At 43.7% G+C, this 144,179-nt stretch overlaps 6 protein-coding genes across 6 annotated transcripts; 2 read left to right on the top strand and 4 right to left on the bottom strand.

The window, feature by feature from the left end:
• Positions 1-18,900: 18,900 nt before the first annotated feature.
• Positions 18,901-20,118, bottom strand: LOC128845911 (olfactory receptor 10A7-like). Its single transcript, XM_054044980.1, has 2 exons — positions 19,756-20,118; positions 18,901-19,512 (listed from the first exon to the last, which is right to left on the bottom strand). The coding sequence occupies exons 1-2, from the start codon at positions 20,113-20,115 to the stop codon at positions 18,901-18,903; spliced, it is 972 nt and encodes a 323-aa protein (XP_053900955.1). The 5' UTR covers positions 20,116-20,118.
• Positions 20,119-27,381: 7,263 nt separating this feature from the next.
• On the bottom strand, positions 27,382-28,320 carry LOC128846916 (olfactory receptor 11A1-like). Its single transcript, XM_054046187.1, has one exon. The coding sequence runs from the start codon at positions 28,318-28,320 to the stop codon at positions 27,382-27,384; it is 939 nt and encodes a 312-aa protein (XP_053902162.1).
• A 9,962-nt stretch (positions 28,321-38,282) lies between these two features.
• LOC128846590 (olfactory receptor 6N1-like) lies at positions 38,283-39,179 on the bottom strand. Its single transcript, XM_054045798.1, has one exon. The coding sequence runs from the start codon at positions 39,177-39,179 to the stop codon at positions 38,283-38,285; it is 897 nt and encodes a 298-aa protein (XP_053901773.1).
• A 209-nt stretch (positions 39,180-39,388) lies between these two features.
• On the bottom strand, positions 39,389-40,410 carry LOC128846778 (olfactory receptor 5V1-like). Its single transcript, XM_054046018.1, has 2 exons — positions 39,510-40,410; positions 39,389-39,477 (listed from the first exon to the last, which is right to left on the bottom strand). Exons 1-2 carry the CDS (start codon positions 40,408-40,410, stop codon positions 39,389-39,391), a joined length of 990 nt encoding a protein of 329 aa, XP_053901993.1.
• Positions 40,411-66,002: 25,592 nt separating this feature from the next.
• On the top strand, positions 66,003-124,856 carry LOC128846777 (cytosolic phospholipase A2 gamma-like). The gene is made up of 16 exons (XM_054046017.1): positions 66,003-66,087; positions 76,785-76,941; positions 77,263-77,379; positions 85,183-85,334; positions 87,353-87,551; positions 91,102-91,219; positions 94,583-94,723; positions 102,748-102,801; positions 105,111-105,176; positions 109,155-109,193; positions 110,267-110,386; positions 110,759-110,884; positions 112,751-112,843; positions 115,622-115,776; positions 117,156-117,324; positions 121,678-124,856. The coding sequence occupies exons 2-16, from the start codon at positions 76,918-76,920 to the stop codon at positions 121,842-121,844; spliced, it is 1,740 nt and encodes a 579-aa protein (XP_053901992.1). The 5' UTR covers positions 66,003-66,087; positions 76,785-76,917; the 3' UTR covers positions 121,845-124,856.
• A 17,989-nt stretch (positions 124,857-142,845) lies between these two features.
• Positions 142,846-143,799, top strand: LOC128846864 (olfactory receptor 11A1-like). Its single transcript, XM_054046118.1, has one exon. The coding sequence runs from the start codon at positions 142,846-142,848 to the stop codon at positions 143,797-143,799; it is 954 nt and encodes a 317-aa protein (XP_053902093.1).
• The last annotated feature ends 380 nt before the right edge of the window (positions 143,800-144,179 follow it).

Below are 144,179 nucleotides of genomic sequence, written 5' to 3'. Positions count from 1 at the left end.
GCTTTGCACTCTTTTGCACACTTGTGAATGGTGACACAAGGTGCAAAGCAACAGTGAATAGGGTCTCCTGTATCCTCTTCCCTTTGGAATGGCATTAGGTTGTCTCTAAGATAGTTTTTAAAATTTAAATTAATGGAGATGTCCTATCTCCTAGAACTGGAAGGGACCTTGAAAGATCATTGAGTCCAGCCCCCTGCCTTCACTAGCAGGACCAAGTACTGATTTTGCCCCAGATCCCCAAGTGGCCCCCTCATGGATTGAACTCACAACCCTGGGTTTAGCAGGCCAATGCTCAAATCACTGAGCTATCCCTCCCCCCTAGCTCTTTGTCCTAGCATCACAACAAGCAGAGCACTATGAGGGCACTGCTGCAGTGTACACTCTCTGACACTTCCCTCACCCCTTGCTCAAATGCTGAAGCTTACTCCAGACTCAGGCAAAGTCAGCGAGAGCTTGGAAGGAATAAAGACTGTATAAAAACTGAGTATGCAGCTCAAGACTTAGTGTCTTCCTGAGACAAAAATATGTCAGGATGCCAGTGTCATAACTATAAAAGGAAGGGTAACAGCTCTCCTGTGTACAGTACTATAAAATCCCTCCTGGCCAAAGACTCCAAAATCCTTTTACCTGTAAAGGGTTAAGAAGCTCAGGTAACCTGGCTGACACCTGACCCAAAGGACCAATAAGGGGACAAGATACTTTCAAATCTTGGGAGAGGGGAAGGCTTTTGTTTGTGCTCTTTATTTTTGGTTGTTGTTCGCTCTTGGGATTGAGAGGGACCAGACATCAATCCAGGTTCTCCCCATCTTTCTAAACAAGTCTCTCATATTTCAAACTTGTAAGTAAAAAGCCAGGCAAGGCATCTTAGTTTTACTTTGTTTTCTCAACTTGTAAATGTACCTTTTACTAGAGTGTTTATCTCTGTTTGCTGTACTTTGAACCTGAGGCTAGAGCGGGGTCCTCTGAGCTCTTTAAGTTTGATTACCCTGTAAAGTTATTTTCCATACTGATTTTACAGAGATGATTTTTACCTTTTTCTTTAATTAAAAGCCTTCTTTTTAAGAACCTGATTGATTTTTCCTTGTTTTAGATCCAAGGGGTTTGGATCTGTATTCACCAGGAGTTGGTAGGAGAAAGGAGGGGGATGGTTAATTTCTCCTTGTCTTAAGATCCAAGGGGTTTGGATCTGTATTCACCAGGGAATTGGTGAAAGGTTTCTCAAGGCTTCCCAGGAGAGGGAATTAGCTTTGGGAATGGTGGCAGTGGACCAGATCTAAACTGGTAGTTAAGCTTAGAAGTCTTCATGCAGGCCCCCACATTTGTACCCTAAAGTTCAAAGTGGGGAAGCAGCCTTGACAGCCAGCAACTCATTTATATGTTTTTATTGAACTTTATGCTGGTGAGAGTGAATTTCTGCCATCAGCCAGAGAGCAGAAAGCACACAGAAAGCAGCCGTGAATGATGCCCTGCTTTGCTGCACTGGTCCAATACCCATAGGGTATTTGCTCCATAAGGGATAAAACAAATCTTATTGATATTTAAACCACCATGGGACCTACAGGGCCCATATAAAATAACAGCCCCATTGGGCCAGGTGCTGCACAGACATAGTGAGAGGCAGTTCCTGCCGCAGTGGGCTTGTTAATCTGAACACAGAAGCCAGACAATGAACTACTATTTACAACATATTTCAGATAGGGAAACTGAGGCACAAAGTGACTAAGGGTGAAATTTTCTGAAGGTGCCTAAGGGCCAGATTTTCCAAGGTATTTAGGCCCCTGCTCGGAATTTCAAAAGCACCTAAGCAGGCTAGGAACCTACCACCAGTGAAATCAATGAGAGTTATGCAGCTAACGTATTCAGACACTTCTGAAAATTCCACTAGGGGTCTGTCTGCATCTTCAGGCACCTAAATAATGTTGCCAATATGTTCTGTAGACATGGAAGAGCCTAGATCTTGTTGAAAGTCAAGGAGATTTAGGCTCCTAAATTATTTTGGTGCTTTTAAAAAAAATGTCACTCTGCATGGCTTGCCCGGGATCCCAAAGACAGACTGTGGGAAAGCGAGGGATTGAAGCCACCTTTACTGCTTTCCCCATGAGATTACCTTTGTTTAGCAAGCGGTGAGATTAAAGGCTTCATCCTTGAGGTTCTTTGTTTCCAACATCTTCCATTGCTCTTATCTGGGCTGCTGAGTGATGAACCAACATAGCCCTCCCCCCTTAACTCTCCCTCCGCCGAGCCAAGGAGCCTTTTGTTGCTTAATTTCTGATTTGTAATCTTTATCATGGACAAACTTTTCAAATCGCAACAGCCTCTGAAACAATGACGGAGCTTCCTTGGCACTAGCAGGCTGATGTTTTCAGAGCAAAGTCAATAGGAATTGGACACCTAACTCGCTAGGCAAATTCCTTACTCTGAGACGAAGAATTTGTCTCCTCGTGCTTGTGTTGCTGATGCCGAGTACCTGGGAATGGATTGAAGAGGAGCTTTTAAACTCTCCCTAAGAGCCACAGGGAATGTGATGGTCAAAATAGAGCAGGTGGCTCTTCCCTTAAGGATGTCACCCAACAAACATGCTAATAATACTCTTCTTGTTTGTTTGCTCCAAATTAGTGTTAGGGGAGAAATGCTGTACAGTGCTGTCAATATCCATTGGGGGCAAGAGGGAAATGGACTCTGGGGAATTCGGACTCTATGAGCAATTCAAGCTTTGCCCACTCTGTTTAGCGTTCTAGCAGAGACAGTCAATTAATGCTAACGGGTTGGGATTTACCAACAGTTTCCATTCAGCTCAGCAAGGAGCTGTCAAATGTAGAGTTGGTCAGGTTGTTGTTTTTTTTCTTTCGCAAAGGACGTTTTGATCAAAACAAAACAGTTTGAGTTCTTGTCCAAATTTCCCATGGTACATTTAGACTTTTCATTGAAAAACTGGAAACCAAAAATATTTTACTTTTCAGCAACTGAAATTTAAAAAAATTGGGCCAAAAACTGCCCACACTCAAAATTTGGGACTGAAAATTGGAGGGCGGGGGGAAAATCAGCTGAAAGTTTACAGTTTCAGGGATTTGGATTTTGATGGGAAATTTTCAACCAAGTCTAATCACATGTCAAGTCTCCTCCTTGTTTATTGCTACAATTCTGTGGCTTCCTTTAATTTCATGGCTGTTACTGAGCATCACAGCAGTAGAGAGAGAATTCAGGAGGAGAGAGAGTGCAAGAGAGACACTGGGGGTATCTCTATACTAGAAAGTAACGTCGCCCTATATTAGGCCGACTTACAGCCACTGCAGTAATTACTGCAGTGGTGCAGTTCACACGACCCTTCTTGGGTCGGTGGTTCGTGTCCTCACCAGGAGCGCTTCCACCGACCTAAAAGGGGCAGTGTGGGGAGCTGAGAGCCCAGTCCACAGGCAGCTTCCTGCTGGAAGCTTGGCTGTCCCACAGGCTCCCGGGCTCCCGGCAGGCTGTCCCCACCCTTAGTTCCCCATTCCCCACGGGGACCATGGGAACCCGCCCGGGGTTTCTCAGCTCCCCATTCCCTGCCGGGAGCTGGGCAGCCTTGTCAATTTCAGGCTCCTGGAGAGAACTGGTGCAGAGAAACCCCAGGTCCCAGCGGGGAGTAGGGTCCAGCCACCCAGTTCTCCAGAGGAGCGGGGGGCAGCTGGGCTCTTGCTGCCTGGCTTTCTTGTCAATTTCACAGCAGGAGCCAACCAATGAAAGTAATCTAACTACACCGCCATAAGCCCTACACCTTTGGTGGAGGTGGAGTTATGAAGTTGGGGGAGTAGGGCACTTACCTCGTCAGGAGCAAGGCTGTAGTGTGGACACTGACATAACTAGGTCGACATAAGCTGCCTTACGTCGACCTAACTGTGTAGTGTAGACCAGGCCTGACACTAGAGCCTGGTGGGTCGTGCATTCAGCGGGGTGATGGAAGACCCAAGATGGAGTCCTCCAGTGTCTATTTAAGTATTTCTCCAAAGTGGAACAGCTTCAGCAGGAGCGATTGAAGGATCCTTAACATTAGAATAGGCCCTAGCTCAGTGGTTCTGGTCCACATTTAAGAGGGAGGAGAAAATCACTGGCCTGTAGTTTGCAGGAGGTAAAATAAGACACTCATCATGGCCCCTTCTGGTTTTGAGAGCTCTGGAAGTATGAATCTAGGAGCTCCCAATGAAGGGAGTATTCTGTGCGTGTCTGGTTCTGATTTCACTACATAGTGATCAGAGACAGAAGCAGAAGGACCCAATTCTAACAAATATCATCTATGGAGTTTGACCTTTAGCTCAGTTGTTGTCTCCTGAGGGCAAGATTTTGAACGGTATTTAAGTGCAAAAAATGCAGGCACCTAGTGACATTTTCAGAAGGAAACAGGCCCTGAATGCCCGTTGATTCAATAGCAATGAGGCACTTGAACATCTCACTTGATGCCTAGCTGCATCTTGAGGCAAATAAATACCTTTAACACTCTGGCCCTGAGAGTTTGGAAACAAAGAGCCAGTGTGCTAAGCCCAGATCCCTGGTGGTGAGGATGGAGGGTGTCCGTACACATGCAAAGTATCTGGTATAACTGGCACGTTATTATTCTGAGCTACTGGAGAACTTTGAACTTGCCCAATGGCCCAGATTCTCAGCTCAGTCACAGTGGTGTAAATCTGGAGTCATTCCACTGGCTCCAGTGCTGTCTCTGTCTCTGTTATCAGAATCCGAGCCACTCTCTCGGTGATGTTAATGCACTGGGCCAGATAAATCCTTGGTGTAACCATGGTGAAATTGGTGCAATTACACCAGGGAGTGATTTGGCCCAGTCTTGCCATTGAAAACTCCTTGTACTGAGCTCGGGCTAGATCATGCCGCAATAATGTTGTTTTTAATTAATACCCAAAGGGCCTAATTGCAAACCCTCCATCAACGCACACAGCTTAGAATCCATTTAGGAGTCATTATGTTGTGTTTATACATCAGTTATTTAAATCCCATGTTCCCCAGTTGTTAGGAACAGGTTAGCTCCAGGCAAATTCATCTGGACTTTTCACTCCTCAGTGTTGGAAGGAATCCAGGTGCTGTCTCAATGCTGGTAAAAAGGGATGACAGTTTGGTAGCCTGAGCCCATTTCATATCAAAACCATGGCTGCCCCTCCTGTCCTAGAACCAGGCCATGCGAAGCCACCTGGCAGGGCTTTGCTAGCGTCTGGTGGAGTTTGACCTGACCCTCATTGTTAGGTTGTTTTTCACTCTTTACCCTTACACTGGGTAGCAGCGAATCCATGCAGAATACGTATGGATGCTTGAGTGTATCGAGTGTCTGACCAACCACTTACCACCACCAGAAAGAAAGGTGCTAGTTAAACGCTCAAGCATGCTCTAATAACCAGGTCATTTTCTTTGCAGAGCCCCTCAGAAATTCATGATGCTTTAGGAATGGGACCAAGGGGAGTTAGGTGCCTTTGGAAGTCACTGTGAGTTGGGCTTCTAACTCCCACAGGCCCCCTTTAAAATCCCAGGCTCTGTGGGTAAACATCATGTTTAGTTTATGCGCAGTGTCCATAGAAAAAGCAACAACAATGGTCTGAAAGGCCTTAACCAGTCATTTTGGGCAGCGTGCCATTATTATTTTATAGCACACACAGGTGTGTTGGAAGCATCAAAGAAAAATACCATTCCTTGGTGACCGAGCTTGCACGCCAAACGAATGACAGGTTCAAATACAGCAACACTTCAGCAATCACATGAGACACATAAGCGACCAAGAGCCTGGCAGGGCCTGCCCTTACAGCAAGTTACCATGCAGCAAGCCAGGACGTGCATCTTTTGTTCCTCATCAGAACTCCGTACAAGAGGTTTGCCTGGGCCCTGAGCTCTTGCCCATACGTGAGCAGTGCTGGGGTACGCTTTGTGCTGCTGTTCTATAAGCCAGGGACTCTCAACCTTTCCAGATTACTGTACCCCTTTCAGGAGTCTGATTTGTCTGGTGTACCCCCAAGTCACACCTCACTTAAAATCCACTTGCTTACAAAATCAGACCTAAACTACAAAAGTGTTACTGAAAAATTGCTTCTTTCTCATTTTTAACCACATCATTACAAAATAAATGGATTGTTATTAGGGCTGTCGATTAATCGCAGCTAACGCATGCGATTAACTCAAAAAAATAATTGTGATTAATCGTAGCTTTAATCGCACTGTTAAACAACAGAATACCAATTGAAATTTATTAAATATTTTGGATGTTTTCCTACATTTTCAAATATATTTATTTCAATTACAACCTAGAATACAAAGCGTACAGTGCTCGCTTTATATTATTATTTTTTATTACAAATATTTGCACTGTAAAAATGATAAAAGAAATAGCATTTTCAATTCACCTCATACAAGTACTGTAGTGCTCTCTCTTTATCGTGAAAGTGCAATTTACAAATATAGATGTCAAGGCTGCTTCTCCACTCTGAACTTTAGGGTACAAATGTGGGGGCCTGCATGAAAACTTCTAAGCTTAACTACCAGCTTAGATCTGGTCCGCTGCCACCACTCTCGATGCTAATTCCCTTCCCTGGGTAGCCTTGAGAGACTCTTCACCAATTCCCTGGTGAATACAGATCCAAACCCCTTGGATCTTAAAACAAGGAGAAATTAACCATCCCCTCTCCTTCCTCCCACCAACTCCTGGTGGATCAAGATCCAACCCCCTTGGATCTAAAAACAAGGAAAAATCAATCAGGTTCTTAAAAAGAAGGCTTTCAATTAAAGAAAAAGGTAAAAATCATCTCTGTAAAATCAGGATGGAAAATAACTTTACAGGGTAATCAAACTTAAAGAGCCCAGAGGACCCCGCTCTAGCCATAGGTTTAAAGTTACAGCAAACAGAGGTAAACACCCTAGTAAAAGGTACATTTACAAGTTGAGAAAACAAAGGTAAACTAACACGCCTTGCCTGGCTGTTTACTTACAAGTTTGAAATATGAGAGACTTGTTCAGAAAGATTTGGAGAGCCTGGATTGATGTTTGGTCCCTCTTAGTCCTAAGAGCGAACAACCCCCCAAAACAAAGAGCACAAACAAAAGCCTTTCCCCCCCAAGATTTGAAAGTATCTTGTCCCCTTATTGGTCCTTTGGGTCAGGTGTCAGCCAGGTTACCTGAGCTTCTTAACCCTTTACAGGTAAAAGGATTTTGGAGTCTCTGGCCAGGAGGGATTTTATAGTACTGTACACAGGAGAGCTGTTACCCTTCCCTTTATAGTTATGACAATAGATTTTTTGTTACATAACTGCACTCAAAAACAAAGCAATGTAAAACTTTAGAGCCTACAAGTCCACTCAGTCCTACTTCTTGTTCAGCCAATCGCTAAGACAAACAAGTTTGTTTACATTTACAGAAGATAATGCTGTCCGTTTCTTATTTACAATGTCACCTGAAAGTGAGAACAGGCGTTCGCATGGCAATTTTGTAGCCGGTATTGCAAGATATTTATGTGCCAGATATGTTAAACATTCATATGCCCGTTCATGCTTCGGCCACTATTGCAGAGGACATGCTTCCATGCTCATGATGCTGATTAAAAAAATAATGCATTAATTAAATTTGTGACTGAACTCCTTGGGGGAGAATTGTATGTCTCCTGCTCTGTTTTACCTGAATTCTGCCATAAATTTCATGTTATAGCAATCTCGGATGACGACCCAGCACATGTTGTTCATTTTAAGAACACTTTCACCGCAGATTTGACAAAACGTAAAGAAAGTACCAATGTGAGATTTCTAAAGATAGCTACAGCACTCGACCCAAGGTTTAAGAATCTGAAGTGCTGTCCAAAATCTGACTGGGATGGGGTGTGGAGCATGCTTTCAGAAGTCTTAAAAGAGCAACACTTCAATACGGAAAGTACAGAACACAAACCATCAAAAAAGAAAATCAACCTTCTGCTGGTGGCATCTGACTCAGATAATGAAAATGAACATGTGTCAGTCTGCACTGCTTTGGATGGTTATTGAGCAGAACCCATCATCAGCATGGAGGCATGCCCCCTGGAATGGTGGTTGAAGCATGAAGGGACATATGAACCTTTAGCACATCTGGCACATAAATATCTTGTGGCGCCAGCTACAACAGTCAGGTGACATTGTAAACAAGAAGTGGGCAGCATTATCTGTTTGTCTGAGCGATTGGCTGAACAAGAAGTAGGACTGAGTGGACTTACAGGCTCTAACGTTTTCCATTGTTTTATTTTTGAATGAAGTTATTTTTGTACATAATTCTACATTTGTAAATTCAACTTTCATGATAAAGAGATTGCATTACAGTACTTGTATTAAGTGAATTGAAAAATACTATTTCTTTTGTTTTTTACAATGCAAATATTTGTAATAAAAAGTAAATATAAAGTGAGCACTGTACACTTTGTATTCTGTGTTTAATTAAAATCAATATATTTGAAAATGTAGAAAACATCCAAAAATATTTAAATAAATGGTATTTTATTATTAACAGCTCAATTAATCATGCAGTTAATCACGTGATTAATCACGATTAATTTTTTGAATTGTGTGATACATTTTTAATTGCTTGAATGCCCTAATTGTAATATAAATATTGTACTTCCATTTCAGTGTATAGTCTATAGAGCAGTATGAACAAGTCATTGGCTGTATGAAATTGTAGTTTGTAATGACTCGGCTAGTGCTTTTTCTGTAGAGTTGATGTACCCCCTGGAAGACTTCTGTGCATAGACACCAACTCCATGGGTGATCCAGGGCTGGAGCACCCACAGAAAAAAATTAGCGGGTGCTTGGTAACCACTGGCAGCCAAGCTCCCTCCCTCTTCCCAGTGCCTCCCACCCACTGGCAGACCCACTGATCAACTCCTCCCCCTCCCTCCCAGCATCTGCTGCACGCCACAGAACAGCTGTTCAGTGGTATGCAGGAGGCACTGGGAGGAAAGGGGAGGAGCAGGGATGGGGTGCGCTCAGGGGAGGGGGCGGGAAGAGGCAGGAAGGAGACAGAGTGGGGACAGGAAGAGGCAGGGCAGGGGTGGGGCCTTGGAGGAAGGGGTGGAGCAGGGGCGGGAAGAGATGGGGTAGGGGTGGGAGCTTGGAGGAAGAGATGGAGTGGGGGTGGGCATAGGGCAGAGGGGGGGTCGAGCACCCCCCAGGTAGAGAGGAAATTGGCACCTGTGCCTTTGCGTACCCCCAGGGGTATATGTACCCCTGGTTGAAGACCACCGCTATAAGGAATGGGACATGCTGGCCCCAGTCCCTCTGGTGCTCTTCTAGAAAGGCGGCCTGTTCAGCTCCCGGCGTCCTATTGATCCTTTCCACCATCCCATCAGATGAGGGTGTGCTGGGGTGGGGCAGGTTTTGAGGAGCCCTAGAATCTCCCAAATCTGCAGAAATGCTTTGTATTCAAAGTGTGTCCCTTGATCTGTGTGTTACTCATCCAGGATCCCAAATGTGGTGAAGAATTCATTCACTAGGACCCCGGTTGCTGTCACAGCTCTGGAGCTCTTACTGGATAAGCCTCAACAAGTCCTTTTGTGAAGCAGTCCAGAACAACCAGCAAATATTGACCTCCAGCCTCTGTCTCAGGAAAGGTCCCAAGAACACCAATGGCAGTGCACTGCTTTAGCCCCTTGGAAATTTTAAAATTGTCATTGATGGAGAATCCACTCAACCCTTGCTAAGTTCTTCCGGTGATTAATCATCCTCACTGTTAAAAATGTACACTTCATTTCCAGTATGAATTAGTCTAGCTTCAACTTCCATCGTGTTACACCTGTGTCTACTAGCCAGTAGAGCCCATTACTAAATATTTGTTCTCCATGTAGGTACTTATGGACTCTGATCACGTCACTTCTTAACCATCTCTTTGCTAAGCTAAATAGAATGATCCCCTTGAGTGAACAACTATAAAGCATGTTCTCCAATCCTTTAATCTTTCATTTCCTAGGAGCTCATAAGGTTTTGTCAAACTGCAGTCAGAAAAAAGTCAAGTATCAGAGGGGTAGCCATGTTAGTCTGAATCTGTAAAAAGCAACAGAGGGTCCTGTGGCACCTTTGAGACTAACAGAAGTACTGGGAGCATAAGCTTTCGTGGGTAAGAACCTCACTTCTTCAGATGCAAGAAAAAAGTCAGACACTCGATTCAAATTGTTTAAAAAGTGGAAATTTCTGACATTGTCAACCCAATCCGCACAAACACAACATGAAAAAACAATTATAGGTTATTTGCAATAGCCATTTTTGTCACTTTTACATTTCTTAAAACTAAATATTTACCACTTCTGTTAAAATGAAATCTCTGCAGCAAATTTACCTGCAGATTTCTACCACCCTGCGATGGTAACAATAATAAATCAGACAGGATGCTAATAAAAGTTTATTGAAAATTTTCCATCAAATTTGTTTATTTTAATTTGTTTATTAAAATTTGTTTATTTTAATACAACACTCCCGCTGGATATTCGCTTTACAGTCAGAAGTCAGACTTCCTAGGCAGTCATTTGCCATTTTGTATGTGTGCAAATGATTGTTCCTTCCTAAATGGAGTACTTTGCACTTGTCCATCTTGAATACTGTGTTCAGCTTTGGTTGCCCCATCTCAAAAAAGACATATTAGAAATGGAAAAGGTACAGAGAAGGGCAGCAAAGATGATTAGGAGGATGGAACAGCTTCCATATGAGGAGAGAATAAAAAGACGGGGACTGCTCAGCTTGGAAAAGAGATAGTTTGGGGGGGATATGATTGAGGTCTATAAAATCATGACCGGTGTAGAGAAAGTAAATAAAGAAGTGTTATTTACTCCTTCTCATAACTCAAGAGCTAGGGCCACCAAATGAAATTAATAGGCAGCAGGTTTAAAACAAACATACGTAAGTATTTCTTCACACAACGCACAGTCAGTCTGTGGAACTCATTGCCAGGGGATGTTGTGAAGGCCTAAATATAACTGGGTTCAAAACAGAATGAGATATATTCCTGGAGGGTAGGTCCATCAATGGCTATTAACCAAGAAGGTCAGGGACAAAACCTCATGCTCTGGGTGTCCCTAAACCTCTGTCTCCCAGAAGCTGGGACTGGACAACAAAGGGTGGATCACTCCATAAATTGCCCTGTTCTGTTCATTCCCTCTGGGGCACCTGGCACCGGCCACTGTCGGAAGACAGGATACTGGGCTAGAAGGACCATTCATCTGACCCAGTCTGGCTATTCTTAGGTTTGTATGAAATTTTTGAGGCAATGGTTTGTGAGAAACCCAGGACTGACTCACAGGCGTGCTCAGGGGAGTGGCAGGAAGAGGCAGGTGTCCAAGGAACTGAAGAGAAATCAAGAGCCCCTTTGACTTTGCTGAAAGGAAACTGGGAGAACATACCATTCGAACAGAGTCAAGACAGCAAGCATGAACCACACGGGTTTTAGAGGAAAAAGAACAGGAACGAGACAGGTTATATACAGAGGCTGTTTTAATCCATTTCCACAACCTCTGAGCTGAAATACTCTCCTATCTGGATATATCACAGGACTGGTCAAAAGTTTTCCACCAATCATTTTGACAGAAAATTTTGGGTTTTTGGCAGAAAGTGTGTTTTCCTCAAAATATTTTAATTTTGGAAAATGCCAAAAAAATTGGGTTTTCAAGTTTTTAGTATTTCAGTTTTTCAATGTAAAGTTTTATAAAAAATTGTGTGGTTTTTTTCATTTTTTGTTGAAATTTTTTATACAAAACCAAAATATTTTCTGACCAGCTCTGTTTATAAACTCCATATAGTCTAGGACAATTAGAGCTGGCTTAAGCCCAGCCAGGTAACAAACAGAGAACGAACTATGTAACCCAGCTTTTCCAATTAGCGAGTGAAGTTTAGGGAGGAGAAGAAACACAGGTGACCTAAAAGAATGATTCCAGCTAAAGAACAGACCCTTTCAGTGAGGACTTTATGGAAAGTCCTGGCTCTCATTGACCTCGCAGTGACAATGTTAACGCCACTCTTAAAGTCCAGTCTTCAAAAGACAGTTTATCTGAACAACATTGCCCTAGATAAAATCAACTGGTTTTCCTATCAGTTTCATGACTACCTATATAGCAATCTATGCAAGCACTTATACTGGGAATTATCACCACAGAATCTGAATAACTCCCAAGAATGCACTCTTGGGATTAAATGAAAGTGCTCAGTGAAGCCGTTTTTGAGAGGGGACCACAGACTATGCAGCGGGGAGCTTGGCAGAAGCCATGACTTTGAGGGAAGTAAGACTGAGGGACTGAAAACCAAGATAGAAATGCCAGAGAAGAGGAGAGGGAGGGAGGGAGTTGAAAGGTGAAGGGGTGGTGATCAAAGAATGGGAATAAGATTAGATAGATAGATAGATAGATAGATGGATAGAATGAATATGGGAAATACCAGTGGAAAAATCAGCCCTTTGGTAAGTGGTGTATTTTCCTCACTGAGTTTGGTCCCTGATCTCTGCATGGTGACCAAAGTGGATAGGTGAGCCAGCGGGTTAGAGACATTCCAGGATTTAACTATAGGCAAATGCCAAAGAGATTCTGCGCGGGCTGAAGCACCGTACCTTGTAGCTGAATGTGTCTTGTACATAATTAACCTTCCCAGCTGTTCAGGAGCCAGCAGGAACATTTCCCCCCTTGAAATTCCTCCACCCTTTTGTTTTGTTTTAAACAAACGATTGTACAAAGCAAACAGACCTGCTTGTTCTACCTCATCCTTTCTGCTAAGCGAAGAATCATGTTGGCAGCAGCGCTGCTGATCTTCCCTGCGTGCTCTCATCCCTACTACAACCTGCTCATATTTAATGGGCATCCTCTCAATACACTGGGGATTAACAGCAGAGAGTCACTGTTTATTGGAGAAAACAGCAGGCACTAGTTAACTCTGACTGGTCTCCCCAGTGTGAATGTTTTGCTTTTGTTCGGAGAACCCCTCTGTTGGCTTCCATGCAACATTTCATTGTGCAATAGCTTCATTGTCTGTCTATCCATCCATCTATCTGTTTGTACTGGTGCCTGCCCATCCTGATATTATCTGAGGCCTCCCAGGGACACAGACTGGCATAACAGAGTCCCTACTGGATTTCACTGAAGCGTCTGCCCTTTCCCAGGTTATGCTCAGGTGCTGAGAACAGCTACTAGGACGATCCGGGGAATGGAAGGCCTATCTTCTGAGAGGAAACTGGAAGAGGCTGTCTTGTTTAGTCTAGTGAAAAGAAGGCAGAGTATTCTGGATAAATAAGTTGGGTGGAGGTTAAATACCAGGGAGGGTGAAGAGCTATTGAAGCTAAAGGACAAGGTTGGCTCCAGAACAAATGGAGATGAACTGGCCATGAGCAAATTCAGGCTGGAAATTTGAAGTTGGTTTCTAATCACCAGAGGAGTGAGGTTCTGGAGAAGCCTCCCAATGAGAGTTTGGTAGGGGGGGCAAACAACTGAATCCGTTTAAAGAGAGAGCTCTCCCATCGGTGTAGGAGTGTCTTCATTTAAGTGCTACAGCGGTGCAATTGTGTCAATGTGGTATTTAACATGTAGACCTGTCCTCTAGCACCTAAGTCCCACAGGCCTCTTTGAAAAGCCCAACTTGGGTTGACAGAAGCACAGACTGTTGCAAGAAAAAGACAAAATTTAAACCTTTTCCAGACTGTCCAGGTGTGACGGGATCCCCAGGGTACAACCTGGAACTGGGGTATCACTGTGCCCCCTTAACTCTCCAGCCTGGGCTGTCCCTCACAATGCTTTGCTAGTGACAAGCTGCAAACCCCTCTAGATGTTGTTCTCACTCAACTCAACAGCATGTGGCGCACCACACCCAGCTAGCTTGCATGAATGATCCCAGAGCCACTCAGGAATCACACCGAGAAAGGCACCAGCCAATTCCCCCACATCTCCCCAGCCTTGTACCCCAGAGCTGTACCATCTTGCCCTGGTCAGAAGCCTGAACATTGTAAGTTTATTACCCAGTCTGCCCCTCCCTCAATGTGGGGAGAACATACACCAGCCTTTGTAACCTGAGTTGAGATTTCCCAAGAACTTCATCTGAAATACAGTTTTAGGTAAAATGTAAAACTACAGAAAGATAGATTTTAAGTTGTTATAAGTAGAAGGCTTAAAAGGTCAGAGATAGTTACCAAAGAAAATAAAAGATAAGTGCATAATCTAAATCTTAACCCTATCACACCAGACAGTATTTAGAACAAGCAATTTTCTCACCCCACTGGATGTTGCAGTTCACAATACACAGGACTCTTGCTCAAGCCTGGGACCAGTCTCCTCTGTTGAAGTCTTCTGTCTCCCCAGCATTCTTGTTGCTTCCAGCATGGGTGAGGGAGGAGAAAGGCCCAAGCATGATGCCCTAGTCCCCTGTTTTATATCCTTAGTTAATGTGCCTAGAAGACACTTGCCCCGACATGTCCTGGTGGGCGTTGCTGAGTCACAGTGATCACATAAACCACCCATTGTGGTGGACTTGTACAACTGAGTCATAGACTTGATTAGTGGTTTGTTAACACACACCTGGCAGTAGAGTCTCTCAAACTTACAACATATTTCAGTAACAACAATACAGCAAAATCTCATAATTTCATACACACTAATGACATACATGTTTGGATAGAACAACAGGTTTCAGCAAATCATGACCTTTCTTATGATATCTTACATAGCATGCTCTGTATGGAATATCACAACCAACAATGAACATGGGGGTTACAGGGCGCTATTTGGAGGTACAGTGTGTCACACCAGGTTCTCATGTTTTCGGGGTTTCTGGTAAAAGGACTCTGAGAACGCTCCATAGTTGCCTTGCTGGTCAATTGCAGACAAATATAAACCACAAAGGACTTTAAGGCGGATGGCTGGCTTTTTGTTGACTTGCTCATTTTTATCTAGCCCTTTTCATTTATTTTTCTTATTTAGTGCTCCTCTAGGTCCCTTGGAAAATCCCAGTTTAGAAGCTGTTCTTTGGGCTCCCATAATTGAAAGTCTTGTCCACAGAATTACCTCTCAAAGAAATCGAAGTACAATCTCTGTATTAATTCATCTCCGGAATCTTTCTCCCTCCACACCAGTACTCCCTCTCTCTCTCCCTCGTTCTTTCAATACCAATGCCGCAGAAAGAAAAGAGCAAGTTGTGAGCAAGGTGTGCTTTTGGCGAGAGATAAATGATTAACAGATTGCAAGGCCAGAAGGGACCGCTGTGGTCATCCAGTCTGACCTGTTGTATAATACAGGCCATAGAACTTCCCCAAAAATAATTCCCCAAGCAGATCTTGATTTAGAACAAATCCCATGTTGATTTAAAAATGGTCACTGATGTTCCAATGACTAAATGCCCTCACTGTTAAATAGTGATGACATATTTCTACTTTTATTTAAAAAAATGAAGGCTCAAAAATGAGGCTCAAAAATGAAGGCCCTGATCACCCTGGGGAAGCATGACACTTGCAGGGACAAGTATCTGGTGAGCAAGCTGCAAACAAGAGGTTGTGAAACTGCAACCACCTACCCCTCCAGCGCCCCTGGTTAGCTGAGTAGAGGAAAATCACAGTCTAAACTACTGTGATCTCCTTGGGGTCCAGACCATTCCTTCTATCTTCTCTGGAAAGAGACAAGCACAAAGCATTATGGTCCCATACTAAAGTGCTGCAATGCTGAGGTGAGAGGAACAGGCCTCCCACTGGTGGACGGGATTCACAGGATGGTGCTGATGACACAAACATAGGATGTCAACGTTAATGGAAATGGGGAAACTGCATCTAGGAAGGTAAATATATAAAGAACCAGGGTGATCAGGCTGGTGTTGCTGCAGGACAGTTTTAGCACTCGGGTGAGATCACCAGAAAAATGAGCCGTTTCATTGGGGTCTGTGATAAATGAAGGGCTGGCTGGCTGGGTGTCCATAAAAGGGAGTTACCCTCTCCCCACACACACACACTTCATTTATCACAGGGTCACAGAGAATTAATTGGGACAGAAAATACATGGATGGTTTCCAAACTAAAAATCAATTTACCCAACATACAGCCATGGGATTTGTCCACAGCTCCCACCCATCCCTCCCACACCCCCTTCAATCCCCCAGAGATCCCCAAATAACCCCCTCCTATAGCCCCCACCTCCTTCCCCTCAGCCTCCCACCCAACCCCACTGTGCTCCTGTTTAATCCCATCCAACCCCCTCCTGCCCCATCCCCAAATAAACACTTCCAACCCTCCCCAGAAAAACCCAAACCCCACAAAACCTCCTCCTGCAACACCCCCCCACACACCCATCCCACCTCCCCACTCCACCAACCCCCCTCTCCCCACATAAACCCACCCCTTGGCACAACCCCCCAAATAAATGCCCCCTGGAAACATCACCCTGCCAGTCGCCTCCCCCTCCAACCCCCTGCACCCAGACCTTCCCCTGACACCGGTCACCGCCTCCCCAGCGCCATTCCCCAATAAACCCACCTCTGAAAACTGCCCCCACACCCCCATCCCCCACTGACACCAAACCACTTCCCTCCGTGCAGCCTCCCTCTATCTTCACCCCAGCCCCCTACCACCACCCCTTACTCCCCCCAGATCCCTTCTGCAGCCCCCAAAACCCAGGTCCATCTACCCTACACATCAGCCCAAATACCCCCAACTCTTGGCTGCACGAAACCACTCTCCCTTCTTCCATCACTCCCATCCCCTGGAGCTCACCTGGAACCCCCCACATACACACACAGGGCCCCTCACACTTTTTTCTTGGCACCAGCATCCCACCTTCACTGTATGTGGTGCTAGGGACCTTTTCCCTCCTTAACCCTCCACATCCTTGTCCCCTTGGGGTGGTCAGACAGCTCAGCCCCCCACTTACTGAGAGGAGCCCCCACAGCAAATCTGTGAGTGAGGAGAGCCAACGTACCGGAGCGGAAGCCAAGCCCAGTCCCACAGGAAAGGTGGGGTAAGGGCAAGGGTAACTGCTGTGGGGTAAGTGCGGGGTGAACTCGCTCCCCAATTCCCCATTCTTCCCTTGCTGGGGCCTCACAGCCACACCAGGCTGGGGTAGAGACAGCGAGAGTTGGGCCTGGCAGTTTTACCGAGCTCCCCCAAATCTTCACCAGCCCCCAGTGCACTGGGGCTGAGTGACCAATCCCTGGCTGGCCTGATCTGGTCTCTACTGGGCAGCAGCTGTGACTACAATGATCAGAATGGACTTTTTTCACCTTAAAAGCTATGAATCTCCGAGTTTCCGCACCCACCCCACCTGTGGCCCTCCGCGTCCCCTCCCTCCCCCTGCCCCGGAAGAGTGGGTTAATGGGGAAGTGTGACTCCTGCAGGGCGGAAAGAAGGTGTGTGCATGGGGGGGGGCAGGGTTGGGAGTCCAGGGCCCCCTCTTTCTCCTGTCCCTGCACAACTGAGTAGAAAGGGGTACCGTGTAAGGGGCACGCTCATCTCCTTGGGGCACAGACCATTCCTTTTCCCAAGCTGGGAGGGGATGCAAGTGCTTTGGAGGATAGGAATAAAATTCAAAATGATCTGGACAAATGAGAAATGATCTGACGTAAATAGGATGAAATTCAACAATGACAAATGCAAAGTACTCCACTTAGGAAGGAACAATCAATTGCACACATACAAAAAGGGAAATGACTGCCTAGGAAGAAGTACTGCGGAAAGGGATCTGAGGGTCATAGTGGATCACAAGCTAAATGTGAGTCAACAGTGTAACACGTTAGCAAAAAAAGTGAACATCATTCTGGAATGTATTACCAGGAGTCTTGTAAGCAAGATACGAGAAGTAATTCTTCCACTCTACTCTGTGCTGATAAGGCCTGAACTGGAATATTGTGCCAGTCCTGGGCGCCACTTTTCAGGAAAGATGGGGACAAACTGGAGAAAGCCCAGAGAAGAGCAACAAAAATGATGAAAGGTCTAGAAAACATGACCTATGAGGGAAGGTTAAAGAAATTGGGTTTGTTTAGTCTGGAGAAGAGAAAACTGAGAGGGGACATGATAACCGTCTGCAAGTACATAAAAGGTTGTTACAAGGAGGAGGGAGAAAAATTGTTCTCCTTAAACTCTGAGGATAGAACAAGAAGCAATGGGCTTAAATTGCAGCAAGGGTGATTTAGGTTGAACATTAGGAAAAACTTCCTATTTGGGTGGTTAAGCACTGGACCAAATTGCCTAGGGAGGTTGTGGAATCTCCATGCTTAGGGGTTTTAAGAACAGGTTAGACAAACACCTTTCTAGTCCTACACTTCTAGGATTCTAGGATTCTCTGCTCGCTGGAAAGAAGCAAGCACAGAGCAATGTGACTATGAACAAGAAATAAATCATAACCCTTGCAGATTGGAAGGGAGTATCCAATGGAACTGAGATGGGGATTATTAAGAACTCCACATACAAAACTAAACAAAGGAAGTCAATTTGCAGTGTGCAACAATAATTTTTATTGGTCCTAAAAAGAAAAATACATATTCTTGAGCACCAGCTACCAGCTCCTCATCCATTCACATACTGTTTACTAGAGCTGGTGAAAACTTTTTAGTAAAAGCTTATTTCAACAAAAACTTTTGCATGAAAAATCGCTGCTTCCCTCAGAGATACTGACTTCTTTTTTTTTTTTGACAGAAAACAGAAAACAAACAGAACCATTTTTTTCAACTTCCAGCTGAAAGTTTTTGGATTTCACATGCCAAAAAACAAAACTTTTTTCATTTTCATGGCTTTCAGTTCTTTGATTGAAAAGTCAAAAGTTTCTCCCCCCAAAAAACCTCCAAAAACATTTTCCAACCATCTCTATAATTTACAAATATATTTATTCACATGCACATCTTTCATACAGCACTTCGGTGTCAGGGGCCACTTGACCCTGCCACTTTGACAAGAGAAACCTGATTGACCGATCCTCATTTTAGAAAACTAATCTAAATTCTTTGTAAGGGTCACAGATCTCCTGACAGCATTTCTCAAGGCCTCCTTGACCTCTCTGTTTCTCAGCCTGTAGATGAGCGGATTGGCCAGGGGCGTCAGGACTGTGTAGCAGACAGAGAACACTTTGTTCAGGGCTCTTAGGGTGCTGGATTTCGGTACCATGTAGACAATCATTATGGTCCCATAGAAGATTGTTACCACGATGAGGTGAGAGGAGCAGATGGAAAAGGCCTTTTGCCTCCCGGTGGTGGAAGGGATTCTCAGAATGGTGCTGATAACACAAACATAGGATGTCAAGGTGGATAGAAATGGGAGAAGTAAATTAAGGAAGGAAAATGTATAAATAACCGGAGTGATCTGGCTGGTATTACTGCAGGAGAGTTTTACCATTGGGATGAGATCACAGAAGAAGTGGTCCATTTCATTGGGGCCACAGAAAATTAACTCTGACATGAGACACACTAATATTGTACAAGCTAGAAATCCACTTATCCAAGATCCAGCTGCTAGCTGGAGGCACAGCCGGCCGTTCATAAGGGCTCCATAGTGCAGCGGTTTGCATATAGCTAAATACCGATCGTAAGACATCACCACCAAGGGCTGGTCTACACTTAGTTCGGACTTCGGACTAAGGTACGCAAATTCAGCTACGTTAATAACGTAGCTGAATTCGAAGTACCTTACTCCGGACTTACCGCGGTCCAGACGCGGCCGGAAGTCTCCCCCCGTCGACGCCGCGTACTCCTCTCGGCGAGCTGGAGTACCGGCGTCGATTGTGAGCACTTCCGGGATCGATCCCAGAACATCGATGGCGTGCCTCCGGACCAGCCGGTAAGTGAAGACTAGGCCCAAGAGATAACACTCTGTAGTTACTAGAAAACCAAATACAGCCAATTGTGTGATGCAGCCCTCCACAGAAATGGTTCTGTCCCCAGTCAGGAGACTGGCCAGCACCCTAGGTAGGATGGTGGAGGTGTAGCAGGTCTCTAAGCAGGATAAGTTCCCCAGGAAGAAGTACATGGGGGTGTGAAGGTGCAGATCAGCCACAACTAGTGCAACGACGAGGAGGTTCCCGGCCAGGGTCACAACGTAGATCACCAGAAACAGCAGGAAGAGAAGAATCTGCAGCCCAGGTTGATTCCCGAATCCCAGGAGGATGAATTCTGTGACGGGCATTTGATTTCCCCCTTCTCCTTTCTCCATGAGCTGTAATAGTAGGAAGAAAAGCACCAAACAGTGGAATAATTTCCTCTGCTATTAAACAATAGAAAGCTTACTCCATTCAATTACATGAACGTTCAAAGAGGAAAATGACAAAGTCACATATTGTCTTCTAGTGCCACGTACCTTGGACCTGTGAGACTCGGTCAGAAACACAGGTATCGACACACCCAAGACGAGCAGTGATTCCTCTAATCTGGAGTCCTGTCTTAAAGAGCGGCCAGTACCAGATGCTTTAGAAAGTATTCAGGTCCCTTAAAGACCTTTGCACAATCTCACATATATGGGGAATGTTTTCCCCAGACAATGGAGTTGTAGCCATGTTGATAGCAAGATATTACAGAGACAAGCTAGGTGAGGTAACATCTTTTATTGTTCCAATAAAATTGGTCACACACCTTGTTTCCCCAGAGTTAATTCTTGGCCTATGTTATAAAACCTTCTATGTTTTATACTTTGTTGGTGTAACTAGACATTGTTAGGTGATTATCAGGCCCCAATTACTGTAGTATCTGAGCACCTCACAGTCCTTAATGTATTTATCCCCACAACACCACAGCGAGATTGGAAAACCTTTTTATGCCCATTGTACAGATGGAGAACCGAGGCCCTAAGTGATTCCCGCAAAGACCCCTGGGAGCCCGCAGTAGACCTCAGAATTGGTCCCAGGGGTGCAACACCCACGGTTAGCCCCCTACCCAAATCTATCCGTCGCTATAGCTCGCCACATTATCCAGTTTCCTGAATTACCAAATAACCTCCTATGAAAATGAGTTCCAGTCAATAAATACACAATGCGTAAAAAGAAAATTGTTTCATGTCTGAGCATTAAAGGTGCTGTCTCTTAAGTTCATTGGGTCACTCTTGATTTCTAGGTGCCCCTTATGGAGCTTCTCTGTCCCATTTATAAGTCCTCTCGCACATCCCCTTTTGTTCATCTCCTCCTTAAATTAAACTCTCCCTGAGTCTTTACTGAAGTTGGGATATTCAAAGGGACCTAAATAAATTAAACACTATTGAAAATCAGGGGGATTTGGTCACCGGAATCCCTTGAAATTCCCAGCCCCATTAAACTCTGCCCATCCAGGCACCTGCTTCTCTGCTCCATTCCCAGCCCCATTCAGCAGGTGGGAAAAGAAGAGACTCTCTCATCCCCCCGCATTGAGACACCCGGCGCAGCACAGGAGCTTGCGTGTCAGCGCCAGCAGAACAGGGCGTGAGCATGCTCGCCTCCTGCTAGTGCCTGAGACACTGAACAGCAGTGCAGCAGGGAAACGGCCTCAGCCCAGCGCCCTGCCCCGAGCACAAAGGGAAACCCTAGCAGCCATGCACAGACCCCCCTTCCTGCTTCCATCCTTGCCCACCAGAGACACGCTCTACCCAGCTGCACTCTGCAGCCCAGCTGACGAGTGAGTGTGTCTGGGCCTAGATTCAGTGCAGCGTCATGCTCCCTGCCACGTTCTGCAGTGCCACAGGGGCAGGGAGCAGGAAGTGAGACAGAGCAGGAAATGCACAGCTCCGGTGAGCTCCAGCTGGTCTCCTTCCCACTACGGCACCGTTTTGTCCTCTGTGAGATCTCCAGGGTCTGACTAAGGGCTTGTCTAAATGAAAAGCTGGGGTGTGATTCTCCAGAGCACTAGCCTGCCACGTACCAACGCTGCATGGACCCTGCTGCAGGCACTCAACTTTCCCTAGTGCACTTTGACCTCCCCCCCGTTTCAAACAGCACTAGAGCAAGGTCCACTAGGAGACTTTTAGTGCACAACAGCAGGATCCGTGCGGCCCCTTACTGCACAGCAACCTAGAGCACTGCAGATTTTCACCCCAGCCAGCCACACACTAACTCCACGTGTGGACAAACCTCAGGAAGGATCAGATTTAAATTGAATCCGCTGCAGGAAATGGCAATGCTGAGTGGCTGTGGGGATTGGGACCTGCTTTCCACTTCCAGGCTGCTCCCCCCAGTGTCTCCTGCTCTCAGAGCTTGTCTGCAGGGTGGAGGAGTGCACTCAAGAGCAATGGGATTTCTAAAGGGCACCTGCAAGTTGCATGCGAACTGGTTCATATAGACTCTTGCTGGAGCCCACTGAAATTTCCTTTGTGCACGACGTTTGGTGCACTGTAGAATTGACACCCTGCATTTGTGCACCACCCCCACACATGGACAAGCCTGCATTCACTCGGCAAAGACACCTACCTTCTATTGCTGCACTGGGCTGGCGTTTGCTTTCTTGCTTGATGCTCACACCTGTGTGTATTATGAGGGACCTTCTTGCCTCCTGCTCTGGAGCTTCCAGGGTTTATAGAGGAAAGCTGCCTCGCCTGGCTCAGGCGGCTGTTGGGATCTCCACTGAGGCTGTTGATAATGATCCCAGTGAAAGTGCCCTCGGGAGGGAATTCAGTGCTATGTTGTTGTTAAAACGGTGTAAACATCAAGACCACTGACGCCTGGTCTACAGTACAGAGTTAGGTTGACGCAAGGCAGCTTATGTCAACCTAACTGTGGAAGTCTCTACACTTGAATTTCGCTCCTGCTGACGTAACTACCCCACTGCACTGTGTCCCTCCCAGGACCCCATGAGAGGCACAGCAACATAGTTACACTGACCCAAACCCCTGTGTAGACAGTGCTATGTGGACGATAGAGGGTCTCCCATAGACATAGCTACTGTTTCTCAGGGAGGTGTGATTTTTTTCAATTTTCTCACCCCACTGGATGTTACAGTTCACAATACACAGGCCTCTCGCTCAAGCCTGGGACCAGTCTCCTCTGTTGAAGTCTTCTGTCTCCCTAGCATTCTTGTTGCTTCTAGCATAGGTGAGGCAGGAGAAAGGCCCAAGCATGGTGCCCTAGTCCCCTGTTTATATCCTTAGTTCATGTCTCTAGAAGACACTTGCCCTGGCATGTTCTGGCGGGCGTTACTGAGTCGCATTGATCATGTAAACCCCCATTGTGGTGGACTTGTACAAATGAGTCATAGAGCTGATTAGTGGTTTGTTAACATCCACCTGGCAGTAGAGGCTCTCAAACTTACAACATATTTCAGTGACAACAATACAGCAACATCTCATAATTTCATACACACTAACGACATACATATTTGGATAGAACAATAGGTTTCAGCAGATCATGATCTTTCTTATGATATCTTACATGGCATGCTCTGTATGAAATATCACAATCTTCTATGAATGATGAACATGGGAGTTACAGGGTGCTATTTTGAAGTACAGTGTGTCACACCAGGCTCTCATGTTTTCAGGGTTTCTGGTGAAAGGACTCTGAGAATGCTCCATAGTTGCCTTGCTGGTCAATTGCAGACAAATATAAACCACAAAGGACTTTAAGGAGGATGGCTGGCTTTTTGCTGACTTGCTCAACTACCAAACTGGTTAGCCACAGACCTGTAGCAGTCTGGGTAGAGCCGCCCACTTCTGCACTAGTAGGGCCACTCTTGTGGATGTGTTGTGTTGCTGGAGGGTCAGGACAAGCTGCTTACAGAGTACCAGGAATGTAGCTTTTTTCATAAGCAAGTTCTGGACCCATTGCTGGTCATTCCAGGTCTGCATGATGAGGTGGTTCCACCCACCTGTGCTTGTGGCCCTGCTCCAGAAGCGCCAGTCTACATAGGGGGCATCAGTGACTCTCCTGAGAGCCGTGAGCAGCATCAGCCGGTTTCAGTCTTCCATGTCTGTATCAGCCTCCTCCTCCTCCAACAGGGGTCATCAGCAGGTCATAAAATGCTGCCGACATGTCCACCGTTCCTGAAACTGGAGCAAAATCACAAGCAAGACAAGTGCTTTGTACGCCGACTCCTCCATGGCTCCATCTTCCAGGAGCGGGGAGACCCAAAAGACAGATCGGCTGCTAGATGGACAGTCAAGTTTTCCCACAGGGCACCACAAACTAAAGGCTGGAGTGGCTTCAGCTGGGGAGCTGCTAGGCAACCTGGCACAGGCCGGTTTCACTTCGGTCTGTGTAACGCAGTGTCGATGCCTGAGAACTGGTGTAAGGCCTGAGGCCAGAAATTATAAACCGAGGACCAATATTCAGCATGGATGCTCACACACCCTGAAACTACGGCTTCGAGTCCCACGACCCTAGGCGTACACTGCAGTTTAGGCACACCCTTACACACCTTCCGCCCATTGCAAAATGATACAGTGACGGGTTCCCCTGGGGTGCCACCTGAAACTGGGGTGTAACTGAGTCCCCTGACCTACCAGCCTGGGCTCCCTCTCACACTGTACTCCTGAGACAAGCTGCGAAGCCCTCCAAGCTTGCATTTTCACCAGCATTCACACAGGTAAGGAGGCTCCCAGCTGCATCACATGCAGGTTCTATGACCAACCCCTGCATGGGAAAGCATAGCTAGAGCATCTCCCAGTTCCTAAGGCACACAGCCCCTCTAGAGTATAAACCCAAAATTACACCGCCTTGTGCTGCACAGAGAACTATACAGTGTAACCTCATAAAATTCACCCCCTCCCTCAATGTGGAGAGGAATATGCAACAGCTTTCTGCCCCAGAGTTATTATTCTCACACACTGATTTAGAATAAAGCAAAAATAAGTTTATTAACTACAACAGATAGACTTTAAGTGATTATAAGGGATAGCAAACAGATCAAAGCAGAGTACCTAGCAAATAAACAAAAAACACAATCTAAACTTAATATACTAAATAGATTGGATAGAAATAGCAGATCTTCACTCTAAGTGATGATACAAGCAGGTTGCAGATTCTTAAGGGGCAAGTTGCACTTGCTTTACAGCTTGGGATCCCCAGGTGTTCCATACACAGACTAAAAATCTCTTTAGCCTGGGTCCAGCACTTCCCCCAGTCACGGCTGCCCAGAGTGGGGGACAAGTAGGGAAATTTGTCCCAGGCTCCGGGCCCCGCAGGGGCCCCTATGAGACGGGCTGAGGCTCACCCCCACCCCGCCATCCCCCTTGCACCTCAGCATGCACATCCAGGATCCGTGTGCCTCCAGCGGGACCTGAGCTCCTCCCCACTCAGAGAAGCATGATAAGGGTGTGGGGCTGCGAACTCCAGGCCAATTGGCGGGAGCTCCGGTCCCGCTGGAGCTCACAACCCTGCCCCCTTACCACGTGGCTCTGAGTGGGGAGGAGCTCAGGCCCCGCCGGAGGCACGCGGCTGCAGCGCTGTCCACGGACGCTCCTGGATGCGCGCGCTGAGGCTCCGGGAGAGGGAGTAAGCAGCCGGGGCCAGGGGGATTGGATAAGGGGCAGGGAGTCCCGGGCACTGAAGAGTCCTTTTACCTCTGTACTATAGTTACACTGTTGAGGTTTGCACCAATGTAGCTAATGCCCAGTCATTGTTTCCATCACAATCAAGGTTTCAATGAAGGTATTAATAGAATTTCTCTGCCTTGAAATTTGGTATGAAAAGATATAGGGACTAGATAGCCATGCAGGTTGTTGGACTTGCCTTTTCATCTCTTGAGATCCAGGACCAGCTGGTGCACAGGAGTGCATTCTTGTGGGATTATTAATGTTGCAACAGAACCTAGAGACCTCAGGTAAGATCAGGGCCCCATGATGTTAGGCACTGTACAGACACCCTGCCCCACAACATTTCTTATCTGAATGGACAAGACCAACAAAGAAAGCTTTATTTCCATTTTAGAGATGGGGAACTGAGGGCTGGGCTATAAAATGACTTGCCTCAGGTGAGACAGAAAGTCTGTGACAGCCAGAATTGAGCACACATCGCGCAAACTCCAAACCAGCTCCTTAACCACAAAACTATGCTTTCTTTCTGGGGGTTCTCTGTTAATATTCCAAATCCAAAATGAAGCTGAGGTGCTTTTCCCTGACACTGCAGACATTTACTCTCTCTCTGCATGTGATAAAGCATCGCTGCCAGAGATGACTCAACCCTGGGGCTCATAAAATACTTCTCAAGATCAAATACTTTGTTTGTGGAATGGAGCAGATTGGACCAAGCATTTGGAGTTTAAACACAGCAACCCACCCAGTCCTAGGACCTAGAGCTGGTCAGAAATATTCCAGTGAAGTGTTTCTTTGAAGTTTAGCATTTGTTGAAATACAAGTGTTTTGTGGAGTTGGTTTGGTTTCAGTTAAACCTGCCTGGTTTTCTGCCAGGTCACCTGCTTGGCTCCTAACAACACACCTGCCAGACTGGCTCAGAATCCAGGGCTCCATCCTCCCTATTGAAATCCTCTGCAAAATAGAATTTCCTTCTCCACACAGGTCAAGGAACTGAGGGGGTTGGATAAGGGGCAGGGAGTCCCAGGGACAGTCAGGGGATGGGGGGGTGGGGTTGGATCGTGGGCCTTATATAGCTTTGCATATGGCGGGAATCCTTAGTTTCAAAGCTTGGTTCCCATGCCAGTCAGTGGAAAAATACTTACATCCCAAGATGGAGAGCAGCACCAGGTGATCTGGTCACATGTCCCTGTAGTGTCACAGCAGCCATTACTCGGAGGCTGTCTGTGGTGTCCTCAGGGAGGCTCCCCAGGTGGGAGATAAGCTTCTCCTAAGGCCTATTGTTCTCGCTAATGGCTCATTAATCTGAATGGGCCCTTCCTAGCCAGCCATCTAGACTGACAGCATTTTGCCTAGTGGGCATTGCCCAGGAATAGCTACGTGTGAAATAGATACATAGTCAATATTCATAAATTCAGATACAAAAACAATACATGCATACAAATAGGATAATCAGATTCAGCAAACCATAATCTTTCCAATTATCCCTCACAGACATATCGTGCATAAAATACATCATAATTTTGATATAATTATATCATACTAATATCACTATGAAGAATATGGGGTGCAGTGTCACAGACACATAGTACAAAAAATAGGAAGACAGCACAATCTTCCCAGATATAAATGTATGTAGCTGTTGGGAATCCAGGGCATCAAGGAGAGAGAAACTATTTTAACAAGCTAATCCTACCCACGGTATCTGAGGCCAGTGCCAAGTAAAACATGGCATTTTCCCAACTCAGAGAGAGCAGAGAAGTAGGTGAAACACATAACTTAAATCTCAAATTTCACTGTGTAGAGTGCATGACAGTCAGGTTTCCAATTAAGGCAGTAGCAAGTATCAGCTTTAGCCAGGAATGGGATTCCGCAATCCCAAAGTTTAGTATGTCCTCACATTCCCCAAAGAAGGCATTAACTATCTTGCTCATTAAGCCAGAAAGATTCCTTCAGTATCAGTGACTCCATTGGAATTCATTTGACCAACACACATTAGCTGATGACTTTCCGCAGGGCCTCCTGGACCTCTCTGTTTCTCAGGCTGTAGATGAGGGGGTTGACCAGGGGAGTCAGGACTGTGTAGAAAAGGGAGAAAACTTTGTTCAGGGCTCTCAGGATGCCGGATTTCGGTATCATGTAGACAATGATCAGGGTCCCATAGAAAAGAGCTACCACTATGAGGTGGGAGGAGCAGGTGGAAAAGGCTTTCTGCCTCCCGGTGGAGGATGGGATTCTCAGGATGGTGCTGATGATACACACATGGGATGTCAGGGTTAATAGAAATGGGCAAAGTGAATCAAGGGACACAAGTATAAAACTAACCTGTGTGATCAGGCTGGTGTCGCTGCAGGAGAGCTGAATTAGTGGGGTGAAATCACAAAAGAAATGGTCAATTTCATTGGGGCCACAGAAAATTAATTGTGACATAAAAGACATCACTATTACACATACTAGAAATCCACTGATCCAAACCCCAGCTGCTAGCTGGAGGCAAAGCCTACCGTCCATAAAGGCTGCATAGTGCAGGGGTTTACATATCGCTAAATACCGATCATAAGACATCCCTGCCAGGAGATAGCATTCTGTGCATGCCAGAGAACCAAAGCAATAGAATTGTGCAAAACAGCCACTGACTGAGATGGTTCTGTCCCCAGTCAGGAGACTGGCCAGCAGCCTGGGCAGGATGGTGGAGGTGTAGCAGGTCTCCAAGCAGGACAAGTTCCCCAGGAAAAAATACATGGGGGTGTGAAGATGCTGATCAGTCACAATTAGCACAACAATGAGGATGTTCCCAGCCATGGTCGCAGTGTAGATCACTAGAAACAGCAGGAAGAGAAGGGTCTGCAGCTCAGGGAGATCCCCAAATCCCAGGAGGATGAATTCTGTGATAACCGTTCGATTGTCCTCTTCTGCTTTCTCTATGAAGTGCATCTAGGTCAAAATAAAAGTATTAAAACTCAGAGGTGGGACTTTCATAGGCACAAGCAGGTAGCACCAAAATCCCACCCATTAAAGCACATGGAGAAGGACAGATATTCCAAGGCATTTAGGGACCCAAAGTTGCAGATAGGCACCTAGTGGGATTTTCAAAAGTACCTACGCAACCTAGGTGCCTTAGGCCAGATTTTTTTAGCTATTTATGTGCTTCAGCACTCAGAATCGCAATACCTAAGCCTAAATCTCATTTTCCCAGATTCTATTGATGGTCAATGGGATTTAGACTCCTCAGTGCCCAAATCCCTTTTGAAAATGGAATTTAGGCTCCTCAATCAGTTAGGCGGTGCAACACTGAGCTCAGCAGCCCCTAAATTGCTTTAGAAATCTAGGCTGAGTGCTCTGCTAAATCAGGACCTGAATTCAAGCCATGCAGAGCCGCAAAGGATTTTTTGTTCCTCAACGTATGCTAGCCACTGGGTAGTTTCAGACCACACTAAAAAAGGTCTGAAGAGCTTAGCGAGAGAAAAGGAATGGCTTTCACAGGAACGATGGTGCAGTCTTTCATCAGATGAATAAATCCACCAGGTCTAATTCTGAGAGCAGAACCAGGCCCTGTAATTCTGAATAAATGTAAATCCCACATGCTTATAGGTTTTATTTTTAAATAACTGCAACTTGCTGCACTGAATATATGTACATATTATTGTTATTGTTTTCATAGGAAGTTGCGGTCTGAAAGACTGACTGCTGAAAGACACTGACCTCATGTTTCCATACCAAGCCCCCTGGTCTGCAAGCAGGACCAGGAGAACCCTTGAGAATTTCAAGTGATAGTGTATTATTTTAACACAGTTTTCAATGTACCATAGGTGCCATAGAAAGAGAGAGAAAGGTATAGGCAAAGAGACAGACAGACAGGCACTGAGAAACACATGCAGACAGACACAGAGACATCAGACAGCTAGAGGGAGATGTGTGAAACACCTCTATGTAACATTAGATATGACTGGGATTTTTTTTCTTCCAAGAAATTTTTGACTTTTTGTGAAAAAAATTGACAATCAAAATTTTGTGGCCAAAAACTGGAAATTTTCCATGAAAATTACAGAGCAGCTGATTTGGCTTGCCACAGTCAAAAATTGGCTACACAGGAAACAATTCTCATCCAGTCACTACATCTCATTCATAGCATAAAAAGGGGCTTGGAAAAGCAAGTGCAAAATTTCACAGAGAGTAATCAAATGCAGGCAATCAAAGAAACTCTGACACACCATGTCTGGGACAGGGATAGAATGGGGAATGCTCAGAAACCGAGAGAGACAGACAGACCGACACCTAGTAGAACACTGGAAGGCCTGCATTTCTTCATCAGCCTTCACTCAGTGGAAATTCCCATCCCCCCAGAACAATGGAAGTGTATTGATTACAGACTGAGTAAAAAGTGAATAAACCCCAGAATTTTCCTCAATAATGATATTTACTGGTCTTCCCCCACGCCCACAAACTGTCAACTTTTCATCAAAAACCTGAAAACTGAAAAATGTGGGCTGAAAATTACTGAAAACCAGAAGAATTCCACCACAAACCAAAATATGTTATCGTTTTCAGAAGATTTTTTTTTAAATGGAGGAAAACAGACACTTTCCATGAAAAATTAAATTAAAAAACAAAGTTCAAGGTGGTGGAAAATGTCCACCGAGCCCTAACGCTTACCTTCAGTGGTGCGTGTGAAGGAATGACTAATGTAGTGGGGTGCGAGGAGTGACCAGTGTATCAATGGTGACTGGTTTGGGGAATCATGATGCAGGTTCCACCATCATTCACTCTCCTCTCTTCATTTTATTTATGCCCCTTCACTCTCTCTTCACTCTCTCTGTAAAGACCCATCCGTTTTCTTGATGGGATGGACTGGTCCTGCTACCGTGCTTATTCCATTGTACAAAACTTTCATTACCCTTTCTCTGATGACTATGGGCTTTATAGAAGAAAGCTGCCTCTCCTGCGTGCTGCTAGCACAGGAATCACCCTGGAGACTGCTTGTGTTGATCATATCTAAATTAATGTGATGGGGTAATTGTTCATATTTTGCATTTCCAAACAGGGCACTTAACCAGACCAATGTAAATAACATTCTAACACAACTGAGCATTGCACACAGTGATTGTTGCATCAAGACCACATCTTCAGGTTGAACTCACTTACTGAAATCACCCAACTATTCGAGATAGCTGACTTGTGTGGACAAAGTAAATAAGGAAGTGTTATTTACTCCTTCTCATAACACAAGAACTTGGGGTCACCAAATGAAATTAATAGAGAGCAGAATTAAAAAGAATAAAAGGAAGTATTTTTTCACACAACGCACAGTCAACCTTTGGAACTCCTTGCCAGAGGATGTTGTGAAGGCCAACACTATAACAGGGTTTAAAAAAGAACTAAATAGATTCATGGAGGATAGCTCCACCAATGGCTATTAGCCAGGATGGGCAGGGATAGTGTCCCTAGGCTTTGTTTGCCAGAAGTTGGGAATGAGCAACAGGGGATGGACCACTTGATGATTACCTGTTCTGTTCTTTCCCTCTGGGGCACCTGCCATTGGCCATTCTTGGAAGACAGGATACTGGGCTAGATGGACCTTTGGTCTGACCCAGTATGGATGCTCTTATGTTCTTATGAGATCTAGGCTGGGATTTTCCGTGCATTTCAGTGAAAGTCAGACCTATGTCAGCATTGTGATGGGGTTGGGTCACAGAGACCCCCTTGGGATTGCCATCTGATGTGCTGAGACTACCTCTGAGCCAGTTTTCCCTGCCAGCTTTGGACTTCAGTACCCTGTCTTGTTGAGCCAGACACTCTTGCATGCTGCAAACACAGACCCAGGTCTGAACCATGTCCCCCAAAAGCTGCAAACGTAACTGAAAACCACTTAGCAGGAACTCCTGTCTCCAGCACCCAGACACCCAGTTCCCAGTGGGATCCAAATCCCAAACAAATCCATTTTACTCTGCATAAAGCTTATATGGGATAAACTCATAAATTGTTCACCCTCTATAACCAGTCAGCCCTCCCCAACCCGAGATCCAGATGCCAGGATGAAGGGATGCCTTTAATTCAGGCCAAGTTCTAACTGAGGCAGAATGGAATTTCTTCCTAGAGATGAAGCGCGTGGAAGAGGAGGACAAGCATTTGGAGGCAGAAGTGGAGGATAGGACAGAAGTGAAGCACTGGGAAGTGGAGTTGAAGTGCTTAGAGCTGTAAAGGGCTACGCTGGATCAGATAGCCCTAACAATCCTCCTCCAGGTACCGCTCCCCATTCCAAAAAATTCCCCACATACAAGGTAGGCTATGATACAGAGGTCTTCATAGAAAATTTTAAAAGGGCCTGCCTTGGGTACAACACCCCTATAGACCAGTATATGGTGGAGCTAAGGCCAAAACGCAGTGGACCCTTAGCAGAGGTGGCAGCTGAAATGCCTAAAGAACCATGAACGAGTATGAACTTTTTAAACACAAGGCCAGAATTAGGATGGGACTAACACCTGAGCATGCCCATCGGTGGTTCAGAGCCCTAAGGTGGAAACCAGACATGGCATTTTCCTGACACGCCTATCATATTGTAAAAATTGGGATACTTGGATATCAGGAGCAAATGTTAAATCTCTGGAAGAGCTGTCTCTCCTAATACAAATGGAGCAGTTCTTAGAGTCAAGTATCAAGGGGTAGCCATGTTAGTCTGTATCTACAAAAACAACAAGGAGTCTGGTGGCACCTTAAAGACTAACAGATTTATATGGGCATAAGCTTCCGTGGGTAAAAACCTCACTTCTTCGGATGCATCCGAAGAAGTGAGGTTTTTACCCACGGAAGCTTATGCCCATATAAATCTGTTAGTCTTTAAGGTGCCACCAGACTCCTTGCAGTTCTTAGAGGGTATTCCTGAGGACATAGAAAGGTATATCCTAGATGGGAATCCCAAAACTGTAATCAAGGTGGGGGAGATCAGACCCAAAAGGGTGAGGTGGCAGAGAAGAAAAAAAAAGTGGCAGTTGGTGCGGATACCAGAAGGGGCAACCCGAGATGACACCCCACCATCGGGGTCAGCCCAAAGCCCCACCTTGCAAGGAGGAGCGCTCCACACAGCCAAGGAGAACCCAGATGCCCTCTCGTCCCACCACCCTACTCTCCAACCACCCACCTCGCCCCAGCCCACAGTCAGCTGGGCGATGCTTTAAATGTAATGAGCTGGGGCATATGAAGGCCAACTGCCCCAAGAGCACCCGCTGACTGCAATTTATCATCCCTGAGTCCCACCAAGAGCCTTCAGGCCCAGATGCCTTGCAAATACCGCCAAAGCGAAGGGAAACTGTAAGTGTGGGCAGAAGGAAGATTACTGCATCGAGAGACACTGGAACACACGTGTCAGCTATATACCAATCTGTGGCATACCCAAAATTCATTGACACAGAGGCCCAAGTGATGGTACAACCCTTTACGGCCAACTCTTTTAACTTGCCTACAGGCAGGTTGCCCGTCCAGTACAAGGGCTGGTCAGGAATATGGACTTTTGCAGTCTATGACGATTATCCCATTCCTATGCTGCTGGGAGAAGACTTAGCCAATCATGTGAGGCTAACAAAAAGGGTGGGGATGGTCACCCACAGCCAGCCTAAACAGGCCTCCACACCTAACTCCATTCCTGAGCCTCCTACTGGGACCCAGCCAGAGTTGGTGGAACCAGTCCCCAAACCAGAGTCTATGGCAATACCTATAGATCCAGTTCCTGGGACCCAGCCAGAACCAGCCCAAGGATGGGAACTGGCAGAGCAGTCAGCACCAGAGCCCGTGCTTGCAACCCCACCAGAGTCAGGGGAGCCAGCACCAAACTGTCCCACAGAGCCTGCACCTCCAGCAGCAGCTAAACCGGAGCAAGAAGCTCAACTAGAGCTGGAAATACAACCTAGTGCACCAGGGGAGAGCGGTTCACAACTCAGCGAGGATCTAATGTCTCCAGCATCAAGGGAGCAGTTCCAGGCAGAGCAAGAAGCAGATGAAAGCCTCAAGGGACCTTGGATGGTGGAACGGAATGTTCCACTGCCTCTCAGCTCTTCCAATAGATCCAGGTTTGTTGTAGAAGGAGGACTTTTACACAAGGTAACACTGTCTGGTGGGCACAAGGAGGACTGGCATCCTCAAAAACAGTTGGTTGTTCCAACTACATATAGGGAAAAGATCTTGAGCTTAGCCCACAATTACCCTAGTAGCCATGCTGGGATGAACAGGACTAAGGATCGTTTGGGGAAATCATTCCACTGGGAGGGGATGGGCAAGGACTTTTCTACCTATGTCCGGTCTTGTGAGGTGTGCCAGAGGGTGGGAAGGCCCCAAGACCAGATCAAGGCCCCTCGCCAGCAACTCCCCATCATTGAAGTTCCATTTCAGCGTGTAGCTGTGGATATTCTGGGTCCTTTCCCTAAGACGACACCCAGCGGAAATTGTACATACTGACTTCCATGGATTTTGCCACCCAATGGCCGGAAGCAGTAGCTCTAAACAAAACCAGGCCTAAAAGCATAAACCAGGCATTGGCAGACATATTTGCCAATGTAGGTTAGCCCTCCAACATCCTTACAGATTCGGGAACTAACTTCCTGGCTGGACCATTAAATGTCTTTGGGAAGCTGTCAGAGTTCCCTCCCCACTCTGAACTCTGGGGGACCACATGAAAGACCCCCTAAGCTTATTTCTACCAGCTTAGGTTAAAACTTCCCCAACAAACAAATCCTTTCCTTGTCCTTGGATGGTATTGCTGCCAGCACCCAGTGATTTAGACAAAGATTCAGGAAAAGGACCACTTGGAGTTCTTATTTTCCCAAATATCCCCCCGAAGCCCTTCACCCCTTTCCCGTGGAGGCTTGAGAATAATATACCCACCAATTGCCTTTAATAAAAGTATAGACCGGACCCTTTATTTTTAGGACACTAAAGTCAATCACAACAAGCAACTGAGGGTCCTGTGGCACCTTTGAGACTAACAGAAGTACTGGGAGCATAAGCTTTCGTGGGTAAGAATCTCACTTCTTCAGATGCAAGTAATGGAAATCTCCAGAGGCAGGTATATATCAGTGTGGAGATAACGAGGTTAGTTCAATCAGGGAGGGTGAGGTGCTCTGCTAGCAGTTGAGGTGTGAACACCAAGGGAGGAGAAACTGTTTCTGTAGTTGGATAGCCATTCACAGTCTTTGTTTAATCCTGATCTGATGGTGTCAAATTTGCAAATGAACTGGAGCTCAGCAGTTTCTCTTTGGAGTCTGGTCCTGAAGTTTTTTTGCTGTAAGATGGCTACCTTTACATCTGCTATTGTGTGGCCAGGGAGGTTGAAGTGTTCTCCTACAGATTTTTGTATATTGCCATTCCTGATATCTGACTTGTGTCCATTTATCCTCTTGCGTAGTGACTGTCCAGTTTGGCCAATGTACATAGCAGAGGGGCATTGCTGGCATATGATGGCATATATAACATTGGTGGACATGCAGATGAATGAGCCGGTGATGTTGTAGCTGATCTGGTTAGGTCCTGTGATGGTGTTGCTGGTGTAGATATGTGGGCAGAGTTGGCATCGATCTACACCCATCCTGGACAATGATCCCCCACTTTCACAGACCTTGGGAGGCAGGCCAGTCCTCGCCCACAGACAACCTGCCAACCTTAAGCATATTCTCACCAGCAACCACGCACCGCACCATAACAACTCTAACTCAGGAACCAACCCATGCAACAAACCTCAATGCCAACTCTGCCCACATATCTACACCAGCAACACCATCACAGGACCTAACCAGATCAGCTACAACAGCAAAAAACAACAGCCATCTTACAGCAAAAAAACTTCAGGACCAGACTCCAAAGAGAAACTGCTGAGCTCCAGTTCATTTGCAAATTTGACACCATCAAATCAGGATTAAACAAAGACTGTGAATGGCTATCCAACTACAGAAACAGTTTCTCCTCCCTTGGTGTTCACACCTCAACTGCTAGCAGAGCACCTCACCCTCCCTGATTGAACTAACCTCGTTATCTCCACACTGATATATACCTGCCTCTGGAGATTGTCCAATTTGTGTCCATTTATTCTTTTGCAGAGGGACTGTCCGGTTTGGCCAATGTACATGGCAGAGGGGCATTGCTGGCACATGATGGCATATATAATATTAGTAGATGTGCAGGTGAATGAGCCCTTGATGGTGTGGCTGATGTGGTTGGGTCCTCTGATGGTGTCGCCAGAGTAGATATGGGGACAGAGTAGGCAACGAGGTTTGCTACAGGGATTGGTTCCTGGGTTGGTGTTTCTGTGGTGTGGTGTGTAGTTGCTGGTGAGTATTTGCTTCAGGTTGGGGGGTTGTCTGTAAGCGAGGACTGGCCTACCTCCGAAGGCCAGTGATGGTCACATAAACGCCACCCCATACCGGAAACCTACTGACCGCTATACGTACCTACATGCCTCCAGCTTCCATCCAAGACACATCACACGATCCATTGTCTACAGCCAAGCCCTAAGATACAACCGAATTTGCTCCAACCCCTCAGACAGAGACAAACACCTACAAGATCTCTATCAAGCATTCTTAAAACTACAATACCCACCTGGGGAAGTGAGAAAACAGATTGACAGAGCAAGATGGGTACCCAGAAATCTCCTACTACAGGACAGGCCCAACAAGGACAATAACAGAATGCCACTGGCCATCACATACAGCCCCCAGCTAAAACCTCTCCAGCACATTATCCACGATCTACAACCTATCCTGGAAAATGATTCCTCACTCTCAGACATTGGGAGGCAGGCCAGTCCTCGCTTACAGTACCCACCTCTGGAAACTGCCCCTACACCCCCATTCCCCACCAACCCCAAACCACTTCCCTCTGCACAGCCTCCCTCTATCTTCACCCCAGCACCCTACCACCACTTATTACTCCCCTCAGGGCGCTTCTGCAGCCCCCAACATCCAGGTCCATCTACCCTACATATCAGCCCAAATACTCTCAACTCCTGGCTGCACCAAACCCCTCTCCCTTCCTCCATCGCTCCCGTCCCGGGCTCACCTGAAAACCCACACACACACAGGGCCCCTCACCCATTTACCCTGGCACCAGCATCCCGCCTTCACTGTATGTGGGGCTGGGGACCTTTCCCCTCCTTAAACCTCCTCCTCCTTGTCCCCTTGGGGTGGTCAGGTGGCTTGGCCCCACTCACTGAGAGGAGCCCCACAGCAAATCTGTGAGTGAGAAGAGTCAATGTTCTGGAGTGGGGAGCCGAGCCCAGCCCAACTGGAGAGAACTCACTGCTGTGGAGTGAATGCAGGGTGAACTCACTCCCCCAATCCCCCATTCTTCCCTTGCTGGGGCCTCACAGCCACACCAGGCTGGGGTAGAGACAGTGAGAGTGGGGCCTGGCAGTTTTACCGAGCTCCCCCAAATCTTTACCAGTGTCCAGTGCACTGAGGCTGAGTGACCAATTCCTGGCTGGCCTGATCTGGCCCCTGCTGGGCAGCAGCTGTGACTAAAATGATCAGAATGGACTTTTTTCACCTTAAAGGCTATAAATCTCTGAGTTTCCACCCCACACCCCCCAGAAGAGTGGGTTAATGGGGAAGTGTGACTCTTGCACGGTGGAGAGAAGGTGCCTGCATGGGGGGGGCATGGTTGGGAGTGCAGGGGCCCCTCCTTTTCCTGTCCCTGCACATGTGAGTAGAAAGGGGCATCGTGTAAACCATGTTGATCTCCTTGGGGCACAGACCAGTCCTTCTCCCAAGCTGGGAGGGGCTGCAAGTGCTTTGGAGAATAAGAATAAAATTCAAAATTATCTGGACAAACTGGAGAAATGGTCTGAAGGAAATAGGATGAACTTCAATAAGGACAAATGCAAAGTATCCACTTAGGAAGGAACAATCAGTTGCACACAAAAAATGGGAAATGGCTGCCTAGGAAGGAGTACTGCGGAAAGGGATCTGGGGGTCATAGTGGATCACACACACTTTTGACTCATATTTAGTTTAACACTGTAGCAAAAAAAAGCACCCCTCATTCTGGGATGTATTAGCAGCAGTGTTGTAAGCAAAACATGAGAAGTAATTCTTCTGCTCTACTCTATGCTGACAAGGCCTCAGCTGGAGTATTGTGTCAGTCCTGGGTGCCACATTTCAGGAAATATGGGGACGAATTGGAGAAAGCCCAAAGAAGAGCAACAAAAGTGATCAAAGGTCTAGAAAACATGACCTATGAGGGAAGATTGAAGAAATTGGGTTTGTTTAGTCTGCAGAAGAGAAGATTGAGAGGGGACACGATAACAGTTTTCACGTCCATAAAAGGTTGTTACAAGAACTGAACAAAGGAAGCCAATTTGCAGTGTGAAACAATTTTTATTGGTCCTACAAAAACAACGATACATATTCTTGAGCACCATCGACCAGCTCCTCATCCAGTCACTTACTGTTTACTAGAGCTTGTGAAAACGTTTTAGTCAAACCTTATTTCAACAAAAATAGGGATTTGACTAAATAACATTTTTCATGAAAAATGTCTGCTTCCCTCAGAGAAACTGACTTTTTTTTGACAGAAAATGGAAAACAGAACCATTTTTTTTCAACTTCCAGCTGAAAGTTTTCGGATATCACATGCCCAAAAAAAAAAAAAAAAATTGATTTTCATGGTTTTCAGTTCTTTGTGAAAAGTCAAAAGTTTCTGCCAAAATAACCCCACAACATCATTTTCCAACCATCTCTATAATTAAATATATTTATGCACACGCACGTCTTTCACACAGCACTTGGGTATCAGGGGCCACGTGGACCCTGCCACTTTGACAACAGAATCCTGATTGACTGAACCTCCTTTCAGTCACCTAATCTGATTTCTTTGTAAGGGTCACAGATTTCCTGACACCATTTCTCAGGGCCTCCTTAACCTCTGTTTCTCAGGCTGTAGATGAGCGGATTGGCCAGGGGAGTCAGGACTGTGTAGCAGACAGAGAACACTTTGTTCAGGGCTCTCAGGGTGCTGGATTTCAGCAGCATGTAGACAATCATTATTGTCCCATAGAAGATGGTCACCACGATGAGGTGGGAGGAGCAGGTGGAAAAGGCCTTTTGCCTCCCGCTGGTGGAAGGGATTCTCGGGATGGTGCTGATGACACAAACATAGGATGTCAAGGTTGATAGAAATGGGAGAACTAAATTAAGGAAGGAAAATGTATAACTAACCGGTGTGATCTGGCTGGTGTCACTGCAGGAGAGTTTTAGCATTGGGGTGAGATCACAGAAGTGATCCATTTCATTGGGGCCACAGAAAATTAACTCTGACATGAGACACACTAATATTGTACAAGCTAGAAATCCATTTATCCAAGACCCAGCTGCTAGCTGGAAGCACAGCCGGCCGTTCATAAAGGCTCCATAGTGCAGCGGTTTGCATATAGCTAAATACCGATCATAAGACATCACCGCCAAGAGATAACACTCTGTAGTTACTAGAAAAACAAATACAGACAATTGTGTGATGCAGCCCTCCACAGAAATGGTTCTGTCCCCACTCAGGAGACTGGCCAGCAGCCTGGGCAGGATGGTGGAGGTGTAGCAGGTCTCCAGGCATGACAAGTTCCCCAGGAAGAAGTACATGGGGGTGTGAAGGTGCTGATCAGTCACAACTAGCACAACGATGAGGAGGTTCCCAGCCATTGTCATAACGTAGATCACCAGAAACAGCAGGAAGAGAAGAATCTGCAGCCCAGGTTGATTCCCGAATCCCAGGAGGATGAATTCTGTGACGGGTGTTTGATTTCTCCCTTCTGCTTTCTCCATGAGCTGTAATAGTAGGGAAAAAAGCACCAAACACTGGAATAATTTCCTCTGCTATTAAACAATAGAAAGTTCCCTCCATTCAATTACATGAACGTTCAAATAGGAAAATGACAAAGTCACATATTGTCTTCCAGGGCCACGTACCTTGGACTTGTGAGACTCAGTCAGGAACACAGGTATTGACACACCCAGGAAGAGCAGTAATTCCTCTAATCTAGACTCCTGTCTTTAAGAGTGGCAAATACTAGATGCTCCAGAAAAATATTCAGCTCCCTTAAATGCCTTTGTACAATCTCATAAGTGGGAAATGAGATTTCCCCATGAAAGCTTTTCTCAGAGCCCCCTTCACATCTTTGTTCCTCAGGGTGTAGATCAGTGGGTTCAACATGGGGGTTACTATGCTGTAAAGCACTGAGATCAGTCTGTCATTGTCCAGCGAATAGCTGGAGATGGGCCTGACGTAGGTGAAGATGGAGCTCCCGTAATACATCAGGACAATGGTCAGGTGGGACCCGCAGGTGGAGAAAGCTTTGAGTCTCCCCTCTGTGGAGCGTATCTTCAGGATGGTGGAGATGATGTAAACATAAGACAGGACGATGCACAGGAATGGGATCCACCCAATGAAGACCCCGGTGGCAAGCAGGATAATCTCATTGAGGGAGGTGTCCCCGCAGGAGAGCTTGAGGAGGGGCGGGATGTCGCAGAAGAAGTAGTTGATCTGTTTGGCCCTGCAGAAGGGTAGCCGGAAGGTGAAAAATGTGTGCACCGCAGAGTTGAGGAAGCCACTGGCCCAAGCGGTACCAGCCAGCTGGAAGCAGAGGGATTTCCTCATGATGACCAAGTAGTGCAAGGGGTTGCATATCGCCACATAGCGGTCATAAGCCATCACTGCCAGGAGGATACACTCTGTGCCCACAAAGGCCAGGAAAAAATAGAGCTGGACAATGCAGCCTGCATAGCTGATCCTCTTCCTTTCCACCAGCAGGTGCACCAACATCTGGGGGACATTGGTGGTGGTGTAGCAGAGGTCAAGGAAAGAGAGGTTCCCCAGGAAAAAGTACATGGGGGTGCGGAGCTGGGCATCCGTGCAGACGATGATGATGATGAAGATGTTTCCCACCAGGGTGCACAGGTAGGTGACCAAGAAGACACCAAAGAGCGAGAACTGCAGCTGCTGGAGGATGGAGAACCCCATGATGATGAACTCAGTTGGGGCAGTTTCATTTGCCATTTTCTTCACAGCTGAGAGGGATGACTCGAAAGGGAATACATTTAAAGAATGAGGCTGAGGTTTCAAAGCAACATAGAGGATTTGGATGACCGGTCCTTATTACAGTTTATGGGGACTGGGCATCTAAATCCCTTAAGTAGCTTTTGAAAAACTCAGATTTAGGTTGTTTATGAAGTAAGACAGAACACTTTAGGAGATAATTTCAGCTTAAATTGTGCAATATAAAGGCAGGAAAGTGTGACTGTGTGTCTCTTCATGTGTGTATTTGTGTTTGATTGCATGATTGTGTTAGTGTATCTGGTTGTGTGTGTTTGTGTCTGTGAGAGTTTTATTGTGTATATATATATATATATATGATTGTGTGTGTTCCGAAAACATCCATTCAATATGCAGCAGCAGTCATCTGAAAACATCCACTCAATGTGCAGCGGCAGTCAAAGAAGTGAACAGAATGTTGGGAATCAGTAAGAAAGGGATAGATAATAAGACAAAAATATCATATTTCCTCTATATAAGTCCATGGTACGCCAATTCTTGAATACCGCGTGCAGGTGTGGTCACCCCATCTCAAAAAAAGATATATTGGAATTGGAAAAGGTTCAGAAAAGGGCAACAAAAATTATTAGGGGTATGGAATGGCTGCCATATGAGGAGAGATTAATAAGACTGGGACTTTTCAGCTTGGAAAAGAGACAACTAAGGGGCACTATGACAGAGGTGTATAAAATCATGACTGGTGTGGAGAAAGTAAATAAGGAAGTGTTATTTACTCCTTCTCATAACGCAAGAATTAGGGGGTTACCAAATGAAATTAATAGGAAGCAGGTTTAAAACAAACAAAAGGAAGTATTTTTTTCACACAAAGCACAGTCAACCTGTGGAACTCCTTGCCAGAGGATGTTGTGATGGTCAAGACTATCACAGGGTTCAGAAAAGAATTCAATAAGTTCATGGAGTATAGGTCCATCAATGGTTATTAGTCAGGATGGGCAGGGATGATGTCCCTAGCCTCTGTTTGCCAGAAGCTGGGAATGGGCAACAGGGGATGGATCACTTGATGATTACCTGTTCTGTTCATTCCCTCTGGGGCACCTGGCATTGGCCACTGTTGGAAGACAGGATACTAGGCTAGATGGACCTTTGGTCTGACCCAGTATGGTCGTTCTTATGTTCTTATATCTATGCTTGTTTGTGTGTGTGTGATTGCAGTAGTGCCTATTTTCTATTGTATATGGATATGGTTGTGCTGTGTGTAGTGTTTTTCATGTATGTGACTGTGTATGTGATTCTGTGTGATTGTAGTAGTGTCTATTGGTGTTCAATTGTGTATGCACACAGTTATGAATTTTTGCTAATTTGTATGTAGGTGTTTGATCAGTTGTGTGTGCTTTTGTTTGATTCTGGTAGCATCTGCATATGTGTGTTTCAATGTGCATGTATATGATTGTGTGTGTTATGTGTGTATTTGTAGTAGTGTCGGTGTGTGTGTTTAATTGTGTTTGCATGTGTGTAAGTGCAGTAGCATATATGTGTGGATACTGTGTCTGTATACATTTGTGCATGTCTGTGGTTTTGTGTCCTTAGCTATTTCTACTCAATACAATTTTGGGTTGCGGACTTGAATTCCTCATTGATCAAGGAGAGGCTAACCCCTATCTATAGGGCTTTGGGATGCTATTGCAATTCAGGGCTGGACAATACAGGAGGAATCCTGTCTCAGGACAGTCCTTCTGTACAGATCTGGTACTAAATTCATAAAGCTCTGCAACACTCTCCCATGGCTGGTGTGTGGAACATTTTCATACCAACCTTTCCCACTGCCAGCTCTGTGCATTTTCCATGCCACCTCCCAGCCAGCCAGTGCACACCATTTTGTCGTCTACATCCCGCCTGGGTACATACCCAGGTACATCACTGAATATGACATAGATAAACCGAATAATACTTTTCAGCGGTAGAAGAATGAATCAACTCGTTCCCCTTATCTCTTGCTAAGCACTCACTAACTTCTATCTATCTAGCTATCTGATACACACCCATCTGTCTATCATCATCATCTTTATCAGGACTGTATTAGCCTTCTTTCTTTCTTTCTTTCTTTCTATGAGTGTCTGTCTCTCTTTCGCCCACTTTCTATGTCCTTCCTGTCTGGGGCCACCCCGTACTCTCCCCTCCTTACCTAATTAATATCCATCTCCCACCTGTGCTGTAAAGCACACACGCCCCAAGATTTTCAGACCACCACTAAGAGCTTGGCTACGTGGACACTTAGTGATGGGGTGTAAACCTACTCCACACTAGCCTGCTGTGTACCCAGAGTATGTCTGGACATTGCTGCCACATGCTAACAGTTCCCCTAGTGTGCTTTGATCTAGCCTGCTTTGCAGCAGGAGTAGCTGAAAGTGCACTCGGGAGCTATTATTGCACGGCAGCAGCATCCACTTAGATATTTTGTGCACGGTAAAACACCCCAGCTTGTGGCAAACTAAGTGTTTATTTAGACAAGACCTGACTCTCATGCTTAGTTAAGTTATACTGAGTTCCCAGGAACTGTAGATTTGCCTTGGGATGCAGAGGCCTGGCAGACATAAGGGAGGGATGGGAAGTATAGAATATGGGGCTACCCAGATGAGCAGAAGCCCAGATAACATATTTAATATGGCATTCAGAGTTGGCACTGGGGAAGGGGGAGGATTTTTAAAGACATGAGCTACCTTTGAAATGGGAGCTGGATGCCTAGCTATCCCTTGTGCCTTTGAAAAATCTCCCCCTCTGAGTAAGATTTTTCAAATCTGTCTAAAAGATTAGAGTGGCCCAATTTAAGTCACTGTAAAGGGACATGATTTTTCAGTGGGTGGTGCTCAGTTCTTTCTGAAAATCAGCCCCCTTAAAGGCATCACAGATTAAACAACTGAAAATGGAGGCATCCAAAATCACTAAGGACCAAATGATTTCAATGTGTGTTAGACACTTAGAGGTTTGAAAATCCCACTAGGTGCCTAAATACCTTTAAAAATCTGTCCCATCACTTCCTTTGAAAATTGCGGCCTTAGTCATCAACATATAAGCACAACAGCCTGACACAAACAAATCCACAGATATAAATAGACACAGAATCGCAGAAATGTAAGGTTGGATGAGATCTCAGGAGGTCATCTAGTCCAGCTCCTTGTGCTGAGGCAAGACCAACTAAACTTAGATCAAGTCTAACAGGCGTTTGTCCAACCTGTTTTTTTAAAAATCTCCAGTGACGGGGATCTCACAACCTCCCTAGATGACCTGTTCCAGTGCTTAACTATCCTTATAGTTGGAAAGTTTTTCTTAATATCTAACCTGAAACTGTCTAGCAGGAAATAAAAACAATTCCTCCTTGTCGTGTCTTCAGTGGACATGGAGAACAATGGATCCTGTCCTCTTTAAAACTACATACGAACATAAGAACAGCCATACTGGGTCAGACAAAAGGTCCATCTAACCCAGTATCCTGTCTTCCAACAGTGGCCAATGCCAGGTGCCACAGAGGGAATTAACAGGACAGGTAATCATCAAGTGATCCATCCCCTGTTGCCCATTCCCAGCTTCTGGCAAACAAAGGCTAGGGACACTATCCCTGTCCATCCTGGCTAATAACCATTGATGGACCTATCCTCCTCAAATTTATCTAGTTCTTTTTTTAACCCTGTTATAGTCTTGGCCTTCACAACATCCTCTGGCAAGGAGTTCCACAGACTGACCGTGAGTTGTGTGAAAAAAATACTTCCTTTTGTTTGTTTTAAGCCTGCTGTCTATTAATATCATTTGGTGACTCCTAGTTCTTGTGTTATGAGAAGGAGTAAATAACACTTCCTTATTTACTTTCTCCACACTAGTCATGATTTTATAGACCTCTACCATATCCCCCTTAGTCATCTCTTTTCAAAGCTGAAAAGTCCCTGTTTTATTAATCTCTTCTCATATGGCAGCCATGCCATACCCCTAATCATGTTTGTTGTCCTTTTCTGAACCTTTTCCAATTCCAATACCCTTCACATATTACACAACATACAAATAAAAATAACAATAACCTCATGAAATAATGGCCTGAAGAAGAGCTCTGTGTCAGCTTGAAAGCTTGTCTCTCTCACCAACAGAAGGTGGTCCAGTAAAAGATATTACCTCACCCACCTTGTCACTATCATGAAATAAGGGAATAGGATTCCAAGGGAGGTTGTGCAATCCTCATCACTGGAAATGTATAAGAAGAGGGTGGAAAAACACCTGTCAGTGACCTTCCAGGTTTTCTTGTTCCTGCCTCAGTGCAGGGAGTTGGATTTGATGACTTCTCAAGGCCCTAACCAAAGCTATGATTCTATGACACACAAACACACATGAGCACAAAGACACAATCTGCCAACACACATCCTTAGATTTTGGGTGGGGTTTGCTTGGAAAGACAGAGATACATGTCTCTGGCATTTCCGTGGGACTTGTGCTCCTTATTCATTTAGTTTCTTTGGAAAATCCCCTTCAAAAACCAATTAAACACACATAGATGAACATACATTCACAACAGACAATCTTGCACAGAAACCCACAGTCAATCACAATGACACAGCTGAACAGACAAATGCAGTCAGACATACACTTATGAACATGCAGATGTGATTGACACAGGGATATGATCATAAAAACCCAATGACACAGAAAGTTGCAGACAGAATCATGCATACAAACATATCAACAAAATAAACTACACAAATATGATCTCACCCACACATATCTACAAACACATCCATACAAATCCCAGACAAAGACAGGTCTAGCCACACACACATGCACATGAAAACACATGTGAAAGGAAATGAACATATGTGTTAGATACACTGCACACAAACTCAAACACACCCTAATCATATTGAACCAGGTCCCCAGATGGTGTCAATCAGCCATAACTACATTGGAGTCAACGGGCCAGACCCCCAGATTGCATAAATCTGTGTAGCTCCATTGAGTTCTGCATTTGCTGTACTGCTTTATACATGCTTAGGATCTGGCCAGCTGGCTTTGATTTGATTCAGACATGATCCATTAATTAATCTACTAGAAATGCCAGTGGAAACAAGAAACAGAAAATTTGTTTCCCCCAATGTCCCCCCTACAAATCTCTGCCTAACTCACCTGGATAGAAGCAAATGGCACAATCTAAGCAGGATTCCCAAAGTGCCATACTGCAATTACTTATATATGATTTAGTGACCACAAGGGAATTATCCCCAAAGATATTCTGCTATGATGTTGCCAAGCAACCCCAACTACCCTTAGTAACAAGAGAGGAAAGAAGTAAAACATTCAGAATCCTGCAAGGAGTGTCTGGGTCCATCTCACACAGCAGTGGATTTGCAGATGTACATCTTAGATTACTGGAGATGGAGACTAAAGGAAATGGAGAGTCACTTTGGGCCAGATTTTTAAAGGTATTTAGGTATCTAGCCAGATTTTCAATGGGTTTTAGGTGCCCAGGTGCTTTTGAAAATCCCACTAGGTGCCAAATATCTTTAAAAATCTGTCCCTTTGTGTCTGAACAAAGCTGCAAAGAAAAGCTGTACCATCCTGGTCTCTGTTGTTGCTTTGCAGTGATTGTGCCATGGAATAATGCTAACTTAAGGCAATATTATGACACACAAATGCAACATCAGGATGCAGATATTGACAGGAAGGTGCACAAAGGACACTTTTGACCCTATGTGACAACATTGGATATACTGGGCCAACTATCAACCATGATTTAATACTTCTCTTTCTCTCTTCCTCTCTCTGTCTTTCTTCCTTACCAAATTCTGCATCCCTTCTGCATGCTGAAGGGGAGGGAAGATATTTGTTCTCTCTCTTCTTCTTCCTGAATGGTGAGTACTTTCTCCTTCCTCTCTGTTTTCCAGCCCTTCCTGGAACCTGAATTTCTCCCTTCACTTTGGAATTGATCCAATGACCATGGAATTAATTGGTAAAGGTTCCCACTGAGTTCCGTGGCCATTGGAATAGGTCCCATATGAGTATGTCTTGCTCAGTTCAACAGGATCTACTTGTGTCCTGGTGAGTAAATACCAGGGACGAAGGGATGGTTCATAGCTGATCGGATCTCTTCCCTTGAAACCTCAAAATATAACATGTTAAGTTTTATGGTTTGACATTGACTGCACATCCCCACTCCTGTTTCTGGATTTTCAAAAGTGGCCCACAGGAGTGAGATATGCAAGTCAATGAGATTTGGGAACCTACCACTCTTAAATCCCCTTTAAAATCCCAGCTTCAATCCAGATAATATAAGCCATTAAAACACAAAAGTTGAAGTTAGAATTCAGATCATCTCTTCCAGGTAAACCTTTTTTTTTTGGAACTAATTAAAGAATTCACAATGTGAAGTCAGTCGTTCTGTTCTTAAAGTTAAGGGTCAGTTTTTCAGTTGGTGAAAACTGACATACCTCCAGTGACTTCAGTGGATTTATAACAGCTGAGGATCTGAAACATTTTAAGGAGGGACTATAGGTCTTTCAGACTATGGTCATAGTTTTCCTGTGGACTGCCTTGTGCAGGGGGCTGTGTTCCCCAGGAAGAAGTACATGGAGGTATGAAGGTGCCGATCAGCCACAACTAGTGCAACAATGAGGATGTTCCCGGCCATGGTCACAATGTAGATCACTAGAAACACCAGGAAGAGAAGAATCTGCACTTCTGGGAGAATCCCAAATCCCAGGAGAATGAATTCTGTGATGAATTTCCTTCCTTAGAGGTTTTTAAGGTCAGGCTTGACAAAGCCCTGGCTGGGATGATTTAGTTGGGAATTGGTCCTGCTTTGAGCGGGGGGTTGGATTAGATGTCCTCCTGAGGTCCCTTCCAACCCTGATATTCTATTATTCTAATCCCATGTTGATTTGCCTGGCCCCTGCCCTGCCCTTTGCTCCTCCTCCGGCCTTTGTCTCACCTCCTGGGCCAAGAGTCACCTGGTCACATTCCCCTCCTGGGTCTCAGGTTAGGAAGGGGTGGCTATAGCATCTGTGCAGGCAGCTGGAGCAGCCTCCGCAAAAGTCACACCCCCTTATTCCCACCACCTAGACATTGGTTCACTACACAGGGAAACTGAGGCACACACAGCATTCATGCAAAACAGTAAGATTCACATAGGCTCACATACAACATAACAAGGGGACATCCCCACTTCGTCACAAGGTGGTAGCAGCTTTCTCTCGCCATAGGTTGCCTCACTCGGTGAGGAGAGGGCCCTGCATGCAGTAGAGCCGACAATGGTACTTGGGGCTGACTAGGCACCCTGCACTGTGAACTAGCCCTCTTGGGCCTTGCGTTTGTTGCAATCAATTTTGGGGACACTCATTTTAGCAGTTCCCTGCCTTTGAACTGCTCTGTGCAGCTGGTGGATGCAAAGTGTACACTGCCCTGCAGTGCCATGTGCCGAGTCCCTTCTCAGTGACCTTTTCACAGGCCAGCCCCTGAAATGGTCTCAGTTCTATCTATCCACATCTCCTATTGCCCTTGCAACACCTCAGCTGGGTCAGGACTGTCCCCATTGACCTGGGCTCTAAGTCTGATTCCTTGTCTTTGCCAAACCTCTGGGCTTCCAAGGGCCCTGTGAGATGTCTGCCGTTGCCTTACAAGAGCTGGTCTTAGCAGGGCTTGGCCCAGATAACAGCAATAAAGGTCTGCCTGGTGATGTGTCCAGAGATCACTGCTAGGGCCTGGCAGTCTGCATCTGGCTCATGGGAATGTAGTTAACAGCAGTTAGTTTACTAGGCCCACATGATGGGGATGGAAATAGCATTACTTCAGGTGTTGGAGATTTCCTGCGGTTACATGCAAACATATCTTGAACCTAGGGAGAGAGTCATTTTTTGCCCAAATATTTATTTCGATGTAAAATGGCTTTTTCTGTCACAGAAATAAACATTTTGTGCAATTTTTGTCTCCATTCCAATTGGCTCCTGGCTAAACCACCCTAAATGGGAAAAGAGTATGGCCACCTCACACCCCGATCTTTCTCCTCAATTGGACAACACAGACTTGAGTTCTGGCAGGATTCTCCATTGTGACTTTAGCTGCATATGATAAGATATCAACAAATCTTACGATAATGTCATGCCTTGTGTTTTATTTTCATTAGATTTTCTGCATTTGATTACAAGATTTTATTATCAAAACACAGAGAAACAGTATCCTGGGACCAATACATCCACAACCGCACTGCAAAATATAGAGAAACAATGTACAACAGGGGTATATGCAGGGATTTGCTATGATATTTAGTGGATTGTATGCCTTATGCAATGTGTCAGCTCTGTGCGCTATCAGACATTACACACCCGCCTCCTCCAGGGTCAATGTTTAGTCACCTGCCAAGAGAAAGGATACCATCATATTGTATGTATCAGTGCTGAAAACAAGAGTTTGACAGAACTATCCATACCCTCACTGCCATTTGTTCTGCGTTACATGGACACAGGACAGGACCATAAATGCTCTGCTTCAGTAAATCCACGCAGAGCATCTCCATTTCTCTTTTAAGATGAGTGCTGAGATTTTCCGGGGGAGTTTGCAACTTAATTTCAATGGGGATGTTTTGTCTAACTCACCCACACAGCTTTGAAAACCTCAGGCTAAGGGGCAGATTTTCAAAGGTATTTTAGTTGTCTCATGGGAGGCCAAAGCACCAAAGAAATATGGTTGTGTGAAGTAACCATTGAAAAATATAGTTTTGTCCCCAGTCAGGAGACTGGCCAGCAGCCTGAGCAGGATGGTGGAGGTGTAGCAGGTCTCCAAGCAGGACAAGTTCCCCAGGAAGAAGTACATGGAGATATGAAGGTGCTGATCAGCCACAACTATTGCAATTATGAGGGTGTTCCCAGCCACAGTTTCCCAGGAAGAGAAGAATTTTCAGATCAGGGAGTTCCCCAAATGTCAGGAGATTGAATTTTGGACAGTGAGAAGGTCTTGTTAACACATGTGACTCATTAAAAAAATCATATTCCATCTAAATTACTACAACCCTGTGCATGGTGGAAGTTTTGGGATTAAACATGTGTCAGAATCAGAGTGGACTCTGCAGTGTAGATACACACTGTGTGATGCTGGAGAAGCCATCCCACATCTCTGTGCCTAGGTTGCACCCTCTTCAAAACTGGGTTAAAATCATACTCCCTATGTCGATGTAGGCCCTGATGCACAGCCAGGGGAAAGACCCCAGTGGATTTCATTGGGTTGCCAAGGCAGGTAGTGGGGGCTAGAAGAGAGGGGCCTGGGCTGGGATCAGGCCTCTACTTGTTCCACCCACTGCTGTCCCCACAAGGAAATGCCCTTTTCCCAGGGATCCCTCAGCATAAAGGGATCACTCTGCAGGGTTGGCAGAAACACACCTTGATCTAATCATGACATGAGGTTGTGCCACCGTGTTTGCCCAGGGGTGGGTCCTAGCTCTGAGCACCTCAGAAGAGGATAAGATGAAGAGCCAAGAGGAGAAGGAAATGCTCAGAAGGGCTGCAGAGTGTACCAGGAAGACTTGTACCTGCTCAGACATTAAGGCTAGTTTGAGGGGAATGGATCACTCCAGAGGGGCCCAGACAAGCTCCTCAGCCCAGACCCTCACCCTGTCTCTGACCTATCAGACAGGGGTGCTGGAACCAGAGCTCAGGGCTTGATTTGTAAGCCAGGACTTATGGCTTTGATTCCCACTGGGCTAAGGGGTCCAGCTCCCAAGACGTTTGCCTCTCTACATTGACGGGCTGGGGACACAAAAGACTAGAGGGTGAAACCCTCTCACCTGTATCAGCCTATTCGCACTGAGCCCGACTGACATGCAGAGCGTATCAGCATGGACAGTTCCATGTGACTGACACAGTGAAAGGGGCATCCCCACACACAGCCAAGTAGTGAATGGAAACAGTTCTCAGTGTCAGACATCAGGGTGCACAACTGGCACTGTGTGTGGGGATGGAGGAGCCTGAGATAACAGGGGACTGGGGCTTAGGACTACCAGCAGACTTGTGGAGGGGACGGAAGAAAGGGCTAAGCTAGGAGAGGGCTGAGGGTTGGGAGTGAAGAGCATTGGCAGAGTTGTTTAAAGACCACCTCTTGTTCAACACACCTGTTGTTTCTCCACTCCAGAGGTCCCTTCCAACCCTGATATCATATGATTATATGAAAGTAGGGAACCACCCATGGACCTCTAGAAGGTTATTTCCTTTTACTCCCAGTTCCTAGGAAGTTCTCATGATCGCCTTTCTTTGCTGAATGTCATATCCCACAGCTCCCTGGCCACCTGCTCAGCTGGAATCCATGTAATGGACACCAGAGTAGGAAGAGTCTCAGCCACTTTCATTTCAGCAGAGATATGGATCCATGTCTCTGACAGGAGTCCCAGCACAAAGACTAAGGATGGTGATGGCTTAGCTGGGATAGGTGCTGGGGGGGGCCTCCAGTACTCAGCCTCAGGGTCATTTGATGTTCTTCTGAATTCAAGTGGCTAAAGCTGGAGGAGCTGGGAGTATTTTGTGCTGTACTGAATTTCAGCTTGTTGATTTTGGACTGTGACCCAGAGGTCCATGGGTGGTTCCCTACTTTCACATAATCATATGATATCAGGATTGGAAGGGACCTCTGGAGGTCATCTAGTCCAACCCCCTGCTCAAAGCAGGACCAATCCCCAACTAAATCAACCCAGCCAGGGCTTTGTCAAGCCTGACCTTAAAAACCTCTAAGGACGGAGATTCCATCACCTCCATCGGTAACCCATTCCAGTGCTTCACCACCCTCCTAGTGGTTTTTCCTAATATCCAACCTAAACCTCCCCCACTGCAACTTGAGACCGTTACTCCTTGTTCTGTCATCTGCTACTACTGAGAACAGTCTAGATCCATCCTCTTTGGAACCCCCTTTCAGGTAGTTGAAAGCAGCTATCAAATCCCCCCTCATTCTTTTCTTCTGCAGACTAAACAATCCCAGTTCCCTGAGCCTCTCCTCATAAGTCATGTGCTCCAGCCCCCTAATCATTTTTGTTGCCCTCCACTGGACCAGAGTCCAATTTTTCCACATCCTTCTTGTAGTGTGGGGCCCCAGACTGGACACGGTACTCCAGATGAGGCCTCACTAATGCCGAATAGAGGGGAACGATCACATCCCTCGATCTGCTGGCAATGCCCCTACTTATAGAGCCCAAAATGCCATTAGCCTTCTGGCAACAAGGGCACGCTGCTGACTCATATCCAGCTTCTCGTCCACTGTAACCCCTAGATCCTTCTCCGCAGAACTGCTGCCTAGCCATTCAGTCCCTAGTCTGTAGCAGTGCATTGGATTCTTCTGTCCTAAGTGCAGGACTCTGCACTTGTCCTTGTTGAACCTCATCAGATTTCTTTTGGCCCAATCCTCTAATTTGTCTAGGTCCCTCTGTATCCTATCCCTACCCTCCAGCGTATCTACCACTCCTCCCAGTTTAGTGTCATCTGCAAACTTGCTAAGGATGCAGTCCACGCCATCCTCCAGATCATTAATAAAGATATTGAACAAAACAGGCCCCAGGACCGACCCCTGGGGCACTCCGCTTGATACTGGCTGCCAACTAGACATATAGCCATTGATCACTATCCATTGAGACCGACGATCTAGCTAGCTTTCTATCCACCTTATAGTCCATTCAGCCAGCCCATACTTCTTTAACTTGCCGGCAAGAATACTGTGGGAGTCCGTATCAAATGCTTTGCTAAAGTCAAGGAATAACATGTCCACTGCTTTCCCCTCATCCACAGAGCTGTGGATCTATCCACCAACTCCTTTAGCACCCTCGGATGCAGCGCATCCGGCCCCATGGACTTGTGCTCGTCCAGCTTTTCTAAATAGTCCCGAACCACTTCTTTCTCAACAGTGGGCTGGTCACCTCCTCCCCATGCTGTGCTGCCCAGTACAGTAGTCTGGGAGCTGACCTTGTTCATGAAGACAGAGGCAAGAAAAGCATTGAGTACATTAATTTTTTTCCCCACATCCTCTGTCACTAGGTTGCCTCCCTCATTTAGTAAGGAACCCACACTTTCCTTGACTTTCTTCTTGTTGCTAACATACCTGAAGAAACCCTTTTTGTTACTCTTAACATCTCTTGCTAGCTGCAACTCCAAGTGTGATTTGGCCTTCCTGATGTCAATCCTGCGTGCCTGTGCAATATTTTTATACTCCTCCCTGGTCATTTGTCCAATCTTCCACTCTTGTAAGCTTCTTTTTTGTGTTTAAGATCAGCAAGAATTTCACAGTTAAGCCAAGCTGGTCGCCTGCCATATTTACTATTCTTTCTACACATCGGGATAGTTTGTTCTTGCAACCGCAATAATGATTCTTTAAAATACAGCCAGCTCTCCTGGATTCTTTTCCCCCTCATGTTATTCTCCCAGGGGATCCTGCCCATCAGTTCCCTGAGAGAGTCAAAGTCTGCTGTTCTGAAGTCCAGGGTCCGTATTCTGCTGCTCTCCTTTCTTCCTTGTATCAAGATCCTGAACTCGATCATCTCATGGTCACTGCCTCCCAGATTTCCATCTACTTTTTCTTCCCCTACTAATTCTTCCCTGTTTGTGAGCAGCAGGTCAAGAAGCGCTCTGCCCCTAGTTGGTTCCTCCAGCACTTGTACCAGGAAATTGTCCCCTACACTTTCCAAAAACTTCCTGGATTGTCTGTGCACTGCTGTATTGTTCTCCCAGCAGATATCATGGTGATTGAAGTCTCCCATGAGAACCAGGGCCTGTGATCTAGTAACTTCTGTTAGTTGCCAGAAGAAAGCCTTGTCCACCTCACCCCCCTGGTCTGGTGGTCTATAGCATACTCCAACCATGACATCACACTTGTTGCTCACACGTCTAACTTAATCCAGAGACTTCCAGGTTTTTCTGCAGTTTCATACTGGAGCTCTGAGCAGTCATACTGCTCTCTTACATACAATGCAACTCCCCTCACTTTTTCTGCACTGCCTGTCCTTCATGAACAGTTTATATCCATCCATGACAGTACTCCAGTCATGTGAGTTATCCCACCAAGTCTCTGTTATTCCAATAACATCATAGTTCCTTGACTGTGCCAGAACTTCCAGTTCTCCCTGCTTGTTTCCCAGGCTTCTTGCATTTGTGTATAGGCACTTAAGATAACTCGCTGATCATCCCGCTTTCTCAGTATGAGACAGAAGTCCTCCCCTCTTATGCTCTCCTGCTCGTGCTTCCTCCCGGTATCCCATTTCCCCACTTACCTCAGGGCTTTGGTCTTCTTCCCCCAATGAACCTAGTTTAAAGCCCTCCTCACTAAGTTAACCAGCCTGCTTGCGAAGATGCTCTTCCCTCTCTTCATTAGGTGAAGCCCGTCTCTGCCTAGCACTCCTCCTTCTCGGACCACCATCCCGTGGTCAAAGAATCTAAAGCCTTTTCCCTAAGACCACTTGTGTAGCCATTTGTTGACTTCCATCATTCGACGATCTCTACCCGGGTCTTTTCCTTCCACAGGGAGGATGGACGAGAACACCACTTGTGCCTCAAACTCCTTTATCCTTCTTCCCAGGATGGTCTGAAATGTTAGCAATTATCTTCTTCATCACCATCCTCTTCCTCCTCATCACCAGGGGCCATCATTCTAGCCCCTTCCAAGAGTTACATCTTTTCTCTCCCCTACTGTCCATAGGCTGGGATGCAACTTTAATAATATGTTATGTTGACGCCACTATATCTAATGAATATTCAGTAGGTTTTTTTCCACTTTTACTTATATGTATTTTCTCATCCTACTAATGTTGAGGTTTATATCCATCCATGACAGTACTCTGCTGCCTATTACTTTCATTTGGTGGCCCCTAGTTCTTATATTATGGGAACAAGTAAATAATTTTCCTTATTCACTTTCTCCATACCACTCATGATTTTATATACCTCTATCATATCCCCCCTTCGTCTCCTCTTTTCCAAGCTGAAAAGTCCTAGGCTCTTTAATCTCTCCTCATATGGCACCCGTTCCAAACCCTAATCATTTTAGTTGCCCTTTTCTGAACCTTTTCTAATGCCAGTATATCTTTTTTGAGATGACGAGACAACATCTGTACACAGTATTCAAGATGTGGGCGTACCATGGATTTATATACGGGCAATAAGATATTCTCCGTCTTATTCTCTATCTGTTTTTTAATGATTCCTAACATCCTGTTTGCTTTTTTGACTGCCGCTGCACACTGCGTGGATGTGTTCAGAGAACTATCCACGATGACTCCAAGATCTCTTTCCTGATTAGTTGTAGCTAAATTAGCCCCCATCATATTGTATGTATAGTTGGGGTTATTTTTTCCAATGTGTATTACTTTACATTTATCCACATTACATTTCATTTGCCATTTTGTTGCCCAATCACTTAGTTTTGTGAGATCTTTTTGAAGTTCTTCACAGTCTGTTTTGGTCTTAACTATCTTGAGCAGTTTAGTATCATCAGAAAACTTTGCCACCTCACTGTTTACCCCTTTCTTCAGATCATTTATGAATAAGTTGAATAGGATTGGTCCTAGGACTGACCCTTGGGGAACACCACTAGTTACCCCTCTCCATTCTTAAAATTTACCATTTATTCCTACCCTTTGTTCCCTGTCTTAATCAGTTCTCAATCCATGAAAGGATCTTCCCTCTTATTCCATAACAACTTAATTTACATAAGAGCCTTTGGTGAGGGACCTTGTCAAAGGCTTTTTGGAAATCTAAGTACACTATGTCCACTGGATCCCCCTTGTTCACATGTTTGTTGACCCCTTCAAAGAACTTTAATAGATTAGTAAGACATGATTTCCCTTTACAGAAGCGATGTTGACTTTTGCCCAACAATTTATGTTCTTCTATGTGTCTGACAATTTTATTCTTTACTATTGTTTCAACTAATTTGCCCGGTACTGATGTTAGATGTACTGGTATGTAATTGTCAGGATCACCTCTAGAGCCCTTTTTAGCCAATGTAACACCAATATTTATCTTCCAGTCATTGGGTACAGAAGCTGATTTAAAGGACAGGTTCCAACCATAGTTAATAGTTCCACAATTTCACATGTGAGTTCTTTCAGAAATCTTGGGTGAATTGCATCAGGTCCCGGTGACTTGTTACTGTTAACTTTATCAATTAATTCCAAAACCTCCTCTAATGACGCTTCAATCTGTGATAATTCCTCAGATTTGTCACCTACAAAGGATGGCTTAGGTTTGGGAATCTGCCTAACATCCTCAGCCATGAAAACTGAAGCAAAGAATTCATTTAGTTTCTCTGCAATGACTTTATCATCTTTAAGTGCTCTTTTTTATCTAGATCGTCCAGGGGACCCACTGGTCATTTAGCAGACTTTCTGCTTCTGATGTACTTAAAAAATATTTTGTTCTTACCTTTTGAGTTTTTGGCTAGCTGTTCTTCAAACTCCTTTTTGGCTTTTCTTATTACATTTTTACACTTAATTTGGCAGTGTTTATGCTCCTTTCTATTTACCTCACTAGGATTTGACTTCCACTTTTTAAAAGTTGCCTTTTTATCTCTCACTGCTTCTTTTAAATGGTTGTTAAGCCACAGTGGCTCTTTTTTAGTTCTTTTATTGTTTTTTGTTTGTTTGTTTGTTTTTAATTTGGGGTATACAGTACATTTAAGTTGAGCCTCTAGGATGGTGTCTTTGAAAAGTGTCCATGCAGCTTGCAGGGATTTCACTTTAGTCACTGTACCTTTTAATTTCTGTTTAACTAACCTCTTCATTTTTGCATAGTTCCCCTTTCTGAAATTAAATGCCACAGTGTTGGGCTGCTGAGGTGTTCTTCCCACCAAAGGAATGTTAAATGTTATTATATTATGGTCACTATTTCCAAGCAGTCCTGTTATAGTTACCTCTTGGACCAGATTCTGTGCTCCACTCAGGACTAAATTGAGAGTTGCCTCTCCCTCTGTCGGTTCCCATACCGGCTGCTCCAAGAAGCAGTCATTTAAAGTAATGACAAATTTTGTCTCTGCATTTCGTCCTGAGGTGACATGTACCCAGTCAATATGGGGATAATTGAAATCCCCCACTATTATTGAGTTCTTTATTTTGATAGCCTCTCTAATCTCCCTTAGCATTTCATAGTCACTATCACTGTCCTGGTCAGGTGGTCGATAATACATCCCTACTATTATATTCTTATTAGAGCATGGAAATACTATCCATAGAGATTCTATGGAACATGTGGATTCATTTAAGATTTTTACTTCATTTGATTCTACATTTTCTTTCACATATAGTGCCACTCCCCTCCCTCCCCCCGCATGATCTGTTCTGTCCTTCCAATATATTTTGTATCCCGGAATGATTGTGTCCCATTGATTGCCCTCACTCCACCAAGTTTCTGTGATGCCTATTATATCAATATCCTCCTTTAACATGAAGCACTCTAGTTCACCCATCTTATTATTTAGACTTCTAGCATTTATGTACACGCACTTTAAAAACTTGACACTTTTTATTTGTCTGCCCTTTCCGATGTGTCAGATTATTTTTTATGTGAATGTTTCTCATCTGATCTGGCCCATACTTTATCCTCTTCCATCCTCTCCTCCTGACTAAAACCTAGAGAATCTCTATCAATAGACTCTCCTCTAAGAGAAGTTTCTGTCCGATCCACGTGCTCCTCTGCAGCAATCAGATTTCCCCAATTTCTTAGTTTAAAAACTGCTCTGCCACCTTTTTAATGTTAAGCACAAGAACACCCCGGCCTAGCACATGATCAAATGGTTTGACAAAAGTGATTAGTAGTGATATTTTGTCTGAAACATCAGGAGTAAAAGTACAAAGAGAGGTTGTGAATAGGGATGTTTTGTCTGAAACATCAGGAAAAAAGTACAAGGGGAGGTAACAAACATGTCATGAAACACGTAAACCAACACGTTTAGTTGTTGTTTAACCCATAACAACATAAGTTGTTTAACCCATATTGTTTGTCTCAGTCTATAAATGTTGGGATAACTTGCCTTAACCCTTTGTCTCGCCTAGAGGAAAATGGAAAGTCCCACTATTAACTGAGCTGGTCCATTGTAATGGGCATACATGTGTTAGTGGTCCTGTAGAGTCTACGGGATACTAGGACCATGCTTCGTTAACAATAAACCTGGCCGTGCGCCTTCACTATAGAATCAGAATCTAGCGGTCTGCTTGGGCATTTCAGTTGAGGTCTGCTGTGTCGGTTATTTGCGCAGAGCCAGCACAGCACGGAGAGAGAACACACACACAACCAAATGACAAACAATATCCTTCACCCCTTGCTCAAGTGGACGTGTGGATACTACTTTCATGTTCCTTGTGGTATCCCTTACTGGAGCATTCTAACTCCTACAATTGAGCAAGTGCTCCTTAGTTCTTAACATCTAAAGGTAACCATTGACCTATGCCCAGGGTTACAGCTTACTTAACCACACCTATGCTAGTTTATGCTTCAGCTAATGTCTTACACAATATAGGACACTATAGGTTTCTTGTGGTACAGCTGAATATAATAAAAGCAGCTAAATATAATGATAATGAAGGCAAGCTAGTCCTTTGGGCTACAGACCCCCCTCCTCTTGATTGGGTGATTGTTAACGAACCCTATCACACACAATGTAATAGATAACAGATAAAGGGGAATTGGCACATGCCCAAATAGTATGTGTGTATAAGTGTCTTTGGGGTTTGACATAAAATTTGATCCTGTGACCTTGAACTCCAATTGACTATAAAATATCTTTGATATTTGGTTATTACAATACTGGAATACTGGCCATGTCCACTATATGTCACCCTTCTCATAAAAACCTCTTATTTAGTTATCCTGAGAGAATCAGACGATGATGGATTCTGTTGGAGCATTCCTTCCAGCCACCCCGTGGGGTGTCCACCTTAAACATATTATACCCACCAATATATTGACCCCCCTTTTCAGAGCAACAGGCCATCGGTGGAGTTTTCCAAGTTGGGTGATACACTACCAGAGGAGGTACATGGATGAAGTCATTGTAGACATTGTCTTCAACGTGATCTACTGAGTGGATAGCTGCCAAGTGACCAAACACATACTCATCTGGACTGAACATAGGCAAAGAGGTGCCATGATGTAATCTTTGTTAAATAAGAGTCTTAATTAGGGTGCAGTGTCACAGAACCCGTACCTGAATTGCTCCCAGTGGCACTCTCTGACCAGAATTAAGCAAGTGGCTCTGCCTGTTCCATGTTTTAAAACAGTTTAAACAATACAATTTAGCAAACTGTTAATCCTTGATTAAATGTGGGACCCTTTCCCATTCTAAAATTATAGGTTATTACCTAATACCTATTGTGAAGGTGCTTAACACATTTACTGTATGCAGAACTAATGTATGGCACACTGTACACACTACTACTCATTGTACAGGTGTAGCCATATCCAACCCTAGAGTTTTTGATTAGAGGACAGACCGTTTTCCAGGTTAGTAAGGGTGGCATGGTTACATCCACTAGCTCATAGCTGAGGGTTGCACTTTTACTTGGTATGCCCTTGTTAGATGCATCAGTTTAGGCCATAAACTCAAGGCTGTCCATGATTTAATTATTAGTCTTCGCAAAGTTTTGTATATTGCCATCTGAGGACAAGATCATATTGCTTCAAAGATGATACCAGTGCACAAAAGGGTGTATTTGCACTAGTGCACCAAAGGTATCCTGATAGTCACCTGCTGCCCCTTGCTCCAGACCATAGTTACTCCAGCATTAGAGTTCACCAACTGGAGGTTTACCCCAAAGTCTGTTTTCTTAGCTTCCTTTACATGGTACGCACATTTTAGTTTGTGAGTCTGCCTTTAATTGGCCGGGTGCCTCCCCAAACCAACTGTCAAGACATAAAGGCTGCTGCAGAGGAGGAACAATGCTGTCAGCTACATGGTGCTGTGAGCTGGCTTTGGCTTAGGTCTCCTCTGAGGATATGGTATTGTTGCTGGATACCTGTAAGAACATGTTCCTTTGCAGTAAACAACTCGATAGGACTCATCACCATGTAATTCTGATAGGTTTCCATACCCATTTTATGTTTTATGTCCTGCCCCTCGTCCCGTTTCTGGTCATGGACACATTTGGTGTCATCGGCCATTTTGAAAAAAAAACTTATCTTTTTTTATTTTTGCATTGGGGAATGTTCGGAGTCCTTGCTTGCCTGTGTTTTGACAGGTTTGGCTGGGTTTTGCAGGAAATATTAAAGAAAAGAGAAATTAAAAAGGTTTTTTTTTAAGAAAATTAAGAATAGAGTTGAGAAAAGCAAGATAACATGTGTCATTAAGCACATGGCAGTAGGAGGAGCAAACAGGGTTTTATAAAGTGCTTTAGAGAAAAATCAGAGTTATTTTGAAATAAATTAAAGAAAAGCAAAAGCTCTGTTAAATAAAAGGAAAAAAAAAGTAGGTTAATAAAAAGGAGAGGAAAATAAAAAAAGAGAAATTAAAAAGGATTATTTTGAAATTAAAGATGCAAATTAAAGAAAATAAAATTTCTTTCTTAGGTTGAGAGAAACATTAGTAAGCACATGGTAGAGAGAGAGAGAGAAGAGGAGAAAAGATAAGGAACACGGGGCAGAGGGAGGAGCAAAGAGGGTTTTACAAGTTTAGAAAAAAGGGTTATTTTGAAATAAAGTCTAGAGTTGAGAAATTAAAGAAAGGAAGGATTTTAAAGAAATTAAAGAATAGATAGAAAGCCTGGGTTAGGGAACACAGGGCAAAGAGATTTTAAAGGAGAGAGAGAGGGCAAAGCAGCGAGCGTATCTAAGCAGTTACCTCAAGTGAAATGATAACTTTTCAGGGGCAGGGACCCTAAATGGCAAACCATGCTGGACCAGTCAGAACCTGTTCTACAGCTTTGTGTTAGAATGAATTCTTCCTGAGCAATCATATCATTCCAAGATTTTAAAACAAGAGCCACCACCTCCTCCTCCCCCTGTTTGGAAATGTAAGAAACTCTTTTCTTAATTCTTTTGCTAACAGCGAAATAAAGATGTTCTATTTCTCACATAAAAAGAAGTACACCGGATTGATTTTTAAAGTTTTGCCCATAGGAAAACTTCTGTAAAGAAATTATACAAAACATCAGCTAATTAAAAGGAAAAAGCAGCTTATGTGAAAGAATTAACTTTTTTTCCCCCTTTACAAGAGATAAGGAGCCTGCTTTTCCATACCTCACAACCTTCCCCCCCCCACACACACACACCCTTATTTAATTTCCTGGAAATTAACTTTAGCTGTAAGCTTTATAAAGGGAGAATGTCATATGCCCATTTTAATTCTTTTGCTAACATGAAATAACATAACTGCATGATAGGAATAAAGCTATATTAGCAGATTTTTGTACTGGATGACACTAAAAAAACAGCTTATAGAAAAAGAGGCTACTTTTTAAAAAAAATTAAAAGGAAAAGCTTATATTTTACAAGACCCTGTTTTTCCCCACCACTCAGAATTTTTCTTTCCTAACCCTTATTTCATTTACTGGAAATTGACCCTAGCCGTAAGCTGCATAAAGGGAGAATGTCATATCCCCAGCATTTACAATAACATTTTAAAGGAGAGAAATTATGAAGCAGCAGGTTCCTCCCTCCTTTTTTCCTAGAAGAAAACTGTGCAAAGGAGGTAGATAAAAACTGACCCCTCAACCTTGTTATTCAAAGAAACCGCCCTCCCCCGCCCCAGCACCTCCCCCGCTTTAACACTTTTGCTAAACATGCAGTGTTTAATTATATCAAATAAAGTTTGCTGTTAAAGTTTTCACAAATGCACCAATCTTTAAAGTTTTGCCTAAAGGCTTTAGATTTATACAACAGACAAATTAGCTCATGTAAAAGAGTTAACACTTTTTACCACAGATAAGGAGTCTGTTTTTCCCCACCACATACACTTTTTCTTTCTGAATGTTTTTTAAATATAAACCAAGGACAAATAAATGTTTAAAATATTAATTAAAGGGAACAGGCATGTAGATTTCTTTGTTTTAGTTTTGTTAAAGATACTTGTGAAAGTTGTATTAAACTTCCTTATTTCATTTACTGGAAACCAACTTTAGCTTTGTAAGGCATGAATATCATTTACAGTAAAAGTTTAAGAGGAATGAATAACTGCATGAAGGAGTAAGAAAAATATCCCCCTCCCTTGTTATTTGAAGCTGATAACTACTGCAACAGAGATGATAATTACTTAATGATGAAAATTAAATAACCTTAGCATCTCTTTAAGCTTTCATTATTTAATTTTAAGCCTATACTATCACTGTAGCTTTTAAAAAAGTTTGTTGCTTCAAATAGGCCTCACTGCATATGAAACATTCCTAAAAGAGGCCTTGTTATGTTACAGCTCATTCCATGCTGTATTTTCATGCTAAACATATAAAGAACTTTATCTGATATGATTAAACACTGCATGTTTAGCAAAAGTGTTAAATGGAAGGGATAAAAATCAGGAAGGTGGGTGCGGATAGGCTATATCTGAACTTCATGCAGTCACAAAACCTTCGCTTTTGTTGTTTTAAAAATTTCATAAAGATTTCTTCCTAATTAACATTATTTTGTTTCAGTAGTTATCAGCTTCAAATAACAAGGGAGGGGGATATTTATTTATTCATTCATTCCTCTCACACTTTTATTGTAAATGATATTCACCCTTTACAAAGCTAAAGTCAGTTTCCAGTAAATGAAATAAGGAAGTTTGAGATCACTTTCACAAGTGTCTTTAACAAAACTAAAACAAAGAAATCTACATGCCTGTTCCCTTTAATTAATGTTTTAAAAGTTTGTTTGTCCTTGTTTTCAACTTTGAAAAACATTCTCAAAGAAGGAAGTGTGTGTGGTGGGGGGAAAAAAATCCCTGGTAAAAAGTGTTAACTCTTTTACATGAGCTAATTTGTCTGTTGTATAAATCTAAAGCGTTTAGGTGAAACATTAAAGACTGGTGCATTTGTGAAAACTTTAACAGCAAACTTTATTTGATATAATTAAACACTGCATGTTTAGCAAAAGTGTTAAATGGAGGGGGGGAAGTCAGGGGTCGTTTTTTTGAATAAGGGTGAGGGGTCAGTTTTTATGTACCTCCTTTGAACAGTTTTCTTCTAGGAAAAACAAGAGGGAGGACCATTGCTACATAATTTCTCTCCTTTAAAATTTTATTATAAAACAGTTAAAAAGAATGGATTAAATGCATTGTAAATGGTTATATTGCTATTTTTTTTACAATTGACATTCTTGTACACAGGATTTTTTTTCTAGACTAAAATCTTTGTGTCACAGAGTTGATAATTATTTAGTGATGAAAATTAAGTAAACTTAGCATCTCTTTAGGTTTTCATTATTTAATTTTAAGCCTTTGCTTTTGCTGCAAAAAGAAACACCTTTAAGAAACATGCTACTTCAAATTGGGCTCGCTGCATGCTTTTTTTTTATCAAAACACATATGTAAACACATATGTCATTTCACTAGGGGCAGCTGCTTGGGTAAGCTCACTCTCTCTATCTTTCTCTCTCTCTCCTCTTTAAAAATCTCTTTGCCCTGTGTTCAGTGACACAGGCTCTCTATCTATTCTTTAATTTCTTTGAAATCCTCTCTTTCTTGAATTTCTCAACTCTATGTTTTATTTCAAAATAAGCCTTTTTTAATAAACTTTTTAAACCCTCTTTGCTCCTCTCTTTCCATGTGTTCCCTATCTTTTCTCCTCCTCTCTTTGCCTATCACGTGCTTACTAAACTTTCTCTCAACCTAACATAGAAATCTCTATTTTCTTTAATTTGCCTTTTTTCTTTAATTTATTTCAAAATAACCCTTTTTAATTTCTCACTCTATTCTTTATATTTGAAAAACTCTTTTCTTTCATAACCTTTTGAAACAACTTCCTCTCTATACTTTAATTTCTTTAAATCCTTTTTCTTTATTTTCCTCTTTCTTTATGAAACCTTATTTTTTTCTTTTATTTAATAAACCTTTTGCTTTTCTTTTTTTCAAAATGACCCTTTTTTCCCCTTCTTTAAAGCACTTTTAAAAACCCTCTTTGCTTCTCTTACTGACATGTGCTCAGTGACACAGGTTCTCTTGCTTTTCTCAACTCTATTCTTTATTTTTAAAATCCCTTTAAAATTTCTATTTACTTTATCTTTTTCCCTCCCAAACTCAGCCTATCATGTCAAAACACAGGCACACAAGCACCCTTAACATTCCCCAATACAAAAATAAAAACATTTTTTTTCAAAATGGCCAACGGTGCCAAGAGTACACATGACCGGAATTAGAACCAGAGGGTGGAATAGAAACCATAAAAGTGGCAGGGAAACCTGATAAAATTACATGGTGATGAGTCCCACTTAGCAGTTTACTACTTCTCTTTCCCAGCACAACATTGTGGGACTTGATGTTATGGGTATTTACTAGCTTTAAAGTTGATAACTTCTGTACTTTCACTATCCCTGAAAACCTGAGGTGTTTATGACAGCCTATTTTCATTATACTCCTTCATTTGACAAATAACTTAGCTTAAAGGGTTCACTGCACCTTTATAATGAACTATTACTTTGTATAAAACCACCTAGTTATTTTACATACTTGAAGGGTAGATAATCTGAGCAGTGAACCCTCAAAACAAAATACCAGTATAACACAAATACTACAAGGGCAAAATTCAAAACAGATAGTTAACAAGACTCCATCCCATTATATTGAGCAGTTTGACACACAGACTAGAAATATGCTGCAAATATGTCCTGGAAATGTGTTTGGCACATAAGGTTGAATTCACCCCATCCTAGACAAAGCATTGTGGACCAAGGTGCTCGAATGTGTCTCCAATGTAAATGAAGCCAGGAGAAACAAAGAAAGTACATTTACATAAAAGGTAAACAACACCATTAAACTAGCAAGTGGGGGCAATAGCCACTTAGCTATCACAACAGAGATAGAATTATTAAAATGGCATCAGCTCTCTGGTGCACACTGAATACCAGAGGAGTTTCCTGACTTTGAAAACAAAGACAAAACTTTGAGGTTATAAGCAGAGAGAAAAAGCCATTTTGGCACCCTTCACCTGAAGAGACAAAGAAACCAGCATTTTGAGGTCCATGTGTGGTCTCCTGGCTAAAGGACAGGCCAGCCACCCTGGAAGAAAGACTATAATGAGTAAGATTGCCAACCCTCAAGGATTGTCCTGGACTCTCCAGGAATTGAATATCAGAGGGGTAGCCACGTTAGTCTGAATCTGTAAAAAGCAACAGAGGGTCCTGTGGCACCTTTGAGACTAACAGAACTACTGGGAGCATAAGCTTTTGTGGGTAAGAACCTCACTTCTTTTGCTGGACAGTAGATAACCCCTGCTGGGGCAAACTAGTATTTCACACTTGGTAATGCTTCCTCCTGACTGGGTTTACCGTTCAAGAGCAAACACTTTTACAATTACAGGGCAGGGGTCAGCACCACCATGTTGTGTGACGGACATTTGACAAAATTACTGGACTTAGTGACAGACATTGGCGGGGAGTTATGTCATTCAGTTATTCAACCCGTAAAATAGGACACAATTTTCCACACCAAAAACAAAAAACCAGTAACCTAGCTAGCTAGCTAATAACAATAACAATAATAATAAATTCGACTTACTTTAGTGTTTTTAATGTACCTCGCTGTCACAGCTACATCGAAGTCCTTTGTGCTCATTGTTGAAGTTGCAATACTTAGACAGGCATCAACCCAACTGTTCTCAAGGCAATTCTTATATTAAGATATTCTTATATCCTTGCAAACATATGTGAACAAAAAACAAAGACATCATGTGTTGCTTCTGCCCAACCAGATGGGTTTGTCAGTATAATGAGAAAAGATAAGAAATAGAGCTAAAGTGTTGCTGGTTTTGGTGGGAGACTAGTATACGACTGCCTTAACTCCTACCTCAAGACAAGGTCAAGCAACCAGTTGGAAGGGGTGAGGGGGATGGGGAAGGTTTAAGAAACACTAAAAGCCAAAGATAAGCCTGGCCTTAGCCAGTACACAACCTCACTCCCTACCCCTCCCATGGGGTACAAAAGAGGTGGTACCAAAGCCCCTAGACTCACAACCCTCCAAACCAGAACATGTCCATAAATTGTAAGGGGTGGGGCCAGGAGCCTGCACCACTAGTATGATAAAGCCTGCTAAGAAAGACAGGGGCGGGGTTAGGACAGGAAAAGCTCTAATGGGCTACATAGCTATGAATTATGTTTGCTTGGAAACCCCAATAAACTTCACATTGCTTGCACTTTCGACTCTGGCCTTCTTCTTTCTGTCTGCCTGACAGGAATGAAGAGAGTGTGAGGGGAAGCCTTAACAAAAAGTATGTGACCAAAAATGACCCTAGGCCACAAGATTATGGGGGAAAAAATGTACCAATGAGAGATCTTCCAAAATATTAACAGTAAGAGTCATTTGTTTTTGCTTACAAGTCACATTTTTCTAACACATGCCCTAACCTCAAGTTGCACTATGTGCATAAATGCTAATGAGGTATAATCAGAATCATATTATAAAAAGAGGGTGCCCAGATCAGGAAAATTGAGCTCCCTATGAAGAACTCCAGCTGGACTATCCCTCTACTGAGGATCAATCCGTGAAAGACCCATCAGACCCTAACATTGTCTAGGAGATGTGAGTATAACTATATTTGTAACTTGTGCATAGGTCTGTGTAGAATTTCTATAAGCTCAGGTAATCATAACTTTAATTGTAACTTTAATAAAACTTTTAAAACAGACTAGACCTTTTACTTGTAAATGTCTGTGTGGTCTCTAGCCTTGGTCTTTATGTGTTGCTAGAGACTCTAAATCTGAAGCAAGTAGCAGAGGTGACTTTCACTCTGTTAAGCTTGAAATTATAGCCACCGTAGAGCCAAAGCCACAGTGGTATAATACCACATTCCAAAATTCACTTTAAATAAAATAAAAGGCTACAAATTGGCTCATGGCTCCAGAGAATACAGAAAGTATGATGGAAAGAAAGGCCACTTTAGACCGTATGGGTGTAATTAATTGAAGATAAATTATTTCATGTAGGTAAAAAGGACTGTGTTCTGCTTACAGTGAGATTGGGCAGCAAATCCAAGATATCCCAAAGATAGAGAGTGAGAAAGATATATGTACAGAGATGCAGTTTCCTCCTGTATATGTTATTAATGTAATACCAGATAACCCCATTTCCCATATCCCAGAAGCCATGGTGGAACCTGGGAAAGAACAGCCAATATTAGGACATAGCTTTCCATTGGGTAAGTGGGGCTGAGGGTCTAAGAGCAGACAGGAATAACAGAATAAACACTCAGGCAAGTTAGAAAAAGAGGAAGTATCAGATACAGACACTGAGACAGGCACTTCGGGGGGGGAGTGAAAGGGGGAGTTGAAGAAGCTGTCTGCAGTGAAGAAAGGGAAGGTCTGTTACAAAAAAGTTTACCGAGGAAGAAAAAGTCAGGAGGTGCTTCAGTCTCATTCACAATTATGCCGCTTATTACAAGAAACCCAGGGAACTATAGAACTTGCTGTAAGTACATGAAAGGAAGCAATCTTAGATATAAATGCCTCCCATGAAAGATGAAAGTCTGTGCTATTTGTGACCCTAACAAATGAGTCTAATACCTTTAAGTCAATTGAGCCAGAAGCAATAAGGAAGAGAACAAGTGGCATACTTCATTCTGATTCCCATCTGCCCACTTTACACCAAAAGGCTTGGCCAAAAACAGAATCCCCACAGGACAAGCTGCCAATGCCAGACCTTCACAAGGTGCAGGCACCTACCCCAACCAAAACAAAGTATAAAAGGTTAGAACAAAACTTCCCACCTACATTTTACACTGTAGAAGCTGCCTAAACTTGGGGGATACCAGTTCCTTTGAAAAAAAGAGGAAAAGGAAATCCCCAATATAACTATAAAGGAGGAACAAGAATCAACTTCTAAATTGGAATCTTCAGGATTGAATAGCCATGCCTTTTCCCAATAGCAGTAGTAACAAATGCAAAAACACTACATGCCATTGAAAAGATGATAGGGCCAATGAAAAAAGGAGATAGAGTTGCAATACATGCAGCACTTTGTGGAATACATTGCCACCAGAATTTCAAGAAGGGGAAAAATCATTTACAGGCACTGTACATCTGTTAGAACAGAATATGAACCCAGGACAGGCAGGGGTCACCCTGGTAGCTAATCTGAGACAACAGGAGGGAGAATCCCCATATGTATTTCATAATAGATTATATGCAGCTTGGAAATCTAATGAAATGTCTGGAAAGGAAACGGACCCTCAATATATTGATTTGTTAATTAACAATGCTTCACCAGCAGTTTGAGGAAAGGTTATGATCAATGATTTAGATAATGGCATAAAGAGTACACTTATAAAGTTTGCGGACAATATCAAGCTGGGAGGGGTTGCAAGTGCTTTGGAGGATAGAATATAAAATTTAAAATGATCTGGACAAACTGGAGAAGTGGTCTAAAGTAAATAGGATGAAATTCAATAAAGACAAATGCAAAGCATTCCACTTAAGAAGGAACAATCAGTACCGTGAAAGGGATCTGAGAGTCATGGAGGATCACAAGTTAAATATGAGTCAACAGTGTAACGCTGTTGCAAAAAAAGCAAACAACTTTCTGGGATGTATTAGCAGGAGTATTGTAAGCAAGACACAAGAAGTAATTCTTCCATTCTACTCCATGCTGATTAGGCCTCAACTGGAGTATCGTGTCCAGTTCTGGGTGCCACATTTCAGGAAAGATGTGGACAAATTAGAGAAAGTCCAGAGAAGAGCAACAAAAATTATTAAAGATCTAGAAAATATGAGCTATGAGGGAAGATTGAAAAAACTGTGTTAGTCTTCTCCTTTCCAGATTAAACAGAGGGGGGACATGATAACAGTTTTCAAGTACATAAAAGGTTGTTACAAGGAGGAGGGAGAAAAACTGTTCTTCTTAACCTCTGAGGATAGGACAAGAAGCAGTGGGCTTAAAATGAAGCAAGGGCGGTTTAGGTTGGACATTAGGAAAAACTTAACTGTCAGAGTGGTTAAGCACTGGAATAAATTGCCTAGGGAGGTTGTGGAATCTCCATCATTGGGGATTTTTAAGATCAGGTTGGACAAACACCTGTCAGGGATGGTCTAGATAATACTTAGTCCTGCCTTGAGTGCAGAGGACTGGACTAGATGACCTCTGAGGTCCCTTCCAGTTTTATGATTCTATGATTATATGATGCATGTACACACCAAGAGTACCCTTCCAGATATTTTGGATGAATTGTCTAAGCTTATAGTTATATTCAAACCCAACTGAAAAGTTCCAAGAGAATTCATCCTCCTATAGCAACTGTTCAAGGAGCCTCAGGTAGAACAAAAATTAAAGTAGAAGGCCTACAACATGTGGCAGAAGGCCAACAAGATCACTCAAGAGGGTTGGGTAATAATATTAGAAACTGATCATATCCAAGAGGTGCCATACCATGCCGCCCCCAAACTCAAAATCCATGATATAACAATCACAGGCACCTAAATGAAGGAGCGCTTGCCACTTCACGCTCATCACTATCTTCACCAACTACAGTATGAGACAATTCATACCTGACAATAATCATTATCATCCCCTCCCAAAAATCCCAGCCTATCAACCTCCTAATCCTAAACTGGACATAATTAGAACTTCACCAGATTGGAACAACACTAGAACCTCAGAAGTGTGAAATGCAGGAAATGCACCAGCAGATGAACTCCATGATTTTGAATTGCTAGCCCAACACACCTCAACCCATTGCAGTAGCTACTGCAACATTATTCTGGATTTCAACTCCACTTATGCAGTATGAAAGCCAGGAAGGGGAGGGAGTGAATGAGGGTCCATAATGACAGATAGTATGAAGCCAACAGGCCCTGTGCAGTTTTTCCTCCCAAAGGCAAACATTGCAAAGAAAAGGGCAAATGTGCATGAATAAGTGACTTAATATAGAGATGCTTTTGCTAAACATGGGCATGTGTGTGAAAGAATGGCAGTGACTATTATAATCACAGGAGGAAATTTTCCTCCACAGAAGTTTTTTTCAGGTATTAGCTTGTCTCAAGGAGATGGAAAACGAGCTCAACAGAAGGTGAATTTAATTTGAGACTTGCCCATGCCCACTGATATAATTTCTTTATGATCTTTTCTAGGATTGGTGGGATACCATCGAAACTTCATTCCTAACTTTTCTTCCATTGCAGGTCCACTGTACAAACTTCTGAAAAAAGGGATTGCTTGGTCCTGGATAGACCAGCATGTGAATGGATTTGTAAAATTGAAGCAAGAAGTAATAAAAGCACCTGTGCTGACCACTCCAGATCCCAGCAAACCATAACACTTAGAGGTCTCTCTCAGTGCAACTGAACTTGCAATGGTAGCTTCTAAAGAGAAGCATGGAAATTTAGGCCAATAGTCTATGACTCTAGAAGAATGAGCGTAGTAGAACTTAAATATTCCACTTGTGAAAAATATGTATTGGTCACCAGCTGGGCTACCAAGCAGTTTGTGTTTTTAATTGGTTTAAACCCAATAGCTCTACATTCCACACACACCCTTCTCCAGTTCTTGTTTTATAATCGAATCAAGGATGGAGATCTGTCCAAGACTAAACTGACAAAATGGACTTTGTTGTTGCAGGGAAAAGATATAACAGTGATCCGAGTACAGACCTTATATCCATTGCCTGGTGCCCTGTTGTATTCTGGGAACTCTGATGTGTGCCCATATGTTGATCAAGGGAAAACCTTGACCCAGTTTTTCGCAGTAATATCTCCCAGAATAAAAATCATAGAAGCATATTGCTTTTTCATAAATGAGTTCATCTACTATGATCAGGAGAATCCAGTACCTTCTTGTTGTTATTGACCCATTCTCCAAATGGATGGAAGAATTTCCTCTTAAGGCAAATGTTGCTTTAGCCACAACAAAAATATTTGGAACAAGACTTCTCTCATTGGAAACTCCCCACTAGGGTAGAGTTAGATAGAGGGACACATTTTACTGGGTGAATGTTTCAAGGTGTTTACAGTTGTTGGGAGTGCAACAAAAAATGCGTATTCCATATAGACTGCAATCATCAGAGATGGTAGAGTGAACAAATTGCACCATCAAACTAACGCTGTGGAAACTGGTAGATGCCAATGGATGCAATTGGGATATGCTGACTCCAATCATTTTAATTACACTCAGGGCAACTCCAGCTGCCTCCACAGATCATACACCCATTGAGATGACTGGGTGAAGCATGTGGATGTCAGAGCATCTTTTGTAGCATTCCAATGGCACACAGCTAGAGGGAATCAAACTGGAAACCTATATGCAAGCATTTACTAAAACATCTTAATCTGATTCACTTGCAGGTGGCTGTTAAATTGGGAAAATCCAAACAGAAGGCAAAAAAGTCTATTTTGATAAAGGCCAAAAAGAGAATACTTGAAAAATTGGAGATCAGGTGATGCTCCTATCATATGCTGTATCAGAACATAATTTATGTAAATTAATTAACTGGACCATGGATGTACTTATATACTGTCACCTCTCACTCTTCCTACAGGGGTATATCAGCGATGAGCAGGGAGGTGGTATTACTGATGTGTACAAGGCTGAATTCCTACTCTGTCACTCTGAGTGCAGAAGGTGGGAGCCCACAAGGATTCTAAAAATAATACTGGCCATTCCAGGCTTGTATTAAACTCCTAAGGTTACAGCTTTTCTCTGACCTTGGCTTGGTAAATGCTGCCACCACCCAAATTAAAAAAAAAAAAAAAACTTTGACCGAGGAAGGAGCACTTGGGAATTCCTCCCTGCAAGGTACCCTCAAACCCTTTCACCCCCCTCCCCCGGGGGAAAAGCTGAGAAAGAAAACAAAAGAGATTAGCTGTTGCCACCAGCTAATCAAACAGCATATGCACAAACCTCTTAGGACACCAAAAATCCAATCCTGTTCTTAAAAAAAGGTAAATTTTATTAAAAACTAAAAGAAAGAAAATACATCTGGAACTTAGGCTTTTGCTAGATTTTAAAAGAGCAACTCCAAAAATCAAGCACACAAAATAGCTTTCTTGGGGGTTCAGCTTAAAGGTTACAAGCAAACAAAAGCATCTGGGGTTAGAACAGAGGAGTCCACAAGCCAATAAGAAATAAAAGAAATAACCCAAATCATTTCTTTTTAGCCATTCCCTAATTTTACTTACATATCTGAGACTCCAGATAAGTAGGTTCAAGGTATGAATTGATAATCTATAATCATACCTGGCTTAAAGCTGCTTACAACATTACTGCTCCCTGTCCCTGCAGCCCAGAGAACAACAGACATAGGGAAAGTTTCTTTCCCCATTTTAAAAAATTCTAGCCTTCCCATTGGCTCTTTTGGTCAGGTGCCCACTTTTTTTTTCTTTACCTGGGGGACTTTTTAACCCTTTACAGGTAAAGCAAGTAAAGAACAGCTACCAAGAGGGATTTTACATCTAACTGGCTGTCTGGGTGTCCATCAAAGGGAGCTACCCCCCCACACTTTATTTATCACAGTCTATCTTAGGGGTATGATTTTGAACAATTAGACAGCTTTTTAATCTGAAACAAAAGCACAGAAGGAGACCCAGTGACTGGAAGCTGAATCCAGACTGATTCAGACTAGAAATAAAGTGGAAATTTTTAGGTGAGGGTAATTAACCATGGGGATAACTGAACTCAAGTCCATGTGCCTTCCCCATCACTGGGGTCTCTAAAGGGACACAGTTGTCTTTCTGAAAGATCTGCTTTAGTTCAAACAGGAGCTAAGGGTTAGAGGCAGGAATTGCTGGATCAGGTCGTGTGAGCTATACATTGCAGCAGATCACACAAGATGATCATAATAGGCCCCTAAGTCTTTAAGTTAACCAAAAGAGTAATCTAAAAACCCAAAAGCTTCATCTCTAAATAGTGACTTATATCAATTTGGAGTCATTCATGTGGATCACCCACTAGTGCCCCTGGTGCTCACTTTACAGTATAGCTGCTCCTTCCTCACCCCTCCTCCTTCTGCCATCACGCCAGCTCGGGTGCAAAGGGTAGCCGCCCACCCGCTCCCAGTCCAGCGGGGCCCATGGAGGAGATGGCAGCAGGGCCATTGCCAGGAATGGGAGAGGGACCACCCCAGGGGGAGATTTCCTTTCCCACTGCTGTTCCCCCTTGCTGCCCCATCCCATGGCACCATCGCCCTTGCCCCCTGGCCCTGCCCCTGCTGCCAGGACCTCCGCCTCCACCTTGGACGGCTGGGTACTCATGCAGAGGAAGTGTGGCAAAAGGAATTCTCAGGCTCCAAACCTCCCCCTTGATGTGGAGGGGGTGGAGGCCCCCAACAAGACCATGAGGGGGGCCACCACTGCAGAGACATCCAGGTCTCGAGACAGTTCAGCAGGTGAAGCCATCTGGGAATGCCATGGCAGCAGAGAGGGGCGGGATCGCCCCCCTCTCAGAGTCTCTCCCTTAGGAGGCCTCAGATGGAGCCCCCCCAGCCCTTTTGTTACCTGTGCCCCCCATCAGTGCCGAGGTGATTGTTGCCTCAGTTGCAGGCGGGGAGGACTCTGGGGTGGTGAGGGGAGACTTCACCTCCATCATTGAGGAGATCGAGGCCCTGGGTCTGACCCCGATCACCCAGGGGGAGGACGACCCTTTGCCAGCAGGCCTCGATCTGGGTGGTGGCTTGGTTATACCACCCCCCTCCTCCTCTTTCCCCTTTATCCCAGGCTACCACCCCCACTCTTGATATTGGCGAGCCCCTGGATTCATCCACCTGCCCAGCTGCAGATGGCACCCTGCTCGTGGCCGCCAAGACCCTGATGGCGACAGCCAGTGCCGAACGACCAGGCCCTGAGCCCTTGGGTGCGCCCCTCTCTGAGGCGGGGCAGCCGCCTCCCTTCCTGATTGGGGGCCCTGCCGCTGATGCCATCATGCCTGATGCTGTGGTTGAGGCCTCCTCAAGGCTTCAAGCCATTCAGTGGAGCGTGGGTCCACTGCTCTATCTCGGCATTTACCTTTCTGCCATGCATCTTCTCCACTGGAGAACTGGCAGGATTTGGAGGCCAGGGTGGGTGAGCGGCTGCGGAGATGGACAGGATTGCTCTGTTGCATCTCCCTGCGGGGGAGGGTCCTGGTACTGAACCAACTAGTCCTGTCCATACTCTGGCACCGGCTCAACATCCTGAGTCCAGTCCTGCGGATCCTGGCCTGGCTCCTGAAAGTCGCTCTGGAGTTCTTCTGGCCAGGACTGCACTGGGTCTCTGCAGGGGTCCTGAGTCTTCCTCTGGAGGAGGGAGGACAGAACCTGGTCTGCCTCTGCAGCCAGGTCCATGTCTTCCACCTCTAGGCCCTGCAGAGATTCCTTTATGGTGCAGATAGTCCGACGTGGAGCACGTTGGTGCACGCCTTCCTCCACCACCTCCGAGGGCTCCAATACGACTGGCAGCTCTTTTTTCTCCACCCGAGGGGTCTTCCGCAAGACCTCTCTGAGCTGCCAGTCTTCTACCAGGACCTCCTCCAGACCTGGAAGCTGTTCTCGGCGACCAGGTCTCTTGTGGCCACCGAGGGGGCGGACCTCCTCGCGGAGCCCCTGCTACACAACCCCAACATACGTGTGCAGGTGGCAGAGTCCTCCCCCCCCCCAGTGCACAGGAGGCTGGTCCTGGCAGAAACCACCAGAATCGGAGACCTTCTGAACTATGATGGGGGGACTGGGTGGATCCCTGAGCACTCGGTCGGTGCATGGGGCTCTCCACCCTCCTGACCCCCCTATGTGTGCTCCAGTAGGTGGGGGAAGCCTTGTCACCCACCTCTCGTGTTTTCCTTGAGCAGGTACTGCAAGAGGATGCTCCCCACCCACCCCTCACCCCGGGCCCTCCGGACCTTTTCATCGGGCCCCTGTCCCGTGAGCCTTCCCAGGCCCATCCCTTCCACAATCCGAGCCGGCTGCATGCCCTGCAGCCAGTCCACTTCCAAACCATGCCAAGGAAACAACTATACATGCTCGTGCTCCACACCTTTCACTTCCTCACACTCGTGTCCCGCCCTGATACCAAATGGCAGGACTATCTACCACCTGTGGAGGGTGAGGAACCCCGGTGGGCCAGCCTCTATTCTACCCTGGTCCCACGGTCCACTGGGGACATTGGTTGGTGGCTCCTCCATGGAGCCGTGAGCACTAGAGTGTACCTGGAACAGTTCACCCCATTCCCAACTCCTGCCCCTTTTGCAGCATGAGGGAGAACCTGGTGCACGGTTATCTCAAATGCATCAGGTTGCAGCCCCTATTCCAGCTCCTCCACTTTTCCACACACCTGTTTCTTTTCACACACCCTGTCCACGGCCCCACCAAGTCTCGAGACCTCCTCGTCAACCTCCTCCCGGCCCTGGCCAAAGTGGCCATCTACAACACCAGGAGGAGGATGCTTGACGACGGGGTGCTCTGCAACTGTGGGGCCTATTTCTGCTCCTCCCAGGTCTCACGCATCTAGGCAGAGTTCCTCTGGGTGGCGTCCGCTGGCTCCCTAGACAGCTTTGAGGAGCAGTGGGTGCTGTCCGGGGTTCTTTGCTCGGTGTCTCCCCCTGGATCCCTAGTTTTGAACCTGTGAGCTTTACTCCTGATCCTGTTATTCATTAGTTGTCCACCATCTTCAGTTGGTTCCCAGGTCCAGTGGTCCCTCCAGCAAGGCTAGGGGAGGGGCCTTTAGACATTGGTCGGCTTGTGCGCACCCACCTCCCAGGATTTCCAATAAGGCCTCACTACCTGGTCCTAGTACCCATTATACAGCAGAGCTGCCCCTTCCCACCTCAACCCTCAGCTGCCCCCAGTGGCCTTTATACAGTATATCTGCCCCTTTCCTACCCCATACCCTCTGCTGCCTGCACTGGGCATAACACAGTATAGCCACCCTCTTCTGGGATGTTTTGCATATTAACACACTAATAGCAAGGGAAATCTATTTTCTCTGCATCTGTAAGTAACTTGAGTCTCAGTATAAATTCTGGCAGGCCAATACTATGTTTCTGGTCTGCGTGCTCTGTGAATCAATTCTACCAGGAGTGATCTCTGCCAGCCTGGGAGGAGGGAAGTCCATATTTTGTCATTCATATCCTTGGGGGTCTGTGATGTGTGTGTGTCTGAGGCAGAGCTCAGAGCAGCTGGACAGGGAGGCTTTTCTTTGCTGGAGAGTAGGGTTTGTGAGGGGAGATATTTGTATTAGATTTTGATATTGCCCTTTGACTGAAAGGAGGGAAAGTTCTTGATTTAACTGCACAAAAGAACTTCACAGCAGTTGCAAATTGAGTGTGTTCCTGGAGGCCTTCTGTATGGGGTTCATGGAGCGTTGTCGGCCAAGTTGTGTCCTCTCCAGTAATCCCACCCCTTTCTCTCTCTCTCTCTCTCTCTCTCACACACACACACACACAGTTTTAAAAGCAGAAAACCACCAGTGCAGATCCAGAGTTCACATTCTTCAGGGTCTAGACACCCACACTCACATACCTGCCCACAGACAGGTAGAACATATGTTCAGAAATGTAAGCACAGCAAACTGCGGGTGTGGGGACGGAGCTTCACAGAATGCAATTTAGGGCTGGAGTTATCAAAGGAGCGGAGGGAATTCCAATGAGATTTGTCCCCTTAACTTCCTAGAGTGCTTCCCAGAGCCTGCAAGGGCCCTAAATTGATTTCCATACAAATTGACTGCTGTCTGTCTACCAGTTACAATGCCCTCTGCCAAATTTTCACAGGGAAGTAACTTTAAAATTAAGTCAGGTTGACACCCTGGCACTTGGGCTGAATGGAACCAGAATAAACAGCGCCCCGAATGGGGAGTGGGGGCTGTGTCTATTTTCTCAGCTCTTTCTCTCACCTAAAGGTTTCTAACAGGGATTTGCTGTTTTCTGTGCTCACAGTGACACACCAAGATCAGAAATGTCTATCTGGCTATCTCCACACACCCCTCTCCCTCCCTCTCCCCCATATATACACTTTATAAGAAGGGCAGGCTTGGGAACATGAACCATCGTCAATTTCTGTTGTAGCAGGAGAGAAATGTTATTACTAGGGTCTGTGGGGGGGGGGTTGTTTTTTGTTTTAAATCTGATCCTCATCACCACCACCCATTTTTTCTCTATTATTTGTATTTGGAAAGTGGAACTTCTAAATCAACCACACTCCATGTTAGCTTATTTTCTTTTACATTTCCAGGTGGAGACAGGATTTCAACTCCTAACTCCCTTAGACTCTTTGGAAATTCCACTCGACATCCCTATAGGATGATACTAAATGTTCCTTTTCTCTGAAACAGCCACAGAAAGAAGAAAACAACAGTTAGAGGTTGACTTGGTCCTCCCATCAAGACGTTCCCTGAAGAGTACATTTGCCACTGAAGAAAGAATTCCACATCACCAGGAGCTCTACGGGGAAATCTGGGAGAAGCTATGAAAAGATTTCAATGGAGAAAGGTAAATTATTTGTCCTACAGAAACTTGTTTTGTTCGACCAAGAGTAGATTTCTTTCAATTTGACAAAACTTTCGCAATTTTTGAACCAACTTTATTTCCCAATTTCTCAGAACTTCAGTGAAGCGAAAAATCAGTCATTTGCCCACCTCCACCTGTAACCTTGGCTGAGGTTTCCAGATACAGATACATAATACAAATGTAAAGAGTAAATCCTGAGGAAACTCCAGGGACTGGGTGTTATTTGTGCACAGGCCCGATGTCTCCACTCTATGGCAGCCTTTGGAGAGATGAAGATATTTTATTGTATTTTATTTTTGGCAGGATGATAGAACTATCCGACTTTCCCATGAGCTCTCGAAGGGTGAGAAAGAAGCCACTGAGAACAGAAAGGCAAAAGTTCTGGAGTGCCTCAAGAGCCTTGGCATTGCCCGTGATGAGGTAGGAGCCCATTGTGCCTCATAGCGCTAAGGAGAACAATATAGGATGTTAGTCATGTGGATGGTGATTGAGGTCCCTGGTACAGTGGGAGGAAATGCCTCCAAAATCCTGCTCTATGGAGATGTTCCCCTTGAAATACAACATTCCCAAAGCACCAGGGAGGCAACCCATGACCACAGACATACAAACCTTATGTCCTTTGGCAGGCTCAAACTTGGGGGCCTTCAGTGCTAAAAGCACAAGCCCCTACCCCTTTAGCAGCAGTAAGGGGCTTGCTGAGGCTAACCTCTGGAGAGCTGCATACTCACGTGAATTCAGTCAGTGCTTCCTAATTCAGTCAGTGCTTCCTAAAGCCTCTTTGCAGTGTGTGTGTATATACCACTGTGATTTTGAGGCCAGACAGAGCCTGCAGCAGAGAACAGATGGGAAGGGGAGATTAGAGCCGTCACTGTAGTGCATAGACAGCATTAGAGGGACAGAGTTGGTTGAGCTACTAATACTTGTCTGACGTATTACTAATATTAGTAATGAATAGTGACTATGTAACATACTTTCTACATGTATCACAGCCCCCTCTGCTGGTTGAACCTTACAGAGGGTACAAGCCAACTACTGCTGCCCACCCCCCGTGGTTACTCTGTTAGCTGGCATGGTGGAGAAATTTGAGGAACATCCCAGGATTGTTACCCATCATTGAAAAGTGGTGGTCCTTAGGGGGATGTGAACTCCTGTGGACCTGACATATTTGGGAACATCTCCCCTCTGACGGCTTTGCAAATCTCAACCTAAGAGTCTTCCACTGCTTCTTCTTCACAGTATTCTTCCTTCATCTGAAGGGAGAGTGACCTGGGTTTTTTTTGGTGCTCAGGGTTCAGTAACCATTTGTAACGATGCTGCCTCTGGCAGGACACAACTGAGAGTTTCAATTCAGGACAAATTGCTTAGAGCAGGGCAATTACAGCTCAAGGCTGGGTTTCCTTTATTATTAAGGCACACCAAACCAGCCAAACAGAGAAGACTTCGGTCTCACCCCACTGGCTAACCATAAGTCATACAAGCAATTCCCTTAGATACTCCAGTTTCCTAGTATCACCACCAGTGCCACTCGTTATGGGGATGAATGGTTATGAAAATCAGTACCTCAGTAAAAGAAAAAAGGTTCTCTCGATCCCGAAGGACCAAGCCCCAGACCCAAGTCAATGTACAAATCAGATCTTACCCACAAATCACGCTGTTGCCAATCCTTTAGAATCTAAAATCTAAAGGTTTATTCATAAAAGGAAAAAGATATAGATGAGAGCTAGAATTGGTTAAATGGAATCAATTACATACAGTAATGGGAAAGTTCTTGGTTCAGGCTTGTAGCAGTGATGGAATAAACTGCAGGCTTAAATCAAGTCTCTGGAGTACATCCACAGCTTGGATGGGTCATTCAGTCCTTTGTTCAGAGCTTTAGTTTATAGCAAAGTTTCTCCAGAGGTCAGAAACAGGATTGAAGACAAAATGGAGATGCTGCTGCTGCCTTTTATAGTCCTTTTGCCATGTGGCTTGTGCTTTCTTTGTTCCAACCACAAGTCACCCAGCACGTGGCATGGAAAAACCTTAGAGTTCGGTCAATAGGCATGTCCCTGCATGCCTTGCTGAGTCACAAGGTGATCTGCCTTCTCTCAATGGGTCAGTTGTATAGCTGATGGTCCATAATGGGCCATCAAGCAGGCTAGGCAGTGCTGAGACCACATTGTCTGGGATGTCACCCAGAAGCATAGCACAAGTTTGAAATACAGATAATATAGAGCCAATACTTATAACTCTAAACACAAAAATGATACATGCATACAGACAGCATAGTCATAACCAGAAAATCATAACCCACTCATGGACACCTCACACGACAACCTTTGAATAATATTTGTTGCAAATATATAATAGTGGTTGCAGTTTATGTCAATAATGTCACATCCCCAATGCAAAATTGACGCAGGAAGGGATGACACAAACATCACTGACTGCATCCCAAGAGCTCCCCATCCTTGGTTCTCTCTTACTACAGCTAGTATTGGTGTATAACAGAAATGGTTTATTCAAGTCAGGTTCAATAACATGATTGAATCTCTTTACAAACTCAAGATAAAACTTGGTTAGAAAAATATTAATCATAAATGAATTAACTAGTAATTAATCATTCATTAATTAACCACCAATAAATTAATGTTAAATATTAATTAATATTAACCATTAATTAATCATTAATGGTCTGGAGGATGGTGTGGATTGCATCCTCTGCAAGTTTGCAGATGACACTAAACTGGGAGGATTGGTAGATCGCTGAAGGGTAGGGATAAGATACAGAGGGACCTAGACAAATTAGAGGATTGGGCAAAAAGAAATCTGATGAGATACAACAAGGACAAGTGCAGAGTCCTGCACTTAGGACGGAAGAAACCCATGCACTGCTACAGACTAGGGACCGAGTGGCTAGGCAGCAGTTTTGCAGAAAAGGACCTAGGGGTTACAGTGGACAAGAAGCTGGATATGAGTCAACAGTGTGCCCTTGTTGACAAGAAGGCTAAGAGCATTTTGGGCTGTATAAGTAGGAGCATTGCCAGCAGATCGAAGGATCTGATCATTCCCCTTTATTCGACATTGGTGAGGCCTCGTCTGGAGTACTGTGTCCAGTTTTGGGCCCCACACTACAAGGAGGATGTGGAAAAATTGGAAAGAGTCCAGCAGAGGGCAACAAAAATGATGAGGGGACTGGAGCACATGACTTCTGAGGAGAGGCTGAGGGACCTGGGATTATTTAGTCTGCAGAAGAGAAGAACGAGGAGGGGATTTGTTAGGTGCTTTCAACTACCTGAAAGGGGGTTCCAAAGAGGATGGATCTAGACTGTTCTCAGTGGTAGCAGATGACAGAACAAGGAGTAATGGTCTCAAGTTGCAGTGGGGGAGGTTTAAATTGGATATTAGGAAAAAACTTTTTCTCTAGGAGGGTGGTGAAGCACTGGAATGGTTTACCTAGGGAAGTGGTGGAATCTCCTTCCTTAGAGGTTTTTAAGGTTAGGCTTGACAAAGCACTGACTGGGATGTATTAGTTGGTGTTGGTCCTGCTTTGAGCAGGGGGTTTCACTAGATGACCTCCTGAGGTCCCTTCCAATCCTGAAAATCTATGAATAGTAGATTGGATCTGCTCTTGCAGCATGGTTCCTGTATGTCTCATGTGATCTTGCCAAGGGATAAAGAACATAGCTACTTTATCCAAACAAGCTCTGGCAAATGTTTGGAACCCAATTAACATCAAGTATCAGAGGGGTAGCTGTGTTAGTCTGGATCTGTAAAAAGTGACAAAGAGTTCTGTGGCGCCTTATAGACTAACAGACGTATTGGAGCATAAGCTTTCATGGGTGAATACCCTCTTCGTCAGATGCATGTAGTGGAAATTTCCAGAGGCAGGTATAAATATGCAGGCAAGAATCAGTCTAGAGATAATGAAGTTAGTTCAATCAGGGAAGATGAGGCCCTCTTCTAGCAGTTGAGATGTGAACACCAAGTTAACATCAAGTTACTGTAGATATTAATGTTGTCCATAGTATAGGAATCTTGTCATTTAGCAGTGAAAGCAGGTGATAGTGTGCCTCAGTTTCCCTTTTCCCCCATACAGGACATTAGGTTTGGAATGTCTTTTCTCCTGTGAAAAGTTCCAAGACTGTTTACAAGCACTGATTGTGAAACATTAGTATAAGTCCTTTTAACATAAAGTGTGTTCTTATGTTTTACTCTTAACATGTTCAAGGGATTTTCCAAAACATAAGGCACATTGTATATTTTTACAGTTCTTGGTAATAGCAACACATTAGTTACAAAAATCACCATTAACCATAGGCTGTGCACCCACCGGCAGCTCCCCGCCTCCCCACCCAGCTCACCTCTGCCTCCTCCCCTGAGCGCGCCACGTGCCCACTTTCCCCCCCTAGCTCCCAGCACTTCCTGCCACAAAACAGCTGTTTTGCGCGGCTGGGAGGGAGGGGGGAGGAGGGGGAATGTGGCGCGCTTGGGGAAGAGGCGGGGCTGGGGCTGGGATTTGGGGAAGGGGTCCAATAGGGGCAGGGAGGGGCGGTGTTGGGAAGGGGACTTTGGGGAAGGGGTTGGAATGGGGTTGGGGCAGGGGCAGGGGCAGGGGAAGGGGCGGGGAAAGGATGGAGTTGGGGCGGGGCAGGGGAGGAGTGAGTTCCTACCAGCGCCGGGGAAAGTTGGCGCCTATGCCATTAGCAATAACAACAAATTAATTGCAAGTGCCTATATACAACTATTTTTGTCATGCCACACCTCTGGCCCAATACCATTTTTGGCATTTTAGGCTTACCCTGTGGCTTCTCTTTGCAAAAGTAAATTATCTTTTTCCTCCTTGTCCTGAAGGATCAAACCCTCATTTCTCTTGCTTAACAGAATTCACTGGCTGATGGGGTGTGCTCTCTTTGCTAACAGCTATTAGCAAGTCTTTCTTCTCCCTGTTAGTGAGGTGATTTGCATCAACACAGACAGGAGCCTGTTCAACAGTTTTCAGATCCTTAACTGCTACCAATTCCAAGGCTGGACTCTGTCTTAAAGAGATACCACACAAATCCAAAGAGTCTGAGGATGACAGTTTCCTTGTTCTCCCCTGCATCCTTAAGCATTCAGATGTAAAAAGCACAGACTGCTCACTTAAAGAATTAGCATGGAGACATTCCTGTTCCAACACCATTGTCTTCCCAACAAGCTGGCCAGACACAGCCACTTGGTCACAGGGCTGTTTAAATTCCCTGACACTTTTCATTTCATCTGAGACCTTTTCTAAGCAATCCACACTGGATCTTTCAAAAGGAAAGTTAGTGGATCCATTCACAACAGAAAATTTCTGGCTGTTAGGAACTGAAACTTTCTTGATTAAATTACTTCCACACCCTTCAGTTGCAGCAAATTGCTTGCACAAATTACCATGAGGATTCCTTTCCCTAGGACCTTCTCTAAGGCCTTGGCTACACTTACCAGGTAGTTCGACGGCTGGAAATCGAAGTTCTGGGTTCGACTTATCGCGTCTAGTCTGGACGCGATAAGTCGAACCCGGAAGTGCTCGCCGTCGACTGCGGTACTCCAGCTCGGCGAGAGGAGTACCGCGGAGTCGACGGGGGAGCCTGCCTGCCGCGTGTGGACCAAGGTAAGTTCGAACTAAGGTACTTCGACTTCAGCTACGTTATTCACGTAGCTGAAGTTGCGTACCTTAGTTCGAATTGGGGGGGGTAGTGTAGACCAAGCCTAAGCAACAATTTACCCCTTTTTGCCCTTACCCTCTTCACTTACAGCTTGTTCTAAAGGAACATTTTCCTGATCAACAACAGGCTCTTTCTGGGTCTCACTTACCTCCAGGATCACCTTTGGCTCATCAGGCGGATTTCTACACAATTCCCTTTCAGGCAAACTGACAGATTTCATAGTCAAAAGGTCAAAGGCATTCTCCTTCCCTTTGCCACACACAAGTTTAGGATTTTTTTCCTTCTTGCTACAAGTTTTCAAACTGTCACTAGGTAACACAATCAAATCACCTTTATGCTTTTCTGCAGAACTGCAATGCTCCTACTAATAAAGCCCAATATGCCATTAGCCTTCTTGGCAACAAGAGCACACTGCTGACTCATATCCAGCTTCTCATCCACTGTAATCCCCAGGTCCCTTTCTGCAGAACTGCCGCTTAGCCAGTCGGTCTCCAGCCTGTAGCGGTGTATGGGATTCTTCCTTCCTAAGTGCAGAACTCTGCACTTGTCCTTGTTGAACGTCATCAGATTTCTTTTGGCCCAGTCCTCCAATTTGTCTAGATCACTCTGGTCCCTATCCGTACCCTCCAGCGTATCTACCTCCCCCCCTCCCAGCTTAGTGTCATCTGCAAACTTGCTGAGGGTGCAATCCATCCCATCATTCAGATCATTAATAAAGATGTTGAAGAAAACAAGCCCTAGGGACGACCCCTGGGGCACTCCCCTTGATACCGGCTGCCAACTAGACATCGAGCCGTTGATCACTACCTGTTGAGCCCGACAATCTAGCCAGCTTTCTATCCACCTTATAGTCTATTCATCCAATCCATACTTTTTTAGCTTACTGGCAAGAATACTGTGGGAGACCATATCAAAAGCTTTGCTAAAGTCAAGATATATCACATCCACCACTTTCCCCATATCCACAGAGCCAGTTATCTCATCATAGAAGGCAATCAGGTTGGTCAGGCATGACTTGCCCTTGGTGAATCCATGTCGACTGTTCCTGATCACCTTCCTCTCCTCCAAGTGCTTCAAAATGGAAAAAAAACCAGTCCTATATTACAAGTTTGTCTAAACAGACAAACAAACAAACAAACAAAAACTCACTCCCATGAATTATTGAGAGCAAGGGACATCAACATGAAGGACAGTAAAGTTAGGCACTAGATTGCTTAGTTGCTTTTGAAATGCCTTCTAGGCACTTATCTGCATCCCTTTGAAAATTCTGGTCCCAGTCTGTTGATTGGTGCATAAGACATTAAACACAAAGGAAAAGGTTCAGAAAAGAGCAACAAACATGATATAGGGGTATGGAATAGCTTTAGTATGAGGAGAGATTAATAAGATTGTGACTTCCAGCTTGGAAAAGAGACGACTAAGGGGGGACATGATAGAGGTCTAGAAAATCATGACTGGTGTGGAGAAAGTAAATAAGGAATTGCTATTTACTTCTTCTGATAACACAAGAACTAGGGGTCATAAAATGAAATTAATAGGCCGAAGGTTTAAAACAAACAAAAGGAAGTATTTCGTCACACAATGGACTGTGAAACCTGTGGAACTCTTTGCCAGAGGATGTTGTGAAGGCCAAAACTATAACAGGATTCAAAGAAGAACTAAATGAATTTATGGAGGATAAGTCCATCATTGACTATCAGCCAGGATGGGCAGCAATGGTGTCCGTAGCCTCTGTTTTCAGAAGCTAGGAATGGGCGACAGGTGTCAAAGTCAGATTCAGGACTCACAATTTGTCAGACCACTCTGTTTATTAGCAAAGTGCTCTGCTAATACACCCAGATAATGTGAGCACCATGAAAGACTCAAACTATCTTATTTATACAGATAAAAGGGCACGAACTTAACAAGATAACAAAAGGAAGCAGAACTGATAAGTTTACCTGGGGCTAGACATACATATCTTATTTCCTTACTAACTATTACCAATCTCCTGTTAATGTCCCACCATTAGCTTAAGTGGACCCATTGTTTCATACCTTAATGTTTCTCTTCCTGACAACTATATTTCAACATTCCTTATTCCTGCTTAAAGGAACATACAGCATTTCTTTAATCCATTCTATTTTTACAATATAATTCATTCTACTTTCACACAGGGTATGGATGACTTGATGATTACCTCTTCTTTTCATTCCCTCTTGGGCACCTGACACTGGCCACTGTTGGATGACAGATACTGGGCTAGATGGACTTTTGGTCTGACCCAGTATGGCCGTTTTTATATTCTTATGAGTTTCAAAGGGCCCTAAGAGATACGGGGCTACCACTGTGTGATTATGATTGAATATGCAGGATAAAATGGATTTGCTCTTGAGTCATCATGGGACAAAGGTCATTGGGCACTTGATAAGGATGCTTCCTAACATAAGGCAAACAAGTCTTGGAACTTGAGGTTCTGTGTGAATTTCTTGAAAGGATATGTACGAAGAGCTGAATAGCAGAGATGCCTCAACATTTATAGTTCATTTGTCATTGCCTCTTTTCCCTCACCCAGGATACAAAGGATGACATGCCCAATATCGCTGTCCTAGGATCAGGCAGAGGTCTACGGGCCATGATAGCCCTTCAAGGATCCTTGGTGGAGATGAAGAAGCAGGGCCTGTTGGACGCTGTCCTGTATCTGTGTGGGGTATCGGGTTCCACCTGGTAGGTGCATATCAGCAGAAGTGAGAATGAGCCAGTTTTCCTGCACAGAGTTGGAGGCCACTGGGGCAATCTTATTATTATTTATCTCTGTAAATTTTCAATGCATGATGGGTGAGATTTTCAAAAGCACCTAAGGGTATGTCTACACTGAAAACAGGGGGTGTGATGTAGCATGCATAGACATACCTGAGCTAGCTTTAACCTTGCTAGCTCAGGCACCAATAGCAGTGAAGCTCTGGGGCTACAGCATGGGTTGTACAAGGCTGCCGAGGAACCTCAGCAAGCCCTCACAGAGATCCATGCTTCTTCAGCTTCACTGCAATTGGCACTCATGCTAGCTTGATCAAAACTAGCACAGGTGTGTCTACTCATGCTGTGGTCACACCTCTGATTGCAGGGCAGACATACCCTGTGACTGACCCTTTGACTTGCATTCCTAAGTCACTTTTGGAAATCCCACTTTTAAGCAGAGAAGTCTGGAAAAGCATGCAAAGTGAAACAGAGCTGTGTGACATGTGTAAGGTCACACAGCAGAGCTGGGACTAGATCATGGAACTCTTGAGCTTTAACCCAGCGTCCTACCCACTGGACAGCTGCCTCCTAGCCAGGCATAGGCAACAACTCTGTGGGTGCTCTGGGGCTGGGAAATGTTAGCGGGTGCTCCGCACCCACCAACAGCCAAACTCCCCCATCCTCACCTCCTTCTCCTCGCCAGTGTGCTGTATCCCCAATCCTCCCCCTCCCTCCCAGTGATTCCCGCCCTCCCTCCGCCTAACAGCTGTTTGGCGGCTCTTAGGACTTTCCAGGAGGGAGGGGGAGGAGTGGTGACCTGGCTCGCTCAGGGGAGGAGGTGGAGAAGAGGCAGGGCAGGGGCGGGGACTTGGGGGAAGGGGTGGAATGGGGGAGGGGCGAGGGTGGTGCAGAAGTGGGAAGAAGCAGGGCAGGGACTTGGGGAAAGGGGGTGGAATAGGGGTGGAGTGAGGGCGGTGCAGGGGTGGGAAGAGGCGAGGTGGGGCGGGGGCAGGAGTGGGGGGGAGTTGAGCACCCACCGGGCAGAGGGGAAGTCAGTGCCTATGTAGCTGGGCATGGAGAGCTGATGTTGGGGATCCAAGGTGGTGGGTGACATGATTAGAAGACATAGAGGCATTCTTGGCAGACTGAAGAGCTGTAGAAGTGAGGATCAGTGGAGACCAGAGAAGTGATGTTTACAAAAACCAAGGTGACAGAGGATAGGGTTCCAGTAGTGAGGACAGTGAGAAAAGGGCAATGTGTGGGGATGGTTAAGGGTTTTGGGATTCACTGGGATTTACCAAGAGATTTAGAATACACAGAGGGAAGGAGGGGGAAGAGTCAGACAGGTCCCCAGTATTGAGGCTTGGAAGGAAGCAAAAAGAGTGGACTTGTCAACGAAGAAAGAGATGGGGAAAGGAAAATCTTCAGAAACCTCTCTCTCTCTCTCATGCTTGCTGAGTAGAACTTTACTCTGATAGTCACCCCATTGAAGTGAACTACAGTGGCAGAAAATGAGAAGGGTGATCAAGGGTGGCCTATTGAAATGGGGTGTGTGTGTGTGTGTGTTTGTGTGTGACCACTGCCTTCTGCTGGGAGGGATCAAAATTTCTCCTCCCTATGTCATACACCCTGAACTCCAATGTATTTTCCCCAGTAGCTCAAGAAGAGCCCTGGGCTCTGGGTCACACTCAGAATGGCCTGAGTAGTGTGCTCACCACTGCCCTCTGTTGGATAGAGTCACAATGGCTTATTCATACATCATAGGGGCCTTGGCATTCAGCAGAGGATCTTAACTCTATCCCTGTTATTGCCATACATTTCCCAGCGGCCATGATGACAGACAGCCGTGAATAAAGTCCTTGTTAAGTCACATATTTGTTACAATGCCAGGATGATCACTAGAATTCCCTGTATGAAAAATAAAAGGTATAAAGATTAAAAGGGGGAGGGGAATTCCCCATCCTACTCCCTTAGTCTCAGCCATATCCCTTCTGGTTCATTAAAAGGTGCATGTCTACCCTCTACAAAGACAAGGACTGGACAGAGAAAGTACAGGACTTGGAAGAACGCCTGTGTGATACACTTTCCAAATCTTCATGGGATCTTCATAAGGCGTACTCTCTTGTGTGCCAGGCAGCTAAAGATGAACTCTTCTCTCTCACTGATATCTGGGCCTCTTTCGTTGTCTACAAAATATTGAATCAGGTGGGTTGCTACGTAAATCCAGAGTGGTTCCACTGAAAAGTCAATGCATTTACTTAGTGTATTTCCCCCCTGCCCCCCATTCTCAACAGTACTTGGATACAGGAGCAAAATAGTAGAAGTATAATAATAACTCCTGACAATATTTTCAAAGCTATTTGAACCCACGGGTAACTTTGTAAATGTCAGCCTCTTCCCATGAGCTCTCAGAGATCACTGAGGTATCTGAGCATTTCTAAACAGAGGACTTCAAGGCTGTATAAGGGATTTGGATACCCATTTCCCATTAAAACTAGTGGGAGTTTGGCCTCTAAATCCTTTAGGTGGTTTTGAAAATCTCACCCTAGCATATGATCCCCAAATCCTTGACTTTCCAAAATATGAAGAGAGCTAGAAGGCATGAAAGTCTCAATCACAGTCTTGATTTTTTTTAATAGTAGGATCTTCAATCTAGCAGAGAAAATGTCTAATACAAATCAATGGCTGGAAGTTGAAACTAGAGAGATTCTGACTGGAGAAAATCTGTCTAGATTTTAGATAATGGGAATAATAACTATTGAAACAACTTACCAAGGATTGTGGTGGATTCTCCATCACTGACAATTTTAAATCAGCATTGGATGGTTTTCTAAAAGATTATTCAACCCCAAATTTTGTTTGTTTGTTTGTTTGTTTTTTGGTTGGTTTCTGGTCATTGTTGGAGGGTATGATAAATGAAGGGCGGAGGATAGCTTCCTATTATGGACACCCAGCCAGCCAGTTAGCTATAAAATCTCTCTTGGTAGTTGTTCTCTACTTGCTTTACCTGTAAAGGGTTAAAAAGTCTCACTGTGATGCATAGGTAAAAGGAAGTAAGTGGGCAGCTGGCCAAAAGAGCCAAGGGAAGGCTAGAACTTTTTAAAATTGAGAAAAAAAAACCCCTTTGTCTGTCTGTTGTTGTTCTCTCGGGAGCAGAGGCGGACAGGGCAGCAACTATGCTGTAAGAAGCTTGGGAACAGGTATGAAAAATCATCTAGGAAGATATGATTAGGTTTATCTCTTTTTATTTCTTTATGGCTTGTGGATTCCTCTGTGCTAACCCCATGTGCTTTTGTTTTGCTTGTAACCTTTAAACTGGACCTCAAGAAAGCTATTCTTGGTGCTTAATCCTTGTAATTGCTCTTTTAAAACCTAGAAATAGCCTAAGTTTCCAGATGTATTCTTTCTTTCTTTCTTTCTTTCTTTCTTTCTTTCTTTCTTTCTTTCTTTCTTTCTTTCTTTCATAAAATTTACATTTTTTAAGAACAGGATGGATTTCTGTGTGTTAAGAGGTTTGTGCATATGTTTTTTAGTTAGCTGGTGGCAACAGCTGATCTCTCTTTTTTTTTTCTTTTCCATTCTCAGCTTTTCCCCGGAGGTTGGTTATGAAAGCGCTTGAGGGTACCCAACAGGAAGGAATTCCCATGTGTACCTTCCTGGGCTCTCAAAAGGATTTTGCACTTGGGTGGTGGCAACATCTACCAATCCAAGGTCAGCGAAAAGCTGTAACTTTAATACAAGCCTAGGGTGGCCAGTATTAATTTTTAGAGTCCTTGCAGGCCCCCACCTTCTGCACTCAAAGTGCCAGAGTGGGGAATCAGCCTTGACAGAGGGGTTTTTTTATACACGTTTATTTTCAATTTACCTAATTTTTCAAGTGAAATACCATTTCAAAAGAAAACTTTAAACTGTTTAATTTCAAAACAGCCAAAATAAAGCATTTAAACTTTTTTACCATTTTTTCTCAGATGGAAGAATTCAACAAATTTGACCTCAATTCACAAATAATTTCAATGCTCTGAAAAACATTTTGTCTGACATTATTGTTCCCTAATTCCTATTCATTTTGATGAAACTCAGGCTATGTTTACACTGGAGCTGGAAATTTAATTCCCAATTCAAGGAAACATACCCATTTGAGCTGTGATTTAGAACTTAGGTACATTCTCAAGGTGGTTAGCCCCTCCCTCTGCTTCTGCTGCTTCAGCTACACCGATATTTTTATCATGTTAGTGCTGGTGTGTCTCCACCTGGTAATCAGACCTTCCTTCTCCAGGATAGACATATCCCAAGGCATTTACTTGAAAAGTCCACTACGTGCCTAATGGCATCTTTAGGTGTCTAAATATTTTTTTAAATCTGGGCCGAATTCCCTTAGGTCTATTTGAAAGTCATCACCATGGACTGTAAATACCCTGTTGTTTGTCCATACAATGCTGTGACGTTCCCTTCTGGTGTTATCTGGACCAGTGATCTGCTAGGTCACCCCAATCCTTGACTCTGGGAGGCAGCCTTACCCTGCTCAGCTGTGAGAACCCCCACTCCTGGGCTGTTCACGCACAGCCTCTGGCATGTAAGCTGCTCCTTGGATTCTGCCACTGAATAACACTAGCCAGTATCTCCAGTCCCAGAGACAACCCTAGGAACCTCAGTCTTGCACTGTCCAGTTATGCCCGTTGGACACTGCAAGCTTATATGAGTTTGTCAATTTATCAAAGAAATTGATATGTACCTGGCTTGTTATCCCAAGGGGAGTCTCTGACACGCTTCAGACCAAACACCGGACTCCTCATTGGTTTTGTGGGTACAGACTAATACGGCTATCCCCTGATACTAAGCTGATCTTAACACTTTCAATGCCCTTACAAACATATATGCTTCTCACCACAGGCTGGCTGATTGCCCTTCAGCCAGGCTCTCCCCTTGATCAGCACTTCAATTGCTTGGTGGTGGTGGTGTCTGTAGATGTAGGTGGAAGAGAGAGGAAGAGCATGGCAAACGTCTATCACTTTTATCATGTTCTTTCTTTCCTCTTGGCTTTGCCCCACCTTCAGAGCCAGGTGAGCATTACCTGGATGATTTAGTTGGTGTTGGTCCTGCTTTGAGCAGGGGGTTGGACTGGATGACCTCCTGAGGTCTCTTCCAAACCTAATCTTCTATGATTCTGTGATTCATCACACACCCAAATTGACCAAAGGAAGGGGGAGGGGGTAACTCACTTGAGAGTCCAACAGATCCTTTTGTTGCTGCCAAGGCCATCATCCTTTGTTCCTGTGAGGCTGGACTGGGTTTGTCCCATACCTGCCCTGATGAGGTGTGAACTGCCTCCCTGCTCTTGGAGAGTTTTTGGCTGGGCTTATTTTAAGCCATGAAGACACATTTTCAGCCTCATAACTATATACATGCAATTAAAAATTATAACATTACTATAACGTTACTGTAACAACAATTACTATAACATCACTATGACAACAATGCTCAGTGCATCATGAGCCTTCCAAAGACACCCGACATGACAAACTTTGCATTAGATACCATACAATCAAATTATAAGGATGAACATGGGGGTGTAGGTTGTTTCCACGAGGTACAGAAAAAAAGCACTAGAATGAGGGAACAATGATGAAGATGATGATGGTCTCAGCAAAAAGGGTCTTTCTAATTCCTAGCCTGAACTAATTAGACAGGAACAGAATTACAGGGAACATCACCAAAATGTGTGTATTTCTGTGCTCATCATTTTTTAACTTTCCAGTATGATCAGACCAAGTTATCTCAACAAGACGATGCCTCCACAAGTGGGACAAATCCTTACCCCATCTATGCAGCAGTGGAAGCAAAGATATTGCATAAAGCACATGAAAACAGCCCAGGTAAAACAATAACACACTGGTGATATTAATGAGAGAAACCACATCTAAATGTCAAGTACTCTATGGAAAAAATAAATATTGATGTTGCCTCTTGCCCTTTCTGCTACTGTAAACACTACTAGGTGGAGTCACTGTTTAATAGAGTTGAATGCAATCTAACAATGTATTTTTTTAGTCTAAAAATGGCCTTTTAAGAAAATGGGGTTTTTTTTGCATAAACCTCTTTACCAAAATGGTTATTGATGTTCCTCATTTAAAACAACAACAACAACAACAACAAACCTGGTTTTTCAGTAAATGAAAAATTCCCATAACACTGCTCTACAGCCAAAATGCTTCTGAAATAAATGTAGTCAAACTTTACTAATTCTGGGTCACTGAGAACGAAAATGATGCTTCAGATTGTTGATTGGCTCTAGTTTTCAAGATATGCTATTGGGTCAGTATATACGACCCTTGACTTGGGAATGGCAGAGGATAAGTGAGTTATAAAGGGAAGGGATCTCAATTTAAACCAGAAATGACTAAAATACATCTTTGACTGGATCTATGAATAAATCTATAATTGGCTTTGGACAGTACTTGCTTTTTAGGGAAAACAATGAATGATGCAATCTGAAGCTGGTATTGCGTCATACATGATATGAATTGCATCATGTTATTCCTAGAAGTCATGGATGATGCAATCATAACGAAGCTTACATCACTCTGCTGAACAAATTGCCCTATATCAGCTCTAGAAATCATACAGTGTTGTGCTCTCTTATTTGTCAGTGTTTGATTTTGCAAAGGGACACATTTCTGTTTAGCCAAAGTGAGCAGAGATGCCTCGTACTTGTGTGAACAGTGCAGATAACTTCTGCTATGTTTGTGGTGAAGTGACTTTTGCATCATAAAAGCGCAGTATAACCACTATGGTTAAGAAAGCCTATCACCCTTATTTTGGCTGCAAAACTGGAGATCAGGACAAGAGGTGGGCCCCACACATATGCTGCAACGCTTGTGCAACAAATCTTCGCCAGTGGTTGAACAGGAAAAGGAAATCTATGCCTTTTGCAGTGCCAATGCTTTGGAGAGAGCCAACAGATCATACCAGCAATTGTTCCTTCTGCATGGTGCCTCCAGTTGGGAAAGGTGTGTCAAAGAAGAAAAAGTGGACTGTGCATTATCCAAACATTCCATCAGCTATACGCCCAGTACCCCACAGAGAAGGACTGCCGGTTCCTGATGCACCAGAATCATTCTCACTTGAGTCAGATGAGGAGGATGAAACTTCTGGTCCTGAACCATCAATGTCACAGGACCCACATTTTCTCCCATCCTCCTCCTCTGAACCACACCTCATAACACAAGGTGAACTGAATGACCTTGTCAGGGATTTGGAACTACCCAAGAGTAAGGCAGAGCTGTTGGGCTCCAGACTACAGCAGTGGAATCTCCTGGCAGGTGATGTTAGGGTTTCCATGTTCCGTGACCGTCAAAAGGATCTTGTCCCATTCTTCTTCATGGAAGGTGATCTTGTAGCCTGCAACAACATCGATGATGTGATGGCAGCCCTCAACGTCATTCATGATCCAGATGAGTGGAGACTGTTCACTGATTCATCAAAGACGAGTCTTGAAGCTGTTTTACTGCATAATGGCAATGTTTTGCCATCAATTCCAGTTGGTCATGCAGTCCATATGAGGGAAACCTATGACAACATCAAACAACTTTTGAGGTGCATAAACTATGACCAACATCAGTGGCAGCTTTGTGGCGATTTGAAGGTTGTTGCTCTCTTGCTTGGTCTGCAGACTGGATACACAAAGTACTGCTGTTTTCTCTGTGAATGGGATAGTCGTGCAAGAGATTCCCACTACATCAAGAAAGATTGGCCACTCCGACAGTCATTGGAGCCTGGGAAGAAAAGTGTTCAGCATCCACCACTTGTTGAATCAAGGAAGATTTTGTTACCACCCTTACACATCAAGCTGGGTCTGATGAAGAACTTTGTCAAGGCCATTGACAAAACACAAGCAGCTTTCAAGTACCTCCGTGAAAAATTTCCAAGGTTAAGTGAAGCTAATATAAAGGAAGGTGTCTTTGTTGGTCCTCAGATTCGTGAACTTCTTCGAGATGATGCATTTGACCATGCACTGCGTGGCAAGGAAAAGACGGCATGGAAAGCCTTCCAGTTAGTGGCAATAAATTTTCTCGGAAACAACAAAGTAGACAACTACAGGTTGTTGGTGGAAAACCTCCTCAAGGCATACAAAAGCCTTGGTTGCAACATGTCACTAAAGATACATTTTTTGCACTCTCATCTAGATTTTTTTCCACCGAACTGCGGAGCAGTGAGCGACGAGCACGGCGAGCAATTTCACCAGGACATTGCAACAATGGAGAAACGCTATCAGGGCAAATGGAGCCCATCAATGCTTTCAGACTATTGCTGGACAGTGACAAGAGATGCTCCATTTAATGAATACAAGAGACAGGCCAAGAAGCTCCGAGAAGCCACTGAATAGGACTAAACTATGTACATAATAGTTTTTTGACTTTTGTTTCATAATAAATTTTATTTATATAACCCTTTTGCTGATTTTTAAAGTGTTACATAAACAGGACAGGTGAAATATTATCATGTAAAGCAACCATAAACACATGAAAAGACCTAGATTTAAAATTTATGATTAAAACTCTACTATCTACACAATATACATAGACATAAAATGTAAAAACTTAAATATCTTAGAAACAGTAGCCAATCAGTTGTTTTAATTGTCTATTTAATTTAATATTTGAATTCAGCACATCAAAATACATAATAAATAGCACATTTTATCTCTGAAGCAGACGACTTCTGAAAAATTGTAGACCAGTGTAATTGTTTCAATAGTGACTTTGTAAGTTTGTGATAAATTGTCCAATGAGGAACAGTTTCAGAAATGAAAAGAACTTGGAAAACTTCAGAAAATATGAAATGGATGTTTCTATTTTTTTATTAGCTCTACAGTTAAATATATCACTTTTAGATTTGACTCATTTTGAGTATTTTTTTCTTTATACTTTTGGGTCAAAGTTAGAGATAGGTGGTTGGAGGGAGGGTGGAGAGAGGCTATGGTGGCCCCAAAGGCTTCTGGGATATCCAAGGACAGCACATGCTGGCCTAAGGAGAAAACACCAGATGGAGAAGGTCACCATAGAAAATGACTTGAAAATGATCATGGGGTGAACAGAGTGAAAAGAGAGGTAGGATTTCCTGCTAGAGCAAACAGAATGGTCAGGGAATTGAGAAATTATTGCAATCATCCAAGAAGGGGACAACAAGAAGCTGGCACTTGAAAGGGCCTTTTTGTAAACCCTATCTATGTTTCACAGGCACTTGGTTTGAATTCACCCCTCATGAGTCTGGCTTTCCTGCCCTGGGGGCATTTGTGTGCACCAAAGACTTGGGAAGCAAATTCGAGAATGGGAAGTTGAAAGATAACAGCGAAGAGAAAAGTATCTGCTACCTGCAAGGTAAGCAATCAAGTCCCTGATTCTCAGCCAATAGATAGATAGGTATTGCAGGTTTGTTACCCAGGGTTTTCAGAACCCAAAGCAGTGGTAACTTAACTGTTTCACTCCAGGCATTGTCAAGATGAAATCAATGGGAACACATCAATTTTCATCTGATAAATGATTGATACAAATAAGTGGTGCTTTTAACTAAAATGACAATTTATTAGATTTAAGCACATCCAGACATAAGCAATAGGTTTAGAACATCCCAAAGCATTACCTAGAATCTGAGATGGTATTGAGTACTTTGCAGCAGGGTGGTAATGGCCAGTTGCTTCCCTGCTGGGGAGTCTGGTGTCACGAAAAACATCTCTCTGGATAGCTGCAGAGAATTTCCCCAAAGTAAACTCTATTATCTAGCCCTGTTTGTAACTAACTTTTACAAAACACATGGATCATAGTGACCCCTACTGTGTCATCACTTCTCCCAATATAAATAAGCTAGTTGTCAATCAACTTTCCTAACAAACTTAGTCATAATAAACTTCTATATTAAAGGCAGAAGCTTCAAACCTACAACTAGCATTTGACCTTGCCTCCAGAAGCCCTGCTTGTTCAAATTAACCCTTAACTATGTAGTGTTCTATTTTTTTTTTAATTCATGATGCCTGAATGCACATAATATGGCTGCAATTGGCTTCATCAAATTCTGGAGTACACGCACCCCTCAAATCTGGGGCACCAAGTCCACTATGTTATTCTAATGCAGTGTGAGATCTACCTCATATTATAGACCTATTAGGAATGTTTCCAGCCACCCAATCCTGTAGGTCTCATCCCAATTTCAGAGCTCTCTTGCCAGTTGCTTGTATCTAAGTTTTTACATTTTATGTCTATGTATATTGTGTAGGAGGAGCAATACAGCACCCTTTTGGGGTAAGTGACTGTCTGTAGTGTGTGTTTGTTTGTGTTTGAGGGTTACTTGCTGTGAGCTGAGCTTGTGTTTGTCAGTCTGTTTGTTTGTTTTGGTTGTTTGAAGGACCGTGTGCTGTGGCTGGCAGTTGGAAGGTTTGAAAGCTAGAAGTCTCTGGTAAGTGGCTGAGCCTTTATCAGTGGGCGGGGCATTCATACAGGCCAGGGCTTTATAAAGCAGCGCACAAGCGACCAGGGGCTGCTAACAGGGAGTTTCAAAAGGGAGTTTGGAAGGGGAGCAGGAAGGGGGCGAGGGTCCCTTGCCGGTTCCATCTGTTTTCCCTTGATTCCCCTTAATACCTATAAAGCAACTACATTCATAACTTTTCGCTTAAACAACCCTTTCAGCTGACAGGGGGCTGCAGACGGGAGTTTGACAGAGGGAGCCTTACGATGGTTAGGAAGACCCGCAACACCTGTGCCAGCACTGCTACTGTCTCCTCCACCTGTGCCTGTAGCCAGACAGAGTGCCTAAGCATGGATGCCTCTACCCAGATCCTGCTGTGGTTTTGCAAAGACTGTAACTTGCAATTTCCACTTACTGATATCCAGGCTGGGGGGACCATCCAATGTGAGAGGTGCCTGCTGGTGGAATCTCTCAGGCAGCAGGTGGGAGAGCTACAGGAGGAGGTGGCTAGGTTGAGGAGCATCCGTATCCATGAGCAATTCCTCGACAGTGTCCATGTGGAGACAGCTGAGGTAGCTGTCCCAGTACGCAGGACTGCTGATACACCACTGGTGGAGGAGGAGATGGCTCAGGGTGGACACTGGCAGCTGGTTACTTCTGGCAGCAGGCAGTGCTCCACCCTTGCTCCGAACCCTCCTGCCGTGGTTATAGGTAACCGTTATGCTGTTCTTGACACAGGAAAGAAGGAATCACTCCCTACAGTAAAGGAGGAGAAGCCTCGTACCCCTAAGGCTGGAAAGTCTGCTGCCACCACTGCGAATAGGAAACGTAGGGTAGTGGTGGTCGGAGACTCTCTGCTGAGGGGGACGGAGGCGCCCATCTGTCGCCCTGACATCTCATCTCGGGAGGTATGCTGCCTGCCGGGGGCCCGTATCCGAGACGTTACGGAGGCATTGTCGAGGATTATCCAGCCCTCTGACTACTACCCCATGCTACTCATCCATGTGGGCACAAATGATACTGCGCGGTGTGACATTGAGCGGATCAAGAGTGACTACAGGGCTCTGGGAGTACGGGTGAAGGAGTTTGGAGCGCAGGTGGTATTCTCTTCAATTCTTCCTGTCAAAGGTAGGGGCCCAGGCAGAGACAGATGCATCATGGAGGTGAATGCCTGGCTGCGAAGATGGTGTCGCCAGGAGGGCTTTGGCTTCCTAGACCACGGGATGCTATTCGAGGAAGGACTGCTAGGCAGAGATGGCGTTCACCTTTCGAGGAGAAGAAAGACCCTGTTCGGACACAGACTGGCTAACCTAGTGAGGAGGGCTTTAAACTAGGTTCGACGGGGATAGGTGAGCAAAGCCCACAGGTAAGTGGGGAACATGGAGACCGGGGAGATGGGTCGGAAACGAGAGGGAGTGTGGGCTATATTGGCAGAGAGAAAGGAGAGTCAGGACAAAACTGGGAGGAAAGATCAAACCAGTATCTTAGATGCCTATATACAAATGCGAGAAGTATGGGGAATAAGCAGGAAGAACTGGAAGTGCTAATAAATAAATACAACTATGACATTGTTGGCATCACTGAAACTTGGTGGGATAATACACATGATTGGAATGTTGGTGTGGATGGGTACAGCTTGCTCAGGAAGGATAGACAGGGGAAAAAGGGAGGAGGTGTTGCCTTATATATTAAAAATGTACACACTTGGACTCAGGTAGAGATGGACATAGGAGACGGAAGTGTTGAGAGTCTCTGGGTTAGGCTTAAAGGGGCAAAAAACAAGGGAGATGTCATGCTAGGAGTCTACTACAGGCCACCTAACCAGGTGGAAGAGGTGGATGAGGCTTTTTTCAAGCAACTAACAAAATCATCCAAAGCCCAAGATTTGGTGGTGATGGGGGACTTCAACTATCCGGATATATGTTGGGAAAATAACACAACCGGGCACAGACTATCCAACAAATTCTTGGACTGCATTGGAGACAACTTTTTATTTCAGAAGGTTGAAAAAGCTACTAGGGGGGAAGCTGTTCTAGACTTGATTTTAACAAATAGGGAGGAACTCGTTGAGAATGTGAAAGTAGAAGGCAGCCTGGGTGAAAGTGATCATGAAATCATAGAGTTTGCAATTCTAAGGAAGGGAAGAAGGGAGAACAGCAAAATAGAGACAATGGATTTCAGGAAGGCAGATTTTGGGAAGCTCAGAGAGCTGATGGGTAAGGTCCCATGGGAATCAAGACTGAGGGGAAAAACAACTGAGGAGAGTTGGCAGTTTTTCAAAGGGACGCTATTAAGGGCCCAAAAGCAAGCTATTCCGCTGGTTAGGAAAGATAGAAAATGTGGCAAAAGACCACCTTGGCTTAACCACGAGATCTTGCACGATCTAAAAAATAAAAAGGAGTCATATAAAAAATGGAAACTAGGACAGATTACAAAGGATGAATATAGGCAAACAACACAGGAATGCAGGGGCAAGATTAGAAAGGCAAAGGCACAAAATGAGCTCAAACTAGCTACGGGAATAAAAGGAAACAAGAAGACTTTTTATCAATACATTAGAAGCAAGAGGAAGACCAAAGACAGGGTAGGCCCACTGCTTAGTGAAGAGGGAGAAACAGTAACAGGAAACTTGGAAATGGCAGAGATGCTTAATGACTTCTTTGTTTCGGTCTTCACCGAGAAGTCTGAAGGAATGCCTAACATAGTGAATGCTAATGGGAAGGGGGTAGGTTTAGCGGATAAAATAAAAAAAGAACAAGTTAAAAATCACTTAGAAAAGTTAGATGCCTGCAAGTCACCCGGGCCTGATGAAATGCATCCTAGAATACTCAAGGAGCTAATAGAGGAGGTATCTGAGCCTCTAGCTATTATCTTTGGAAAGTCATGGGAGACAGGAGAGATTCCAGAAGACTGGAAAAGGGCAAATATAGTGCCCATCTATAAAAAGGGAAATAAAAACAACCCAGGTAACTACAGACCAGTTAGTTTAACTTCTGTGCCAGGGAAGATAATGGAGCAAGTAATTAAGGAAATCATCTGCAAACACTTGGAAGGTGGTAAGGTGATAGGGAACAGCCAGCATGGATTTGTGAAGAACAAATCATGTCAAACCAATCTGATAGCTTTCTTTGATAGGATAACGAGCCTTGTGGATAAGGGTGAAGCGGTGGATGTGGTATACCTAGACTTTAGTAAGGCATTTGATACGGTCTCGCATGATATTCTTATCGATAAACTAGGCAAATACAAATTAGATGGGGCTACTATAAGGTGGGTGCATAACTGGCTGGATAACCGTACTCAGAGAGTTGTTATTAATGGTTCCCAATCCTGCTGGAAAGGCGTAACGAGTGGGGTTCCGCAGGGGTCTGTTTTGGGACCGGCTCTGTTCAATATCTTCATCAACGACTTAGATATTGGCATAGAAAGTACGCTTATTAAGTTTGCGGATGATACCAAACTGGGAGGGATTGCAACTACTTTGGAGGACAGGGTCATAATTCAAAATGATCTGGACAAATTGGAGAAATGGGCTGAGGTAAACAGGATGAAGTTTAACAAAGACAAATGCAAAGTGCTCCACTTAGGAAGGAAAAATCAATTTCACACATACAGAATGGGAAAAGACTGTCTAGGAAGGAGTACGGCAGAAAGGGATCTAGGGGTTATAGTGGACCACAAGCTAAATATGAGTCAACAGTGTGATGCTGTTGCAAAAAAAGCAAACATGATTCTGGGATGCATTAACAGGTGTGTTGTGAGCAAGACACGAGAAGTCCTTCTTCCGCTCTACTCTGCTCTGGTTAGGCCTCAGCTGGAGTATTGTGTCCAGTTCTGGGCGCCGCATTTTAAAAAAGATGTGGAGAAATTGGAAAGGGTCCAAAGAAGAGCAACAAGAATGATTAAAGGTCTTGAGAACATGACCTATGAAGGAAGGCTGAAAGAACTGGGTTTGTTTAGTTTGGAAAAGAGAAGACTGAGAGGGGACATGATAGCAGTTTTCAGGTATCTAATAGGGTGTCATAAGGAGGAGGGAGAGAACTTGTTCACCTTAGCCTCTAAGGATAGAACCAGAAACAATGGGTTTAAACTGCAGCAAGGGAGGTCTAGGTTGGACATTAGGAAAAAGTTCCTAACTGTCAGGGTGGTTAAACACTGGAACAAATTGCCTAGGGAGGTTGTGGAATCTCCGTCTCTGGAGATATTTAAGAGTAGGTTAGATAAATGTCTATCAGGGATGGTCTAGACAGTATTTGGTCCTGCCATGCGGGCAGGGGACTGGACTCGATGACCTCTCGAGGTCCCTTCCAGTCCTATAATCTAATCTATGAATCTACTCAGCTTTCCTCCCCGCCCCATACTCCATTCAATCTTCCTTCTGTACCCACACCCTAATTTCCACCTCGCTCATGACATTCATTCACATGTAACCCCCTTTGCTCACCCTTCTTCCACCATCTCACCTTTTTGTCAACCCACTTAGATCCTCCTGAAATGGTTAGCATTTATATAGATAGCACATCCCATCCATGGATATCAATATGCTTTCCAAAAATTAGTATCAAGATACCCATTTTACAGAGAAGGAAACTGAGTCACTGAGAGGGGAAGTGGCTTCTCCAAGGTCATGATGGTTGGAAATGGGGGGGGGGGAATAGAAGTTAGGTGTCCAAATGCCTAAGATACTGCTCTGTCACTAGAGCTGGGAATTTCTAAGGTGTCTAGGGAAGTTTGGAAGCCCAACTTGCATTGAATGCCAGTGGAATTTGGGCACCTAACTCCCATGGTCTCCTTTGAAAATCCCTGCCAGGAACATTCATCTTCCTATTAGTTAATATCCAGTGTAAGTATGTCTTGTTCTTTTATATTTATTTATTTAGATAGGGAATTTCCAAAGGATCTAAAAGGACGAGGCAATTGTGCATGTGTATGTAGGGAGGAGATTTTTCGAAGGGATGAAGGACAGTTAGGCACTCAACTCTCATACAAATTCAATGGGCTTTGTGGTTGTGATTTCTGAAAGCACCTAAGTGATTTAGAAGCTTAATCATAGAATCACAGAAGATTGGGGTTGGAAGGGACCTCAGGAGGTCATTTAGTCTAACCCCCTACTCAAAGCAGGACCAATCCCCAACTAAATCATCTCAGCCACGGCTTTGTCAAGCCTAACCTTAAAAACCTCTAAGGAAGGAGATTCTATCACCTCCCTATGTAACCCGTTCCAGTGCTTCACCACCCTCCTAGTGAAAAAGTTTTCCTAATATCCAACTTAAACCTCCCCCACTGCAACTTGAGACCATTACTCCTTGTTCTGTCATCTGGTACCACTGAAAACAGTCTAGCTCCATCTTCTTTGGAAGCCCCTTTCAGGGAGCTGAAAGCAGCTAACAAATCCCCCCTCCCCATTCTTCTCTTCTGCAGACTAAATAATTCCAATTCCCTCAGCCTCTCCTCATAAGTCATGTGCTCCAGCCCCCTAACATTTGTGTTGCCCTCTGTTGGACTCTTTCCAATTTTTCCACATCCTTCTTGTAGTATGGGGCCCAAAACTGGACACAGTACTCCAGATGAGGCCTCACCCATGCCAAATAGAGGGCAATGATCACATCCCTTGATCTGCTGGCAATGCTCCTACTTATACACCCTAAAATGCGGTATAAGGATCATTTGACGTCAATGGAGATGTGTGCTCCTAAGCCAGTTAGTTGTTTTTGAAAATCCCACCCTGGGTATCAAACTGCCTTACTTCCTTTGAATATTCCAGCTTCATTCATTCATTCAAATTTGAACTATACCAATTAAACACAGTCCATCCTAGATCTGGGTGCCTTTGACAATTCTTCAAAATACATCTCCTAATGTATGATAACTCAAGCAATTATTTATCCTTAAGGGGGAAAATAAACTTTCCAAGTGAAAAGGTAGGTAAACTCTGGATTAGGTTTCCAAGGAAGGATGTGGAATCCCCATCACTGGAGGTTTTTAAGAACAGGTTGGACAAACATCCATCAGGGATGGTCTAGATTTATTTGGTCCTGCCTCACTGTGGGGGGATACACAAGAAGACCTCTCAAGGTCCCTTCTAGACCTATATTTCCATGATCCTGTGATAAAAGTAATCCTGTTAGGATTATAAACATAATAAATACATTTAACACACCCATCTCTCAACTGACTATAGGGCAGAGATGTTCCAAAAGTTATCAAACTCTGGCCAGGGAATGTCTTTCTTTCTTTTGTCTGTACAGCAACAAATGCAATGGGGTCATTCTTCATTCCTGTGTCACATAGGCACTGTGATATTACAAATACTAATACTATTTATTAGGGCTGTTGAAAATTTGGTATTTACATTTATAGGAAATGTGGAAATTTGTTTATATTCCAAATCAGGACTAAAACACAAAATTCTGACCTTTCCCACAAAATGATTTCCATTTTGGGTCAATTGAAATGTTCTGTTTTTATAAAATTGAAACATTGCCTTCCTATTTCTGTAATAGTTTCATTTACACTGAATTATAAAAGCCAATAAATTTGGGAATGAAAGATAATTTCAAAATGAAAAAATTGAAAGATTCTGTTCCAATAGGTCAACATGTTTCCTTTCACATTTATTTTTCAAATGAAATTTTATCAAAATCAACAAGTTCCCATGGAAAGTTTAAATTTTGACAAAAGAGTATTTTCTGATGCAAAAATATTCCATTGGAAATTTGTTGACCGCCTCAACTTACAATACATTTTTTCAGTTATGGATGAATGTGTGAATCGAATTGCAAAAGCACATAACCCATTAGAGACTGGCCTGCCAGTGCCCCCTTGACTTTTCTACCAGTGGGGCTTTTATCCAGGCAACTCTTTATGTAGTATTAAAGGGAAAGGGCTTAATGAACTCTTACTTGTGCCGTTGTAAATAAGGTATTTTCCTTCTTGTTTTCAGGTTTATGGGGAAGTGTCTTTGGATGCATAGAGGAAAACATTAAATATTTAAAAGGTACTGACATTTCTGCATATTGAAGTTATGGACAGGTCATCAGTGGAATCAGCACAGGTCCCCATTGGAGGAGCTACTGCACCATTCTGTAGCAATGATCCCAATGCCCTACTGTTTATCACAGTGATACTGTCATGTGTCCAACAATCTTAGTATTAGTAGCAGTAGCCTAAAGCAGCCCATGGGTGTCTGCCAGTTGTGGATGGGTTGGATTTTCAAGGGTGCCAAAGGGAGACAGAGCACCTAACTCTCATTTTTTGCCTTTCAAAATCTCCAGCATTCCAGATAATTTCCAGATTATTATATCTAAAGATGAGATTTTCAAAGCTGACTTGGGTGTTTGGAGCCTAATTTCCACTAATTTTAAAGAAGAGTTGGGCATAATCTAATCTCATGCTTCAGTCACCTGGAGGAATCAGGAAGGAATTTGTTCCCTGGTGCACATTTGTAAGCTGTTTCTTAATTATTATTAGCCTTCCTTTGAAGCATCCAAAATCAGCCACCTCTAGAGATGGGACAGCAGCTGGGGTAGGCTGATGCTCTAAGGTGGTACTGAGAATTCTGTTTCTAGATGCTTGGTTGGTGAGTCATGCTACAGGTCCAACAGATTTGGGATCAGGAAGGAATTTTCCCCCAGGTCACATTGGCATGAACTATGGGGATTTATTCCCCTTTCTTAGCAGCATTGTGTGCAAGTCACCTGCTGAGATTATATAGGCATGTCTCACCTAATCATTCCCTGCTATTGCAGGACCTCTGCCTCATGTGCACCTCAGTATCTCCTGTTCTCGGGCTGTGGCACACAACAGTTCAGCACTGCCTCAGTTTAAATGAGGTCACTGGGTTCCACCAGGGATATCTGTGTGAAATGTAATGGCCTTCTCATCTCAAATTCTACAAGTGCAATGAACAATGAAATTCAGTTCCTTTAGGTGGCTTTGAAATTCTCAGTTGAGATGAAATCCTGATCTTGAACTTCATTCTGATTTTGGAACTATCTACAATTGGGCAAATTCTGGCCTCACTTATACCTGCATAAATCAGGAGCAAATGATTAGCAATCAGTGGAATTCCCCTTACTTCATACCAGCATAAGTGACATCAGGCCCACAGAGGTGTCAGGGAAATCTGAAACTAGCTGATTAGTTACTGATGATTTTAAAGGGAAGCAAATGCTCAAGATTGGCCTTAATATTTGTGGTGGTGTTTTTTTTTTAAAATAATGATCAGATTATAAAACCTAGATAATGATAAAATCTAAGGTTTGATTCTGGTTTCAGGCTGATTTAACACTGGCGTAAGTCCACAGTGACAAATTGTGTCTTCATTTACAGTACCACGAATCAGGAATAATTCCAGTGAAAACAGCAGAGTTACTTTTGAATAGAGCTAGTTCAAACATTTTGACTAAACCATTTTCCACCAGAAAATCCTGCTTTGTGATAATCAAAAGTTTTGTGGGAATGTGTCGATTCTGATTTTTGATGGAAAATTTTCAAAATGCTACAAAATCAAAATGGAGTATTTTGTTTTGACTTTATCATTTTGTGTCAATTTTATTATTTCATTTGGTTTCAATTTTTATTTATTTTTTAACTAGCTAGCTAAAATATATATTAACTTATATTTTATATTATATATTTATAGGTAATATTTTTGTTACCTTATAATGCTTCACTATTGTTCAAAGGAAACATTTAGTACAGTCATTTTGATAATTCTGAATTGAAATATTTCACAATTGCAATCCTCCAAGATATTTTGAAGTTTTTACTTTTTGAATCAATTTGAGATGAAAACAAATTTCAGAATGTCCAAAGTTTCCCACAGGCTAGAAGTTCTGTTCCTTACCCACTATCCTTCTGAGTTACACTAATGCAGATCAGATCAAAACCATGTCCCTGACGTCTAGAGTTAAGAAAACCTCAAACCTTAAAGAAAAAAAAATGACTCCCTTTAAAAACCCTGGGTGACAGATCTTCAATGCCTTGTAACTGAATTTTGATTTCCTAGCTCAGTGGTTATCAATCCTTTTTTTTTTTTTTTTTTTGGAATCTGCAGAGATCTAAAAATTTTCAAATAGAAGAGCTTTGGAAATTTTAGACATAATCTGCAGTCCCCAAGGGGTCCACAGACCATAGGTTGAAAACCACTATTTTATGGTAATGACAACCTTTTGCGGACCCCTTAGACATGGTCTGCAGATCCCTAGGGGTCCACAGGTTAAAACCCACAGTCCTAGATGATATGGTTAGTGTCCTTAACTATGTGAAATGACTCAATGTGCGTGTTTTCTTTTCTGTTTTCAGAGCTTGTTCTCCAAATATTTTCCGGAGGACTGAGAGGAAAACATGAGTATGCAGTAGGTGGAGCAGGTGAGTCATTCTATTTCTGGAACCATGGGCCAATTTTTCTTATAACTCACATTGGGTTTATCCTGCCATGACTCCACTGATATGAAAGGAGCTAGTTCTGATCTGCACCACTATGAGCAGTTATGGCTGCGCTACAGCCCCCCTATCATAGATGCGGCAAACAGCAACAGTTCTTCTGCCAGTATCAGAGGTGAAAGTAAGCCAGTCTGGTCCGGTCCGGTCCGGTATGGCGTACCGGCAAAAGCCAGTACGCCGTGCCAGACCACACTGACTGCGGCGGGGATTTAAAGGGCTCGGGGCTCCGCAGTGGCCGGAGCCCCGGACCCTTTAATTTGCCCCTGAGCCCCGGGGGCTCCCAGTCACCTCTGCAACTGGGAGCCCCAGGGTGATTTAAAGGCCCTGGGGCTCCCAGCCACAGCCGGTGCGCCAGGGCCTTTAAATCTTGAGAGGCCACGCCTCTTCCAGATGAGGCCACGCCTCTTCCAGATGAGGCCATGCCCTCCTCAGGACTCCGGCAGTACCGGTAAGTCCTGTAAGTTACTTTCACTACTGGCCAGTATATTATCATTACTTCCCCCAACAACATTAGCTACGTTGACAGAAGTACTCTTCCATCTTCATAGCTGCGTCTACACTGAGTTGGGGGAGGAGGGGTTGTCATAGCAATGTGTGTTTTTTTCACTCCTGTGACTAATTCACATATGCCTTATAAGTGTAGACCAAGTCAGAGCTAAATCAAGCCATTTGCATTAATGATATATGTGAGTTTCATGGATCTCATTCTCCCTTTCTAGTGAATGTTAACACACATAGTATCTTTTTGATAAATGCTTGCCCAGAACAAAATCACCCTGAAAGCAAATATGTGACTTCTCTACATGGGAAGTTTTACCAGTTATCCAAGTATAGTTATACCAGAATAATCCTCATGTGGACGCTCTTGTTCTGGCATAAGAGTGGCTTTCTTGCATTACCTTAAACCACTTTCAATGAGATATAATCTAAACCTAAAAAGGCAGAAATTATTATCCACAAGAGAGTCACAGATTCCAAGGCCAGAAGGGACCAGTGTGACCATCTAGCCCAACCTACTGTATAACACAGGCCAGAGAACTGTCCCAAAATAATTCATAGAGCAGTTGCTTTTAGTAAAAATACCCAATTTGGATGTAAAAATTGCCTGTGATGGAGAATTTAGCATGATCTTTGGTAAGGTTTTCCAGTGGAAAATTATTCTCAAAGTTAAAAAAATTACACATTATTTCCAGTCTGAATTTGTCTAGATTCTATGTGTGGCCATTGGATCTTGTGATATCATTACAAGTACAAGCAGTGGATGTGTTATTACTTGACTTTAGCAAAGCTTTTGATACCATCTCCCACAGTATTCTTGTCAGCAAGTTAAATAAGTATGGGCTGGATGAATGGACTATAAGGTAGATAGAAAGTGGGCTAGATCGTAGGGCTCAATGAGTAGTGATCAATGGCCCCTTGTCTAGTTGGCAGCCAGTATCAAGCGGAGTGCCCCAAGGGTCGGTCCTGGGGCTAGTTTTGTTCAATATCTTCATTAATGATCTAGAAAATGGCATGGATTGCACTCTCAGCAAGTTTTCCGATGACACTAAACTGGGAGGAGTGGTAGATACGCTGGAGGGTAGGAATAGGATACAGAGGGACCTAGACAAATTAGAGGATTGGTCCAAAAGAAATCTGATGAGATTCAACAAGGACAAGTGCAGAGTTCCGCACTTAGGATGGAAGAATCATATGCACTGATACAGACTAGAGTCCGAGTGGCTAGGCAGCAGTTCTGCAGAAAAGAACCTAGGGGTTACAGTGGACGAGAAGCTAGATATGAGTCAACAGTGTGCCCTTGTTGCCAAGAAGACTAAGAGCATTTTGGGCTGTATAAGTAGGAGCGTTGCCAGCAGATCAAGGGACATGATCATTCCCCTCTATTTGGCATTGGTGAGGCCTCATCTGGAGTACTGTGTCCAGTTCTGGGCCCCACACTACAGGAAAGATGTGGAAAAATTGGGAAGAGTCCAGCAGATGGCAACAAAAATGATTAGGGGGCTGGGGAACATGACTGAGGAGAGGTTGAGGGAACTGGGTTTATTTAGTCTGCAGAAGAGAAGAATGGGGAGGGGGGATTTGATAGCTGCTTTCAAGTGCCTGTAAGGGGGTTCCAAAGAGGATGGATCTAGACTGTTCTCAGTGGTAGCAGATGACAGAACAAGGAGTAATGGTCTTAAGTTGCAGTGGGGGAGGTTTAGGTTGGATATTAGAAAAAAACTTTTTCACTAGGAGGGTGGTGAAGCACTGGAATGGTTTACCTAGGGAGATGGTGGAATCTTCTTCCTTAGAGGTTTTTAAGGTCAGGCTTGACAAAACCCTGTCTGGGATGATTTAGTTGGGGATTCGTCCTGTTTTGAGCAGGGGGTTGGAGTAGATGATCTCCTGAGGTCCCTTCCAACCCTGATATTCTATGATTCTATGATTACCAGTTCTGTTCATTCCCTCTGGGGCACCTGGCATTGGCCACTGTCGGAAGACAGAATACTGTCCTAGATGGTTTGATCCAGTATGGCTGTTCTTATGTTTTTATGCTGAACTAATTAGGTGGACGGGGAGGATGACTGATTTTTTTGACTGGCTGGAGGGTGTGTGAGTTAGGTGTCATGGAGGTTATAATTATAGAATACTAATGGGGTGTTGGTTTGCTTCTCATGGGAGGTCTACAAGAACCAGTATATTTTAGGCTTTTCAGTGGTACGTAGACTTATCCTAGTGGGTCCAAATGGCAAAGTCAGCATGAGGTGGCTCAAACCTTAAACTCATTGTCATTTGAGCCTGAGTAGGAAATGTCCCTAACCCTTATCTGATTGTACCTGTGGAAAATCTAGTGACTTCAGGTTTGGTAGTGTTGTCTGAAGAGGCATTTCTGTTGCTGTCCTTGTACCATTACAATCCCTCGCCACATGGGAATATCACCCGTTATAACCCTAAACCTCTGCTAAGAATTGGCTGGGTGGAGTTGTTCCAGGTGCAGAAGGTGTTTGAAGTTGATGCAAGAAGGACATTTAGAGAGGTATGAAAGTGTGCATTGAGGGGGTCAGGCTGACAAGTGAGGAAGATAATTTTAGTGCTTGAATTTGGAGCAGACTGGACAGAGCCAGCTGCGGATGGTTGGAAGCCGGAGAGGAGCTAACTATATAATCCTAATGAGTTTTTGCATTATTTCTTCTAAGACAGCTGTCAGACATGCCTACACATGGAAGATGTGGGTATTATATTCCTCGGATCACTGGCCTGATTCACCTCTCCCATACCAGGCTTAACCCAGTTCAACCCAGTTAAATTGGACAAACCCCCTGCAAGGAATAGAGTTTCTTGTAGTTACTTCTCTGTCTCAACTGCCTGACAGATGGAGGTGAACTTTCCTTTACCTCTGTAGGTCCAGGACCAGCTGGGTGATGCTAAGCAGTGGTAGTTGCATTTATCCTAGAATGCCCAAAAGGCATCCTCAGAGTTTAGTCAGCAAGAAGCAGCTCAAAGCTGAAACTGGTTGATATTTCAGTATGTGTGGGGAATATTCCCCTGTCCTTCTCTGTTTGCACCTCTGGAGAAACCCATGATTGTGGGTTTGGCAGCATGGCTGAAAGGAGTTTCTTGTGGGCTCCTTGTTCCATCGCAGTCCTGCACCACATGGGAATGTCAACCATTGTGACCCCAACATTCTGTTAAGAGTTGGCCTGGGTGGAGTTGTGCTAGGTACTGAGGATGTTTCAGATTGATGCAAGAAGATGCTGCAGGGTGGGACCAAAGAGGGGGCTGATGGAGTCAGGTTGACAGGTGAGGAAAATGCTGCTAATGTTTGAATTTCGGACAGGCTGGCAGGGGCAGGCTTTGGGTGTTAGGAGGCCAGAGAATCAGTAACTACATAATTCTAACTGGTGGTTTGATTGTTTCTTGCAGAAAACACATCAGAAATGGCCATGCCTCCTCTTGGAGGAGGTAAGTCATTATATAGCTGGATATACAGGTTGTCATTCACAGCCTTTATTAACTACCACCCCTCCCCCGCCCCAGCTCTGCCATGCCACATGACAGTCTATTCTTTAATGATGGGATTTTCAGAAGAATGTAAAATTTAATGGAAGTTGAATTCCTACCTCCCTGAGGTTTGCTTGATAATTGTAGCCCCAGTCCTTCAAGATGCTGATGAATAACTTTAGCATCAATGGTAGGATTTTTTAAAATGAGCCTAATGCAATTAGGTGCCTGACTTCCATTAAATTTCAATAGAAGTTGGGTACCTAAATCCTAGATCTATAGGGTGAAATCCATAGGGAATACACTTCTACCTGGCATGCGCATTTATCTCTACAGGGCTCAAGTTGTTTTCACATCAGCACTAGAACGCATTGAAAAGTGTTTTCTGCAAGAAGTTGGGGAAGGTTCAGACAATAAACCAAAACTGAGGCTGATTTTTTCTGGTTATGGTAAAACATTGCAGTTTTTGGTAAAATGTATGAGAGAAAAAATGCTCATTTTCAAAGTAAAAAAAAAAAAATAAAACAAAATAATTTATGTGAAACCAAACCAGTGAATACAGTTTATTGTGTTACACAAGAGGTCAGACTAGTTGACTGCAGTGTTCTCTTCTGGCGTTGGAATATATCAATGGATTATTTTAATCAAAATTTGTGTTTTCAGTTTTTCATCTGAAAACTAATTCTTTTTAACCAAAATTCCAATTTGGTTGAACAGTCATTTTTAATAAAATAAATAAATACATAAAATTTGAGGAGTCCTGGTCAGCCCCAGGTAGCTCACACCATAAGCTAGGTGCCATTGGAAGGTGAGTTCTAACCATTACACTCCTTCTACTGAAGTGCGGCCTGATGTTCTAGGACACCAGGTACAAACAGATTCAGCAGCCAGGTGTCTGACCCTACACTGGCTGTTTCATCCCTGCTCTCAAGAGACTTGGGCACTGAGGACATGAGTCTTTCCTCTCTCCACATCTGGGTGCTCACAGGATAAACAGCTGCCTGTTGGCCACATTATGTTCTCTTTCCTCCCAGGTACTCATTGCACTTGTACACATTGTCGGAGTGCCCTCCTCCTCCTGGAGTTTCACGGTCATGCCTCAGCTGGGGAAGACTGCGAGGGAGTCTTTGGGAAGCTGAAGGAAGTCCTGAAAGGCAAGTGGACCAGCGAGACTAGATTTACTAGATGTCCCTGTGTCTAATAATTTAAAATGGGATTTTCAAATGGGTCTAAAGTTGACTTCCTTAGGCACCTTAGGTAATCCCAATTATCAGGTGAATGAATTGCTGCCTGCTTGGTTCCATGACCACATAACAATATTTTCCACAAATGCCCAGGGCTGTTCCAGTACACACAGGCTGAGGTTTTCAAAAGGGCCTAAGGGAGTTAACAGCCCAAATCCTGTTGCCTTTCCATGGGAGCTGGGCACGGAAACTGCCTTCACACCCCTTTGAAAATCCCTGTGCCCCTGAACACATCTGAAGCTTGTCCCAAATCTAACCTAATTTCACCCATTATTTAAGCAGAACACAAGGGCAAGAATTCCTACCAGAAGTGTTGTGAAATGAGTGAGACCTGGAGTTCAAAGACCTTGGCAGCAAGAATGGAGGAGTGTGCTGAATTTGGCAGGATTTTTGAAACAGAACATGGAGGCAAGTTTTATAGAAATCTTTTGTCACTTAGACGGGGCTTTTCAAAGAAAGCCAGGCTCTTGACTTTCCGAATTATTGCTCCAGAGGTGGGAACAAAGAACCAGATGTGTCCTAAAAGGAAGAATATTCGTAATTTAACAATTTCTCTGCATAATTCATCATTCTGAGTGTTTCAGCTCTTTCTTCTACTGTTCCCTCCACTCCCCGTCACTTTAAGGGGAAAACCAAGAGAGTTCTGATAGTTCTTCTGGTAAAAATAACTAGGAGTACTTGTGGCACATTAGAGACTAACACATTTATTTAAGCATAAGCTTTTGTGGGCTAGAACCCATTTCATTGGATGCATGCAGTGGAAAATACAATAGGAAGATATATATATATATATATATACACAGAAAACATGAAAAAATGGGTGTTGCCATACCAACTATTACAAGTGTAATCAGTTAAGGTGGGCTATTGTCAGCAGGAGATTAAAAAAAAATGTAGTGATAATCAGGATGGCCCATTTCCAACAATTGACAAGAAGGTGTGACTAACAGTAGGGGGAATAGTTCTACTTTGTGTAATGAGCCATCCACTCCCAGTCTTTATTCAAGCCTAATTTAATGGTGTCTATTCCCAGTGATTTAGATTTTTGAATTTGGCTTCATACAATTTGGTTTTTAATTTTTTCCGATTTTTAATTGCTTTAAATTTTCACAGCTGTGGGAAATTGTGGGGAGAGAGACTATAATTTAATGGCAGCAGATGCAGAGAGTCAGCAAATAAAAGCTTTATAAATAGTTAAAATGCAAACTGTCGACATCACATTAAAAATATACAAAGTTAATATCCTCAAATCAACAAATCTCACCTGTTTTTACAATTCACTTGCTACTCCTAACTTTCCTAGGCACTTTTGAAAATCCAACTCGGCACCAATCTGCATCTTTAGGTGCCTAAATACTTTCAAAACTCTTACCCTTAGATTTCAGAGAAGAACATAAGAACTGCCTAATGGTCTGAACGATGGTTCATCTGGCCCATTATCCTGTCTCCGACAGTGGCCAGTCCCAGACCTTAGAACAGGCCAATTTTGGAGAGATCCACCCCTGATTTTCCCTCCAGGCTTCTGGCAGGTAGAGGTTTAGAGTTACACCAAGCACGGGCTTACACCCCTGATCATTTTAGCGAATATCATTTGACCTATCTTCCATGAACTTATCTAGTTGGGGTTTTTTTAAGCCATTTGTATTTTGACCATCACAACATTCCATGGCAATGAGTTCCACAGGTTAATTGTGCATTGTGTGCAAAAACTATTTCCTTTTGTTTGTATTAAACCTGCTGCCTACTAATTTCAGCCACTCTTCACCCCTGCCCACTCACTCCATAACCCCCTTGTTCCATGCACATGTGCTACTCTCGCCTCACACTCCATCCTCATTCCATGTCCTGTCATACTAGAGATGTTCCTGAATTATGTCTATGTAAATGCAAAGAAACTTCCATTTTCAGTGAGGGCTACAGCCACTCCTAATGGGCCAGCACATAGGAGAACCTGCATCATGATGTTCTGGCAGCACAGGCTCTGTCAGTCAGTCTGGGAGCTAGAAAACCAGACAGGCACACCCTGTTCTTCTGAGTCCAGCAGCCCCAGGGGAAGAATCCCCTTTGTGTTTATTGAAATTATTCTACAAGGGGCACTACGCTACCTCAGTGCCTTTGGATCAACAAATACCCATCTCTGTCCCTACTCACACATACTAAAAACTGAGGGGGGAAAAAGGAAGAACATGTCTACAGATTTCCTCTAGTTATTTGTTTTTACTTATTTTCAGCTTTGATTTTTATTTTTATTAATTTATTTATTTTCCTTAACAGGAAGTGTATCGAGTGCATGTCAATTGTTTTGGAAAATCTGTATCTGTATCTTCCACTGGAGATGGGGGAGCATCTATAACTTTCTGTACAAATGTCAAAAAGAAGAACAGGAGTACTTGTGGCACCTTAGAGACTAACAAATTTATTAGAGCATAAGCTTTCGTGGACTACAGCCCACTTCTTCGGATGCATAGTGGAAGTGGGCTGTAGTCCACGAAAGCTTATGCTCTAATAAATTTGTTAGTCTCTAAGGTGCCACAAGTACTCCTGTTCTTCTTTTTGCGGATACAGACTAACACGGCTGTTACTCTGAAACTGTACAAATGTCGTAAGCAAAATGCATTTGAATTGTACTTTCCACATGTATGTACATCCATGGGGTGAATTGCTCTCTTTTTCAAGGTTCTGTTTTGGCAGTGAATAGATTAAACAGAAAGGAATGAGAAAAGGGCAGTTGTGTTGTATAATAGGCTGCAGGGGGCAGCAGCAGGTGAGAACATAAGAATGGCCATACTGGCTCAGACAAATGGCCTTCAAGTATAATGGGCACTAAGGGCAGCAGAGGGTGGGGGTGGGGAAGGGGCAGCTGTATAGTATAATGGGCATTAGGGGGTGGCAGAGGTTGGGTGTTGGGAAGGGAAGGTGATACGGTATAATGAGCAATAGGGGCAGCAGAGGGGTGGGCATGGGAGGGGATGACTATACTATAGCCAATAAAGAGCTTTGAAGATAGTGTCATGAAAATTATCACAAATTCTGTATTTGGTAATCCCTATTGCCATATTACCCTAGTACCCCATGACAGGTAAAAATTTCCTTCTAGACAGAGACCTCTTATTATTCCCTTTGAACCAATGGAGAACAGAGGTACAAAAATGAGAAATGACTTTTTCAAGGTCACAGAGGGAGGATGTTGAGGACTATGACAATTATCACAAACATTCTTGTGCACGAGAGAGCATAAAAGTAGCAGTAAAAAGGGAATTTCTGTTTTTTGTTCCAACAAACTTTTTTGAATATTTTTTAATTTGCATTATCCACTCCCGGCTATTTGAGAGCCAGTGTGGAAACATACTTTACAAGGCTTTATTAGAAGGATATTACAAAGAGTCCACGTTTATCTGTAAGGCATGAGCTCTCTGGAGCTCGTCAACATTTCTCAAATGATATATTCATTGTGAGTAGAAAATGGCCATTTTCTAAACTCAACTTTTTCACAGAAAAAAATGTATCAAAATTTTCTGGGGAATTATTGTATTGAAATCTCTGTTGTTGTTCATGAAAAACAGAAAATGAATCTGCTTCCATCCCTGTGGAATGAAACAACTTTGAAATTTCAACAGTTTTGGGGAGGTGGAAGAAATTACTTGTTTTCAGTTTTTGACCAGCTCTAATTGACTTTTTGAGTGTTCATGCGAAGTAAATAAAAGGGACTAAATGCAACTGAAGGGAATGTGGGGCTTTTTTTGAATCCATGATTGTCAATGCATTGTTGCTGTGGTTGCCCCACTCTGTTGTGAGCTAGTGTCAAAGCAAACGTTAGTCGTGCCTGGTTCTAGTATGATTCTGAATTTCCCTGACTCAGAACTTCTTAATAAGTCATCCAGGATTCTCCTAAAATGGATACTTATCAAATGCTGGTTTGAATATATGTTAATAGATGATGCCCATGTGCTACTGAGCCGGTTTAGAGGCTAATTTCTCAAAATTAAAGCTGAGGTTTTCAAAGTGGCTAAGGGCAAGATTTTGATGCCTAAAGATACGGACAGACATCTGAGGTTAATGGGAGTTAGACACCCAGACTCAGATTGTTGAAGGTATTTAGATGTTGCTGTACTCAGTGTTGCAACATATGACTGATCTGTCAATGGGGTTTTGGCTCCTAAGTGCCTAAATCCCTTTTTAAATTTGAGATGTAGTCTCCTAAATCTGTTAGGCACCACGCACAGCAGCACCTAAATATCTTTAACATTCTGGGACCTGGGCACTTTTGAAAATCCCATTGGGCGTCTCTGTATCCTTCAGAGTAGCAGCCGTGTTAGTCTGTATCCACAAAAAGAACAGGAGTACTTGTGGCACCTTAGAGACTAACAAATTTATTAGAGCATAAGCTTTCGTGGACTACAGCCCACTTCTGTATGCATCCGAAGAAGTGGGCTGTAGTCCACGAAAGCTTATGCTTATGCTCTAATAAATTTGTTAGTCTCTAAGGTGCCACAAGTACTCCTGTTCTTTTTTCTGTATCCTTCGGCACCAACCCACCTTTGCAAGTCTGCCCCTAGTGGTAATTACAGAAGCACCCAGCAGATTAGGCACCTAACTCCCACTAATTTCAATTGGAATTATGTACCTATCAGTGAGGAGGATGGGGGCGGTCATGCATAACAGTTAGAACAGGAGTCGGGCCTAGGGGTTACAGCAGGCACCAGTAGCTGGAATCAGAGCTGAAGGTCAAAGCCAAAGTCAGAGGCCAGGAATCAGAGCCAGTTACCTGCAGCCAGGCAAGGTGGGCGCAAGGCTGAGGACAGGGTAGGAGCAGGAACTCTCACAGCCATGGGTCATAAGAACAGGTCTGCAGATCCTCACAGCCAGTCGGGTGCTTGGGCTAATCAGGTGACTCAGTGGGGGCCCAGTTGTGCTCATTAGACTGCCAAGAGGTTAAGTTAGCATGTAAGCAGACTAGCTGCAGGTCCTTACTCCTGACAATCCCTAACCTGGTTAGGTTCCTTTGGAAATCCCACTAGGAGTTTATCTGCCAGTTTAGGCACCTTTGAAAATTCACATGGCATTCAGGAGGATTTGGGCACCTACCTCACTGTGACCCATTGGAAAAATCACAGCCTAAAACAATACTTGGATGCACATTCGCAGGTGATGCTAAATCCACTGGCTTGGATAAGGATGAAGTCATCAACCTGATCGATGCCGGCATTGGCATAAATTCCGCCTACCCCCTTGTTCTGCGTCCAGAGAGGAAAGTGAAACTGATCCTTTCCTTTGACTTCAGCAGTAAGGATCCTTTCAAGGTAACTATTGTTATTTATTGTGATGTCACTCAAAGCCCCATTCAGGATTAAGAATCCATTGCCCAGGGCACTGCACAAATAGTCAGGACTGACCCATGATACAATGAGGTTACACTGTAGTTAGCAGCAGTAATTTGGATTCCCGGAAGGTGCTGTGTGGATCACAATTTGAAATGTGTGGATGTATAGGATATACTGGGAATATCTACATTTTTCTCTGCCAAGGTCGCTTGTGTTTGAGATAAGGGAGTGTGATCGACCATGAGCGACTCAGTGTGACCTCTCTTTCCCTTTGGATGTTATGGATGAAGAGGAAATTCCTTGAAGTTCAGTTTTACTCAGTGTACAAAATGGAAACTGCTTACTCCAAAGGTGTGCCTTTGTGTGTATCACAGTCCTATCTGATGACCGGAATGGTAATCAATAGGTTTGAGCACTTTTTATTTGTTTAGTACCTACAGAAACAAGTTTCAAAGTAGCAGCCGTGTTAGTCTGTATCCGCAAAAAGAACAGGAGTACCTGTGACACCTTACAGACTAACAAATTTATTTCAGCATAAGCTTTCATGGGCTGCAGAAGTGTTAGTCTCTAAGGTGCCACAAGTACTCCTGTTCTTTTTGCGGATACAGACTAACATGGCTGCTACTTTGAAACCTGTCATTATGCAAGGCATTGCATTTAGCCGTATGGAGTGGAAATCCATCAACTTCATGAAAACTGAAGAAGTCAGCTGCAGCCCACAAAAGCTTATGCTGAAATAAATTTGTTAGTCTCTAAGGTGCCACAAGTACTCCTGTTCTTTTTACAGAAACAAGAGCACTCTAGCAGGAGGAGATGGGGTCATTAGAAATGTGAACTGAGTTCCAAAAGTCAATTAGAACTTGCAAGCTCACTAAACTCAGCCTCACATATCGCCATAAGTGATATTGTCTCCCTCTAGTGGCCACAGCTAAAGATTTTGTTTGAATTTGTAAAAACAAACAAACAAAATAACAACACTGGTGCTTTTGGAGCTGAATGTCTGGGTTGGATTCCTGCTTGTTACTTTGAGCTGAAGTTTTCAAGGCCACCTAATGGACTAATTTCAATGCAAACTGGGCATTCATACCCCATCGGAGGTTTTGAAAAGCTCAGCCACAGACTATTAATTGTTACACAAAGATTTTGGCTACACAGATATAGGAACAGGGTCATGTGTGGTTTCCATTGGAGACCTTCTATTTGTCAGTTCCTTAAGGGCTCTTTGGAATGTTTCCATACCATAGGTTAGGCATATTTTTAACTCTCTAGCCTGGACATATTAGTGGAATCACATTTTATTAGTGGAGATGGTAATTTTTTATTTATTTATTTTAAAATCACTTTTGCCTCCTTCTCAGACCATCAAGAAAACTGCCAAGTACTGTGAGGCAAATAACATCCCATTTCCCAAGATAGACCCAGAAAAGCTGAAGAACACAGATACTCCTTCCAGTTGCTACATCTTCAGAGGGAAGGACATTCCCACTGTCATGCACTTCCCGCTCTTCAACAAGGAAAATTGTCCAGGTAACTTAATTGTACACCTCTTCTAAAAGTCTATAGGCTAGATTCACAAAGAGACTTAGGCACTTCATTGCCGGTTTATCCAATGAAATGTTAGGATAAGGCCTCACTGGGAATCACAAAACCCCTGCTCCACTGCCACCAGACACCGTAGGTGCCTAAATTTGCTCAGTGCTTAAGTTTTTGCAGGAAAGTTCTCTCAGTGCCTATGTGTCAGTCTCTGGTCATGTCCACTGCAGCCCAATCCCGCCCTCCAGAAGCCTCTGGTGCCTGCTGGATCAGGCCCCACACATGTGCTCTGACAAATGCAGGGGAGGGAGGCCCTCTCTCATGACTATTAGCGCAGGGGTTACAGCAGTCACCGAGGATGTGGAGGGTCCTGGTTCAAGTTCCCGCTTTGCCTGAGGGTGAGAAGGGATTTCATCTGCTACTTGTTAGCTGAGCTCCCACTGAGCTGTGGGATATTCTGATGTAAGGCTGCATCAGCCTCCCCTCTTGAAGCTGTTACACTTTGGATAAATAATTGGAGAGTCAGCAGAGTAGAGGGACTGGGCCCCTCACAGCCTGTGTAAGAACTGTAACCACCAGGTTAAAGAGTCTTTGTCTCCACAGCTGAGAACCCCAAGTAAAGACAGGCGCCTCCTTCCAGCCCTGACTTGAATCATAGAATCATAGAATATCAGGGTTGGAAGGGACCTCAGGAGGTCATCTAGTCCATCCCCCTGCTCAAAGCAGGACCAATCCCCAACTAAATCATCCCAGACAAGGCTTTGTCAAGCCTGACCTTAAAAACCTCTAAGGAAGGAGATTCCACCACCTCCCTAGGTAACCCATTGCAGTGCTTCACCACCCCACTAGTGAAAAGGTTTTTCCTAATGTCCAACCTAAACCTCCCCCACTGCAACTTGAGACCATTACTCCTTGTTCTGTCATCTGCTACCACTGAGAACAGTATAGATCCATCCTCTTTGGAACCCCCTTTCAGGTAGTTGAAAGCAGCTATCAAATCCCCCCTCATTCTTCTCTTCTGCAGACTAAACAATCCCAGTTCCCTCAGACTTTCCTCATAAGTCATGTGCCCCAGTCCCCTAATCATTTTTGTTGCCCTCTGCTGAACTCTTTCCAATTTTTCCACATCCTTCTTGTAGTGTGGGGCCCAAAACTGGACACAGTGCTCTAGATGAGGCCTCACCAATGCTGAATAGAGGGGAAAGATCACATTCCTCGATCTGCTGGCAGAACTGCTGCCTAGCCACTCGGTTCCTAGTCTGTAGCAGTGCATGGGATTCTTCCAACCTAAGTGCAGGACTCTGCGTTTGTCCTTGTTCAACAAGGACTTGGCTGCTGAACTCCCTCGGTGGTTAGCACATACCCCTCTCCTGGTCTTCTCTCATGGATTAGTTTAGGCCGCTCCCAGTCTAGTGCACTGGCTTTCATGGATCACTTTCCAAGGAACCTGTCTCTCTTCATTCATGCACAGGAGCCTGGGCACCTAACTCAGCCTTTGTGAATCCCGGTGATTTTCTAGGGGACTAAAACTTAGGCACCATAACTCTCAGTGTCCCAACACCTGAAGTTCGCTGTGAATCTAGCCCCATGTGTCTGTATCACTGATTTAAAGGGAGCTACTCCTGTTTGACATTGGTGAAAATGAGCAGAGGAGCTCAAATATTGCCACCATCCACCATCTAGCCCTCTTTCCTGACTCTGACAGTGGCCAGCACCATATGATTCAGAAGGAGGGGCACGAAGCACTGTAATAAATAATTATGAATAAAACTTTCCCAGAAAATTAGCTTATGTATGGGCTGATGCAGGGAGGTTTATATCTTTTACATTATATTTTAATTCAGTCTGATATAATCATGGATTTATAAATAATATCCAACCCTTCCTACAATCCTATTGAGAACCAGGCCCTGTTAGTTCTCTGCAGTATTGAGTTCCACGGATCACTCGTGTGCTCTGCAAAATAGTTCCCCATCACCAGTTTTAAATTTGCTGCTTTTCAGTTCATTGAGAGTCACCCCAGGACAGAAATTAGCCCATTTGATTCATGCTTTTAAAGCCAAAAGTGCAAATCTTTATTGATCAATGTTTTAAATTGTTTTATTTATATTTTATCAAAATCAAATGAATTTCTCTGGATTTACACCTTGTGTAATTGAGAGGAGATCATAGAATCATAGAAGATTAGGTTGGAAGAGACGTCAGGAGGTCATCTAGTCCAATCCCCTGCTCAAAGTAGGACCAACCCCAACTAAATCAGATGGAGATTCCACCACCTCCCTAGGTAACTCATTCCAGGGCTTCACCACCCTCCTAGTGAAATAGCTTTTCCTAATATCCAACCTAGACCTCCCCCACTGCAACTTGAGATGATTGTTCCTTGTTCTGTCATCTGCCACCACTGAGAACAGCCTAGCTCCATCCTCTTCAGTTAGTTGAAGGCTGCTATCGAATCCCCCTCACTCTTCTCTTCTGCTGACTAAATAAGCCCAGTTCCTTCAGCCTCTCCTCATAAGTCATGTGCCCCAGCCCCCTAATCATTTTCGTTGCCCTCCGCTGGACTCTCTCCAATTTGTTCACATCCTTTCTGTTGTGGGGCCCCCAAAACTGGATGCAGTACTCCAGATGTGTCCTCACCCAGTGCGAAATAATCACTTCCCTCAATCTGCTGGCAATGCTCTTACTAACACAGCCCAATATGCCGTTAGCCTTCTTGGCAACAAGGACACACTGTTGACTCATATTCAGCTTCTTGTCCACCGTAATCCCCAGGTCCCTTTCTGCAGAACTGCCGCTTAGCCAGTCGGTCCCCAGCCTGTAGCAGTGCATGGGATTCTTCTGTCCTAAGTTCAGGACTCTGCACTTGTCCTTGTTGAACCTCATCAGATATCTTTTAGCCCAATCCTCCAATTTGTCAAGGTCACTCTGGACCCTATCACTACTCTTCAGCATATCTACCTCTCCCCCTAGCTTAGTGTCATCCACAAACTTGCTGTGGGTGCAGTCGACCCACCATCCAGATCATTAATGGCATGAGTAGGCCACCTTCAGCAGGTAGTGGAAAGGGGGCATAACTCATGTCACTTACACTTCCTTTTAGCCTGTCAACATGTGAATTACATGAGATACAGACTTGTTTGGACTCAGGGGACAGATTCAGCTTTGACCTGCTGCACTGTAAATGCAAATGCAGATCCTCAAAAGGATTTAACTCCCATCAACCTTACAGCTGCCCAGCAAACAAAGGTAGCTGGCAGATTACTCTGCATTTTCCCTAGTTTTCAAAGGGAAGGGAAATAAAGTAGATAAACTGAAAGAGTTGGGAAGGGGGAACTCACCAGTAAAGCACCTCCTTGTGGCCAGGGGTGGCATAGCAGCTCTTTCCCCATCTACAGCCCCCAGCTGATGGCCGCTCTGGTGGACATAGGCACCGACTTCCCCTCTGCCCAGTGGGGGCTTGACCCTTGCCCCACCCCGCCCCCTTCCTCCAAGTCCGCGCCCCCCATTCCACCCCCTTCTCCCAAGTCCCCACCCCCCACCTCTTCTACACCTCCTCCCCTGAGTGTGCCGCATCCCCTCTCCTCTCCCTTCTTCCCAGAAAGTCCTAAGCGCCGCCAAACAGCTGTTAGGCAGTGGGGGAGGGAGCACTGGAGGGAGTGGGAGGAGTGGGAACGCGGCGTGCTCGGTGGGGGAGGAGAAGGAGGCGAGGAGGGGGGAGCTTGGCTGCCAGTGGCTGTGGAGCACCTGATACGTTTTTCCCCGTGAGTGCTCCAGTCCCGAAGCACCCATGGAGTTGGCACCTATGCTGGAGAATCACCTTTTCCCAGGACATGTCCCTTCAGCCAGGTCACAATGTAAATCCACCCCTTTCAGGTACCAGGGTCCCACAAATAAAAGTCCATTGTTCTTATATCAAGTCTATGGCACCAAATCTGAGTCCTAGGGACCGTGCACAACTTTGCCCCATGGCTTCCAGGCAACCTTGTCCCCTTCCCAATCACTTCATGCCACTTTCTCCAGTGTCTAAGGTTAGTTACACTCTGGAATGGCTTCCAAAGGATGTAGTGGAATTACCATAGCAGATTTTAGGAACAGCTTGGACAAACACCTGTTAGGGATGGTGTAGGTTCACTTGCTCGTGTGTCAGCACAGGAAGCTGGACTTAGTGACCTCTTGAGGTCCTTTCAGCCTGACATTTCTATGATTCTATGAAAACCTCAGGAGTTGGCCATGTTGTTCCCCTGCCTCTTTAGATTGCTGGATTCTATGCTTCTGGAATTTGTAAACGTGTAAAGCAGTACCACTGTTTTCCTCTCTTTGGCACTTACTCACCCCTTTTATTTTTAGATAAAATACATGACTTCAGAGAGAGGTATTCCACCTTTCATTTTTCCTACAAAGAGGATGATGTCAAAGAACTCCTCAAAAGAGCGAAGATGAACATATCCAACAACAAGGAGAGGATTCGGGAGGAGATCCAGCAGATTGTGTCCTCCTCCACCAAGAAGTTTTAAAACCATGTCTCTGTTTTGCTCGTGTTCAAGAAGGACAGAAAATCTGAGCCTGGATCTGAGCGGCAATGTGACTATTTCAAACCTAACTGCAGTAGAATGAGTTAGTTTCCCTGGGTTAGATTCACAAAGGGATTTAGGAACCTATTTGCCACTTTAGGTGCCTCAGTCCCACATTTAGGCACCCCTGGGATTCACAAAACTCTTGTTCAGCTGCTGCAAAATCCTGTAGTGCCTAAACTCCCTTGGCACCTAAGTTGTTGCAATGAAATATCCTTAGATGCCTATGTTTCAGCCTCGGGGCATGTGCACTGCAGCCACCATCTTGGTGTCCAGGTTCCTAAACCCCAGAGTGATTCCTGACCTGTGAAAGACAGGCATTCCTCTGCCTACCTCACCAATGGAGCCTGAGCCGTGATGTGAGAAGGAGGAAGATGGCCTCCCTCATAACTGTTAGCCCAGTCGGTAGCATACTCACCTGGGATGGAGAAGACCGCGTGTCAATTTCTCTCTTTGCCTCATGGGGGAAGGGATTTGAAGCATATATGCTACTTATGAGGTGGGTGCCCTCATCACTGGGCAGTGGGGTAGTCTGATGGCGGGGTAGTCTTAAATCCCCCTGTTCAAGGCGTTCCACTGTGGATTAAAGACAATTTTGGCCAGACAGAGAGAAAGCAAGCATGAGAAGGAAAGGTCCTTTCATGAATTGGTAACTGGTAAAAGATAGGAAACAAAGGGTAGGAATAAATGGTCAGTTTTCAGAAAGCAGAGAGGTAAATAGTGGTGTCCCCCAAGGGTCTGTACTGAGCCCAGTCCTAGTCAACATATTCATAAATGATCTGAAAAAAGGAGTAAACAGTGAGGTGGCAAAATTTGAAGATGATACAAAACTAATCAAAATAGTTAATTCCAGGCAGACTGTGAAGAGCTACAAAAGGATCTCTTAAAACTGGTTGACAGGGAAACAAAATGGCAGATGAAATTCAATGTTGATAAATGCAAAGTAATACACATTGGAAAACATAATCCCAACTATACATATAAAATGATGGGGTCTAAATTATCTGTTACCATTCAAGAAAGAGATCTTGGAGTCATTGTCGATAGTTCTCTGAATGCATCCATTCAATGTGCAGTGGCAGTCCAAAAAGTGAACAATATGTTGGGAATCATTAAGAAAGGGATAGATAATAAGACAGAGAATATCATACTGCCTCTATATAAATCTATAGTACACCCACATCTTGAATACTGCATGCAGATGTGGTCGCCCCATCTTAAAAAAGATATATTGGAATTGGAAAAGGTTCAGAAAAGTGCAACAAAAATTATTAGGGTTTTCAGCTTGGAAAAGAGATGACTAAGGGTGGATATGATAGAAGTCTATAAAATCATGACTGGTGTGAAGAAAGTAAATAGGGAAGTGTTATTTACTCCCTCTCATAACACAAGAATTAGGGGTCACCAAATGAAATTAATAGGCAGTAGATTTAAAACAAATAAAAGGAAGTATTTTTTCACACAACGCACAGTCAACCTGTGGAACTCCTTGCCAGAGCATGTTGTGAAGGCCAAGACTATAACAGGGTTCAATATAGAACTAGCTATGTTCTTGGCGGATAGGTCCATCAATAGCTATTAGCCAGGATGGGCAGGGATGGTGTCCCTAGCCTCTTTTTGCCAGACACTGAGAAAGGAATGGATCATTCAATGATCTGTTCATTCCCTCTGGGCACCTGGCATTCAGCACTATCAGAAGAAGGGATACTGGGCTAGCTGGACCTTTGGTCTGACCCAGTATGGCCATTCTTATGTTCTTATGTTCTTATGAGAAGCCTGATGGCTCTCAGTTCCCCAGTTCTACAGCCTACAAAAGTGGGCCTGCAGGTGAGCTATGTGGAGGAACGCCTGTCTTCTCCCAGTTCCCACACTGCTGTCGGGATTAAGCATCAGTATGCCTAGAGCAGGGCAGCCATGCATATGTTCAGAGCATCTAGGGAACTCTTACTGCCAAAACTTAGGTGTCGACTGAGAAAAGATGTCTACAGGGTCCAGTAACAACTGAGTAGAGGTTTGGTGAATCCAAGTGAGGCCTGATGCTGTGCTTTAGGTACATAATATGGTAGCTGGGAGCCAAGTCCTTTTTAGATAGATTGATAGATAGATAGATTTTGTAAGACACACAAACATGCATGTTAGTTTGTCAGTGATCAAATGGCACCACACTAACACAGAAATTTACACTCTTCGGAATCATAATATTACAGTTGCCCAGCAAACAAATGTGTCTGCAAGATTTCACTGTGGGATTTCCTAGTTTACAAAGGGAAAGGAAGAACGGAAGTTTGCGCCCAGCTGTGAGCAATCTTCCAATTTTATATACATGCCTGGTAAATGATGAGTAACTTTACTGGAGCTTTAGAGTGGTAGCCGTATTAGTCTATATCAGCTAAAACAACGAGGAGTCCTTGTGGCACCTTAGAGACTAACACATTTATTTAGGATTAGGCCTGAATAAAGACTGGGAGTGGTTGGGTCATTACAAAACCTAAACCTAATTTCCGCAATACTAATTTCCCCCTGTTGTTACTCACACCTTCTTGTCAGCTGTCTGGAATGGGCCACTCTCATTACCACTTCAAAAATTATTTTTCTTCCCTTGGTATCCTGCTGTCAATTGAATTGTCTCCTTAGACTGACCTGACACTTGGTAAGGCAAATCGAATATTTTCATGTATTTATACCTGCTCCTGTATTTTCCACTCCATGCATCTGATGAAGTGGGGTTTAGCCCATGAAAGCTTATGCCAAAATAAATTTGTTAGTCTCTAAGATGCCACAAAGATTCCTCATTGTTTTTACTGAAGCTGATGATGTTACTTCACATTTACTCTGTTAGAATCTGGCCTGTTATTTATAATGGTAAAATTTATTGCTTGTTAATTTCCAAATAGTTGTTCTTGTGCTGTGTGTGACAATAACATTTTACAACGCTCTTTCCTTCTGCATGATGAATATTAAATAAATAAACTATAACTTCCTATAATTTTTCACCCTGTGTGTCTCAGTGCTAGAAATAGTCTCACTTTTTTCCACCACTGTCTGATTCTTCCATAGTAAGTGGGAGCACAAAGAACTAAATTCACAAAGGGACATAGGCTATGTCTATGCTTAAAATGCTACAGTGGCACAGCTGTAGCACTTCAGTGTAGACGCTCACTACAGCGATGAGAGGGGTCCTGTAGGTCATTCTGCTCTAGAGGCAGAAGCTAGGAAGAATTCTTCCGTCAACCTAGTGCTGTCTACACCAGGCATTAGGTCAGAATACCTACATCTCTGTTGATGTACCTTTTCAGTGTAGACCAGCCATTAGGCATTGTAATGCTGAGACATAAATTGCAGGTGCCTAGAAAATCACTGGGATCCACAAATCCTGAATGAGGTGCCCAGGCCCTATGCAATGAAAGGGCAGGAATAGACACCTAAGAATAGGCTCCATATAAGATATCCCATCCTGGGAGCTGGCCAAGCTAGACCATGGGAGATGCCAAGGAGAGGACTGTGTGCTAAGCCCTGCCCCTCTTAGGATGTTCAGCACCTACCTTAGCTTGGGATGCTCAGCTCTGAACCCTCTCTTTGAGTTCGGAGCTTAACGTGTTTTTTGGAAGAAGCCGGAGTGGGGGGAAGAGGAACCAACTCATGACTTTTAGCTCAGTGATTAGAGCACTGCCCTGGGGATGTAAGAAACCCCCCTCTTGAAGTCCCCCCTCTGCCTGAGGGGGAGAAAGTATTTCAGCAGAGATCTACAACCTCTCAGGGGAGTGTTGAAAACACTGGGCTATGGGATATTCAGAATGTAGCACCCCTAGTGACTACTACTGAAGCTATTCCATTGGGGCTAAATAACAAAAGATCAAGGGGGCAGGATTCTGGGCCACTCCCTGTGACATTCTATGCCTTGGGGGAGCACCCTGTAACCCCCCATATTCCTCATTTTTATATAATCATGATCTTACATATAAAGCAGGCCTTGTGAGGTATCAGGGAAAAGGTTATGATCTGCTGAAAATCAGTTCTCTGTCCATATAGGTGTATCATTAATGCATATGAAGTTATGAGAATTGTGTTGTATGATTGTCACTAAAACATGTTGTAAGCTGGGGAAGCAGCCACATATTGCCCCATAGGCAACAGCAAGGAAAGTGACCAACACCTGGTCGGGGTGACAAACAACCCATCAACAAACATTGTCCAGCAAAGGAGCTACAATTCAATGACCCACCTGCATGAGGCCACAACAGGGGAATTGCTCAACCTTGCCTAGAGACTCAGCAATGCCCCCAGACATGCCTGGACTTGTACTTCCTAAGCACATGGGACTGAGGCTATAAAAAGAACACAGTGGCCACAAGATGGGCCTTTCTCCTTCACCCACCTATGCTGCAAGCAACAAAGACATGGAACAAGACTTGAGACTCCAACAGAGGAGACTGGCCCATATTTAAGGTACAAATCTTTATATTAAGGACTACAATATCCAGTACGGTAAGAAAAACTGCTTAATCTAGCTATTACCCATCCAATAGGGTTGAGAGTTTAGAGTGCGTGCTTATATTTTCTTTTCTTTTGGTAACTAACTCTGACTTTCTGCCTATCATTTAATATCATTTAAAATCTACCTTTTATAGTCAATAAATTTGTTTAATTGCTTATCTTTACCAGAGAGTTTGTATGAAGTATGGGACAAAGCTGCTCAGGTTTGACAAAGGCTGGTGTATGTCCACTTTCCATTGCTGAAGTGGTGAACCAATTAATACATTTGCACTGCCCATCTTGAGCAGTGCAAAACGGTATATTCCTAAGGTACAAGGCTGGGAGCTGGAGGGATTTGGCTCTGGTGCCTTTCTCTGTGTAATTCATGAGTGGCTCTGGGAGCATTCATGCAATCCAGCTGGGTGTGTGGCTCCACATGCTGTTGCGCTGAGTGATCACAGTGCCTGAAGGGGCTTGCTGCTGGTCACTAGCAAGGCATTGTGAGAGACAGCCCAGGTTGGAGAGAGTTAAGTGGTCCCACAGTCCCAGGCTGCACCCTTGGGGGGATCCCGTCACACTCCCTTCCTAGGTAAGTGCTCTAACTGTCAGGCTATAGAGTCATTCTCATGCTCTCTCAATGTCTCTTGGACCCAGTGTCTCTCTTATCCACAGTGGAACAGCTTCAACAAAAGAGAGTGAGGCAGCCCCCATATCAGAACATCTCATCGCCCAGTGGTTAGACCACAAACCTTTCAGTCCTACACTTCTATGATTCTATATTGAGAATTTATAAAACTAATAAAATAGGCTACTATTGCACTCAGAGAAAGTTATATTGCTCACTTAACACTCATAAGCTCCTTTGAAAATCCTAGCAAAATGTTTAAGAGGCATCTGATTCCTGAAAGAAGTGTGCAGTGTGAACGTACCTCTAGAGAGAGAGACACCTACTAAGACCAGAGTGAGGGACTAATTGAAATATTTTGCTTATAATTTTCTTCAGAGATGCTTTTAACTCCTTGTTTCTCAGGCTATACCTGGATTCAGCACTGGAGTCACCACTCAATAGAACACAGCCGGCAGAAGGTCCTGAGATGATGGAGATGCAGACCTGGGTTTCATTAAATACAATATTCAATTTAGAATGAAATAGCATGAGAAAGTTGAATAAAATACTCCATTTTGATTTCAAATCATGTCAAAATTTTCCCATCAAAAATGTCATTAATCTTGATACATACCTATGAAACACTGAGATTTCAAAAAAACATAACTTTCCAATAGGAAACCATTCCAATTTTTTTTAATTAGCTCTATTGGTTACAAAACATTCTAGTCCCTCTCCACTGCAATGCTCCCAGCTTAGTCCCTGTCCATTGGCATACTCTATCTTCCTTCTTTAAAGTTAGTATCAGGAAGTCAGAGTTAAATCACTTTTGAAGTAGGAAGGAGTTAATGCTATCTTTGAGATGTACAGTGTTTAATTTAATTTCATTTATTTTAAAAATAAAATAAAATGTGATGACTTAAATTAAACTTACTGGGATGGAATTTGTAGATGACCCCTGATTTATAATGTGTTTCCTCCTCCAACTTCAAGGTTCTGCTGGTCAATAAGGGAAATGGATTGTTCAGCATTATCTATTGGCCTAAGCCTCTGTTGCTGTCTTCAGATGAGCTGTGTATAGCTAATTGTAGTCTTCACTTGCAGCAAAGGCATGTAGCTTTGGGGGAGTGTTCTATCCGTGTCCATTCTTTAAGATCTTTTGGGGATTAATTCCCTGGAACCCTGCACATCTCAGAACTGGAGGACCAGAGGCAACACTTAACTTGATTATGCTGTGTGTTTCTAAAATGTCATCAAACTAATGTGAAAACAGAGACACAGGGCGGAATGGGAAACCAGGGACTCCTGACTTCTAACCATGGTCATGTTGGAACAATGGCTGTGGTTCCTACCCACTGACAGTGTGTTCTTATCCTTTCTCTATCAAGGCATTGTAAATATGCAGTCCATGTCCTATGCTTGTCCATGGTGTCTGGTTAGGCCAGTGCACAGGATATCTCAGACCTCGTGCAGGCCCACTTCTTTATGCATAAGTGCTTAGCATGAAAGTAGGGCTGTGAGGGAGTGAAGAATAGGATGACGATTTAAACGTGACCTTCCTCAGGAAATGCAGTTCTATCGAAACACAAATGTTTGTTGGAAAGTGTCAATCTCAACAACACTTTTGAGGAATCTTTTTGACTCTCTTGCTTTGTCTTGATTATGGCAGAACATTTTGTTTCAACTATATCTTTTTGATTCATTTTGCTTTGAATTTTATATTATATTAAAATAAAAATACAGAAATATACATAACAGGTCATGGCTCAGAGACTACTCTGAGCTTGGATATCATGTGATATAACCATGCTAAGGAACATAAAAATTATGACCATAGATGATGGGCAGATGGCAAAAAGATTTATATTGGCCTTACATAGAAGGAACTCTGAGCAGCAAATGTAGAACACAAATATTAAAAAGAAGGAGATGAATCAGACAAAAGCCCCAAGAGAATCATCCAAATCATGTGTATCAGAGCAGAAGAGATTTAGTAACTTTGGGATATTGAAAATATATTACCATAAGAACATAAGAATGGCCATACTGGGTCAGACCAAAAATTCATCTAGCCCAGTATTTTGGCTTCTGAAAGTGGCCAATGCCACGTGCCCCAAAGGGAATGAACAGAACAGATAATCATCAAGTGATAATCATCCACACCCTGTTACCCATTCCCAGCTTCTGGAAAACAGAGGCTAGGGACACCATCCCTGACCATCCTGGCTAATAGCCATTGATAGACCTATCCTCCATGAACTTATCTAGTTCTTTTTTGAACTCTGTTATAGTATTGGCCTTCACAACATCCTCTGGCAAGGAGTTCCACAGGTTGAAAAAATACTTCCTTTTGTTTGTTTTAAAGCTGCTGCCTATTAATTTCATTTGGTGACCCCTAGTTCTTGTCTTATGAGAAGGAGTAAATAACACTTCCTTATTTACTTTCTCCACACCAGTCATGATTTTATAAACCTCTATCATACCCCCCCTCCTTAGTTATCTCTTTTCCAAGCTGAAAAGTCCCAGTCTGATTAATCTCTCCTCATTCTGATGCTGCATCGGCTTGTCCTCATCACATAACAGCACCATGGCACCACTCTACAGCTCAGTCACTGCAAAGCAGTGCCTTGGGAACCACAATCATATCAGGCCTCTCTGCTGCTTTGTCTGATGACCAGTCAGTTCGGTCTCAGCTTTTCCAGCCCCCACAGATTGAAACTGTCCATTCTAAACCGATCCCTCTATCAGACGTAGGAGAAAACCTTGTGTTGTTCCAGAAGGCTGACCTCTTCTCTGTTTGTTACCAAGGTGGCTCCGGTTGCCTGGCAATGCCACAATGCCTAGTAGATTCTCTTTGGGAACAATTCCCATGTGGGCACCAAAGCATATAGAGGTGATTGTAACACAGCACATGGAGAATGGTGCTGTGAAATTGATAATCTGTGTCTATGCAGGTTCATTAGGTAGGACTTTATAGAGGGACAATAAACAATAGGAGGAAAAGAAGAAGAAGAAGAAGCCACCTCTCTTTTGGTGTCATTCTCCTCTCACTTACCCCAGTTTTCAAGCAGTGCATTTTCCTTGGCTTCAGTGCAGCTATTCCTGATTTATACTGGGGTAAGTGGGAGAGGAATTGTTTCCCAATTAACTCCTTAAAATGCTTAAATCTTCATTTTTATTTTCCATGTTAACCCAGTCATTGTAATGAACTTTTAAGTGATCACATTTCTTTATATTTCTTGATTTATTTATATTTTATTGATTTCCCACAGAAAATTAAATTGTTGGGAAAATAGAAAGAAGACAAAAAAGAACAGAAAGTTAAAGGATTTGGATGAGAGGCAAAAGAGGGAGGTAGGCGGGCACGGAGGGGAAAGGATGGTGATATCTCAGTTTTCATCCATTAGTGATTAATCAAAGGCTTTTAAAAGCTAGAGCTATTTTTTCCAAATTTGTCTGAGGACCTTCTTCTTAAAAATGTTACCTACTCTTTAGCTGCCCTGTCAGCCAGGTCACTGTGGCAGGCTTCTATCACTGGAGGCAGTTGGCTTATTCATCCGCTAGTAGCTGGAAGCCTGTGCAGTCACACCAGGGTAATTTGGAAACTCAAGTGTATTACAAAAAACAAAAATGGATGAGAACTAAAAAACTGGCCAACAACAGACCGTGAATTGCACTGATAATGGAACCTGAAGATATGCTAAAGAGAAAGATTTCTGAACCATTCTCGTAACTCTTTGAATCATGTGATACAGACTCAATAGACAGTCTGGTGTTCAGAGCGATGTTTGGGGTTATTGTGTGTGCTGGTGAAGCTGTGTATTTGTTTGTATTGATTTATGTGTAGAATGTGTTGTACTGGAACATTTGTGTTGCTTTTTGTGTGTGGTAAATAAGGGATTTGTGTTTCGGTAGTGGGCTATGTGTGATTGGGTTTACTGTGTAGGCTGGTTGAATTGCAGTGTGAATGGTTGTGATGATTTCTGTGGGGGGTTCTGTTATGCTGGCAGATTTGGGTTGATCTGTGTGGGTGTGTGCTGCAGTGAGATGCTATGTGTGTTTGAGGTTATTGTGTGAGATAGTTGTTTTATTGAGAGGGTGGTTGTGCAGATTTGTCAGCCTTCTTGATGTCATTCGTTATAAGCTAACGTCCTCTACTAAGTAGTTGGCCTGCTCTTTCATTTCTTTTCTTGCTGCTAATGTACTTATAATTCCTTTTCTTATTGTCTTTTATGTCCCTTGCTAGGTGCAAGTCATCTTGCACCTTAGCCTTTCAGATTGTGCTCCTACATCCTTGTTGTATACTTTTCTAGTCATCCTTATCTGTTTGTCCATTTTTCCACCTTTTGTACAGCTCCATTTTGATTTTCAGGCTTAATATGAATCAGAATGAAACACAGTCACAATGCTGGAATCTTATTTGTATGGACTGTCACCATGTCAGTCACAGAGAAACGTTAGAATTTCAACCTATTTGCCCCATTTTTTCCATTGAAATTTTTTGTCTATGGCAATTCGGTGAATATGTCCCATTGAAATGACTTTCAGCCTTTCACAATCCTCAGCTTCTGCATTCGGTCAAAATTCTAAGATGGGCTAATTATCTTCTGGGTGGCCCCAGGTTCTGCATTTCATGTTTCCCCTGTATGTGAGTCATGCTCCTGCACCCACTCGAAAATTACTAGATTCTCCTGACTAGGACACGCAGACCTCTATAACTGTGTGCCTGGGGTTGTGTGCCTCTGTGTGCGTGGAACTATTCCAAAGTCTTTGTCTGAATTCTGAAATATTGGGTTCTAGGTATAGGCTTGATTTTTTAAGGCGCTGGGTTCATGAATAAGGGATGAGCACTAATTGGCGTGAGTACTCCGTACTTAGCACTTTTTAGGACTGTGTGCTTTTGCAATATCAGCCTTGTTTTTTTCCAGATTTTGTAAGCAGGTCTCTCATACAATGGCTTATGTCTCAGGGTTTCTTCCTGCTACATACTCCCACCCTTTGTTTCCTATCTTTTAACTAGTTATTGATCCTTGAGAGGACCTTCTCTCTTATCCCATGACCATTTACTTTGGTTACGGAACTTTTCAAAGTCTTTCTTAAAGTCTAAGTACACTATATCTACTGGATCACCTTTCTCCACATGCTTGTTGAACTCCTCAAAGAATTCTAATAAATCTAATAAATTGTTGAGGCATGATTTCCCTTTAAAAAGGCATTTTGACTCTTCTCCAACAAATCATGTCCATCTATGTGTCTGGTCATTCTGTTCTTTACCATAATTTCAACCAATTTGCCTGATACTGAAGTTCGTCTTACCAGCCGGTAATTACCACAATCTCTTCTGGAGACCTTTAAAAAAAATATTTATGTCATATTAGCTATCCTCTGGTCATCTGTTGCAGAAGCTGATTTAAATGATACCACATTTAATAGTTCTGCAATTTCACAATGGAGTTCCTTCCAACCTCTTGGGTGAATACCATTTGGTTATGATGACTTATTATTGTTTAATTTATCAATTTGTTCCAAAACCTCCTCAAGTGACACCTCAGTCTGGGAGCTCCTCAGATTTGTCACCTAAAAAGAATGGCTCAGGTGCGGAAATATCCTTCACATCCTCTACCATGAAGACTGAAGAAAGGAATTCATTTAGTTTATCTACAATGGCCTTATCTTCCTTGAGTGCTCTTTTAGCACTTGATCGGCCAGTAATCCCACTAATTGTTTAGGAGACTTCCTGCTTCTGATGTACTTAGAAACAATTTTGCTGCTATTTTTATGTTGTTTTTGAGTTTTTGGCTAGTTGCTCTTCAAATTCTTTTCTTGGCCTGCCTAATTACACTTGCACACTTGAGTTTATGCTCCTTCCTCTTTTGCCCAGTAGAATTTAACTTCCAGTTTTTATAGAACATAAGTATATAAGAACATAAGAACAGCCATACTGGGTCAGACCAAAGGTTCATATAGCCCAGTATCCTGTCTTCTGCCAGTGCCAGATGCACCAGAGGTACTGAAGAGAGCAGGTAATCATCAAGAGATCCTCACCTGCTGCCCATTCCCAACTTCTGGCAAACAGAGGCTAGGGACACCATCCCTGCCCATCCTGGCTAATAGCCATTGATGCATCTATCCTCCATGAACGTATCTAGTTCTTTTTTTAACCCTGTTGTAGCCTTGGCTTTCACAACATCCTCTGGCAAATAGTTCGACAGGTTGACTGTGCATTGTGTGAAAAAATACTTCCTTTCATTTGTTTTAAATCTGGTGCCTATTAATTTCATTTGGTGTTATGAGAAGGAGTAAATGACATTACTCATGATTTTATAGACCTTTATCATATCCCCCCTTAGTTGTCTCTTTTCCAAGCTGAAATGTCCCAGTTTTATTAATTTCTCCTCATACTGCAGCTGTTCCATACCCCTAATCATTTTTGTTACCCTTTTCTGAACCTTTTGCAATCCCAATATATCTTTTTTGAGATGGGGCAACCACATCTGCATGCATATCCAAGATATGGGGGTACAATGGATTTATATAGAGGCTATATGATATTTTCTGTCTTATTATCTATCCCTTTCTTAAGGATTCCCAAGATTTTGTTAGCTTTTTTGATTGGCACTGCACATTGAGTGGATGTTTTCAGAGAACTATCCACAATGAATCATAGAATATCAGGGTTGGAAGGGACCTCAGAAGATCATCTAGTCCAACCCCCTGTTCAAAGCGGGACCAATCCCCAGACATATTTTTACGCTAGTTCCCTAAGTGGCCCCCTCAAGGATTGAACTCACAACGCTGGGTTTAGCAGGCTAATGCTCAAATCACTGAGCTATCCCTCCCCCTGAGTCCAAGATATCTTTTTTGAGTAATTTAGACCGCATCATCTTATATGTATAGCTGGGATTATATTTTCCAATGTGCATTAATTTGTATTTATTGACATTCAATTTCAGCTGACATTTTATTGCCCAGTCACCCAGTTTTGTGAGATTCCTTTCAAATTCAAAAAAGAGCTAGATAAGTTCATGGAGGATATGTCCATCAATGGCTATTAGCCAGAATGGACAGGGATGCTGTCCCTAGCCTCTGTTTGCCAGAAGCTGGGAATGGGTGACATGGGATGGATCACTTGATGATTACCTGTTCTGTTCATTCCCTCTGAGGCACCTGACATTGGCTACTGTCGGAAGACAGGATACTGGGTTACATCGAATTTTGGTCTGACCCAGTATGGCCGTTCTTATGTTCTTTGTAGCTCTTCACAGTTTGCTTTGGATTTGAGTTTTGTATCATCTGCAAATTTTGCCACCTCACTATTTACCCCTTTTTCTAGATCATTTATGAATATGTTGAATAGTACTGGTCCCAGTGCACACTGCTAGGGAACACCACTATTTACCTCTCTCAATTCTGAAAACTGACCATTTATTCCTATCATTTGTTTCCTAGCTTTTAACCAGTTTCTGATCCATGAGAAGACCTTCCCTCTCATCCCATGACAGCTTACTTTGCTTAAGATCCTTTCATGAGGGAGCTTGTCAAAGGCTTTCTGAAAATCTAAGTTCACTATATCCACTGGATCCCCCTTATTCACATGCTTATTGACCCCCTCAAATAATTCTAGTAGATTGGTGAGGCATGATTTCCCTTTACAAAAAGCCTGTTGAGTCTTCCCCCAAAAATTACCTTTGCCTCTACTGCTTCTTTTATTTTGTTGTTTAGCAATGATGGCACTTTTTGTGGCCCTCTTACTATGTTTTTTTATTATTATTATTATTATTATTTGGGGTATGTATTTAATTCAAGCCTCTATTATGGTGTTTTGAAAAAGTTTCCATGCAGCCTGAAGGCATTTTACTTTGGAGACAGTTCCTTTTAATTTACTTTGAACCAGCATCCTCATTTTTGTGAAGTTCCCCCATTATTATTGAGTTTTCTATTTTTATAGCCTCTCTAATCTCCCTGAGCATGTCACATTCACCTTCTTGGTTAGGCGGTCATTAGTATATCCCTACTGTTATACTCTTATTATTCAAGCATGGAATTTCTATCCATAGAGATTCTAGAGTACAGTCTGATTCATTTAAGATTTTTGACTACATTTCAATCTACTACACTTTCTTTCACAGATAGTGCCATTCCCCCAATTGCATGACCTACTCTGCCATTTCTATACTATACAATTCCATCAAGTTTCTGTAATGCACCTGTTTATTTTCCCAAGCCCTTAGTTTAAAAACTCCTTTACAACATTTTTAATGTTACAAGCAAGCAATATGGTGCCATTTTGGTTTAGGTGGATACCATCCTTCCGCTATAGTCTCCTTCTTCCCCAAACAGCTCTTCAGTTCCTAATAAATCTAACCCACTCCTCTCTATATATCATCTCATCCACTCATTGAGACCCTGAAGTTCTGCCTGTCTGACTGGCCCTTCGGAGGAAATGGAAATGTTTCAGAGAATGCTACCAGGTCCAGGACTTTAATCTCTTAAATTATCTGTCTCAATTTGGCCTGCAGTAACTCTCTTCTATCTTTTCCTTTGTCATTGGCACCTATGTGTTACCACAACCATGGGCTTCTCCCCAGCATTGCACATAAGCCTGTCTGGGTGTGTTGAGCGATTAGCATCCTTCACAACTGGCAGACAATTCAGCATGTGGTTCACCCAACTATCTATGTCTCTAATGGTCAAATCCTCCTGGATCTTCTTAGTGAGTGTGTATCCCTCCCTAGGACAGGTATCATCAGTACAAGAGGATGCCATGACATCATCTGGAAGGAGGGTCCCAACTATGGGATAGTTTATCTCTGCTCCCCTTTGGTGTTCTCCTTCCCCAAGACTTTCATCCTCCTCAACAGCACTGAAGCTGTCAGACTGAGTGTGGAACTGCTCTACTGTGCTCCAGAAAGTCTTATCTATGTACCTCTATATCTCCCTTAGCTCCTGTAGTTCAGCCACTCTGGTATCCAGAACCCATACTCAGTCTCTGAGGGTTGTAAACTCCTTGCACCAAATGCACATATACCCCATCTGCTCACAAGGCAGGTAATGGTACATGCTGCATTCAGTGCAATAAATTTATTTATTTCATTTATTTAATTTATGAACTGGATAGCTCCGACTCTGCTGCTGGACTTTTGCCTGCATTATTTTTTCTTTTGCAGCTTTTTTTTGTTGGGTACTGTTTCTCTGTGTTTTTGGGGGTGGAAGGAATGGGGGAGGGTGTATTGCCCTAAGTTTAGAGAATGCTTATCAGGTGTGCAGTGGCAGTCAAAAAAGCAAACAGGATGTTAGGAATTATTAAAAAGGGATAGAGAATAAGACAGAGAATATCGTATTGCCCTTATATAAATCCATGATACTGTTATGCAGACAAAACTACACAGGATCTTTTCAGAGGTCAAGACAAAGTTGCCACATTTATTATGATAACACAATTTGATTTATGACCAATAACTAATACCTATACACACACACACATCCACACACACAAACATCCATCAGATGTTCTGCAGCTGCTGTATAGTTACCAGACTTGAACATAGCTTGAGTTTGTGGCTTGAGTTTGCAGCTTGGGTTCGTAGCTTGTGGTGGCTAACTGGCCAGGAAAGCCGGGCACAAGGAAGGCTGGGTCTCTGTTGGACATGCGCCGATGCCCTTCCATGTTGGCAGCAGAATGTTACCCTCCAAAGTCTTCCATCTCACCCATCCTTTTTGTAGGCTTTAGTTTGAATCCAGAGTCTATAGGTCTTGCTGTGTCACGCTGCCTCTGGGTTTGGTGATTGATCACCCGTCAATTGCAGACATGACTTTCAGCCTCGGACCTGGCTTTGATGATCCTTCTATTGTACCTTTGTTCTTTTCTTTTTGGGGTGGACTTTTCTTACTTTGTTAGGGCTGTTGTCTGCATCTTCAGCCGTTGGTGTTTGAACTCTATTTCATCAGGACAGGCTGGTGCTGGAGGTTGATTCCATCATCCATACATACCTCATTCACACACCTAACCTAAACTAATAAGATTACAGGAGGGTTTGCAAAAATGAAGGTTGCAGCCAGCTTTTACAAAATGGAGTAAGTGTTTTAAAATGGGATTTGAATTACAATATGGCAAACAGTGAACAGAAGTTACAATATAGACAAGTGTAGTGGATGGCAAACAGTGAACAGAAGTTACAATGTAGGCAAGTGTAATGAATGGTGAACAGAAGTTACAATACTGAAACAAGAACAGGAGTACTTGTGGCACCTTAGAGACTAACAAATTTATTAGAGCATAAGCTTTCGTGGACTACAGCCCACTTCTTCGGATGCATATAGAATGGAACATATATTGAGAAGATATATATACACACATACAGAGAGCATGAACAGGTGGGAGTTGTCTTACCAACTCTGAGAGGCCAATTAAGTAAGAGAAAAAAAACTTTTGAAGTGATAATCAAGCTAGCCCAGTACAGACAGGTTGATAAGAAGTGTGAGAATACTTACAAGGGGAGATAGATTCAATGTTTGTAATGGTTCAGCCATTCCCAGTCCTTATTCAATCCTTTGTTGATTGTGTCTAGTTTGCATATCAATTCCAGCTCAGCAGTCTCTCGTTGGAGTCTGTTTTTGAAGTTTTTCTGTTGTAATCTAGCCACCCGCAGGTCTGTCACTGAATGACCAGACAGGTTAAAGTGTTCTCCCACTGGTTTTTGAGTATTATGATTCCTGATGTCAGATTTGTGTCCATTAATTCTTTTGCGTAGAGACTGTCCGGTTTGGCCAATGTACATGGCAGAGGGGCATTGCTGGCACATGATGGCATATATCACATTGGTAGATGTGCAGGTGAACGAGCCCCTGATGGTATGGCTGATGTGATTAGGTCCTATGATGATGTCACTTGAATAGATATGTGGACAGAGTTGGCATCGGGGTTTGTTACAAGGATAGGTTCCTGGGTTAGTGGTTTTGTTCAGTGATGTGTGGTTGCTGGTGAGTATTTGCTTTAGGTTGCGGGGTTGTCTGTAAGCGAGGACAGGTCTGTATCCCAAGATCTGTGAGAGTAAAGGATCGTCTTTCAGGATAGGTTGTAGATCTCTGATGATGCGCTGGAGAGGTTTTAGTTGGGGGCTGAAGGTGACAGCTAGTGGTGTTCTGTTATTTTCTTTGTTGGGCCTGTCTTGTAGAAGGTGACTTCTGGGTACTCGTCTGGCTCTGTCAATCTGTTTTTTTCACTTCAGCAGGTGGGTATTGTAGTTTTAAGAATGCTTGATAGAGATCTTGTAGGTGCTTGTCTCTATCTGAGGGATTGGAGCAAATGCGGTTATATCTTAGAGCTTGGCTGTAGACAATGGATCGTGTGGTGTGTCCTGGATGGAAGCTGGAGGCATGTAGGTAAGTGTAGCGGTCAGTAGGTTTCCGGTATAGGGTGGTATTTATGTGACCATCGCTTATTAGCACAGTAGTGTCCAGGAAATGGACTGCTTGTGTGGATTGATCTAGGCTGAGGTTGATGGTGGGATGGAAATTATTGAAATCATGGTGAAATTCCTCAAGGGCTTCTTTTCCATGGGTCCAGATGATGAAGATGTCATCAATGTAGCACAAGTAGAGTAGGGGCGTTAGGGGACGAGAGCTAAGGAAGCGTTGTTCTAAGTCAGCTATAAAAATGTTGGCATATTGTGGGGCCATGCGGGTACCCATAGCAGTGCCGCTGACTTGAAAGTATATATTGTCCCCAAACGTGAAATAGTTGTGGGTGAGGACAAAATCACAAAGTTCAGCCACCAGGTTAGCTGTGACATTATCAGGGATACTGTTCCTGATAGCTTGTAGTCCATCTTTGTGAGGAATATTGGTGTAGAGGGCTTCTACGTCCATAGTGGCCAGGATGGTGTTTTCTGGAAGATCACCGATGGATTGTAGTTTCCTCAGGAAGTCAGTGGTGTCTTGAAGATAGCTGGGAGTGCTGGTAGCGTAGGGTCTGAGGAGAGAGTCTACATAACCAGACAAGCCTGATGTTAGGGTGCCAATGCCTGAGATGATGGGGCATCCAGGATATCCAGGTTTATGGATCTTGGGTAGCAAATAGAATACCCCTGGTTGGGGTTCTAGGCATGTGTCTGTACAGATTTGTTCCTGTGCTTTGTCAGGGAGTTTTTTAGCAGATGGTGTAGTTTCTTTAGGTAATCCTCAGTGGGATCAGAGGGTAATGGCCTGTAGAATGTGGTGTTAGGGAGCTGTCTACCAGCTTCTTGGTCATATTCCAATTTATTCATGATGACGACAGCACCTCCTTTGTCAGCCTTTTTGATTATGATGTCAGGGTTGTTTCTGATGCTGTAGATGGCATTGTGTTCAGCATTGCTGAGGTTATGTGGCAAGTGATGTTGCTTTTCCACAATTTCAGCCTTTGCTCGTTGACGGAAGCAATCTATGTAGAAATCCAGTCTGTTGTTTTGACCGTCCGGAGGAGTCCACGCAGAATCCTTTTTTTTGTAGTGCTGGTAGGGGGGATTCTGTGGGTTAGTATGCTGTTCAGAGGTATGTTGGAAATATTCTTTGAGTCGGAGACGTCGAAAGTAGGATTTTAGGTCACCGCAGAACTGTATCATATTCATGGGTCTGGAGGGACAAAAGGAGAGGCCCCGAGATAGGATGGACTCTTCTGCTGGGCTAAGAGTATAGCTGGAAAGATTAACAATATTGCTGGCTGGGTTAAGGGAACTACTGTTGTGGCTGCTTGTGGCATGTAGCAGTTTCGATAGTTTAGTGTCCTTTTTCCTTTGTAGAGAGGCAAAGTTTGTCTTATAAATGGCTTGTCTAGTTTTTGTAAAGTCTATCCATGAGGAAGTTTGTGTGGAAGGTTGGTTTCTAATGAGAGTATCCAGTTCTGAGAGCTCATTCTTAATCTTTCCCTGTTTGCTGTATAGGATGCTGATTAGGTGGTTTCACAGTTTCTTTGAGAGTGTGTGACACAGTCTCTCAGCATAGTCTGTGTGATATGTAGATTGTAATGGATTTTTTACCTTTAGTCCTTTTGGTATGATGTCCATCTGCTTGCATTTGGAGAGGAAGATGATGTCTGTCTGTATCTGTACGAGTTTTTTCATGAGGTTGATGGATTTCCACTCCATACAGCTAAATGCAGTGCCTTGCATAATGACAGGTTTCAGAGTAGCAGCCGTGTTAGTCTGTATCCGCAAAAAGAACAGGAGTACTTGTGGCACCTTAGAGACTAACAAATTTATTAGAGCATAAGCTTTCGTGGACTACAGCCCACTTCTTTGGATGCATATAGAATGGAACATATATTGAGAAGATATATATATACACATACAGAGAGCATGAACAGGTGGGAGTTGTCTTACCAACTCTGAGAGGCCAATTAAGTAAGAGAAAAAAACTTTTGAAGTGATAATCAAGCTAGCCCTGTACAGACAGGTTGATAAGAAGTGTGAGAATACTTAATCGATGCTCTTACTCTACCAGCAGAGGTGGGAGTAAGCGCCGTCGACGGGAAGCCGCAGAGGTCGATTTTGCCACCGTCCTCACAGCAGGGTAAGTCGGCTGTGATACGTCGAATTCAGCTACGCTATTCACGTAGCTGAATTTGCGTATCTTAAATCGACTCCCCCCTGTACTGTAGATGTAGCCTCAGTGATTTAAGCAGGAATTGGATTGATAGTGAAACTTACAAAGGCAGCAGGCTGAACAACTGTGGCTCTTAACAAGCTTCTTAATTGTCAGTTAGCCAGGTATTGGGGTAACCGGTTTTGAATGTTGTTTCATTCATAAACTTTACTTATGAAGTTACATTAATAAAGTGAACAACTAAAAACAATTTCATTCATCAGTTCTACAGTACGCCCACATATTGAATACTGCATACAGATGTGGTCTCCTCATCTCAAAAAAGATATACTGGCATTAGAAAAAGTTCAGAAAAGAGCAACTAAAATTATTAGGGGTTTGGAACGGGTCCCATATGAGGAGATATTAAAGAGACTAGGACTTTTCAGCTTGAAAAAGAGGAGACTAAGGGGGATATGATAGAGTTATATAAAATCATGAGTGGTGTGGAGAAAGTGAATAAGGAAAAGTTATTTACTTGTTCCCATAATATAAGAACTTGAGGCCACCAATGAAATTAATGGGCAGCAGGTATAAAACAATTAAAAGGAAGTTCTTCTTCACACAGCACACAGTCAACCTGTGGAACTCCTTACCTGAGGAGGTGGTGAAGGCTAGGACTATGGGGGAGGGATAGCTCAGTGTTTTGAGCATTGGCCTGCTAAACCCAGGGTTGTGAGTTCAGTCCCTGAGGGGGCCACTTAGGGATCTGGGGCAAAAATCAGTACTTGGTCCTGATAGTGAAGGCAGGGGGCTGGACTCAATGACTTTTCAGGGTCCCTTCCAGCTCTATGAGATAGGTATAACAGGGTTCAAAAAAGAACTAGATAAATCATGGAGGTTAAGTCCATTAATGACAATTAGCCAGAAAGGGTGTCCCTAGCCTCTGTTTGTCAGAGGGTAGAGATAGATTGCAGGAGAGAGATTACTTGATCTTTAATGTTAGGTTCACTCCCTCTGGGACACCTCGCATTGGCCACTGTCGGTAGACAGGATACTGGGCAACACAGCATGGCCATTCTTATGTATCTAGCTCTCCCACTCCCTCTCTAAACTCCCTTGCAAACCTCCCCTTTTTGCTGCTTCTCTGATCATTTGGGAGCTGGCTTTTTAAATCTCTGTTCTCCCTGAATAGCTTCACCCCCTGGCTATGGGTTAATGGGAGCTGAAGGGTCTAGGGATCAAAGCCTCATTAGGAAGTCTACAGACATGTCTAGCAGGCACCAAGGCTGAGCACACAGACCCACCCCCCACCAAAAAAAAAAACCCTAGACCACATTATAATGTCAGTGACGCAACAAGCACACAACAAACAGACCACAAACTCACCACTTTGGATTAATGAATCCCCTATGGGTTTCTTTGTTGGGCCAATTCCAAATATTGGTCAAAGGGAAAACTTAGCTTGAGACATAACATCCTGGATCATTTACTTTCTTGAAACAGACACCAGATTGTTATGATTGGATCGAACCTCTAAATCCCATGTGTTGCTGATGCACTTGGATATGAGAAATATCTGGCCAATGTTCGTAGACATGGATCTCTCAACACTCCCACTCTTACACCAGGTGCAAGACATTCAGTGTTGATGGCCCTTGATACCATAGTCACTGCTACCAAGGCATGGCTTCCCCATGACCTATTCCATGTTTCCTTCTACAAAAGAGTTAATCCCATCCAGGATGATGGTTCCAGTTAGAAATGACATTTACAAAACTAAATGGAATGATAAAATGGACAAAGATAAGTTCCCCAAACTGTCACAGAAACCATAGCAAAGGAAGCATTGGGAGACCTCCTTAATCAAACTATCCATCCTAGGTTCTTTCACATGGTGTCTCAGGGCAAGATGGACTCTGCAGTGCAAATATGTGTAAATGAAGTATCAGCCCAGCAACAGGATTATTCTGAGGTTTCCATATGAAGCCAATGGAGTGACATTTAATTCTCCTTAATCTACAATGATAACCTTAGATATTGTGGCTATAGTAATGCACAGACATGTTCAGGAAGCTGAAGGTGAGATGTGTTTAGCCATAGAGATACCGGGCAGTAGTTACATTTCCAAGGTCAATTAATATTGGCCTTTTTTTGAAACTTTTACCTCAAATGCCAACACCCTCTGGATTCTTGACTCAACTGTTGAGATGGCTACCAGCAGGGAAAAGCCAGTATTGAAAATATGACTGTTTTATAATGGACATTAGATTCTCAATTGCAAATTTCTTTTATTTCTCCTAGATGAAATTGATGACAAACATACATGAGAGAAATCAAATGAACATCACGGAATTCATCCTCCTGGGATTTGGGGATCTCCCTCAACTTCATATTCTTCTTTTCCTGGTGTTTCTAGTGATCTATGCTGTGACCGTGGCCGGGAACATCCTCATCATTGTGCTAGTTGTGACTGATCAGCACCTTCACACTCCCATGTACTTCTTCCTGGGGAACTTGTCCTGCCTGGAGACCTGCTACACCTCCACCATCCTGCCCAGGGTGCTGGCTGGTCTCCTGACTGGGGACAGAACTATTTCTGTTATGGGCTGCATTGCACAATTATATGTCTTTGGTTCTCTAGCAGGCACAGAATGTTTTCTCTTATCTGTGATGTCTTATGATCGGTATTTAGCAATATGCAAACCTCTGCATTATGCAGCAGTTATGAATGGCAGGTTGTGCCTCCAGCTAGTAGTTGGGTTGTGGATAGGGGGATTTATGTCTGTTTCCATCTTTATATTTATGATTTCACAGTTAACATTCTGTGGCCCCAATGAAATTGACCATTTCTTTTGTGATTTTCGTCCAATAATAAAACTCTCCTGCACTGACACCCACATGGTGGAAGTTGCTAGTTTCATATCTTCCTCCATATTCACCCTGCCTCCATTTCTATTGACGGTGGCATCCTATGTTTATATCATTTCTACCATCCTGCGAATCCCTTCCACCACCAGGAGGCAAAAGGCCTTTTCCACTTGCTCCTCTCACCTCATTGTGGTGACAATTTTCTATGGGACTCTCATCATGGTGTATTTGGTCTCCGAGTCTGATGCATTGAGGGACCTGAACAAAGTGTTCTCTGTCTTCTATGGAGTCCTGACCCCATTGCTCAACCCCCTCATATACAGCCTGAGAAACAAGGAGGTAAAGGAAGCCTTGAGAAAAGCTCTCCTTAGATTTTTTGTTTTTTAAATGAATACAGCATGATTCTCAGAATCAGAACTTCTTGAATCCAAGTGTAGAGTCTGAGTGTTGCCTACCTGCAGCCATCTGACTCATTTTGGAGGAAAATTAGGACACTGAGCCATATCCCTAGATATTCACTACACCTTCAGACTGACACTCATGTCTGAAGAAATCTGTGCATTCTCCCTGCATTTGGATTATTCTCCTTTGAGAGTGGATGAATTTGCAAGTAAATATTTTAATTAGTTCATGAGAATAAAATAATTAAAATAAGATCCTTAAGAAATTTAGCATTGGTCATCTCTAGTTTTGTCCCGAGTGATCTTAAAACTGGACTAAAAGATACTCTTCACACTTTCTTTAATGTTAGAACTCATTTGAAATAT

The sequence above is a fragment of the Malaclemys terrapin genome, chromosome 12 (genome assembly GCF_027887155.1).
Source record: "Malaclemys terrapin pileata isolate rMalTer1 chromosome 12, rMalTer1.hap1, whole genome shotgun sequence".
In the NCBI taxonomy this organism is placed as follows: domain Eukaryota; kingdom Metazoa; phylum Chordata; order Testudines; family Emydidae; genus Malaclemys; species Malaclemys terrapin.
This window is presented reverse-complemented; position numbering and strand designations above follow the sequence as displayed.

Bases quoted from the DNA above. Each gene is read 5' to 3' on its own strand.
- LOC128845911 (XM_054044980.1), bottom strand. From the start codon at position 20,115: ATGGAGAAAGGAGAAGGGGGAAATCAAATGCCCGTCACAGAATTCATC. The intron at 19,513-19,755 runs GTCTTCACTTAC...AGTGTAGACCAG, and splicing joins AGTGTTATCTCTTGGGCCTA to CCCTTGGTGGTGATGTCTTA.
- LOC128846916 (XM_054046187.1), bottom strand. From the start codon at position 28,320: ATGCACTTCATAGAGAAAGCAGAAGAGGACAATCGAACGGTTATCACA.
- LOC128846590 (XM_054045798.1), bottom strand. From the start codon at position 39,179: ATGGAGAAAGCAGAAGGGAGAAATCAAACACCCGTCACAGAATTCATC.
- LOC128846778 (XM_054046018.1), bottom strand. From the start codon at position 40,410: ATGGCAAATGAAACTGCCCCAACTGAGTTCATCATCATGGGGTTCTCC. The intron at 39,478-39,509 runs AAGCTTTCATGG...CATTTCCCACTT, and splicing joins TGTGAAGGGGGCTCTGAGAA to ATGAGATTGTACAAAGGCAT.
- LOC128846777 (XM_054046017.1), top strand. From the start codon at position 76,918: ATGAAAAGATTTCAATGGAGAAAG. The intron at 87,552-91,101 runs GTGGGTTGCTAC...TTAACTTTCCAG, and splicing joins TCTACAAAATATTGAATCAG to TATGATCAGACCAAGTTATC. The intron at 112,844-115,621 runs GTCAAAAAGAAG...GCACATTCGCAG, and splicing joins CTATAACTTTCTGTACAAAT to GTGATGCTAAATCCACTGGC.
- LOC128846864 (XM_054046118.1), top strand. From the start codon at position 142,846: ATGAAATTGATGACAAACATACATGAGAGAAATCAAATGAACATCACG.